General features: G+C 42.2%; 1 protein-coding gene across 2 annotated transcripts; it reads left to right on the forward strand.

Annotated features, from left to right (window-relative positions):
• The first annotated feature begins 11581 nt into the window (after window positions 1-11581).
• On the forward strand, window positions 11582-108909 carry KIF26A (kinesin family member 26A). 2 transcript variants are annotated; one of them, XM_048949021.1, is made up of 15 exons: window positions 11582-11716; window positions 13416-13679; window positions 43709-44209; window positions 60345-60511; window positions 80072-80255; window positions 92916-93125; window positions 94959-95052; window positions 95535-95797; window positions 96045-96228; window positions 96498-96657; window positions 98207-98369; window positions 98919-102294; window positions 105697-105887; window positions 106775-106925; window positions 107425-108909. In XM_048949021.1, exons 1-15 carry the CDS (start codon window positions 11582-11584, stop codon window positions 107598-107600), a joined length of 6219 nt encoding a protein of 2072 aa, XP_048804978.1. In that variant the 3' UTR covers window positions 107601-108909. The 2 variants fall into 2 exon arrangements, with proteins under 2 accessions (XP_048804978.1, XP_048804979.1); XM_048949022.1 differs by lacking the exon at window positions 11582-11716 and adding an exon at window positions 12947-13228.
• Window positions 108910-116645: the final 7736 nt, after the last annotated feature.

Below are 116645 nucleotides of genomic sequence, written 5' to 3' on the forward strand. Positions count from 1 at the left end.
TGTGAAGCTTTGCAACACTAAATTGGCCATAGACATCTCCTTAGTGGGCTATAGTGACTCGAAGCCCTGAGTCTCCCTGCAGTCCTAGTTCTGTAAAGAGCTGCTCAGCTTCTTGAGTTAGATACATGCTCCTCCACTGCCAGTTTTATTTGATTGATCTTTTTCTTGCTTCCTGGAGTGCAGCGGGAGGCATTTTTAGATCAACGGGCACTAAAATTAGAAATAATTCAGTGACACTTTTATAGTAGCCGCATGCAGGAGTGCTTTTTCTGTAGTAGTTTAACCTTCACACTATCATAAAACAGCTGTAGAGCTAGTTTTGGTGTCAGGATGAAATAAATTTATAATAATGTTTAGTTACCGTATCTCATGAGTTTTACACAGCAGTTTTTGCCAACAGGGTGTTTGGTTGTTTTTTTTTTTTTTGCCCGACTTCATAAGAAATCAGAACCAAGAAAACCGACTCAAACCAAAAGTCTGTACTGTTTGCTTTTTCTTTCCTTTGGGTTTTTCAGAGAATGGTGATTGAAATGAAGGGAAAAAAAGAAAGTGACCTCGTGGGGTCTTGTCCAACCCCTGCTCAAGCAGAGCCATTCAGAGCAGGTTTTGTTAGGAACACTGTGCATATAGTTGATCTTGATTAACACATGTAGTACACTGACATACTCATTTATGTCGGGCAGTTTTAATCTGGTCTAGTGAACGTATCAGTTTTCCTGGGTCATGCAGCCTAGCGACCCTTCTGAATCTGTTCAATATCAGTGGCTCTTGATGGCTCTGGAAGCTCTATCCTGAATCCCTTCTTGTTTGATTCCTTGTTAGCCTGTTTTGCTAGATTTTTTTTTTTCTCTTAAATCTTCAGCTTCAAGATTTGTGTGACTGACTTAAACATGACTGTAAATCTTTAGACAGTTACTAGCTCTCACTGTGGTAGGAGGGTTTGTAATAGTAATCTGATGGCACCAGCAGTGCTCAGAAACTGGTAAACAAATGGAATCAAAGCCCTTTTTTTTTTCCTCTCGTGATTTTTGTTGTAGGGTGGGGATGAGTAATTCATTACGCCTTTTTCTTATTTTCTTAATGCTTGGAATCGGCAGTATTACATTGTAATAAATCAGTAAAGATGTTCTCCATTAATATTATGACATCCAAATAGAAAGCCAAATCTTTTCTCTTTCACGTGGGCATAAGACCAGAGAAACTCCAATTTATTTGTGTACGTGGATGGAATAGAATAAGCAAATAGAAGCTATTGATACTGCTACAATGATCTGTGCCTTTGCCACTTCAGGTGAAACCAGAGATTCTCAATCCCAAATGCTGTCTGGCCTAACGTTTGTTAATCCAGGTCAGAAGGATTAACCTTTGTTAATCCAGGTCAGAAGGCTTGTGAAGCTGCACTGGTATATGGAAGAACTACTTTTGGTCAAGTAGTAAACTTTTGGCTTTTGGCAGTTTAAATTATGGAAGGAGGAAGTCTGAAAAGTGGCTCCCTGATCTAAAAGATGCTTCTGTTGTTTGTGGGGAGGGGAGAATTCTCAAACACATGGATGCAAGAGCAAATCTAGAATAATAAGAAGAGGATCTTTGTATGTGGTCTTTCCCTATGTGGTGTCTCCCATCTCCCTGTTGATGGACAGGTATCTAAATGATGATTTAGGAATAGAAAGAGAATGTCAAACATATTCCAGTATGTTCCTTCCACTCACTGCAGTGTGTATGTGAACTCACCTCATCAGGTTGTGTTTACCCTGAACATTTTCACAGGCTGATATGGATTCGGTGACCATGCACGTTTCTTTGGGGGCTGCTGTTGTCTTCATACCTCTACAGTGCACTCACAAATACTGAAGGTTGAGGTGGTGGCACTGCAGGCTCCATCTAACCAGATTCAGATGTAAAATTGTAAAAGGCAGTTTTGTGCTCATGTCAAACTAAAGAATAGTGCTTTATTGTTTTCACAGTCTCAAAGTTTGAGAACAGAAGAGGATATTCACATGACACTAATTTTAGGCAGCATTTGTGAAAGGCTTATCTTCCAGGCATCTCCAGAGGGAGGACAGAACTGTAGTGAAGGCAGTATCTCCTTTGTTCTAGAGGGAGTGTAGAGGACAGGCTTACTGTAAGTGCAAGTCTGTAGGCACCATGAATGCCTTTGGATAAGCTAGTTCCCTCTCTTGCGTAACATGTCTAATAGGATGTCCCTGGAATATTTATGGTTTGGAGCGGAACACATCTTTTACAAAGACATGTGGTTCAATTGAAAATAATAAGGCAATTTCCAGACTCTCTAAAATAAACAGGAGATTCATCACATATAATAATGTTGTTTGCATCTCCTCTCCCTATTTTTATTTTCCTAGTAAATACAAACATATTTTTCCCGACTTACACATTCTATTTTGTAATAAGGTTTTAAAGAAAAAAGAGTGACCATACTGCTTTATAAACAGCCACTGGATTTTTATGTATGTGCAAACTGTGTATTAAACACCTAATATTCCAGAAGAGGCCACCATCTTGTGAAGTCATGCCAGTAAACTTAGGTCCACAATCAGTATCTAAACTGAACTGTAAGTGGTCTAAATAGTCAACATGCAAGATGCTGTCTGTCAGGCAGTTGGCATCCAGGAATGTGGATGTGTTGCCACTTGCAGTCTAGTAGTGATCATAAACTTGATCTGGTGTAAGTTTGACCAGCTTCACAACCATGCGGTTGTGAATTAGACTCTAAACCTGACAGCTTGTCTCTTTCAATCAAGTGTGTTCAATTAATTGTGTTTCCCAATTGAGTCTCTGGTTTTAAATAACATGGAAACTTACATCTTTGCAAAAATAAGTTTAGATGGTATAGTTGAGGACTTTTCTAATGCCATCACCATCTGTGTAGCCGTGTAGTTACTTGACTTCAGAGTCTGGAGTGAGCATATGCAAACTTATATAAGCTGGGGTTATTCCTGACTAGATACTGGAAACTGAACAAGGCCCATTAGGAAACTGAGAAGAATAGGCTTTTCTGGGGTAGGGAGAGCTGCTCTGTCTCCTGAGGAGCTGGGGGCTCTTGCTGTTTATGATGTGGAGAAATGGGGGCTTGGCAATTAGAGTATCCTGCTGCATGACCTGTGTAGTGAAGAGCTGGCGTAGGAGAGCAGGCAGCCAATGCATTGTGCCATCTTCTCACCTACATTTACAAAATTCTGTTCTGCTCTGACCTCTTCCTTCTGTCCCACCTGCCAGAAGATCAACAGAGAGGTAAATAACCTTTGGTACTTAAAGCTGTTGCTTGTTTTTCCAGGTATGTCCCAGTAAAGGTTTAGTTAGAAGGATCAGTGGATCAGGGAGATTGTCCCTCCCAGTTATTGTTCCTTCTTCTGATGTTTCTGAATTCTTCCCTCCCCCACTGGAAACAAGCTTTTCCTTTGTTTGAACAATCAATTCACATCTGGTATGTGATGGAATGTTTTGGCCTGATGTGTTCAGCAGCGCTGGCTTGGATCTTCTCAGCTATTCAGTGTGACTTATTGTCCTACAGATAATGACATGGGCCAGGTGCCTTCTTCCATTAGAAGGAAGGGTGCTGGGAACTCTGGTTTGCTGTCCCTACATTATGGGGGAGATGTGCCTGTATGAGAGAGCAACCTTTCAGCAGGGTCAGCAGCCTCCAGCTTGGTTTTGCTCTGGCAAAGGCAATAGAGGCCCTGAAGCTCATGATCTTTTTGCCATGACTTTTTGTCTGCAGCTCTATGTAGACAATATTTGCTTTCCCAGTATTGAAGCTGCTCAGTGTGTCCCTTTCCTCTATTTATTGCCTATCGGTCCAGGATGGCCCAGAGATACAAATGCAAGGGTATGTGTTGTATTTGGTGGTAAGCATGCGTGAGCTTGAGTGAAGTATTTGTAGCCTGAAAATGTCTGGGTATGAGTGGGTACAGAGGGAGTGCTTTTCCAGTTTTGTGAACCATTTATAGTTTTAAGTGTCATATTATGCAAGAACCTGTCATCACTTTTTGTGTCATAGGCTCTCCAGCAATGTTTTCCATGTGCAATACTGATGCTCCCACACGCCTTTCCCCCCTTGTTTCACAGAAAACTGCATTCATTCTGCTTTGCCTTCTTGGGCTGTCAACGCCCTGACACTGATTCAGCTCTCCATCTTTCATATCCTGGGACAGAGAATAAACAGTACGTAGCCAACTTCAGTGCAAGCATTGAAAAACTGGAAAAAAAAAAAGAGCTTTCTGAAAAATAAAACCTTAATGAACTGGTTGGTCTAGCCACTTGATTTTGAAACTGTTTTGTTTTCTTTTGTTAAACACCCTCATACAGGGGGAAATGAAAGGAAAGCCATTAATGATCAGTTTAGTAGTTTGTTCTGATATGTATCTTATTGTGACTTTTTCTAATGTGCGAGATGCACAGTGAAACGGCAGCATGCATGGTGAAACTCCGATAGTTGCCATGCATTGCCTGATACACTGGCATTTAAGCCTTCTTAGCAACTGGCTTCCGTGCCTCTCCCAGTTCTCCAGTGTGCGTTCTGAAAGAGTCTTGCAGTAGCAGCAGAGTTCCCTCCTCTGGGAAGAGGTTTCCCAGGGCAGTTCCCGGCCTCGCAGTGCCATCTGCCGAGAGTGGAAAGCACAGCCCGGGAGCTGCGGGTCTGGAAGCGCTGCTCCTTCAGCGCTGCTAAATGCTCTTTGTGCTAAGTTTACTTGAGGTTTGGGATTCGATTCCCACTGGTGTAGTCCATAAGATCAGCAGTATTGCCGAGACAAAAAAGTTTCTGCCTGTTGGTGGTAGTGAAGTCTGCTCTGAAGAGCCTCTAGGCTGTTGGGAAATGGTCACCTGCTCTGTTCTTTGTCTTGTACTGACAAAGCAGCCTTGTTTTAGTGGAGATGTACAATTTGCTCATTCCAATCAAGTGTGCTTAAATACTGAGTTCAGAAGATGGAGTCTTTCTGCTTTGTTAAAGGATTAATAATGTGCTGAGCTCTGAATGGAGTGGTGAGAAAAATACTCTCAGGATTCACTGAGGAGAAGGAAATAAAGCAGCAAATTTCCAGTAAGACAAGGCATCGGATGAGCTGTGAGGTGATATGAAAAGTGGGGTACTCCAAAATCTCTGGAGCATGTTGGGTGATTTTGTTCTCTACAATATAATTTACGTGTTGCATTCTCAAGTCACAAAAGCTCTAAGTGTTTCTGTGTGGCCAGCAGAGCTAACCTTTCCCTTTATAATATGATGCTCCTTTATCTTTGATGAAAAAAAAATGAATGCAGAGAACTTGATGTTTGCTTTTTAAATGAGCTGGTTGTCACAAAGTAGAGACCCTGGGAACGCCTGCGTGTGCATTGCTCTGGGCGGATGGGAGCTAGAAGCCAGGACTGGGCTTTTCCCTCCCTCTTTGACCATGTCCATGCATTAATCCTCCCCCTAGGTCCCGATTTCTGCCCTACAAGTCTTTATCATCCTGTTTCACTCCACCGACGTGAGAAAGCAGCATGAAGATCGGGCTGGGCGTTAAGATTCTTGACCAGAGGGTGGTCGGGCACCGGAGTAGGCTCCCCCGGGCAGTGTTCAGGGTCCCAAGCTGTCGGAGATCAAGGAGTGTTTGGACAAGGCTGTCCGCGCTCGGGACATCCCTCGGCTCACGCTGTACGCCCAAGGCCGGACTCCTCCCGCCGCTGTGCCCGCAGGAGCCGCCCGGCAGCCAGGGGGTGGGGGGGTGGGGACGCTGTCCGTGGTGCTGAAGCGCTGCGAGCCTTCGACTGGCTCCTCACCCGCAGTCTCTTGAAGACCAACCCACATTAAAAGGAGGCACAATTATTATTACTTTACGTTCTGCGGCTTAAATGGATCTAGATAGCGGCCACTGAAATAGTATTAGAAGCGCAGATGTGTAGCACAAGCAGGACTGTATGTGACTGGGTGGGCATGTTTCACAGATGTAAAGGTGGCTGGGGCTTTGCATGAGAAACACCCAGGCAAGTGAGTGAGGGTTAAACTGGTATGATTAGGGTGACAAGGAATTAAGCAGGAGACCATGGATTGCATACCGTCTTTCTTTATGACTTGCAAATTAGAATGGAAATTAAAAAGCTGGAAGACAGAAATCCCCACGCCTCGCAGACACGGACAACTGAGCATAAGATTGTCTGCAACTGTCTCTCATTAAATGGTGTCAGGCTTTCCTTCCCCTGACCTTCACAAGTTGTTTACAGAAGGAGGTTTGATCTGCTCTTGGAGAGCAAGGTCACAGGGAGACAAGGGGCTGAGCCAGAGCTGGGTCTGAGATCTGTTCCATGCCTGCAGGCCCAGGCAGGCTCAGCAGAGCCCCTGCATCAGGTTGTTTTACCCAGCCCTGCCCAACAGGCAAGTTGTGACTCAGGGCTTGCTGAAGTCGCTGCTTGGCTGTAGGCTCATGGAATCTGCTCTGTGCCTGAATTGCCTCAAGTGCATGAGGGAGGCAGCCTTGCAGGGGTAGGGATGCGTCTGATAAAGAGAGGCTGGGCCCCTCTGGGACCATGGGTGTGGAAGGAAAGTGGCAGTGTAGTGAGCAGGTGGAAGAGCCCCAGCATTGCAGGGAAAGACCTGAGTGCAGAGGGGGAGGAAAGCAGGACTGAGTTGGCAAGCCCCTCTCCTCCTGGAGACAGAGTGGAAATCTGCCTCAAGAGTGCATTTAGCCTCTCTTCTCCCATTTCCTGTCCTTTCCTGGCCCATCTGGTGCCCGTATGTCCTACTCTGTCCTGTGGAGCCCTCAGGGAGTGGTTGGGGACAGCTGGGGAGGATTCTCTGGGAGCCCCCCTGGCCACCAGAGGTGTCCACCCCCATGTCCCCAGGGTGGCGGCAGCCACATCAGCATCTGAACACGTGCAAGGGTTGAGTGGGATGTGTTGGCTTTTCATGTTGGTTTCACAGATACGATCATTATTTTCTCCTCAGGCTGTGAGGGCTGAAGTTTCCCTTTGTGGTCTTAACAGCCTGCTCCACAAATCAATCCCACCTAGCAGACCCGATGAAAATAAAGGTGAGGCCAAGCAAACAGCAAACAAACAAAAGCCCTCCACGCAGCCCTGGGTGGGCAGTGCCTGGTGAACGCCTCGAAACCTGCAGTGCCCTGCGGGAGCCTGCCCGGGGCAGCGGGGCCGGTCCCAGGGCAGCGGGGTGGGCTCTGTAGGGTTTCCTCGGTGCAGGCTCTAAGTCGGGCCGTTTCTGCTATTGTTGTCTTTTAAGTCCCACTAATTTTTTCCCAACGATGTTTTCTTTGGCTGTTCATGAGCTCTGGGGTGTTGCAGTGCATAGGGCTATTCCTGCTCTGCTTTCCTTTCTCTGCCACCCCCCCTTTCCCTCGCACTGATGTTCGTTTGCATATTACACAAACAAGATCAAAAGCGGCTTTCCCACCTCCGCCCACCCCATGCTGCATTTGTTTGGGGCTGAGTGGGGCTGGGCCGGGTGCTGCTACCCAGCGAAACCTGGGGGGAGGCCAAGTCCGTGAACCTGAAAGTGAGCCCTATTACCACGTTATTTAAAGGTCTAATCGTGTCAGGTATCATACCGAAGAAAAATGTTGGGTCTGACAAAATGCTTATATTTTCCTGTGGTATTAATGAGAAGCTTGCCCTGGGCTATTTCCCCATCTCAGAGGGCAGCAGATGCAGAAAGTCCTTGGGGAGCAGATCTTTGAAATTTCATCAGCATTCATGGGTGACCTCGCCTTTTCAAGCACAATGATAGACATGATAAATCATCTTTACAACGAATTCTAATTATCCTCTATATGGCCGGATTGCCTCTTGAAAAGCAGAATTCTAGCACTTTTCCTCATTGCTTCCAGGTTTCCAGGAAGGCATCAGAAGTCTCATGCTGTCCTTCCCTGCCGTGGCACGCATTGCGTGACATTAGCCCTAAACCCATGAGTGTGCAGGAGTCAAACTACTCTATTAAGTTACACGCTTGCCTGTATTGAACTAAATTTAATTCCTTTCCTCTCTTACCCAATGAAATTATGTGGCATGGTGTAAGATAGGATTAGAAATGTATCATTATAGCAATTAATACTATAATGCCTCCATGATTAGTGTGCTACATTGAATTTCATGGATTTTTGCTCACTGTTGCCTAGATTTCCCTTGGGTCCTCTAGCCCAAACCATTGTATTCTTAGTAAATTAAATGTGAAATCACAGCAATATACTTAATAAATCCACTATCACCTGTATGGTACCTTAATGAATGAGTCCCATGCAACCTGTGCAGCAGCACCTTGCAGCCTGGGATGCTCACATTGGGATGAACAAGGCTTTTCCACCACTGGGATTCAACTGCCTGCTCTAGCCCTGCTCTTCTATTCAGCATCTCCCTGGTTGGCCTAGGGCAGTGCAACTGTGGGACCCCAGCACTCCCTGTCTCAGTGCAAGCATAGTGGGAAGACTTGGGGATTTTGGCTCATGAAGAGAATGCCTTGCCCCATGGTGATTTATCTGGGGGGATGGGGATGCATTGCAATGCAGTGTCTCCCACCCTGTCTGGAGATGGGAATGGGGTCCCCTGCCCTGCTTGGCTTCCCCAGCTCAGGGGAAGCCTTCCCTGCCTTCCCTGCCTACCTTGGGAAGGGGTCTCTAAAGAGGAGCCTGTTTTGAAGTGGCCCTGATGGAAATAGGTCATTTTAGAGGTAGGGTAATGGGTGTCTGGTTATCGTCAGCCAGGGCTCTGTGTCAGGGAGATAAGGTATTTATTAAGAGACCTGTTTTAATGCTTGAGGATCACTTTCAGAGGGCCCAAGAAAAATGGACTTTATCTAGTCCGTTATTATGTACTGTCACCCTGCTGATGTTTTACTTTAGCTGCCTTGAATAAAAGCTAATAACTTTTGCTTCAGCTGGCAAGACACCTGAAGGCAGCAGGCTGAGATAATTTTGCCCATTTGAGGGGTAACTGAAGAGAGACATCCCCAATTAGGGTGAGGTTGAGCTGCACGTGGACTGTTGGTGCCTGATGCTCAGTGCCCATCTAGACCTAAAACCTTCCTGGGGTCACTGCACAGAGCTGGGGAGTAGGATCAAGGCAGGGTGGAAAAGGCAGAGCTCATGGGCAGGGGGGCAAAGGGCATAGAAGATCCCAGGTCCTCCTTGGTCCTGTTCAGCATGGGGTGAATATTTAAACTCATGTGGGCTACAGATATGGGGAATGGGGGCAGATGCCTCCAAAGCAAGCAGTGAGACATAGTTTTATCTGTTCTTGGAAGTTCTTTCCACAATGCACAGTAAATGTGTTGCTTGGGTTCTGGTGATGGGTCCATTTATACCTTGTGTACAGTGCTTCATCTGGACAGTTGATGTCCATCTCACCATTGTGCTTGAATTGTTTTTCCTTCTACCTTCCCCTTCCCAGCACCTTGATGATGTGGCACCTTTCAGGTATGGTACGTTGCAGGGACAGGGACATATCCCACTTGTGTAGGGCAGAATGGCAGAGCTGAGGGGTGGGAGGAGACTGCACAGCAAGGCAGGAGGCAGGGATACAGCTGGTCTATGGGAGGGGAGGGGACTGCTCAAGGTGGGACAGTGGTTGTGTCCATTCATACCTCATCCCAGGTGGGTTCAGGGCCCAGGTGACATGCTGGCACTAGTCTGAGGTGTCTATATCAGGAAAGGAGGCAGTAAGGAAACTGGAGAAGTCTGTACCCCTTTGCCATAAGCATCTCACTTCACTGCCTCTCTCCCCCCAGGAGAGAGGACTCTGCCCCAGGACCTTCTGTGCCTGCCTGGGACACCTGGGTTCCACCTACACTGTGCAGAGCTGCCTCTTCTTTGTCTAACAGGGGGGCTGGAACCCCTAAACAAAGATGTGTGTGAGAATGTTGTAAATCTGGATTGAAAAGAAGACAGGGTGTCCTTTTGTAGCCGTAGAGAGTTCAGTTCTTCTCTTCTTATGGGACAAGGGGAAATGGCTTTAAATAAAAAGAGAAGAGACTAAACATTCTTTACTCAGAGGGCTCTGAGACCCCAGCACTGCTGCCCAGAGCTGTGGGTGCCCCATCCCTGGAGGTGCCCAAGGCCAGGTTGGATGGGGCCTGAGCTGGTGGGGGGCAGCCAGCCCACGGCAGGGGGGTGAAATTCAAACATCCTTAAGGTTCCCTTCCAAACGAAGCCGATCTGTGAATCTACGATCCTCTCCGTGTTCCTCCGTCTCCACCCCGACGTGCCGGCCCCAGCCCTGGGCTCGCCCCGAGGCAGTGACAGCGGGAAACGGGCACGGGCCGGCACCCGCCCCCCGGAGACCCGGCTAAACAGACGATTGATCTGACTTTCACTGCCGGCGCTACGAAGCGGGATAATGCCTTTGTCAGGACGTGAGTTATTTGTTCAGCGGCAAAATACACAGAAAGGGATTAACGCGCTGAGCGGAGCGTGCCCCTCCGGAGGGGGGGGGGACAGGTCCCCCCTGGGTCCTGAACTACCCCCGGGGCAAACGCTCGGCCCCGGGCTGGGACCTGTGTGTAAAGCAGTCGAGGGGGAGGAAGGGGGTGCGACCGGGGCTGCGATGCCCCAGTGGCAGCCGTAGGGCCTCGCCCTCCCCCAGGTGAGGAGCTCTCTTATATTTATAGCTTTCTAGAGGAGTGAAAGGCCCAGCCCAGAGCTCCCCCAGGCTTTCCTTCTCCCTCTCCCTCCCCCCCCCCCCCCCCCTTTTTTCCTTCTTCTTTCTTTTCTTTTTCTTCATTTTTTTTTCTTCAAGATTTTCTTCTTTTTCTCCCCCTTTCTTCCCTTTTCTCTTTTTCCCTTCTTTTTGTTTTCCATCGTCTTTTCGTCTTCTTCCACCCTCCCCCCTTTTTTCCCCCTTTCTTATTTCTCTCTCTCCCCCCCCCCCCTTTTTTTCTTTTTTTTTTTTTTTTTTTTCTCTGTGCGTGTGCATCTTTTCCCTTCCTAAGCTGCCCTCACCGGCAGCTCTTCCCTCCTTGCCCTTATCCCGGAGGAGGAGGAAGAGGAGGAGAAGGAGGAGGGAAAAAAAGCACACAGACCCGCCACCCTGAACCCCCCCCCGCTTCCCCCCCAGCACGGACGGGGCCGGCAGGCGGCTCTCGGCGCGGGCTCGGGGCCAGCGGGCGCGGGGAGCTGATGGCGGCCGGCGACGGAGCGGCTCGCTGCCCGCCCCGCGCACCCAGCGCGGTGCCGGCGGGCCGCTGAGCGAGGCGCAGCTCCGCGCTCGTCAGGCAAAGGTGCGCAGGGGGGGAGGAGGGTTGTACAGCGGGGGAAAAGCGGCGGGGAGAGGCAGGGAGGTGCCCGGCTGCGCTCTCTCAGCCCGGCGGCGCGCATCCTCTCGGATGAAGGAGTAACGCAGCCGCGTGTTTATCTTTTTTTTTTTTTTTCTCTTTTTTTTAAAGGGTGAGGGGTGTTGGCTATTTTTTCTTTTCTTTTCTTTCTTTCTTCTTTTCTTCTTTTTTCTTTTTTTTTTTTTTTTTTTTTTTTTTTTTTTTTTTTTTTTGCTATTTTTTCTCCTTCCCCCTCCCAACCCCCCCACTCTCTTTCTGCATCCAAACACATCGCCTCCTCCCCAGGAGCCGGATATCTCCCACCCTCAAACTATGGCTTTTCCCAAACCTCCCGACGCGTCAACCGCGCCGAGGAGAAGCCCCGGGCTGCTGGAGATCGGCGCTCTGTGCTTGGACTCGGACATCATCTTCGGCTTCACCAGCCACCTCCTGAGGCGCAAAGCCAAGGTAAGGGCACCTCGCCCGGCCCGGGACGGAACGGGGGGTGGAAGGGGGGAGTTGGGTCGACGGCAAACTTCCAGCGGAGCGAAGTTGGCGGCTCTGCGGGCTTTCAGCACCACGAACAGTGCGGGCGGCTCCGCGGAGCGGCGCGGAGAAGCGCGGGGGCACCGCCCCCGTCCAACCCGAGAACGTCTCCGATGGAGCGTTGTGCGGGAGGTACTCGGGCACGCGAAATACCCGAAACTTTGTTACGGCTCCGGGCAACGGTGCGCGGGTATCGTAAAGCTGTGTAGGAGGCGAACACGACCGCCCCAGCCCCCAGGGGACAGGCACCCATTTGTATTTTTTAGAAGGGGGCTCTTCAAACACGTGGTCAGGAAAGTTTAAGCGGTGAAGAAGGCGTCTGATGGAAAGGAGTAGAGGATGTCTCTCGGGGAGGGGGAAGTTAACGCGTAGCCCTGTGCATTTTCCTCCCAACTCCCCGTGCTGGGCGCTGCTCCCCGCAGCGCAATGCTGTGCTCCGGTCCCACTGCGCGTAGCCGGGGGTCGAACAGGGAGCGGAGCTCGGCAGTGCGGTACCGCATCGCGGCCGGAAGGTGGCGCCATAGCCACAGCGACGGCAGAGCCGGGGAGGGACTGAGCCCCGCACAGCGCCCGCCCGTCCCGGCTTTCCCCCCGCGCTCCGCTGGCAGCATCGCACCGTGCTGAGGGAGAGCGGGAGGAGTGGGAGACAGCGGCGCCTGTGGCCCTCTCTGGGGGAGAAAAACTTAAAAAAAAAAAAAAAAAGTAAAAAAAAAAAGTGCTAAATACACGAGCCGGAGCGGCAGCCAAGTAGACAATTAACTGCGAGCGTTAATTTCCCCATCTGTCGGGTCAACAGTCGCGTGTAGCAACATCGCGGCGCCCCCATCGAGCGGCTGCGGAGCGGCCCGGAGAGGGCGGATGCGGTAGAAGCGGGGGCAACCCCGGCACCTGAAGAGTTGCGCTGGGACCTTCCCAGACTCCCCGATGCCCGCGGGGTTCCCCGATGCGGCAGCCACGCGGCACCCCGTCCCTTTCGCCCCGCTCCTGCGGAACTCGGGGCTGTCTGCACAAAACCCCGAGCACAGCGGTTTGGGACTGTCCCGTAGGGCCGCTATGAAAACAGCACCCCCTCACCTTCCAAACCCAACCCCAGCCCGCCCCGCTTACCCCACCCCGCCCGGCCCCTCCTCCCCTGCCCGGAGAGCACTTCTGCAGCTTTTTTCCGACGTGCTCCCGTGCTCCGGCTCCTTCTCCGTGCCGCCGTGAGGAGCTCACTCCGCCTCCCTCTCCCGACCCAAACTTCGCTCCGTCCGCAGCATGGGAGGCAGCATCACTTAGCACCAACCCCCGCCTCTCCCTCTGCCCACCATGGGCTCCTCGCACCGCCGGGCACCTCGCCGCCCGCAGTAGCGGAGCGGGGCCGCGTCCCCATCCTCCAACATGAGCGCGGTGACCGGGAGGAAGGGGCCGGGGCTGGAACCCCGGGCTGAGGGGGTGAGTTGCGGGAGCGCTGCTACCCGCTCGTGGGTTTTTTGTTTGATAACTTTATTTATTTATTTCATTTTGCCGCGTATTTATTTATTTATTTTCCCCCCCGCGGGGCGGGTGGCTGAGGTGGGTGGGAGTGGTGCCGAGCTTTCCGCGATGCTCGGCGCTGAAGCTCTCTTTGCTCTCTCCGCAGGTGGCGGAGGGGAGCGCGGGGCGGGAGCTCTCCCCTCGGAAAAAATCTCCGTCCGCCGCCTCCTCCGCCGTCCCCGAGGAGGAGCGCTGCGCCCGCCGCCCGCCGCCCGAAGGAGCGGGGTCCGCCGTCGTCGGGAGCGAAGCGCGGCCGCTGGAGCGGGCGGCGGCCGGGGGCTGGTGCCGGAGCTGCCAGGCGCAGCTGGCCGAGCTGAGGAAACAGGCGGCCAGGTTGGCTGCAGGCGGCTGCCCGCCCAACGCCCCGCCGGTAAGTGAGGGCTGCCGGCTCCGGGAGGGGAGAGAGAAGGGAGGGGGCAAACTCGGTCCCGGGGCGCGCAGGTGTGTGCCCCGCGGATATGGCACCCCCGGCATTTTGCGAAGCGGGAGGGTGCTGCAAAAGTTTCAGGGTTTGCAGGCGTTGGTTTATCTGGAAGTGCCGCTGCGTGTTCTCTGCGCGGGTAACGCCGTCGGCTGCCGGGATAAAGAAACTGAAATAAGAAGTGACTTTGACGGGGGCAGCGGGGCGGCACAGCGAACGCCGTCCGGGCACGGGGAGCGGCGGATCCAGGCTTCCCCTGTACTGTCCCGTTTGTGGAAGCGCACTGAGACTGCAGGGGGTTCAGCTCGGCTCCTCCTCCTAGGAGGACGTGAAACGCCGCTGACACCCCCGTATGTCCTCACACGCGTTCCCCCCTGTGGTGGTGGTCGGGAGGAAGCCGGAGAGGAGCTTTGCGGGGCTCTCGCTGCCCGGTGTTCCTCAGGTTTCCCTCGGGTTCCTGAGGTCCTGGAGTCATTCAGGGTGGTTTCTCTCGAGTCTGCAGCTCGTGGTGACTCTGGCAGTGAGTGGATAAAGTGCATGAACGCTCCAGAGGTGGCCAGATGTGTACCGTTCCTCCTTCTGTGTTTCTGTCTATAAGAAATCTTTACCACTGCTTCTGGTGTCTCTCTTCCTTAAGTAACTGTGTGAAACAAAGCTTTCATAAGGTGATACAGGTGTAAAAACCTTCACGCTGAGCCTTGGGACCTGGGGAGACCTTTGGAGTTCAGTGATAGTACAAAATGCAGTAGAAGACCCCGAGGTTCTGTTTCAGGGCACCAAAAACCCGTCATGGTTTTTTGATAACGTTTGGCAGAGAGGTATTGTTTTCTAAACAATGCTTATCTGGATGGCTATAAGAATAGGGGGGTTTGGGGGGGGAGGGGGGAGGGGAGAGGGGAGGGTCTGAAGAGGAAGCCAAACCCTATTGACCTTCATTTTCATTCAAAGATTTCCTGTATGATCTACAGCATTCCCATTGAATCTAAATATAGTTTTGTTTGGAAGTGCATTGTGGAGCAGTGTCAGTGAGGTTTGCATTCTCAGGCCTGGCCCAAAACACTTTGAAATCAACAGGAGTCCCTGTGCTGACCCATTGGGTCAATACGAGCTCCTCTTCTGCAGCGTAAAGGTCTCTGGTCAGGATTGTCAGACCTTTTGTTTTATGGATGGTTTAATTCCCATTGTGAGATCCATGTGATAGGGCTGGAGAAGTGTGCACGCAACCCAATTCCCATTGCTGTGGTGGGACCCATCCCTGATGGGATGAGCGGTGTGGGGAAGGAGCTGGCCAGGTGTGTGGGGAGCAAAGGGCTGTGTCTGTGTGGTCCTTTCCCTCCGGTCCTTTATAAGCACTCGATGACGGGTGAATGAATGAGTGAATCCTGCTTTTCTGCAGCATGTCTAGGAAAGTAATAACAGAGTCATCATCACAGTGCTGGAACCTTGACAGGCTTAGTCACGGAGTCATGGGTACCTGGGGGGTACTGGATGAGCAGCATACTGATACTTGGGGTCTTTTAAAACTAAGTTTTCCAGTGTGCATGAGACCTCCAGCCTTAACTGACAGCTCACAGGCCCCTCAGTCAGGCAGTGAGCTGCTCCTCAGGTAGGAAGATGCAGCAAGCAACCCCACTCACTACCTTCTGCCCAGCAGATAGCAGGAGATACCCAGCGGAGGTTGGGTGCTCAGCTGCAGCTTGTTGGCCATGCAGTGAGAATCTGATGCAATAAGCTGGCAGGCTGAGCGCACTGTAATGTTTGTGCCAGAAAGGCAGCTTGCATTCCCCCCCCCCTTCTTTCTTTCTTGTTTAATTATATAACAAGACATCTGAAAATGCAGCTCCTCTTCCTGAGTTTCTTGCCTGTACATTAAAGGTCCAAAGAGTTTCTCCTAATGCACTGTCAGAGGAAGAAGCAGCTCCCAGGAGAGCGAATGCAGGAGGCTGCTGCTGGGAGCACACTGCTCTCACAGCCCTGTCCCTTGCTGTCGCAGTGAAGGGATCTTTCAGCACAGGTTGAGAAAGATTTCCACACCTGGTTTAAAGCCCTTTGGAAAGGTGGGTGGGAGCCTGGGAGATGAAAGAAGGGCCAGTTTCCTGCTGTTGATATCTGTGCTGATGAAAGGGAGCAGTTGTATTCTTCTGCGTGGGGCAGCTGACAGGGGATTGAATTCACATTAGAATAAAAAACCAAGGTTCTGTTTGCAGTCTGTGGGGATAACAGATCTAATTGCTCAGGAGGGTGATGATTCATCGTTTGTGTGTTGCTGTCCTTTCAATTAGACTTATTTAAAATATATAAATAATGTAAAGTTTCGGTGCTCAGATGATGTGCATTGATTACAGAATGCTGTTCGTTGTTTGGGGCTTTTTCAAGTTCTCCAAATCTCTGTTGACAAACGATATAGAGATAGACCTCTTTGCTTATATTACAACTCCTTTGCAGTTCTTCTGAATACTAGATTTATTGCACCCCACGCTGCCAATTCCCCTCTTTTTGCTGCTGCTGTCTTTACGGTTTGCTGCCACAGTGAGGCTGTGAACGAATCAGAATCAGCAAGGATGAGGAGAATGGGGGGGGGGGGGGGGGGAAACAAAGTTCAATCGCAGAAAGTATCACAGATTGGCATTTGGGTGTTGCAGCATCAGCTGCTGGGTCGTGCTCTGAACAAGTGGAGGAGAAAAAAAAGAAAAGAAAGAAATAGGTGCCTCATGTTATCCTTAATTAAAAGTTTTGCATGTGCCTTGCAGGCCGTGTCCCTGGGGAGCTGTAATGGGCTCCCGAGGTCCGGATGTGCCTGGAAGCTGCTGCTGTTGGCAGCCTGGGGAGGTGGGTTGGTGGTCGCTGCCTGGCTGGCAAGGAGCCTCGAAAGCCACCCCGACAATTACCGCTAATTGGCATCATTGTTGGCAGTTTCACAAGAGAGGCTGAGGACTGAATGGAGCTGTGGATTAAATTAGTAATAATAATACTTAGCACCTAAAATCATCTTCTCAGTACTTCACCAAGTGCTAATTAATTAATTCGTGTGACATCCCTGCTCGGTAAACTAGAACGAGCTGCCCGTCCAGAGAGGTGTGTGTGGGAACGAGGTGTGCCCCCCAGGGAAGGGACAGGCAGGGACGGTGTGAGGTGTGCAATGAGCTGAGTAACAACCGTACCCAGTTCTACCGAAATAGGAGTTTGTCATCGGGGCTAAGAGGAGGCCATGACGAGAAGAAGTTTTCCTTGGAGGCAGTTAGCAGAGGACTGTGTCCCTCCCAGCCCAAGGATGACCCTGTTTCATCTGCCCCCAGCCCATGCATTTTGTGCTGTGCAGTGCGGGCAGTATGGGATGGGAAGGCATGAGCTCTGCATTATCACGAGTTCAGCTGAGTTCTCACTGTTCTACTTTCTGGGAGCTGCTGTTTTTTCCCTGTTGAGATCCCTGTTGCATTACCTTCACTGCGTGCTATATGGAGCACACCACTGAAGTGCTCCAGGAGTGTCTGGGAGGTGAAGGAACGGTGTGTGCCCTTGGGATGGAAAGTACTTTTCCTAATACATAGAGCCCTGTGTTCCCTGTATACCTAGCCAACCCGGTATGCCATGGCTGGATACAAAGAGGTGTTTTACCAGTCCTGCTCTGTTGTGCTGGTGACCAGGACAGCTCATGCCCTCGGCTGCTAATGAGCCATGAATCATTTGATTCTGGCTCACCATGCCCTCAGCATTTTCTGTGTTCATAGAATAATACATAGAATGATTTGAGTTGGAGGAGACTCTTAAAGACCATCCAGTCCAACTTCCTGCAGTGAGCAGGGACACCCACAGCTCTATCAGATGCTGAGTCCCATTCAGACTAACCTTGGCTGTCTCCTGGGACAGGGCATCCACCACCTCTCTGGGCAACCTGTGCCAGTGCCTCACCACCCTTATTGTAAAACATTTCTTCCTTACATCCAGTCTAACTCCCCTCCTTTTCTGGTTTTAAACCATTTCTCCTTGTTGTGTCACAACAGACCCTGCTAAAGAGTCTGTCTCCTTCCTTTTTACAGCCCCCCTTTAGATACTGAAACGCTCTCAGCTCTCCCTGGAGCCTTCTCTTCTCCAGGGTAAACAGCCCCAGCTCTCTTAGCCTGCTCTTAAAGGAGAGGTGTTCCATCCCTTGGTGTTTGTATTACTTGGGTTGAGCTGGAGGAACCTGCTCTCTTGAAGGGGAGTCCCAGGAGGCTTCAGGCATGCAGCCGTGCTGCTGGGCTGCCTCCCACCACACCTGCTGCTTCCCACATCCATGGGTACACCTGTGTGATGCTGATGGCATCACTCAAACAGGAAACAAAGAACAAAGTTTTGGGAACAGCATGTACTTCCCTGTGGGTTTCTCATTCATGCTAAATAACCCCATGTATTTCCACCAGCAGCAGAGCTCAGGAAGGATGGTTTGGTTGGATGAGTGCATTGGTCATCTCCTTGGCTCTTCCTTGTGCTTCTGTTACTGATCCCAGGTGCTTCTTTGTGTTGCCTGGGAGTTGTGGGCACTTGCTGTGAGTCTCTCACCTCAACTTCAGATCATTTGACAGGTTCCAAAGCTGTAGGGGAAGGCTGAAAGACCTGACTCTTGGCCAATCTCGGTGTCCTCCCTAACCAAAGGGCTGTTTTTCTTTCCATAGGACGCAGGTTGACGTGGATAAGGGATGCTGAACAGCAGAACTGTGTCTTATACCTCTGCAGAGTAATTGAGTTTTCAGGGGTATTTACAAGCACTGAGTGCACCTTAAAATGTTCTGTATTTAGCATTTCAAAAATACATAAGTGGAAAAGTCTCAGTTAATAAATATGAAACTACAGGGTATTTTTTGAGATGCACTTTTAATATTGAATTTTGCAAGAGAGGCTCTTGCAGGGACTCGGCTGCAGAGTGCTTGGGGCTATGAGCTCAGATGCCGATTGCAGGTACAGTGCAGTCTAATAACAGGCTTAGTGACAACACAGTGTCAGATATGTTGACACGAGCCATTCACTTGTTTCAGTCTGTGCAGCAATCTCCATGCTGTACGATAGGCTGTGGAAACTAACTGTAATGGGTTTATTCTAGACATTTAGGATTTTCAAGCCCTTTTAAAATACAGGTGAGTAGGATTATGCTACAGTCGGGGTGCCTGAGGCCACAGACCTTCTCGCTGGGGGATCTGCAGAGGGGGAGCAGGGGTTGCGCAATTAGCTGGAGGTGCTGCGGTCTCCAGCTAGCTGGGGGTAATTAGTATTGCTGCGGCTAATGCCTTCAGCACCGTGCCCTATTAGGGGAAAGGGAGGAAACGCATAAACCATTTCAAAATCCCAGGGGGTGGAAAAGAGCATCTGCTGCTAACATCTGAGGTTACTTTGAACCTGTTGAAATATGTAGTTGCTGCTTTATTGTTTTTGCCAAGAGTTTCCACCTACAGTGATCCCAGCCTCTGGCTTGTTTGCAGGGAGGTTACAGGAGGCAGCAGTCATCCTCCTCTCCCATGGCCAACAGCAGCTGATAGCGGCTGCTTCTCTGGGCCTGACAGTGCCAGGGAACGGCTGGAGCCAACAGGGGATTTGGCTTTCTCAACAGCAGAATTGTCTACTAAGTATATGTTGCTGCTTAGGTTTCCTGCTGCCTGGGTACCTCACAGCTGAGTCTCTCTCCCTAGAGGTGATGAAGAACTGTCTGGATGTGGTCCAGGGCAACCTCCTCTAGGTGTTCCTCCCTGAACAGAGGTTGGACTGGTTGGATCTAGAGTTTCCTTCCAAGCTCAACCAATCTGTTGGCTTTCACTTTGTGGGTCCAAATCCTATTTCAACCGTGAAGATGCTGATGTAGGGAAGAACCAGCGGGGCTTTCATCTGGCTGAGGAACATCTCGTTATGATGAGTGGAGGCTTTGCTCTACTCTGTGTAGAGGAGGAAAATCTATATGAAATTGCATGTTTGTCCTCTGGAAGACTTTTCTATGATGACATTGTTACCTTTGTCAAAGTTGGATTACTTTCACAAACTACATCTGTTTGGATATTATTCACAGTGAATGTGGCAGCTGCTGTAAAATCGAGAGTATCATATCTTCTTTTTATGTATGTATTTATGTATTTACTTACTGGAAATCTATGAAACTTGATTTGTCTGAATTCACCTCTGACCTCAGACCTGCAGCACTGGAATAACTGTTTTGTATTTACATTTCTAGTATATCACTAATGGAAAGCACCTTCAGGAAGGCTAGAGTTCTGTCTGTGTTATTGGCCATGCACTTGATCAGGAATAGGTTGGCTTCTGTTACAAGTCTACTAGTTCTGTGTAGTATTTCAAATGGGTACCTGATGGGAGATAACCTGGACCTTACTTTTATGGGAATTGAGTCTCCTGCTGCTGCCTTTGCCATTGGAGGAATTGTTCAGACACTGGGTAGGGATGCAAGTTATGAGTTTAACCCCTAAACCTGTTGCTGCCTTTGTGTGAATTTGGACAAGCTGCCTAATATTCATGTGCTTAACCTCTCCTTTGCCCAGCAGAGCTAAATTTCTTCCATTTTTTTATCCATTTCTGGTAATTGTAGTGAGGACCCTGTCTGTTGGCTCGTGTGGCACTGAGCATCATTGCCTACTGTTCTTAGTTGGGCTGGCTGCTCCCACAATAACCTAACAAGGAGAAATACATAACAACATAGGAACACAGAAACCAGTGCATTCTGTGACACAACTGTGAACCAAATTTGACAACCAACTTTCAGATTGGTTGTCTTTCCCAGGGGGATTTGAGGCAGGGGTCTGTGCGACAGCAAAAGCAGCAAATAAAGCCAGAGACATCAGATAATCTGTGAAGAAAATTGCTAGCTCTCCTGGAGAGGAGTGGTGAGGCTGTGGAAAGTGCTGCAGAGGAAGTCCAGGCAAAGTGGAGCCTGCTTAAGTAGCAGGTATCAGATCAGCTCCAAGAGTGTGGATTAAAGCAGTACCAATGGCATCTAAAAGGGGCTTATCTGCAGGCTGTGCTGTGATCCCTGCGATGATGCCAGAATGCTGCCTTGAGGAAATGGGGTGTGCCCCTGCAGTAAGTCAGGAGCTCTTCAGTGGCTTCAGTCCCTCTTTCGCTGTTGAAGTTTCATGCTAAAGTGTGTTACTTATTAGCTTTCGTTTGAAATGTTTTGGTTTGAAATGGGAAAAAAAAAGATAAGTTTGTACAGAAATCCAAGAGCAAGGCTTCAAATGATTATCCCAAGCCAAGGGTGGGGCTAATGTTTCTTTGCAGAAGCAATGTATTCTTGTAGGATAAGTTTAAGTGAATGCAAGCTTCTGCTGTATAGTTCTTTGCACTGACCGCTTTGCTTTGAAGCTGAGTGAACTTTGAGGGCGTAACTGGCAGATGTTCATTTTCATGCTGGAGAAAGAATGTTTAGCTGGTATAAATAAACCCACCTATTTTAGGCAGCGTAATGCTATTGTTGCAAGTTTGTTTCATCACTACCAGTCTGACTGTTGTATGCATCACTTAAATGTAGGGTGAATCAGCGGAATCTCAGCACTTGATCACAAAAAAAAAAAAAAAAAAAAGGCTTAGGTGCACACAATTAACCTTCTTTCTGAGTCAGGCCTTAAAATCAGTCTTTGATCAGCATTCCTGGAATTTGGCAGACTGCTCTCAGCTTCTGCTGGGGTTGGGCCAGCATTACCATATGTCAATACCTGCGCAGCATTGATTGAAATGCTGGGCAGCTGTGGGAAAATGATCAATTTTCATTTAGCTCTTAGCAAATCTTCCCTGGCTATTGCTGAGGGGTTTTGCACTGCTGGGTGAATAGGATGGGAAGTATTCTGTACAGCTCCAAAATGTGATACTTCTGGCTAGGCTTGGCATTGACTGGCTTTCAGCACTAACAGCCACGGTGAAGTATTAGTCCAACTTCTCACAGCTTTCAAAAGATTATGTTTAAATGCGTTTTCTGCTTTACCACAACACACAACTTGTTACAGTGTGGTTTGTGTTGCTGTCAGTGTGTGTAGATTGATCAGTGCTGATTACACTGCAAATGGGCAGCATTTGGCTTTGTACTTTAAGTCATTTGGGAAGTTAGATGTACTCAGTCTGCACTGTACTCTCTTTATTGCCTTGTGTTGTTTCCACCTTATTGTTTGTGGTAGCATGTATTTATTCCTTTTAGCATTGCTGTCATTTTCAGAGTACAGCAGTTTCCTACAGCTTGTATGCAGTTTTATTTGGTAAAAGTTTTTTTTCATGGTTTGCCTGCTGCTTTTCCTATCTTGACTGCTGAGCAGCTGAGAGGTGATGGCTGTGCCTATAGTCCATCATGCAGTGCTGCTTGGTGTTTGGAGGAGGTCAGCCTGCAGGGGTGGCTGAGGTCAGTGGCACCATGCTGGACTAGTGGTATGTATCCTGTTCTCATCCTATAGCAGTCACTGGCAGCTGTTATCACCCACAGGCTGCACACTGGCTCCTGGAACTCTGGGATTGTAGAATCATGGAATAGTTGGGTTGGAAGGGACCTTAAAGTCTGCCCATTTCCAGCCCCATGCTGTGGGCTGGTTGCCCCTCACCAGCTCAGGCTGCCCTGGGCCCCATGCAACCTGGCTTTGGGCAGCTCTGGGGATGGGGCACCGACAGCTCCCTGGATAGCAGTGCCAGGGCCTCACTGCCCTCTGACTAAAGAGTTTAATCCTAAAAAGTAATCTCTCTCCTTTAGTTTAAAGCCCTTACACCTCGTCCTATCACTATCAAACCATGTGAGAAGTTGGTTTCTGTCTTGTTTACAAGCTCCCTTTAAATACCAAAAGGCCACAAGTCTTAACTGTCTTAACAGCTGTCTGGAATATGAAAACATATGAGTTGCTCGTATGATCGGGAAATTTGGCCATCCTTGTTTCAATTCCTTTACTGCTTTTTGGTCAGCTGTAGAAGGACTGGGCTCTTCTGCTCAAAGCATTCGGGTCTTCCCTCAGTAGCATTTGGGTTCTCTTTGAATGCCTCTGGATGGAACATGTTGGTGTTACAACAGACCCTCTCTTTAATACCAAACAGTCTGGAGTGTGTGGTGTAAAAGCAACTGCTTGTATCCACTGCCCAGCTGCAGCCAGGCTACAGCAAACAATGGCACGCTTCCCAGGAGGAAGAGTGGCTAAGAGCCAAACCTTATAAATGTGCTTTGTCTGTGGAGTCCTTGGTAGGTGCTAGTGTGGAAGTAGCTCCAGAAGCTAAGACTGCTGAGAGGAATGGACAGTCCGGCACTGGCCCAGACTGGGCACATCCCCTCATGGCCTGTTTTGTGAAAGTAAATGATTTTCAGCTGCAATAAATAGTCAGCAAAAGTTGGATAGACTTGGCCTGTGTTCAGCAGATAAAGCTTTACCAGTGATGCCAGAGCTCTTGGCATCCAAATGACCGAAACAACGGTAGGTAAATAGTTGAGTAAGCTAATCCCTGGCAGCCAGGGTGAGGGGGATGTTGATTTCTGTATGCAGAGTATTCTTAGAACAAATGTGAAGAGAATGCCAATCTCTTTCAATGCTGTGCTCTTGTGCTGTAAGAGCAGCAGAGTTGTGTTGGTGTTTTGGCCTGGATTTAGTAAGAGTATTGAATATTATAAAGAGGGATGTTTAGCGCACTGAGGTGTTATTTGAGAAGTGTTGGCTGTGTTGTGATAATGGATCCGTTTTGTGCTGAGCACATATATATGTGTGTTGCAGGGACCTAGCTTTGTGAATCAGAGAAGAAACAAAGCTGAGTGTGTGTGATGTAGATCCCTGTGTGATCCTGTAATCTGCAGGTGTATGTCCTATTGCTGGGGGCACTGTGAGGAAGAGAGATGTTCCCGTGCCTGTCTGGCCTGGACCATCTAGTCCTTATGAAGCAGTCACTAGTGATGAAAAGCTACAAAATATATAAGAACTGTAGTAGGGATCCATAATGGCCTTTGAAGGATGAGGTGAGGCACAGGTGTGTTTGACAGTCACTTCAGGACGACATCAGTGCTCCTTTCTCCAGTAGGTGTACAGATGGGAGGGCTGGCTTGTCTCAAGTACCACCTTTGGAAGTTTCTTAGCTTTAACATGAACTAAGGGCATTGCAGAGCTTTTGTAAGCTGTCTTAAAAACTATCCTGTGGGTGAAACGTGGGCCAGGATTTGGCCTGTAACTATTCTGCCTGTAGCTTGTAATTAAATATAAAGCTAAACTCAGAATCCCCTATTAAAGTGTTCATGTGTTAGTGTAGCTTGCGTAACTGAGTGCAGAAGTGAGGCATTCTGCTGTCTTCTGCTGCAGATTTTGTTGCAAAGAAAAGAGCGTATGTTTGACGTTCCTCCAGCCAGCTCTCACAGGGGTAATTTTGTGTGGATGATTGAGAGGCGTGGAAGCACTGTAAGATATTGTCCTTTTGTGGGTTTTGTGAAGAGGAGATACAGTTGAAGTAATTTATAATACACAGAGTCTTAGCAGTCTGCTAAGAGAACTTCTTTAAGCAATTACCTGTAAGAATAAAATAAAAATCATTTATTATTGATAATTGCGTATTAAGAAATATTTCTTCTGGTACTGTAAATTTTTTATTTGTAGGCTCCAGAGGAGCGTAGAGTAACCCAAATGTGTTTGGGGAAGAAAAATACGAGTTAATACATTAAAGTTTACATATTTTTCTTGTGATGGATTTATGGTTTTTAATTACATCTTCACGTCTTACATTGGGATCCCTGAGGGCCCTCTCTGAATTTTATGCTTACACTCTTGTAACTGTGAGATGCTTTAACCTGCCACCTTGTGCATTCTTACTGCTGCTTGACTGACCTCTGGTGAAGTTACTTTTTATTCCAGTTTCAATTTTCAGATCCATACAAAGAGTAAAAAAAAAAAAAAAAAGTTTGCATGATTTAGAGGTTCTCAAGCTAATATGTTGTACTTGTGAATCTCAGACAGTGAATGGGTTTCTCTCTTTTTCTGTATGGAAGAATAGGCTTTGTGCTTATTTGCTCATTTGCCAAGGCTGTTTGGCAGTGAAAAGTAGTCATGTCTTTGCTAACAACTCTTTCAGGAGTCATGGTTGGGTTTAAAGAAGAGCATCTTCAACAATTTGTAGTCATGCATCTGGCAGTAGATCTCTTCTGTTTTTGGATAAATACAGCAGTGGATTCTCATTTCACAGCAGTTTGCAGCATGGTTCATTTATTGGAAATGGAATTGGAAGCCTCTGTTAACAGGTGGAAAATGAAACCTATTGGCTCTGTGTGTTTTCTGTTGATTTACACCAGCGAAACAATGTTGGATCAGTGTGCGTATTTCAAATTCATTTCTCTACGTCCTTTTTAAACAGCACATCCTATTCATTTTTCCGTTCAGTGGGAATATGATTACCTGTGTTGAAAAGTGGGGTGGAACACTGCCAGGATCTGTTTGGTACAGCTCAGACATAGCTTATCCAAATCTAACAGCAGTTTATCTAAGGGGCAAACAACTCAGACTGATAATATGCAGACTTTCCAAAAGATATTTGCCTTTGGACTGACTCTGAACATGAATATTCAGCCCAACCTGTGGCATTTGAAAGCAGTTGAAATAAGAGGGTAGTGGTCTTGCCTTTGGGTAAGTAAGGACATCTGAAGAACAGAGTTTATGCTGCACCAGCACTATGGTATTTGAGCCCCTTTTCTCAAGTTTGTACTGTATGTCCTTATTATTCTGGTCATGACCTTTCTTAAGTGCATGTAGCCCAAGAGCAAAATGTACTGTAAGATTTTAGTTGGATTGCAGCTTCCTACTGCCAAGTCTCTTGATTATGTGGAAGATGTGTTAGATGCGGGGCTGGTTTTTCTGACCCACCCCAGCTTCTTCACTGAACTTTTCATTACTGTGATAGGACTTGACACTTGTATGATTGGGTGCAACGAAACGTAGACAGACAAAGAACTGAGATGCCGAATAGCGGTAAACACTTGACCCTGGGAAGAGAACACAAGAGAGAATACAAAAGCATTGTTGTCTAAGTGACACTTCAGAAGGTTGTTACTTTTCTGAATTTTATTTTTGTAGTTTTTGCTTCAGTTCCTCTTGTTAGTCCAAGTTTGATCCAATTTTATTTCTTCTTGCCACTTGAACGACAGCCCTGTTTGCCTTCCAGTATTTAAAAGGAGAGGTTGGTGGCCCTGCTTGTGGCAGGGGGATTGGAACTTGATGATCCTTGGGGTCCCTCCTAACTCAAGGCATTCTACGATTCTTTTCTAACGGCTGTGGTCCTGCTTCCTGTGGAAGCAGTGAGAGGTCTGGTATGGAGGGTTGTCTCATTAAGCATTAGGGTACAGAAGCAGCTTATCCACATCTAAAGGATTGAGCTGAAAATGTCTCTGATTACTCAACAACAACAAAAGTAGATGTGCTGAGTGAAAAAGCTGTCTCTTTCTATGCTTTGACAAGATCCTTTTAAGTCTGTGTAAGAGCAAAGAGTTAAGGTAATCCTGATTTTTACAAAGGAGTTACCCAGGAGTCTTGTAGCTCAGCTGAATACAATGCAGGAGTGTCACCAATGTGAGATTAGAATAAGCTTCATTATCTTCAAAGAATGTTTACTTAAGGGCTTGGAAGCTCTGTTTGTAGGTAGAGGTAGGAAATATCCTCAGGCAGAGAGAAGCTGATAGCATTAAAGTGAGCAGTAGTGTTTTTCCTGCATCCTTGCCTCATGCCTGCTTCTCCCAGCCTGCTTGGCTGCCTGCCTGTGCTCTCATGTGCACTGCTGGTATGGAGGTCTTCAAGAGATTGCCGGTAGTTTTGGATGTTCAGCACTGAACCCAAGCAGTATCTTTGCAGCTTTTGGATTACTTCTTTCTGCATCCTAGCATCTCTGGCCCTTTACAGGGCCACATATAATTGGCCAGTCTTTAGCCAGGCTTGTTGGTTTTTGTTTGTTTGTTTGCCTGTAACATTCTTCCAAATTTCTGTTGATTTTTAGGATACTTGTGCTTGCAGGGTGCCTTCTGAAAGCACATCCCTGAGTAGCCACAGGACATTTGTCTGAGGAATGACGGGGCAGAAGGGAGCTGGGTGTGCTGCTTCTCAGCATGGGGCTCTCGATGGCACGTCCCATGGTGTGATGGATGTAGGATATGTCACAGTGTGTCACTGGCTCTGCCAGGAACTATATGAAGGAGTCATGGTGATAAACATCTCTTTCCAAAACCCTGATGTGGTAATGAGCTCAGGAAACAATTTCTGCAAATATTTGCGTGATATTACTTGTATTTTTCTTATAAACGTACATCCAGAAGTTTTCTTTAAAATATTGGTCAGAAATATTTTAAAATCTTAGAGCTGTGGATATTCCAGCTGTCACTCGTAATTGTATGGAAGACAATACATGGTTGGTTTAGGTTTCTGGAGGCCATTTGTGCAGGACTTGGATATTTTCTGTCTTTACATCTTTGGAGTTCTTTCTGATGGCACTGAAGTTACTTCTCATCTCCAGTACAAAAAAAAAAAGACTGCATTAAATTTGATTTGGAACCCACTGGGATACGTAAACATGTCCCACATGTAAATGTTTAGCTCCTCCATTTTTCTCATGAGAACGTTACTGTAAAACTGGTCTTTAAAGCAAATTTATGCCTCCTTGGCTTTATTTTGAAGACAAAGCAGAGATGCAGTGTTCTAGGCAGATATATTTTTGTTCCCAGCTGTTTTGAATGTTCATTTCATGTTAAGTCTTTGTTCAAATGAGTTCTATGTCATTAATGACTCTGGAATAAGTAGGTATGCAGAGCTGGAGGAAATCCTGTTTTATATGTTCCTATTCTAGGAGAGCCTCAGAAAGGCTAACAATAATGCTGCGTGGTGAGGTAATGGGTAAACATAGTAAGAAATGAAAACGTGCTTACTCCTTGCTGAGGCAGAAAAATAGCTTATAAAGCATAATGTTGTCTTTGATACATGTAGATAATCTGACCTGCTGCAGTCTGTGGATTAAGATGCGAGCTGCAGCCACTGAAACAGCTTCTTATGAAGAACCCGTCCCTCTGGTTGTAAAGGAGGTGTCAGCAAATGAGAATTAAAAACAAGTGGGAGCCCAGTCATAACCCAGGGAAGGCGCTTTAGAGGCTTGCTTTCAGCGGTCAGTTGATTTCTGTGGGAGGTGGAGGGCTACATGATACTGCTCAGCACCGTGTGTTCTCATGAGTCCAGTGCAGGCCGTCAGTTCCAGTGACAGGTGGGTGATACACAACTAGGCTCTGGTGATGCTCCGGTTTGTAGCTTTTTGTGTTCCTTTCAAGAAGCTATGGGAAAGGGAAAATGAGGGCATCCCTCAGCTTTTCCTTCCTTTTGCCAAATGAGGTTTAGTAGGAGAAATGTATTTGTTTTCATGAAGCTTTTTCATAGGAGGGCGAATTTCTTCATCAGATTTTCAAGGAAGTCAAAGCTGCATTTAAAGCTTTTGATCTTGGTCGGTATGTAGAAAAACAGAGATTCGGTAGCAATTTTGGGAAACATTTTTAAAATTTTTTATACTTAAAACATAAAATTGTGGTGTTTTTTTGTTTTTTTTTGTTTTTTTTCCTTGAGTCAGATTCTGTAGCAGCATGAATACAGTGAAACATCCTGCCTCCAGCCTGTCGGCACTGTGTGTGCTATGGACTTCCCAAGGGGCTAGGGCAAGTCAACTAGCGTTACAGTCCTAGATGCACTTACCCATTTAGCATATGCATTTTTCTCAGCATGCGATTATGGGCTGGTGACTTGCTGCATGTATACCAGGTCTCTCCAGCTGGTGCTCCTTATATATGCATCATTTTTTATGTGCATTACTCTGGTGCATACACTCCAGCTATAGCACTGATCTCTCTGCACCTTTATATTTTTTGAATGAGACTGCAATGATTGCCTTTTCTTTGAGTAAGTAGGCAGAGTCGTACTTGTGGCATATTTTAAGACCACTTGGAAGATGTAAGCTTATTTAAGCGCTTGTGATTCATCACTCTTTGCTTTATTTGATTTCTTAAATGTTAGCCACTGTGAACAGCCTTTAGGATTTGCCCCTTTTATTTGGGATCCATCAGCTGAAGAGAAGGCAGCTGGTGTGCTGAAAGTAATGCTCCTGTAAGAATTTGGTGTGCGATTTATTTATTTATTTATTTTTTAATCTGAGAAAAAACTCAGTGATAGTTACCCTTGGCATCTGCTTTTTTTGTTTGTCTGTTTTCTCTCCTAAAGTTGCCATCTTGCTCGTTGGTATAATGGTGATAATGCTGCAGTGTTTTAACCTGTGCAGTGCCTTCCAGGCAGTGAGAGATAATTGAGGAATGAAGAAAGTCTGTGTGTGAACTGCACTTGGCTGACTTAGGCTGATAGTGCTGGACACAGTCCCAACTGCTTTCTTGAAAGTGCATCTGATGCAGCTGTGTGTGAGATCCTTTTGGGGCATGTGCCTTCCCCATTGGTGCATGGGCTACCTTCAGTGCTTTCTGCTGTCCTATGCTTTTGGAAAGGGTATCTTACCAGGAAACTTTGTCCCAGGTGGAGGGAGCTTCTCCCTGATGATGAGAGGGAGCTAGGCCACCTGCATTTATCACCTGTAGAGGAGCAATCAATTATTGATCCTTTATGGGAATGGTGGTTCTGGGTAGAGTATTTACAGTAAGAGAGTGGAGGAGCAAATATGCATTGGGCATTGCAAGCTTGTAAGTACCTGGTAGAAAGCGTGTAGGAGAGGCTGCTCTGTAATGTGTGCTGGAAGCACCTCCCTCCCCCATACCCAAATAAATGCATTTCTGGCTTCAAGACGTGGGAGGGAGAGAAGCTATCCACGAACACTGCTTTCCAGAAACACTTGAGATCAGAGTCTGAGCGTGTATCACCTCTCGTGTATCTTGCTTGTTTCAGGTTATGTTATGGTGGCAGTCTTGATCATTATCTCATATTAATTTTCTAGAGCATGATGTATGTGGATACACCTACTGCACTCAGATTTCATTGCAAGATTAGAGACATGTTTAGGAAATTAGTAATGAGAGAAAAAACGCGTAATTAAAAATGATATCAGTTTGGAAGCTCATCCATCTTCAGCCAGCTTGCTGGAACAGAAAGGAGTCTTACACAATGCTTAGTGGTGGGAAAACACATTTGGCTTTCTGCATTTTAAACAGGAAGGAACTATTTAAACGACAGACTTACAATAGTAATCAGGGCATTAACTTGGGAACGTTGCATTGCATGTTGTGGCTGCGTGATGCTGAGGGAACTCAGATTGTATAAAGTTCAGAAGGATCTCATCTTTCTTCTTTTCTCTTAATGATACCTACAGACAATTGTTTTGTCTTATTTGAACCCTTTATGAAATAACTGGTCTTTGGAATGAAAATAGGATTCATATTTGACGCAGTCAGATTTACATATGCTGAATGTTGCCCATAATGTTATGATGCTACACAGTTAGCAGTTTATTGTTTCCTGAGATACAGCTTTATGTGAAATGTCTTGAATTCAGAGCCTGCAACAGAATTTTAGCTCTTCATCCCCAATGACCATTATAAATTTGCCATATGCCTAAAAATGTTCTCAGCACAACTGTGATTGTTCAGACTGTGAATTTCCTTTCATTTTATGATGGAATCCTTAGTTCAGAATAAAATTACTCTTCTTCAGCACTAGGAAAAGCACCATTTGGTTATATATGGTTCATTACAAAATGTGATAACTTTTAAACATTGCAAGCAGTGCACTTGCTTTATTTGAGTTTTTTATGCCATTTTTCATGAGCGGTTAACAGTAACATGTTGTCATTTTTTGTCTTATTATGTCTGTAAACTTGGTTATCTTTCTCTTTGGTCCAACTTACATAAAACTGAAGCAGATGTAGCAGCAATAACCAGGTGCACGTTGGAATATTTTGCAAAGTTTTAAATGCTGCAGGGACATTTCCTAGTCAAGTTTCCTAGTTAATGGATTTATTTATTAATTGGTTCTATCTGTTGTGCCTTACCTTGCATTTAGTATTTTTGCACTGAATCTGGCTTTGTTTTTTAATTAAAATAACCTTGTAGAGGGACATGCTTCTTTACCATCTGAAGTGTAGTCTGCAAAACTGCTGACTGGTTTGCCATGCAGAGCTGTGTGTAACTTGTGATTTTGGTAAACTCATTAAACATTTTAGAATTGCAAGTTTGACACAAGGGGGTTAGATCCAGCTGGGCCTCCAAATGTGAACAGTGTGTAAATATTTATCTTTGTTGCCTCTGTAAGCATTCTGGTGTAAAGCCAAGGACAGAGGCTGGTGACAGACAAGACAGCTCTGCCTTCAGCTCCAGAGTCAGAGCAGAACATTTTTGGATGTCTGCTGATGGTGGCTGTTAGGTGTCTGACTGTTAGAGACAATGGCTGCTATTAGCTGGGAGGACAATGGGCAAGAAGGGTTTGGCAAAAAAGACTCAGGGAAGGAAGACAAGCAGCTCCCAGCAGTGCTTGTAGTGAGGAGCTGTTAGTTTGATGACCAAGGGGACCTCGTGGAGCTGAAGGTCAGCAGCTGTGATGGAGAGGGGTGGCAGCTTCCCAGTGATCCCTGTAATGCTCTTCTGTGGAGGATTAGCCTTCCTGGAGAGACACAGCAGGCAGCACGGTCTCTGTTAGCAGCCACTGTGGGGGCTGCAATGCAGTGCATGGAATAAGGAAGTGTGGATGTGTTCTGAGAATGCCTCTTACTGCCCACAAGTGTCTGCATGGCAGGAAGAGGAGACCCTTGGTTCTTATGCCTGTGCAGCATTGCAGATTTGGACCCAGGCCAAGCTCTGGAGCCAGGACTGGATCTTTTATGAGCACTATTATATGTCGATGGAATAAAGAGAGAGAAATTCTTTTTCCAGGAATTAAATAATTACTTCCTTGATGAAAGGACCCAACATCTGGCTCTCGTGCTTCATGTATTTTGTCATGTGGATGTAACTGTTTGCTTTGTTTCTAGCAATAGTGTTAACTTATTAATATATGAAGCTGTTTGCAGGTCAGTGGAAAACTGCATATAAATCTCAATTACATGTAGTTGATTGTCTTTAACTCTTTATAAAATATAATTAGTGCCCAGTAATCATACTGTGGTGCTGTTGCTGTGATTATGCTGGTAGTTAGTGTGCAGTGCAATTCCGGTTTTATAGACTGGAGCTAAAGCTAATGTTAGCTTGATTAAAATTAAGGGTAAATATCAGCCTGTGTTGTTGACCAGCTAATCTTCTCACCTTTCTGTGGGCAGTTTCATTGCCTCCTGCAGTTCTGAGATGTGGCTGCCTGCTCCTGAGTGGATTCAGATTAAAAAGCTGGGATTTTTAATACGCGGTGCCTCACATTGAAGTGGAGCCACTTTCGGTAACAGTGTCCAATATGGGGGGGAAGAAGTGGATTGCAGCAGGGTCTTCAAGGACAGTGACTTGGCACAGCTCTAGTGCCTAGAGATGTTTTGATCCTATTGTAATGAATAACTGCTGGTTCCTGTTGTTGTTTCTGTTTTGATTGAGAGCCCAGCCGGTGTATGGTGGAGATAGGATGTTAGGGCAGGGAAAGGAAGTAACTGTCAAAAGTGCATCTCCCTTAGGAAAGCAAGAATGTGGAGGTATGGTACAGTTGGGGTTTAAATAGCACTTATTTTTCCTTGATTCTTCATGCACTGACTGTATGCAGTTTTCCACATACTGGGTAATGGAAAGTTGGTCCCAGAGGAAGTTACTTTGTAAATAAAGTTTGGGATTATAAAATCAATCACTGTTGGGTCACTAATTGGTGTGGAAGATAGGAATTTCCTATACAGTATGATAAGTTCATTGGCTTTTTGGCAGGGTGTGCACAGCGAGCCGTTAGCCGACGATATTCTTTCCTGGTTCTGTTGTTAACTCAGGAAAAGCATCAGGTCATTTGTGGCTACACCCAGACTGCCGGTTTGTTTCAGAGGAGTAAGGAGGAGGGGGAAGTTTGACGTCATGTAGAATCTGCATGTGTTTTATGAAGTTTGTTTTCATCTATCTGTGGCATAATGGTGAATCTTGGCAGCTAGATAGTAATTGTGGAGATTGATTGCTCTCAGCGTTAAGCATCTCACATCTCTGAGTTTATGTCAACACAAGCCTTCTTCCAGCAGCAGCATCTGGCTCGTTGGCAAGATCTGTGGACAGTTGTTCTGATTGCTCTGGAGAAGCCTCTGCTTGTCATGTGGATGCTGCCTTGGCTGTGCTGCTTTGTTATTCTAGCTGGTCCCATTTTCATTTTATTTATTTTTTGGCTTACCTCTGATTCCTGATGAATTGCTCCTGAGACTGCGTTCTTGAACAAATCTTGCCTAACATCTTCGTGCAGGGACTTCCATGAGAAGCTGATGTAAATTTATTTCACTGAGTGTTTGCTGATTGAAACTGGAGCAGTAACATCCCAATCTGTGCCTTCTGAGCTGGTTTTCCCTGTGAATCACAGCATCAGCCTTGTGAAGTAAAACACACATTTTTAAGCATATCCTGCATAATGGATTGCTCTGAGACTAGAGCTGCAGGGGTAAATCAAAGGTTACCAGTACGCAGCCACTGTTTGGGATGGTGCTGTCTCACAAACTGGGAGTCCTGGAGTCAACCACAAGGATTTCTCAAGTTGATCATATGGAATAAAGATCCTGGCCTCACTGATATAAGCTAGCACAACAGCAAAGAACAGCGTGTGTCAGCTTGGGATTTACATCACCTCAAGTGCCGTTGCTGTCTGCTTGATTGTATATTTTATTCATAGCACTTCAAAAATACGATTTGTTCAGAAGCACTGTGGCTTTGAAAGACCTGTGGATCGAAGTAAAAGTGAATGTTTCTTAAATGCCTAAAGTCCCAATTTTCATTAAATAGGCCTGTTGGGGTCATTGCATCTCGTGGCTGAAATTAGCAAGGCTCTGATGTGTAGGAGGCCAGAAGAGATGGTTATCTTCAATGGCCTCAAGCTCTAAGGATCTGTAGGACTGTTTTGGCACTGTCCACAATTAGAGTTGTTTGACTAGCTGTCAGATTTTATAAGGATGTTGGCAAGGCATGATTACACACAATTTTCTGGTTTTAAATGTGTATTTACATCTGTAATAATAATAAATCACCTTGGGTAACATGTATGGTGTTTTTCCAGTGATTTGCTTCAAGTTTGATACAAAGCTATCTGTTGCCACAAAACTTCATTTTCAAACAAAGGGGGGATGTTTGCACATTAATTTAACTCTTCTCCCAGCAACTCCATGCATTTCATGGATGCTTTATGATGGAGAAGTGGGTTGATGAAAGTCTTCACTGTTGATTGGAAGTTAGGAATGGGGATGCATGAACTTAGAGGGAAATACTGACTTTGTATTCAGTATGAATGTTACTGTGGCTATTCATAGGGCCTAGGTCTTGCTTTGGGGCTGTAATTTCTCTTCTATAGTTCTTCTCTGTACTTGGCCTTTTCCAACAGGTGATGAGAAAGCTTGTCTTTCAAGGTCTCAGAACAGAAATTAAACTAAAAACATCCTCTTATGTAGTACTAACAACTGAATGGAAGTATAAATGTATCCTGTGATGTTAAGCATTGTCTAGGCTTGTGGAATTTCTATAGAAGTGACATTAGATACCATAAATGTTTAAGAGCTCTGTAAGTGTGGCTGGTAGGGTGAGCTACAGCCTTTCATCTCTTTCTTGCTGGTTTTAATAGGATCTGGCTTGAAGGGTGTTGAAAGTTGTTGCCAGGTGTCTGATTGCTTCTGTGTCTCAGGAGATAAGGCTTTTTTTTTTTTTTTTTTTTGGTGAGGAGCTTGAAAGAGTTTGTAGAGGTCTACATCTATGTGTGTTATAGCTTGCTCTGCCCACGTATTTACTATGTTCATATCCTGTGCTGTAACAGAGCTTATAAACCATACCAACGTGGTTTTCAAGATGCCCTGAGCACAGGCAGAGTGGACATGCCTGTGGACATGGCCGTTGTTGATCTGTGTTTGCAGTAAAGAGACCTTGGACAAAGGGAGTTAGTCCTCTTTGATTTCACGTTATATGGATGGAAAGAGGTGGTACAATGTGCAGGTTTTGCAGGACTTCCCAGCCTTACTGCCATAAGGATTACAGGTGGACATTAATCACAGCACTGTTTTCCTGCTCACATCATTTGCTGGCTGACAGGGGAGAGCAGTTTAAAAAAGTCAATTTCTCACTTGTCATTTAGGTTGCCAGGAAAATGTACAGTGCCTTTCAGTGGTCCTGTTAGGTGTTTTAAGGTACAAGGCTGGATATGTGCTTGTTCACGGTTACAGTATAGCCACTGTAAGTCTTATATTAGAAAATAAGTTGTTCTGTGGACAAAAATTATCTGATAATGTTCTGGTAAGAGGTGCTGGAGAACAGTCGGATCAACAAAATGAGCAACAGTGTCTTACTACTATCCATTTTACTGCATTTATTTTACATAGTGTCTTGGTGTGACACTGCTACAGGCTCATGTTCCAAAATGTTGTGTTAAGTGCTGAACTTGTCATCTAAATAAACTATTGAAATGGGAGAACCATGTAAATACGGCATAGCTGTGGAACACACTAGTTAAGCAGAATGGAATCGGTTACTTCTGTGCATTAGCCTCTTAACTGAAACGAAACAAGAACCACGAATCGTGGTTCTCTCCAAGTCCACAGATGTGGGAGGCACCAGGGTGCTGCTTTCCAGCAGACCTGATGGCAAGTTTGTGAACTTAGCTGCTGAAGTTCTTTGCTAAAAGGTGTATGAAATAAATGTGAAGCACCACCTACCTCCCCAATCTGTTCACCCCACAGCAGCTCTTCTACACATGCCACCAAATAAGTAAAGGAGCAAGAGCAGACTCATCAGAGCAGTTTGTGGCCTGGTTGAAGCTGAGGAATTGGAGGTACACTTAGTTGCTAATTTTCTCTGCTTGGAAGCTCCTTTTCTTTTGTTTTTCTTAAGTCTGAACCAGAGGAAAAATGGAAAATTCTAACGTACTACGAAGTTGCTTAAACTCAGATGTAAAGTCAATTTTTTTCAGCCAACAAGTCAGTTTTTGGCAAAACAATTTAACTGAAGCACTTTAATGAAGATAAAGAATAAGTGTAATCCACTTTATTTCTGGAGACAGACTGCATGATGTGCTAACTGTGCACTGTGTGCAGTAATTTGTAGCTTTCAGGAGGAATACACAGTGGGCAGCCCTTCCATTCTGTAAGCTAAATCGTTTCTTTATGGTCCTCAAGTATTCATTTACCAAACAAATAATTGATAAAATGAGCAAGTGAAAGAGATGCTAAGAGGGTGTGATCCAGTGCCAAGCACTGGTTTTCATAGTTGATTTTAAATCTACATTATGCTAATGATGTTCATTTGGAAGATGTGTCCACTCCCTAACTTCTGCTGCTGAGCGTGCTTTTAATTGGGTTCAGATGGTTGGACTGCAACAGTTGTAGGGTTCGTACGCAGATGTCCTGAGTGCTCCAAGCATTTTTTTTCTCTCTTCAGTTTTTCAAAGCCAGGGTTGTGGCCACTGAGGCTGGAGTCCAGGCGTTCCTAAAACCCCCCCCTGAAGATTTGCCTGATGCAAATGGGCACGCTTCTTCTGAGATAAATGTCGTTACAATCATTTAAATGTGCTGAAGCTCTCATCTAGAGCGTTCTCCTCTCCCAGTCCATTGGGCTGTGTGGGCTGGGTTGCTGGTCTCTGGCCAGCTCACTGGAGAAGTCTGTATCACAAGGCTTGCCCTTGTGATCTGATTCTGAAAATATGAGCTGTTGCCTGAATAAATGAGATAGTGCAAACAGTGCCTTTTGTTTTGAGTAAAATGATACCAAAGGATCACGTTTCTAAGGCATTCTGACAACAGGGCATGTTTCCTTTGTGGTGGGTGCTGCTCGGATTTTCAGAGGTCCTGGAATTCAGAGGTACTGTATGATTGGAGTGGCCTGATTGAACTCAAACCACATGTAGGGTAGATAGTGGCAAAGGACATCAGTTTCCAGAATGGTCATTCTAACATTTTTCATAAACATGTAGTTTTGCTCTTCGTTTTTCCTTTTAAAGAGAAAAGAAGTTTTGACTTTTTATATAAGCAGCTTACCCTTCAGTTTCAAAAAATGAAATATGATGGAAAAACTATGATTATTTTTTTAAGCTCTTAAATATTCTTTAAATGTGTTTCTGTGAAAGTAATAGTGAAAACAGAGATGTTTTAAGGACACCAAAGTGCAGTGTGGTGATGGGATGTGCAACTATTTCCTCAAACACTTGGTGCTGTGCAAAATGACAATAATGAAGGTTAAAAAAAAAAAAAGTAAAGGGGAAAGAAGAACACAATGGATGTTAGAATACAGTGTTATCATGTGAACAAAATCAGTTCTGAATTTGCATTGTGAAGTTACAGTAAGCCACAGACCCGAGAGGGAAAATTAAAGGATTACTTAAAACCAACAATAAACATGCAAATTAAAACACATCATTTTTAAATGAAGTCATAGACTGTTAAAAATAAGCACAAAATTACATACTGGTTTGAATGTATAGTTTATAGAATGTGTGGAATGTTAAAATTGAATCAAATTAAGAAAAACATTTTCCAAAGGCAAATAAAATATCTGTTTAATTAGATTGTAAAGAAAGGAGATTAAAAGTAATATTTTGTAATAAGGTAATTACTATTTTTCAGAAGTAGTCAGGTTTCTGTGCGTTGATCTAAATTTAAGTATGATAGCAGATCTCTTTGGGATCTTTTGTTTTGTGTGTGTCTCTAATTGTTTTAAATCATGAGTGCTACCTTTATTTTGTTTCCTTTGCACTGAACGCAATGCATGGCTGTTTGCTCCCATACTCTACTGGCTCACAAACACACAAATCTCAGAGATCAGCTCACACTCTCTGGTTCTGGGAGGTTAAAAGCCAAATCATTGCAGGGAACTGCACAGAAGATAACAGGAAAGGCCCCTGAAACCATTGGGAGCTGGGTTGAGGTGCTGATGGGAGTCTGAGATGTAAATAAACCAGATTGCTCTCATTTCCTCTTTCCACTGTATTATGCATTCCAATAGCACTATTCATCTTTATGACAGACACCTATTGCTTTAACTTTACTGCGGGCCACTGAAGTACATTAAAGTGGGCAGGAAATGGAAATAAATAGAGTTCAGTGGAGGCTTCAGAATAACTAAACACGCTGCAGCCATTTTTAGTGTGGGGTCATGTGTTTTTTAGCACTTTGTAGCATATTGCCTGACCTTTGTTATGAAGATGTTTGAAAGAGATGCAGTATACTTATAAAGTAAGAAATAAAATGTGCTCTGATACATGTATTTTCCCCCAAACTCTTTGGGTTGCCAAAGATGAAAATAATTTGGGTTGAGACTCAGCTGGCCAGAGTCAATAGTGGATATGTCTGTGTGCTCTGCCTCAGGTTGGAGTTAGAAGCAAAATAATGGGACTGGAGATTGGAAGAAGTCTTGGTGACGGACAGCATAGGGCAAGGACCACAATCCATTCGCTTAAATTAATCTGCTTAAAGGTAGTGAGGCATTCAGGTAGAGAGATGAAATGGAATTCGGCCTTAAAATACATCTGTTTCTTAATTCATGTGCGTTTTGCTTTGGAAATGTTGATTGCTGTCCTGCTTAGTTCAGAGGGCTAGCTGCTTCCACAGACAGCTAAGTTACACTGCAAGTTCCACATCCCCCTGGAAGAAGGGATTTGCTGTGAATTCCCATCTTGCAAAAGCTTTGTGTGTTTATTTTTCCTTGATTGTTTACACTCTGATAAAACATAGGTCAGTAACCAAATGATCTTGCAGTGTGGCTTACTTGAAGAATTAGAGCTTGTATTTTCAGTCCCTTGAGATAATTAGCCATGGGGAAACTTTTTAAAAACAAAAAGCTATTAGCATGTTTTTTAGTTTGATTACATTGAGTGGTATCTGTAGCATGTTCTTTTTTCCTTCCTTTTTTTTTTTTTTTCTTTCTATCAATGATTATACAGTGGATAGCAAGCCTCAACCTTCAACGTATTTGTCAATATAGAGCATGTTAGTGGATATTCCACAATGTCATGTAAGATAAAAACTAATTTGTAAGCAGCATAGCAGAAATTGGCAAAGACAATTAAGACAAAAAATCATTATCATTGATCCATTTGCACTGGGAAAGCGCATTTCATTCTCCCAAAGCATCTTTTAAAAATGTGGTTTGCCTTGTCTGTGTTTAAGGATGTCTTTCAGTGTACCATTCAATGCTTCTTTCTTTTCTTGATTATCTTTTTATCAAGATTTCATTTAATTCTGAATACTGCAGCAGGTAAACTTGCATTGCAGAAACGAGCAGCAGGCAGAATTACAGGTAATTACAGAGAGTGGTTGTTGGCAATTTGACTTTTCATCATTTGTTCGTCATCGTTTGTTCGCACTCTCTGGATAGTTCCTCACTGCAAGGATTAGGTTACAGATGGGTGGGTATTACTTCAGTGACTTCTTAAGTGAGAATCCAGATGCTTTTCTACATCCTCTCTTATTGCTTAGTTTGGGAGTTAGAAGTCAGTGGCTGCAGGTAAGATTTAAAGTCTGTATACTTGTTTCTCTTTTGCAAAGCTTTTTATCACTCTTTGTTGGCAGAATTTAAATGCAGTCTTTAAATACTTTGGAATTTACTGATAAATTGCAGATTACAGTAAAATTTCAAGAGAATTTGAGTTTTTGTTTTTAAGTGCATGTCACTCATGCTTCAAAGAGCTGAGCTCCAGCAAGGTCATTTGATGTTGCATGCTTTTGAAAATCTGCATATTATTTTTGTGCCTAAGCTGTAGTGGATTTTCAGTCTTTTTCCATGTCTTTGGACACATCACAGTTGCTTTGAGTATGTCTGTAGTTTCAAGGATTGTGGTCTCAGGCTGTAGTAATTTACAGTTGTGAGATGCTGACCTTTCTTTGTGCCCCACATGCTTTGGTGTTAGTTGCATTGCTGGAAGCCTGCTTGGTGTGTGATGGATTTCACAGGGAGGAACTGCAGCAGTTAAGTTTCACATCAGAGAGGGTTGTGTGAATTAAAATTACTGTTTTTATTTTTCCTTCTGTTACAAATTACTGCATGTGCTTTCAGATCTGAGTGTGTTTTCTGTACTCACTCTCTACATTCAGAGACAAAGCCTGAAGGCAAACTCCAGGCTAAATGCAACAGTATTGAACTATGTGGGTATTTTCTATTATTTCTAGCTTGAACACAGTCCTGATTTTCTATGTTTATTGTCTTCCTTGGTTCAGCTAGGAAGCACTTTCAAACCAGGTGTGCATGCTCATCCTTGGGGCAAGTTGCACATGTATGATTAAGACTCCCAGGAGCTTGTAAGGTCACTTGTGTCTGTAACAGCCACTTGCTGGAAAACACAGACAAATTCAGGTGTTTCAGAAAACTTTTGCTCTCACAGATATGTCTAATTATCACACTGGGGGCTTGCTGGGCTCCCGAGTGCAGTGATCTGTAGCAGAACCATTTATTTTGTTCATCGAGCAGTCTGGAGCATTTGGAACTCTAAAATTTGGAAGCAGAAGTTAACAGGGTGAGTCAATTTTGTAGCGCAGCAGACAGAAGTGGATTTGGAGCACTGTTTGGGTGGGTTTGTAGATTGTGTGCTTGAGTATTGTGTCAGTACCCCCAGCTTGCTCGCCTGCTTTGTCTGTTCCCCTCCCTGCCGGCAGAGCTGTGATGAGGATGACTTTAACTGCTCCCCATCTGTGCCTGTAACACATTTGGTCACTCTGCTTTATTTTCTTCCTCTGTAAAACATGAGAAGGCAACTTCCACCCAGACTCGTTAGGTCGCATGCTGCTGAAACAGGGGCTCCCCAGGTCCAGGCGTTGTCACCAGGTAGTAAAACCTCTTTATTGGGACTGACTTAACTTTTAAGTTCCGCTTAATGTTTTTAACAGTAACTTGCATTTCCTCTGCCCTTCACGCCCAATCATTAGCCAGGTGTTTTTGTCACAGGGAGTGGAAAAATAAAAGTAATCTAAGCTCACAGCTGGGCCCTCTGAGAGGGAGCTGGAGGAGGGAGGGATGACTACCAACATCAGTAGGGAAAGGGCTACAATGCTGTAAGGGCCTGGCAGTTGGAAATGAGATGGCCTTTTATAGAAATTGGAAGGTGTCTTTTTTTTTTCTGCCATAAAGTGTGCTTATATAGTTTGTTTTCAGGTTGAACATTAGGAAAAATTTTTTCTGAGGAAGAAGCATTGGCACAGGCTGCCCAAGGTGGAGTCAGCATCCCTGGAGGTGTTCAAGAAATGGGGAGATGTGGCACTGACTGACGTGGTCAGTGTGCAATATTAGTGTTAGAAGGACAGTTGGACTAGATGATTTTAGAGGGTGTTTTCCAGCCTTAATGATTCTATGATTCTGTGTTTTGTATAATCTAAATAGATCTATTTCCTCCCCTTTTTAATATGCCATCCACTTGGTTTCCTTGTAACTGCAGTACTGCCTGACTCTGCTCTGCCTTGCGCTGTGAACTCTGTTTATGGAGCTGGAACTGGGGGCTCATTAATTTTCTTTACATCAAAAGAAAGTTGTTTCTTTCAAATGAGAAGCCTGCTTCACCGAGTGATTTGCTTTAATTGCTTATTTGAAACTTTTGACATTTGATAGCAATGTAAGCATTGCCAGATGAGGCCCAGGTCAGCAGGAGACACAGGTGCTTCACAGGGTCCTCAAGATTGGAAAAGGCCTCCAAGATCATCTAGACCAACCTACCACCAATTTCCCCACTAAACCATGTCCCTTAGTACAACATCTAAATGTTTCGTGACTCAACCACCTCCCTGGGCATCCAATTCCTGCATCTGATCCCTCTTTTGAGGGAGAAACTTTTCCTAATATCCAACCTGAACCTCCCCTACTTGGGGCCATTCCTTCTAGTTCTATCCCTAGTTAGAGCTTCCTTGAGTGCCAGGCCATGACCTGGTGGCATGGAACTGAGCAGCGGTGTTTTTGGGGGGCTGTGCAATCAGTGCTGGGTTGTTGATTGCGAGAGTGTGCTCAGAGGGCTCTCATTTGGAGGGGTTTCTGCAAAGTGTGGGCTGTTTGTTTTTCTTGTGAGGCGTAAGGCATGGTCTTTGGCTCGCCTGAAGCATAACGGTGCCTGCAGGGCTGTGTTGTGATAACTTCCAGTCTAACCAACTGCACCTTTCTGCCAAAGTGCCACCGGCTTAGAAAAAAAGTTTCTGAAAAATATATATATTTTTTCCTAATATTTGTTAATTTAGCGGTTTTGACTTCTGGGAGACTTGAAGGGAAAGAATTTTCTTGCTCGGGAGGGTAGACAAATGGAGCAACTTCAAAAGCGTTTTAAGCCTCAATAAAGAGAAAAGAGGCAAAGATGAAATACTGTCTTTGACTTGAGTTTGTAAATTCACTGGCTAGTGTGAATACAATGTATTGTTCAGTCAACAGCAGGAGCGGCTTCCCTTAGCCTGAGAGGTATTTTTTCCAGTAAATAAACAATAATTTAAATTACTGTGGAAAAAGTAACTTTTGTTAATGGTTTTTGGCTGTGGAGCGGTGTGATGCTATACACAATGGTTTATATTAACACAATGCTGCATTTTATGAGATAGATCAAAAACTACTGCAGGAGCAATCCGGCAGCTAAAAACAAGCTAGGTTCCCTGCTGCTGGTGGAGAAGTTGGGCAGTGTTTGAGGATTTTATAAATTCAGAGCAAAGGGAAATGGCACAGTTGAAAGAGAATAATGAGCAAAGCCAAAGTACCAGTCCCTAGACTTCTTAAGAGTTTTATTGATGTGTGTTGTAATTAAAACCAGAATGAGTTAGTTTTCTAATAGGGCATTCATTTCCTAGAGAGCAATTGCAATTTGGCATCAAGTAATACGATTTTAAAAGGAGTACTGATTTAGGGATGCCCCAGCGTATGCAGGGTAGCTGATGTACTAGCTTTGCATGCCCTCATTATGAACAAGCAAATTAAATATTTTCACTTAAAATAATTATACAAATAAACCTTTGGCTGTGATTTCATTAAAATTTTAATTGTTTAGAGAGCTGAAGGAGAGTGTGTGAAGTTGGGTCAGTTTTACTGCACGGCATTCATCTTGATAGCAGATTTACAGCAGGGCTGGATTTAATCTCCTGGCTGATCTTTACAGTAGCATGCTGGGGATGGGAAAGCATTGGTGTGTTTCAGGAGATAGGTAACTCTGTCTCTGAACTGGAAACACAGAACAGGATTTTAAGATTTCTGGGCAGCCTTAAAATGAGCTAGCAAGGTGGAGGAGGGGAGCAAAGTAGGTGTTGCTTTTAAATCAGCTTCTTAGTGTGCACATTGTCGCACCTTCACACATGGCTGTAGTTTCAAATCTATTTCTCATCAAAGCAAGGGTAGTGTAAGGGAATATTGCTGCCATCTGGGTTGTGAAGATGAGAAATAACAGGCCTAGCCAGCAGAGGAGCCAGTTTTTGAGCACTACCATGTAAGCTGTTTTTATGCTACTTAGTCATTTCTGAGGCTGAGGACAGCAAAATGTTTACCAAGTCATGCACTATTTTTTTTTAATAATCTGAAATTTTATTTTCCTGGTTTAAAGGTGGTGGTGGTATGCCTTTGAAATGCATTGCAATACCTGTAGGGTCAGCATCTCAACTAACGTTGCTTCTGAGCATGAAAAACACAAGCACGTTGGATGTCTCCATAGGAGAATTAATTAGAAAAATTAGTAGATCAAGTGCACCACAGCTCTATTGTTTAATTTGATGAAAATTCTCATGCTGGGTCTCATACAAATGAAGTCAGTTACGGTTTATTAGTCAGCTATGACCTGAAAGTCTTTTGGGGTATTCAGGGAAAAAAAACAAACCCTGGTAAATACCAGTAGAGATTTAAAGTGTTTCCATGGGTGGAACTTTGTCTTTTTCTGTGTTTTGACTCAATGTGTTTTTTTTTTTTTTCTTTTTCTGCTTCCTCCCTCCTTCTCTAGGACCCACGATTATCAGCTTTAATTTTTGACAAGCTTCAAGTGCCTGACTATTTACAGAAAAACAGGAATGAAGGAGAGAGCAGATGCGAAACTTGTGCCACTCACTTGAACCAGCTGAAACAGGAAGCCATCCAGATGATGCACACCCTCAACCAAGCCAGCTACTCAGAAATGCCCGACCTCCCACCCGGTGCCACAGCAGTGACCAGCATGGTACCCAGGGTGGTCACAGTCTCTTCCCAGCGGGACCTGCCGCTGATTACTGGGCAGGTGGGCAGGCAACCTGGAAAATCTCCAAATCTCTTCTCTGGGACAGAGAGGAAGAAGGGACTTGGATGGTCTCAAGGCACAGGCAGTTTTCCAAATTCCAGCGTTCAAGTCACAGTAGCTCCCAGTGGTCTCAGCGGTGCGCTGAGTTCAGTCACCATCCAAGCTCAGCAGTACCTCGAGGGCATGTGGAGTATCTCCAGGGTGAACAGCTTCCTGCCTCAGGCTTGTCTAGTAAGTTGTGATAACACAGATGCACAACTTTTGTTTACGTGTGTGTGGATAAAGGAAAAAATGTGAGATGTATGCGTATTTATGTTAGAGAGGATCAGCTAATGGTATTCTAAGCCATGTTTCAGGAACTGAATAGCTTAAAATGAGCTTTGAACGATGTTCTGTCAGATATCACAAGGAATTTGCTTTCTTATCTCGGATGGTGACATCCTTTCCTCAGATGTTTTTTGTGACTATTGTAGCTTTGTGGATGCAGGTGGTGTTATTTGGCTGTCAAATACCTGGTGACCTCTTCAGAAAAACATAAAAGGCCAGGTTGGTTACATAAAAAATTTTGAGGGCTTCATGGGACCTGTATCAAAGATGAACTTGACCCTCAAGTTTAGTGCTGAACTTTAAGGCTGTTCAATTCAACAGGTGATGTTGATAGACTGCGATGGGGAGAATTAATCTTCAAGTTAAGTGTGCTGCAAAACAGCTTGCTGTGCAGGAGGATGTTCAGAAGGTAGCCTCTGTGCCACACTTCTGTAAATACTGCTGCACTTGGATTCTAAGCATTAAAGTTGGTTTTAAACCATTCCTGTATTTGATATATAAGAACTCTTGTGAGAAAGGAAAGATCTTAATAGAGGTGCACATCACATTGACAACCACGTTCATTAAACATTTGTGATCATCTATGGAATGCGCTGAGTACAAAATGATACACAGACTGATTGTGACTAAGATATAAGCCATTTTCCCTTGATAGTGAACAGAAGTCATGCTTTTCACTTAGGTACTGCAACAGATCTTTGAAGACTAGGGACACTGGTGCTAGACAGCTCTGAATGTAACATAATGCTCTATGTGCTGTTATATATGAACACTACCAAATATTACTTGGTAGCATCAGATGGTTCAGCTCCGAGATATCAGTGATAAACATTTTAAAGTGCCATTGTATAATGTTACTTTTACAGGAAGGCTGCTGTATTTCCTTCCAGAAGAGTCTTCAAAGACATGATTCCTCCTTCCCATACTTTTCTCTCACGTGGAAATCTGTGAATGCTTGCATGTACCAATGTTTTGAGAGGCCCCCATTTATATCTGGTGTATCTTTATTGATGTATTGATCTCTAATGATATTGCCTTTAGAAAAAGGGACAAAAAACGTTCTGTTCAACTGTTATGAGGAACTGCTTCTCTGAGTCCTGTTCTCTAAAATGCTACTCTGTTCGGGATCGCTATGGCCAGTGTTAGGGCATGTGGCATTGTAATATCCTTTTAATTCTGTGTATATCACAGAAATGTAGGAAAATGAGAAAGCTTTTGGCTTAAGAGGCTTACAGTCTGTGGAAGCACAAGTATTTCAATTTCTCTACTCATTTCTTTCCTGCCCTTTTCATGTTCTAAATAATTTACTAACTGCCAGCTCCAAATTTCTTTCTGTTTAACCGTACTCACTGATAGATGTGGTTTCCCCTAACCACTGCATTACCCTATGATAAAAGTGAGCTACCTCATTTAACCTCTGTGAAGTAAAACTGTGTGTAATGCAACAGATCTGAAGTGCAATCTAGAAATGTGCAAAAAAGCTCAATAGCCTGGAAAAGTGACCTTTAAATGAAAGGATAGACAGTGTTAGACTGAGTGCTGGAGGTTGCTTGGATGCGATCCAATCATCTGCAAGAACAGTTTAGTTCTAGAAGCAGCTTTTGGAAAAAAGCTATCTTTTTTTCTTTTATTTTTGATTTAAGCCCAACTCTGTTCATCTCTGTTCACAATATCCTTTCTGTGTCTGAATTCTCCTATTGCCTTTTGTGTTAAGAGCCTTGTGTCTGATGAAGCTGTTTGGGTGGGAAAGGTGGGAAAGTGCCTGCCATTGCTTTTCCCCATAGGTTGGATATAAGGTTGGGGGGATTTCAGCAACTGGCTGATCTAGAGCAGCATTCACTGCATAGCATTCTTGTCCAGTGCTTGTCTTACTTCATCCTGTGAATTTGTCATGTTTGAGATGTCACAAGTTCTACTGACTGTCAGTCTAAATACCAGTGCTTTAGCAGGATATTGTCTTCTAGTTGAGGCGTCGTTGAAATGAAGAGTTGAGTGGATAGTTCAAGTTTAGGTTACCTCCTCAGTTTCACCAGAATGAAAGTCAGTGTTGCAGCTGTGGAGCAAACCTTCAAATACGGAGCCCATGTTAAGATGTGAGCTGGTCTGGTTAGAGGAATTCTAGAGCAAGGAAAACAAATGCAGTGAAAAGGATAGCACTGAATTATTTATTACTTGTAACATGACTGCATCTTGGAGCCCTCATGATACTGCATAAATGAAGAAGAAAAGACAGCTCCTGCCCTGAGGACTTCACGCTCTGACTTGTGATGTTATTTTGACTACTCTGCAAATGCCCCTGATTCACTTGGAACATGCAGTTTTCCCTTTTCCCTCCAGCCCCCCTCCATGGAGAGTTTTTCTTGCAACAGTGCTGCACTCCTTGCTAGGAAACTGTTTTCTAAGTGCTTTACATCTCAGTGATATAACTCAGTGCCACACTTGAAGTAAGCTTAATTCATTTTCTAAAGACTGGATGACAGATGCAGATGAAGGCTGGGATTCATCTCAACTGTTTTCAACTGCCAGAAAGACAGGTGTTTATTCTAAGCTAATTACAGAGCCTTCCTTTATAGCAGTGGGAGAGTACCAGGCACCTCCAAGAAGTGCTTTGTTCCTCTCATGTTGGTTGTCTGTCCTGGCTCATCTTAGACATCTATCTTTGCTCACCTCAACTGTTGAAGATGTCTGCTGCTTTCTGCTGGAGCCAGAACCCAGGTGGGTGCCTTGAAAATGTTTAACTACACATGGCTGCCAAACTTTAGGAGACCTTGTATCTACAAACTGTTCTCCAGGTTCCATACATATATATTCTTTTACTTTTATTATTGTTAGTTTTAACAGTGGTAGTACTGCAATTGTCTGCAGAGATAAAAAAGATTATTTAATTTCTGCTCTTCTCATCTCCTTCCCCAAACTTGCATGTATTACCTTGTAATGTCACTTACATTTATGAAAACACTTCTGAGCTGAATGTTTGGGGTCAGAAGTGTAGTACATCGTAAATTTTTAATAAATGTTTGGAGTTCAAGTGTGAAAATCTATTATATAGATTATAAATTTTTTTGAACATGAATGTATGTTCAAAGCACAGTGCAAGTGCTGCTCAAACTGAAATAATAACAGTGGTCTTCAGGAGCTGTGAAAAGGAACAGTAATTAAGGATCTGGAGGAGGGTCCAGGGAGGGGAGGATGAGGATTGCAATAAGAGTGCAAGAGGTGAAGATGTAATCAGTGGCTTTACCCAAGTGGCCTGTTGTGAAAAATTACACAAAATAATCACGAGTAGCAGTGATAAGTAGCTTGACCAGGCAGTGAACACTGTGGAGGGGAGGGAGCTGACATAACTCCATGTAAGACAGCTGATTTGCAGTGGGACGACTGACAATTGTAATTAGTACATAGTTTTATATTGATGTTTTTAATTCTAAACATGACAAATGAATGCAAGGTTACTACTCAAGTGAAAAAGCATGTAAGCAGTGCTTAGCATTGGTACCACACTGCTTAACATAGAGAAGGAAGGGGGGATTTAGTCTTCCTAGAACTGAGATCCTGCCTGAGATGGAGAAATGATAACTACTAAAAATACATTGTACCCCTATTAGAAATGCCTGCATATATTACTTGCTGTGGGAAAAAGAGGTTCAACTGCATGCTTTGAATTGACTGTTATTAGTATGCAGCATTATGTGCTGAATAAAAGTGGTAATGTTAGCCATGCAGTGTAAAAACATCACGGTGAAATAGAGCTTGTTTTGCAAATTGCTTTTTCTTTCATCTTATGCAAAATGAAATCTTTGCCACACTTCATTTCTAATTTGAATATTCATGAATGGAGCTGGTTATAAGGCAAAGTACTGCGACTTCATTGCATGTTTGCTTGTATCTAACTTGCTTTGGAAATGTATTTAAGAAGAAACCTACTCGATTAGGAAACTAGGAAATCTGGAGAAGTGAATGATTTAAAAAGACTTTAAGGCATAGGTGTATAAAATTGTGAATTTATCAGTAGTCCAGTGTGTGTCCTTGAAAGTATTCACAAGTTCAAAGCTATATTTATGTCTAGATAGAGTGAGGTTCTTTAACTGCGGGGTTAAAAAGTGGGCATGGGTGTGAATGGGTGCATGTCTTCCTAAGTTGAAGAGTTCTGTTAATTTTTATTATTTGAAAAGATTCTGAAAGCTATTTTAGTCAGACTTTAAACTTTCCTGGAGTCCTTCGGATAAGAAGACGACATATTTCTAATGTGAACCAGATGGATTCGTTTGAGGGTTGCTCAGCCCTTGACTTTTCTGAAATCCTTTTCCTTTGTTTAAAGCAAAGATGACTTACATTTTGCTTAGAAGATGTAATAGAAACTGACTAAGGAAAACAGTACGATGAGAAGATTTACTTTTCAGCAGTTACTTTTTTACATTGATAAATGCCATACCAAATGGATTTTTAAAATCTTTCTTGGTGACCTTTTATTAATACTGCGTGTGAAATATATTTTGTAATGAAACAATTAAAATACAGTGCTTTGACCATAAATCTTATAGATAAGACATTTGGATGACTTTGAGCTTTGGGATGTTTCTCAGACAAGATGGATAACAACTTGAATCTGCAGAAAGCAACAGCAAACCTCAGACTAGTAGTGGGGCTGAGACTGCATAGAGACTTTAATATATTCTCTTTAACTTTAGAGGTGCTAAAGAGGTTCTTCAGAGGAGGTATGTCAAGGAACGAGACGAGCAAAGAAAGCTAGAGTTGGTCACTTTTTTTTTTTACCATGTCCAAACAATAAAAGGAAACCTTTTGATCCAAGTTACTAAAAGCTCTCTCATATTGACCTAAATTTACAGTTCCTGTGTGGAGGGAGATGTGAGAGGACAACACCATCAGCAATATCTTACATTCACTTACATTTAGAGTTGCAAGGTTGACCTTATCTCAGCAGCCAAGAAACTGCAAGTTAGAAATTTAGCATTATACACACACAAAACACACGGAAATGTGTTAATTAACACTCTGTGATTGGTAAGGACTATGTGGTCATTTTAATTTTTTTATATATTTTTTTTTAAGATTGTTCCCAGTATGGGATGCTGAAGGTGAAAATAAGCTGACTTTTTAAAGTATAGCTCCAGGTATCAGAGTGATGCATGAAAAATAGGCAGAGTTGGTGGAAGGGGTATTGGCTCCAAGGTGAAAATAAGCATTTTTATAGGTGAAGGTGTGGTTTGTATCCCTTTATACTGTGTATTTGAAACTTCTGCCATGGTGTTGGTTTTACAGTTGTGGGACAGGGCAACTATCCTCAGGACTCAGACCCTCTTGGTGCTCAGATTACCACCTGAAAGCACAGTTCTTTTGATCCTTCACCCCTCCAGGCTAAGCAGTTATTATTACAGCTCTCAGAGGGAAACAAATCCATGCTGGCCTTTGTTGACAATTGCAGTCAACAAGCAATAATAAAAAATGTTGGCCCAGACTTCACCTATACTCATCGGAGGTAGATTTAAAACAAGCAGACTTCAGAGATTATTTGCAGTTGATAATCTACAGATTTTACCTTTGTTGGGCTTCAGGTTATCTCAAGGCCTGTTGCTGAGGTTAATTGCCTTCAAACTCCCAGAAATTCTTTGTGAAACTTCTGAGTAACTCTCCGAAAACATCTTGAGTTTATGCAATGTCTTTTTCAAAGTAATAGGGGTTCATAGGACTCTGATCTGGAAAATGTATCATAAACTACACTTTAAGTGAAAAATGTCTCTTTTTTACCCCAGGTGTTTAAATTTTCTATTCCCCCCTCTGAATTAGTTTCTTTGATTTGGACTTTTCTGTTTGTCCATTTCACTTCAGTGTCTTTTGCATAGTACATTGAAGCCATGTGTATTATCTGATTTTATCTGATTCATTTATCCCACTCCTCCCAACATTAGAAATCACCTTACAAGAAGGGCTCTTAGGTTTTGGCTGGAGCTCAGAAATGTCATCCAGTAGAGTAAGACTATATATCTAATCTAGAAGGGCTTTAATGAAGCTGCCATTGTTCTGCATTGTGTTGGTTAAGGGTGGGCTCCTACTGAATGATGCCTCTCGGTTTCAGAGGTGAAAAGCTGAGGAACCAGATAAATTCCAGATGAGCTCAGACCTTAGTCAGCTGAAGACAGGTGGAGAAATATTTTATAGAGGTCTCTATACCCCATGAAAGGAACAAAGGAACTGGGCTACATGGCTGGATACCAGTGTGAATTACCCAGTCTCCCTACTTGCATAAAATAAGACTGAATACAGTACAATGTTTTGGAACGCACTTTAACGTTTGCTCTATAGGCTGAATACTGCAATGATGACATGTCAAGGTTGTGGGATTCCATATCACACTGCACAGTGAGAGCATCTTCTGTTTTGTGATATGAACAGCTGAGCATGTGGCAGATGTTGACGTTCATTGTTACTTGCAACTGGAATCACTGAAAGACCCTAAGAGGCACTTCTGAAAGGAGTTTTAAAGAGCACCTGTATAAAATATGTCTACGTTTCTGTTTGAGCATTTGGGAAAAAATTTGTGATAGAGTTTGTAGATGTTTCAAGCGTTTCATATGTGTGTGTTTAATGGAATGGATTGCCACTTTGCTGAACATAGTATCAAATCGGCTTTGTTAATTGAAAAAGATTTTTCACATTATTGCTAATGATGTGACACAGTTTTGTTAGAGATGGTGCATAAAATAGTGCTACTTGGAATGACATTAACGTATGCATTTAAATTCCTTCTTTTCCATTTATGTGCATTATTGATTTTATTTCATTGCTGGGGAGATAATGGATTTATAATTAGAATACAGTCACCATAATCAATGATGAGATTATTAGTCTTATAAATAGAACTTTAAAACTGCTATGAGGTAATTTCCCAGTGTAACGAAGGATCAATAATTAGAGGTTTGCTTTGAATCTTAAAGCAGTACTTGTGAGAGTCTGGCATGAACCACTTTTAGGGAAGTGAGTCCATATAAATCATTATACAAATTGATGTTGTGGTTTGACACTGTGAGAAGTTGGCCTGTTATTATTTTAGTTTGGTGCTCAAGTGCTTATGAGTTAATTCCTCTGGGTTTGCACAGCTGGCAATCTCTCAAAATTGGTCAAGTTTGTTCTTTACTGGTATCTAATTTGGAGGAAGCATCTGAAAGGAGCCTGCTGCTGTATTTTTGATACTGTTGGGCAAAGATAATGGATCTGCTATTCAGAACCTCGCACTCCTCAAAAGGGTGGTAATGTTGGTCAAGGTGGTTACAGCTGCTGTAGGAAGGTAGTGGAAAGTGAAGGGGAGAGGGTCCCCTTAGGATGACTGGCTTTGAGCATGGTCTGAGTTTAGTTGGTCTCTGCAGAATAGCTGTGCAGATATTGCTTCTGTTCTCAGCAGCCTCTGTGGATGACTGAAATTCTTATGGGGAGTTAGTGACCTATGGGAGTTAGTGACTAGTTAAGAAAGACCAGTGAAAAGGTAGATGTAAGTTGTAAGAATATTTTTCTGTAATTGCTAACTGCCTAACCCTCTAATTTGTCAAGATCTCTCTGCAAGGCCCCTCCACCCTTGAGGGAGTCAGCAGTTCCTCCTAATTTAGTATCATCTGCAAATTTACTTTGTATGCGTTGTTTAGGTGTGTCTTAGGTTACTATTATGTGTGTCAAACCTCACTTTGCCCTTCTTTGCCCACTCATGTTTGGGAAGATCTGGAGTTCCTCATCATTGGCACAGCATTTAGCTTAGCTACCTGAAAGACCTTTGGGACATCTACAGGGAATCATGGCTGTTTCTGCATCTGAGTTGCAGAGTTTCAGCATGGGAGAGTAAGCAGTGAACAGCCATGAGGAAGAACCAGCAGCACCTGCACATCTCCTTCCCTGATTTGAAAGGTTGGCGTCCTTCACCAATTATCACATAGTCTGAACTGTCCCTTGGAAACTTAATGCTGCTTAATAAGCTTGCTGGCGATATGCTTTAGATTTTGTTGTACTAAAGAACCAGCTTTCACTTCATGTAACTAGGGCTTGTATCTCTTCAAGTGAGACGCACTAGTCAATAGGTGCCTTGTGCTTGGTAGCTGTCAGGCAAATTAGTCCTGAGAGATGTTCTCTTTAAAGTAGTTATGTGTAATATGTAAGCAGTTCAAGCATGATTGAAAAAGAAATTAGGTATGACATTCTCTGGCCACTTTTGTCTTTTATTTGCTGACATTGAATGTCAATTAGTGTCACAACATAATTGCAAAATAATGTAATAAAAAGGAGATACAATTCTTGGAAGCATGATGATTTTGTTTTACAAAACAGAGAAAGCAAGATGCAGTGAAACTTGGACTGAGTTGCCTGAAGTCACTGAGAGATTTTGTTGCAGCCTTAGGAAGGCACTGCAAGTTCTGCTTCAGAGATTTGTGTGTGTCCTGTGTTTTGTTGCTAGAGACTCATCTGGCCTGTGGAACTCAGTCCTAATGGAAAAGCATTTGTCTTCTGGTAGGAAAACAAATCCTAAGCTAACGGAAATTTGCATTATTATGAGCTTGTTAATGAATTCCTTTGCTTGCTCATATCAGCCTCTGACAAAAAGCAGGGATTCAACTATATATTTGTCCATTCGAACAAACAGTTCATTTTTAATTTTGACCACAATGGTAAATTAAAACACCCCGAGCAGTAAACAGCAATATTTTTTTTGGCTTTGGAAGCTGTAACTATTGCAGTGTCAGCAGGGATGGTTCCAAGCAACATTTTCTGATGCTTGCCTGGAGGCATTAGAAGAAACCGTTCCTCTAGTCTCACTGTTTTAAACTGATTGTACATGGAAGGTCCTGACTTTGAGAGTGTGTATGTGTAGCAGAGTCTGTGCCCTTCCTGACCCTTTCATGTCCCCCCAGCTTTCCAAGTGGTGGCTTTATGTGTACAAACAGGAGAGTAACGTTTGTGTGTTTGGTCAGAGAGCTGTGAAGGAGGAAAAAAAAAAAAGTATTGCTTGCTGCTTCTTTCTGCACTGCTGTTCCACATGGCTGAGGTGTGAGGTCACCTGTGTGGGTACTGAAGCTTTGGCTGTGGAAGGCTGAGTCAGAATAAGAGAATGCTATCATTGCAAAGGTGTGAATGGGAGCAGGGGAGCAGCAGGTTCATCGGTGCCCCCTAGCACCTTTATGCTTTCAGATCCTTGGGCTGCACTCTTTCTAGCCTGGGAACACAGGCAAACTGAAGGAAAGAATGGACACTTCAGAGACTAAGGAGGACAGCCCAAGATCTGCCCACAAGTTTAATAAATCTCTGGGACTGAGGAGCATGGTTTATGTGAGATATGGGCCAGGGCGAGATCAGGAGCCCCTGACCATAGAGGAACTTTCTTCTCCATCCTTGTACCGCACAAGACATCAGCACTGGAAGCATGTTGGGTATCCCTGTAGGTATCCCTCATTTGTAGAGTGAGGACAGTCCACGAAACATACTCTGCATGATTTTTGGTAGTGAAGATACAAATCTTCAGTGTGTGATAGTAATTCAGATAATAGACCAAAAAGTAAGAGCCCCATAGAGCTCTTCTCTCTCTGCTTTTGGATCTCCTACAATGTTTTCCTGTCTGACAGGCATTCCTATTTCTATTTAATTCTACTTTTCTGTGATGTTTTTTTTTTTTTTTCCCCCCTTCTGTCTCATCTTTGAAGATAAAACAATAAGCCAGGCATTAGCAACTCTTGTAGCTGTAAACCTATTTCAGAGAAGGGACATTATGCTCTGTGTTTGATTCACATTGAACACACAATGCTCATAAAAGTCTGAATGTACAGGTTTAGGCATTCTTGTTACCACTTTGTAGCTGTGGGTTATGAAACAACTACAGTAGTGTACTGTGGTTGTAAAACTACCTTAGTTATTTTATAATGAGCCCCAACAGAAACATTATCAAAATGTAGTATAAAGTCTGTCCAGAACATGTTTCATTTGATGATGTATACGTGGTTAACTTTACGTCATGCTAGTCAACCTGAGGGGGAGACATTTCACATAGGAGGCATATGCTTGGGGGGTAGGAGGCATTACATGTAGTGTAAACGTTACCCAGGTGGAGATTTATGCCATGTTTCCTCTAGTTAGTAGGTCATAGAACTTTGGTATAAAACATTTAGGGGGGAAATACTGTTTTGTCGTATACGAGCAAGAGCCTTAATAGACTGCGAAATCATTAGATCAAACAGTTCTTACAGTTCAGTTTGCTGTGACGTTGTAAGTCAAAAGTGGAAAATAGCAAGTTAAAGCAACTACTTAAATTCTGCCTTTTGGCCCGCAAGTCAGAAAGGGGTAAAAAACAGCTTGGGAAAAAGAACAGTCCTGGTAGAGTATCAGGATTGATGTTGCTAGAGCTTCAACTGCAGTTTATTAGTGAAGTCCTGCTGAATGCATTCGCTATGGGACTAGTTTTTGGAAAGATAATAATATTGAGTTTTGATTGTACAGGTGTTTACCAGATATGGGGTGATGTTTCTGTAATTTTTCTTCCTTCCCTCTTCTATGAGTTTGTCCTTAATACTCGCATTTAGATGTTGAATCTGATTACTTTCTTCTGCAGTTCTCTTTAGCCTTCTGGTTTTCTTTTACCATCATAGTGCTGTCCAAGGATTGATCTATTTTTCTCTATGTAGATTTTTATATTCCCTTGTTTGCTTCTTGCCTGTCAACAGGCTTATGTTTTGCACAAGTTGCAGAGGTGAAGTGGCAGCACCTAGCTTGGCTTTTTTGGATCTGTGGATAAAGGTCAATGTCCAGAGAATGGAAATGCTCAGAAAATTGAAAACATTTCAGCTTAACTTTTGGCTATGTACTTCAAACTTGTTAAGAGCTTGCTAGGGTTGTAATTGTCCTTTAGATGGTAATGACTTGACAGCATACTATGTACCTGGAAATTTAATCTATGTCCAGCTTCTCTATAGTGTGATTTTAGACAAGTCTGACTTGTTTAAACATGGACAGATGTTTCCTGCCATCTGGTCACAGCAGGGAACCTGTGTGCTGGGAACTGGGGATGGGACAGGGGATGCCCTTGCCATACCCAGCGCATCTCTGCAGCGTGAGGATGTCAGGTCAGCTCTGTGTCTCTCTGTCCTCGCCCTGAGCTTTCAGGAACTTGGACTGGGAGCAACCTGTGCCGCAGTTGTTTGCTGTGGCCCTGTCAACCTTGGTTATACGTGTAGATGCTGCCAGCCAAAATGCAGCACATCCAGCACTGCTCCCACATCCTCAGGATGGGCACTGGGACCCCAAACCAAAGCCCTTTCATCACGGATGCACTCAGACCTGCAAAACACCTGGTGTGACATTCTCAGCTCTTGCCTTTGCTATGCTCTTATTGGCACCAGTCCCTGTATGAGTTCAGAGAGAAAGTAAAGGGAGGCAGCACTATAGAGCATTTTTGGAAATCCTTCCTTTGAGGATTGGCTGTCTTCCAGAGAGTTAATGGTTTTTATCACCTCCACGTTTTTCTTAGAAAATTAAAAAAAAAAGAGAGAGAGAGAAAAGAAAACCAAAAACAACTCAACACATTAATTTCTGGATGGAGGCCTATGATATCTAAAATATTCAGCAACTCTTTATAGTGACAAGTTTGTGATTTCTGCGCTTGGATTTGAGTGATTTATGAGAATGTAGTAAACAGAAGCACAGTTCCCTTTCAGCCACATGCTGGAGTCTTTTCCCTGTGCAGAATTCTGTGCTTAAAAAAAGAACTTTGTAGAGTTACTCCTGTTGTTCTAGAGAAATATTTTCCATATGTAGTCCCCAGAAGAGAAGGGTCTGAGGTGAGAATGAGGCACGAGATAATTGTCATGCTTAAATTAAAAACAAAGCCCACTTAGTTGTACCATTCAGCATCCATAGGAGACACAATCTGAAGCAGGAGTGCGCAAGAGAGTCCCATAATCTCTGTTTAGTTTTCCTGCCTCAGGGCGAATGACTGAAAAATTTCCTCATACCTGAACTGGATTTTCTTGAACCGGTAACAGTCTTAGTGTGTGACTGCAAGGAGGGATGTACCCATGGAGCTGTTTCTCCTAAAACTTTGAAGTCATCCTTGGTTAGCTGTTGTCCTCAGGTATTCTGTTTTCATTTCTTTCTCATGATCCATCTTCTCTTTTCTTAGCTGGTTTCCCTGTGCTGAAGCGGGCCAGCCTCGAATATTCCATTTTGCAGAAGTACTGGCACGATTCAGGAACCTAAATCGAAGAGGACGTTTGTGGGATTGCAGCCTGGAAATGCCTCAGGGCATGTCCCCTTGGGCAGGTGTGTGCCTGTTTGGTCCAAATGAGCTCCTTACCTGATTTCCACCAAACATGCAGACAGTGCGCATGTGGTGCACAGAGGTTTAAAAAAAAAAAAAAAAAAAAAAAAAAAAAAAGGGGGTTGGGGAGGAGGGCAAAATGAGAACATGGCCATCAATGTTTGACTCTGTAGCCATCTTCCTTTTGGAAAGCTAATTTGTTTTCCTGATTTATTTATCTGTGCTGAAACGTTGCTTTAGCTAGGGATACTGGATGTGCCTGTAGGAAGGTTGACCCTGTTCTCCTCAACAGCGGAGATGTAGCTGTATCCTGGAGAGCTGAAAATGATTGTGCTGGAAAATGCTTTCACGTTACATAGTGCAAACAATCCTTGAAATTAGTCCTAAACTTGGAAGAGCTTGTATGGCTTTTTTCACAGCTTCTTGGTAAGAATTAACATCAGTCTTCCTGCAGTGTTTAAGAATGCTAATTGAGTAATTGAAGATTTCGTGAAAAAGGTATGGATTGTCCTCAGCGCTAGGCTTCTGATGAATTTATCTTGTTTGTCTTACTTCACTTTTTCCCCCTCTACAAGAGTCAATGGTTTCCCATTGTCCTCATTCAGTGTAAATTTCATGCAAAGAGCTGAGAAAAAATACTGTCAAATTTACCCAGAAATTGTAGTTTGAGTTTTTAAGAGTGTGGGAATGGCAATTTATCAGTGTCCTGGGCTGTTCTATGATTCTATGATCCAACTTAAATATGTTGGCTAGGAAACGGTTGTTTGAAAAGTATAAACCATCTGCTATCTGAAAAATGAGTTTAGATTTGGATGTTTTGAGTTAGGTGCCTGATATGTCCACAGTCATTGGTCTCTTTTAGAAATGTAGGCTTTTAAGTTCTCATATAAATGAAAAAGTGGTGAAGGAAGCATGTGTGTTATCTGTTGCTCGTGTTTTTGTTAAACGTGAATTGCTTTTATGGGAATTGACCTGTCAGAAGATGAATACTTACAAAAAAGCAAAACCTGATCTGGTTAACAGATTCCAGCCAGTTCTTGTAAATCTGGCATGCTGTCTTGTAAAATTCTCTAAAGTTTTCTGATAAAAACAGTTTTTTATCTTCAACGTATGCATATGTTAAAGTATTACAGGTTAGAAACATGCTGCTTCTTCAGTATTCTTTTTTCAATATTTTGCTTAAATGTGACTTCTTTCTTTCAAAATCCTGCTATCTAATGTTGTCCTGTTAAAAGCGAATGAAAAAATATGCATACATTTTGGGAATTCAGCTTTACCCTGCAATTTTTAATCTGAGACAGTGCATGTGATAAGGCGTGTTGTGGTTGTCTTCCTGGCAGAACATAAGGGGATATTCAAAAACTAATGCTAGGAGTGGCTGCTGGTGGGGTTTCCTTCCCTCTTGTGCTGGCCTCTGAGCATGCCAGTCCCTCAGTATACCAGCTCTGGAGTTTCTCATCCCTTCTCTCCAGGAACCAGTGTTGCTCCACCTCGCTTCATCACTTTGCTGTGTAACTCTACTTTCATCACTCAAATTGCTTAATTAGGTGAAGCCTAGGGTGAAGTGTGGTGCTGTGTGCAAGTAATCACTCAGGGCAGCTTGGTGTTACAGCTGATACAGCAGCTTAGGTCAAAGATCTGAAGTCCACCTTTTCCACATTGGCATTTGATTGTTTCTGTGATGTGTCATGCATTCTTCTTTTGGTTATTCTCTTATGCATCTGATGTATATTTCCTAATCCATACACTTCTGAGCACTCAGTAAGCTCTTCTCATTAGTAGCATTTCACATCAGTTCAGGTAACTCAGAAGATAGCACATTTGGATCTTTCCCAGTCTGCACATTTTTCTCTGGGTGCCACATACTTTCCATGGTTGGCATAGGTCAAGACCATATGCTTTCCCTATGAATTTGTTCATACTCAGGTACCTGCTTTATCCACTGCATCATAGTCCTCTTTACTTCATCATTTAGTTTCAAGCAGCTAACCATGTGAGCAAATTTCATCCTTCTCCAGTTCTCATTTCTTAGCTGTCCATGTGTGATGGTTCAATGTCAGTAGCTCATGGCTGGTGTAGACAGACTTCATTTTCTGTGTGTGTGTGTTACTGATGTACCATTTTTTTTGTCATTCTTGATCTATAGCACTGCTAAGAAATCTAATCTTCTGGGACATGTGTATTACAAAGTGAAGGATTTTTGTAAAAGGTTATTTAAATCTTCAAGTTAGGCTTTCAGCACAAGTAACTAGGATTAAGTTAATTTGTTCATATATTCATCTGTCTCAGCATCAGATCTCTGAAGTGTGGTCTACAAAAGCATTTTTTGTTGCAGCATTGTATGATAAAGCATTCGTCACCTCTCCCGTTACGATAACAGCGTCAGCCTTTGAAGTGCAGACATTCTGAAGAGCTGAATGCACTTCCTCCTTGTTGACTTCTCTGGGAACTAGGAATTCAGCAGTCAGAACCTATGGGAATGAGTCCAAATGAACCTCCAGACACTCAGCCAAGCACTGCGTGGTTGGCAGAGTTTTCCTGTGTTTGATACCTAATAGCAGGGTTGCTTCAGTTCTTATGAGGGCAACTCTTTTTTCAGTGTCTGGGAAAGTTTACTGTCTGTGTGTAGCTGGGAGAGCTCTGTTACCATGTTTATATATCTGTAGATGTAAAACATGATCTACAGCAACACAAAATTTAAAATTTGGTGGCATCCCAGGAAATACTTAATTGCATTTGTGCTTCATTACAAGACTGTCTCCTTTTCTGGAATTTATTTTAGCTAATTAGTTGGAAATGTCAAAGTAGCATTTCAGATGTCAGAAATGTCATATATTATCATATGTGAAGCAATTACCTCTTTTGACAAATATTTATTGTGGTGTCACCTTTAATTAAATCTTCAGTACTCCTAGACAGAGAGAGCAGGTTCTTCCTAAAAGGAGTCCTTCCAGCACTGACAATGGGTGTTTGACTGTGGGACTTAATTGAACTTGGTTCTGAAAGAGTTAGTTGCTAGGGAGGATATATCGACATGGCACAGTTTCACAATGCTAGTGTCTGTCATTTTGGCAAAACTGTAAAACAGCCACCTCCCTCCAAACTCAGTCTCAGATGTCGCAGATCTGTTATGCTGAAGAAGATGCAGCTCCTTTTGTTCTTCTTCCGCTGGAACTGCTTATAGGAGACAAAAATGCCATGTGCTTATCCATCTTAGCTGCGCAATGCAGAATTGCAGGCCTGTATAAACATTTACAAAAAATCAAACTTTTTGTTTGTTTTGTTTAGTACCTGGAGTTATTCTTCTGGAAACTTTTTACAAATGTGACTCTGGTTTTTTCCTCTTGTACAGATAGGTCTTGTAGATGATGTGCCACTGAGAAATAATTTCTGACAGTTATAACTGAACCAGATAAACAGCTCTGCCAGCTCCCAAATAACACTTTAAAACAAAAGGGTTCTGCTTATCGTTTTCCATTTCTTCATGCCTGTCAAACTATTTAACTGTGCATTACCCATCACAAAAGGTCTCTGTGTTTTTCTGCTTGTCTGCTGCAGACATGGCTTTTACCTTCTCTGGAGGACCTTCTGTAGTACGCTTGTCCAGCTGTATCGCTCCTCAGCTCATCTTCGTGTTCATGCTCACACTCTTTGGAGATACTGCATGTAACTGTTCCCTGTCATGGCCTGAAATTCAGCAGGAGTATTAACTTATATTTCCTTTTATTTCTTTTTCAGGCAGAAACAGCACCAGAAAGTGTCTGGGATGGTCCCAGTGTTCAGGTTAGCTCAGGACAGAACAATTCCGACCCCACAGGACCCAGTGGCTCAGCAGCTTCCCAGAGCTTGGTGGCTCCAGCTGGGGTCTCGGCAGGTGCCTCGGCTGCAGCTTCGTTCTTCATCAGGTTTGTCACCTTTCTGTTTTTTGTAACTGCTTGTGGATTTCCAAATGGTTGTGAAATGTTCTTGAGAGTTTTTTGATGGGTAGAAGGTGAAGTGTTTGGTGCTGGTTGCTGAGAGGTAGAGATGGTCATCTGTGGCTTTAAACTGCCAGTGGGGAGCAGGGATGTGACACTGACATCCCATTTCTCTCTCGGCAGACTTGAGCAGGAACCTTAGTTGACCAAAACCCAATCACATACCTGTTAGTCTTTATCTAGTCCTTAATGGACATTTCTACCTGTAGCAAATCTGGTTTTCAATAGTTTTTCCTTGGAGCAAAAGCTAAAATAACAAAGTTTTTACACTTGGATCAAAACTAAAAGAGGCTTTTATTTAGATTTTTTTTTTTTCAGAAGCATGGCCACGTGTGCATATATAAGTTGTTTTTTTTTTTCTTTTCGTTTTTTTCCCCTTGTTGGTAGCAACAGTTAAAATGGTTTAAGACTTTTATAGCACTAGGATAGTGCTAGAGCAATCTTCTTTTTTCCCTGTTCTTGGGTCTTATAATGAAAATAAACTGTTAGTTTTGTTTGTGAAACTTTTGTTGTAATTAGAACTGTTGTCTAAATGCAATACGCTGTCAAGCAGATGGTATTTCAAGCAACAAAATTCAGGGCTTTGTACTTGCATTCCAAACTCCTTTTTAAATTCAAAACTGAACATGTTTTGAGACAATGTTGAAAAAAACATATGTCTGTGAGTGACATTAAAGTAAAATTTATGCACTGAGGATCCTTTTTATTCTTGTAAAAATTGTATTGTTTCTTTTTCCTTATTTTTTTTTTTTTTTGCAACATTTGAAAAAACGAATTTTAAATTGTAATCTGAAGTCAACGAGAGCTCTTCAGAAAATAGCACTTGGGCAGATGAATGTGGTACGATGAGTCTGAAGCATTAGGTATCTGTGTACCACTATGCTTCTATGCAAGAGGTAGGGAAAGGTCTGTGCCAAGTGTCGTGTGTGGAAGCTCATGTTGTGGGTCTGTGCTGCAGGTTTAAAGTCGACATAGAGAAATGTTGCTGACAGAGGATAATGTGTTTTGTTTTAAGATAGTTATTTGAAGTTGGTGTGAGTGGAGAGGAAAGTGAGCGGAAAAGCTCAAACTTTTTTCTTTTAGTTAACTAAAGACAGGTGAATCCTTTCCATAATATCTACAGTGGCCAGTTGAACAACTTTTATTGTAATACTGGGGGTATGAACAACTTGATTTTAACCTACTGGAGTAGATTAAGCTCTATGATTTCACTGGAGAATCCAGAAAATAGCACGTTTAAAACTGAGAGAAAGAAATCAGTGCCTAATAATCTGAAAAAAAGATCCCAAATCTTTTCCTCCAAGTGATGCTTCTGTCACTGGTCAGCAAAACACAGTTCTGATTTTATTGTAGAGACGGGTCCTTGCTAATGATCGTCACTGGCTTAATTGAAAGATTCTTCAAGTCCTCAGTCTTGAAACAAGGCTGAAAATGACATCACTGTGTTTGGATCAGGCCCTAATTGCTTCACATGAGTCTGTCTTTTGCCCTGACTGAATCAGTTTTACAGCTTTAGCAGCCATGTGCTAGCTAAAATGTTTCATAATCCATTAGTTCCTTGCTTATTCCCTATGCATTTTCTCTGTCCAAAGTTCTCGTCATTATTTTAACCAAATAATAGGGCTGATTGATTTTTCTTAAATTTTTTTTTTAATTTATTATTTTTTACAAAGCACTCGTTTCTTTTAGCAGTTACCCAAGTTAGTATTTTCATTATTTTTAACTATATTGCTGATAAATGCATTTCAGCTTCATTTCTCAGTCTTCTCAGAGCCCCTCTTAAGAGGTTTTTATTTTTTTTTATCCCTAAAAGCAAGCATTCATGGGCAGTCTTATGAAGATAGGAGGAGAGAGAGTTCCTATTTGATCCCTGGCAGTCATATATTCATTGAACAAGTCCTCAGGTGGATACTGTTGCCTAATCCTGGCCAGGCAGATCCATCCCCATCAGCATTAATCTCCGTCTCCCACAGCTTCCCCTTTGCTTCTGATGTGTCCTGCTGTGAGGATCTATGGATCAAACTTTCAGTGCTGTCCCCTCCTCTTGTTGCTGAAGTATAGCCCTTGGGAGGAAGAGGAGGAAGTCTTCAGAGATGAGAGGGAGACAGGTGCTGGCAGAAGCTGGGGTATAGGTAACTTATTCTGGAAGTGTTAAGTATTAGAATCAACAGTTCTAACAGTTTTTCTTCAGTCATGGTGATCAGGATTGATTGATCTAAGCTTTGCATGCCTATGTCTTTGTCCCTTTGCACAATCCAACTTTGAGCAATTGGTAGAAGGTCATCTCTGCCTTGAATCCTTAGTAGCAGTGTCTTCTCTGTCCTTCACCTCTCATTCAGCTAAGCCTCTCTCAGCAAGCACCACTGGCAAATGCTGCAGTCCCTATTCATCATATTTTCTGATTATTCCCTTGTGATCTTTCTCTCTGTAGCCACTTAAACTGTAAACTTAATAGCAGGGCCAGTCTGTTATTTGAGTTATGTAAGCCTGGAACACATTTTGCCTTATTTGCTTCCAAAGTAAATACAGTTAATATATTGAAGATTTTACAAGCAATGTTTTCTTTTCTTTTTTCTTTTCCCCCCCAAAACATTCTCCTCTTGTCTTTCTATTGAGTACTTCCATCTTTACAGGAGTCCTTTTTAAATAGTGGCTGTGGATGGGCCTTTTCCTTTGGAAGAGGGCTGTTTTGTCGTAGAAATAAAGTAGCTAGGCAAAAATATGCATGTATATTAACTTTCAGTATATGAGGGTGCAGGGTTAGTTACTTCAGAAGACAAAGCCTTTGTAGCTTGCTTGTGGAAACTGCGTCTGTGATTTACTTAGCAGTGGCAACAGTAGATCATGAATAAAGGCTTCCAGTCTTGTTCTTCATGAAGCAGTGTTAACTGTGTTTGTACAGGTCTGAGCACAATTAGCTTTTGGGTTGTGGCGTGGTTTGCTGGCAGCACATAAATGTCTTTCAAATTAAAACTGGAATCTCTATTCAGTGAAATGGCACCCTTTGACTCTTGCTTGTGGGCTGGCTCGTACCTGTGAAGTCAAGTCTGTGCAACTTTTTTTGGTTTACTTGTTTGTTTTTCACTCCAGTTTATTCCTCAATGACAGTCATAGATTATAAGGTTACAAATTCAGAACACAGTAAAACAATATTCATATCCTTATGTGGGAAAAAAACTTAATAGCTGCACCCAGAGTCTTTACCTGGTGGTAAGAGGTGCATGGGGTTAAAATGAATATCTTTAAGATGGTCTTTGTAGTGAGTGCATTGATTCTGTTAAGTGTGTGTGCAGCCCAAGTTCACGTATTCAGCCAAAGCTCTTTTTCATTTGAGTGTCATATTTAATTTCTTTAAGCTTAATTATGCTCTGCTTTTCAAAATAAAGAAAAAAGAAAAACATTCATTACCTCGAAATGCAGAGTCCAGTGTGGAAGTGCTAAGTATTCAAAATCAAAGCCAAATATTAGAACCAGCAGACAGAAGTGTATTAAGAAATTAAATAGTTTTAAGCCTTTTTCCCTCACTCTGATCTGTCATAGAGGAGAAGAAGCTTTGATTAACTGTGCCACACAAGCAAATTGCCAGACATTACTCAATGGTCTTGTTACTGAAGGGCTGTGGAGGATTTAGCCGAAAAATGCAGTTTCTCAGTAGGTCACTGTCAGAATGAGAATGCTGGAGTAAAAAGTGCAGCTCATCAGCACTGTTGGCTGTGAAGAGGCTCCCAGTTGACCCTTACAGTGCAGGTGAAGTTTTAAGTGGGCATTCCTCAGATTTAAGGAAAAATGCAAGTGGGCTTCGCCTATTGGTGTGAACTGAGCCATGCCTTGCTGTAGTACTGCATACTTTGTATGTGCTTCTAAAGCCTTTTACTGTTCTTCATCGTCTTTTTTTTCTTTTTTTTTCTTTTTCTGTATAAGCAACCTGAACAAACTTGAAATTACCAAGGGAAAATATGTGAGAAAGCTGTAGGACCCTTCTGTGAGCTGAGTTCTCTTATGCTTTTGACTAAGTAAATATTGACTGGTTTTGGTGGAAAGCTGTAATACGCTGTTGGATTTTGTTAGCCAGACACCTGGGAAAGGGTGGAGGTGTTGTATCGGAGAGTAGACAGAAAGACAGTGAGGAGGAGGAGAATGAACTTGGAAGAGGTTAATTGTTTAAAAAGAAAATGCCACTCCCATGAGAGAGAAATCAGGGCCCCCTGAAAATGAAACAATTGCTATTAATTTGTGATTTTTTTTTTTTTAATTTTACTCTCTTTTTTTTTTTTGCCTGTTGGTGGCTGGTGACAATCATGGCAGTACTGCCTGTACCATCACCTGAAGTTTTGTTCTTTTGAGTTTCTGGCCTAGGTATCCAAAGTGGGGTTTGAGCAGTGATGGGGTAGCTAAGAGAAATCAAAGCTGTTTGGAGGAAACTGTGCATAAAGCCAACTGACCCTGAGCAAGATTGAACAGAAAACAAGCTGTATTGCATCTTAAATTTTAATATTCTTTGATATTGGATTGTTTTTGTGTCTTTTCAGGCTAGTTTGGGCACAGGGTTGCGCTTGCTGCTGTGAGACCATTGCCTTTGAAGCAGTGATGAATTACTCTTCCAAACACAGCACTCACTGTGCACTCCCTGGTTTCTAGGTCTCTAAATTATTTGCGGTGTTGCTGGGCTTCACTAGATTAAAATCAGTTAAGTTAATAAATCTGGAGAATCACAATGGTGAATCGCACCCTTTATCTTTCCATTCATCGTATTTCTGCATGTTTAGGAAAGCTGTGTCAATTTAGGCATGACATAAAACATTACACGATATGCTTTTTACAAGCAGCTTTTTTAGCAAAACATAACATACAATCTCTGAGTAATGCAATTGAACATCTTATGAGTTAAAATAAGCATAGTCTTTTCCTAGATTCGGGATATTCCATCATATTGTAATGCCTGTGAGTTGTGGATTACAGAATCTAATTATTCACTAATGAGCAGTAATGGTACATATAAACTAAGGGTCACTATCCTATTACAGGCACCTGATGGTTCACTGATAAGCATTTGGTCATTAGATTGACCATAAAATATAGTCAATAATTGAGGTTAGTCATAGAGCAGACACCTTATCAGCACTAGGCATGGTGGGACAGCTTGCCAGTACTCTGTGTACTGATTGTGCTGTGACTGAGCATATGATTAGGGTATTGAAGCAGTCTGTATCTAATGAAACTGCAGGAAAGGCACAGCAGTATTAGCACAACCACTAAATGACTAATGCGTTTTTGTTCCAAGCTTCAGACACTTCAATTAGTTCCAATAAACTCTGATCTAGTGTAGCGGTAGGCAGAGGATTCAGATATTTTGTGTACATGCTTTCATTACGCTAGTCAAAATTTGTAATGTTTCGGGGCAGATGAAATCTACGTGGCTTTGAATGAAAAATGATGGAAATAATAAAGGCTGTCATTACCGTTTTTACTTCACTTTTTCAGTTTTATTTTTGCATTTTTAAAATTCAGATTTCTTACGGAGACAATAGCTGCTGCCTGGTTTAAAAGATGAAGCTGACAGTAGCAAATTAGATGTCTACATCTTCTGCTTTAAGATTCACTCATGCAGTTTATGTAGGCTTGTGCATATAGATCTAAACTTAGAATGTGTTCCTTAGCGTTTTGTTCCGTGTGGAACATTAGTCAAATAGTCTTCCTCTTGAAGGCTTTTGAAGAGATATTGATTTTACTGTGCTTCAAACTGTTGCTGAGAAAATAACCTCAGAACCATTCTTTTATGATTCCTCTTTTTTTCTTTTTTTCCATGAGGATGCCTTAACTTTCATAAATTATTTAATACAGTGAAGGATGCAAAATGCCTTTTGTCTGTCTGAACTGCTGTTCAGGCGTCTGTGATGCGACCTTGGAAAGTAACCATAGAAACACGTTAAAAGCATCAACCGAAAATCAGTAGTTGGGTTTGACAGTGATGCAAATTCTGTGAAAGAAGATTATGATGTATTAGGAACACTTGAGGCATATATTACTGCTAACCTGTTAAACCTGATTATTCCATGTCAGTCAGTACTTTCAGAATTTAATACAGGGGAGAAAAAAAAGAACAAAAAAACCCCCATACTTTTATTTTTTTAACTTGCTATGTTTAAGATGTTTCCAGCTAAATCACTTCATCCTGCCATTCTCTGTCCTTCTAAAAGCAAGAATTATATTTCTGCTAAGCACATAATGTAGTTCACCAATTCTCTGTATTTAATAGCTGTAAACTTTTGCCCTGTACCACGCTGGGATGTGCTGGTATCCTGGCTTTGTGCAGAGCTGGCATAATTTAAATCTCTTTGACAATTTAAGTAGATAACTGGGTTTGAGTAAGTAGTAGTTCACCAGAAGGTGAAGAAAACGTGTGACGCATTGGATCCTGAGCCAGACCTTTTAGTGCTGAAATGTAGTAGCCAGGCCAGTTTGTGATGTTGCAACAGAAGTGCTTGTGATGATTACGGGTAACTATAGTAAATTTTTGGTGAATCACAAGTCAGAGGAAGAAGCAGAGTCAGTTGTATCCTCATTAAGGATAATCCACATCTAAGAAATTCTATGTTGAAGTGTCAGAAAATTAAATTTGAATTAATTACCTGGGAAGGTGGGATCCTGGCTTTTCCTGCCCTTGTTGACAGAGGTAGCCGAAGAGCTGTGCATGGTTTGTCTCCTCTTTGTGGGCTTGTGGCAGTATCATGAGAGCTCTGACGCTCTTCCATGGGCAAAGCAACTGACATTAATGCAGCTCAGCAGCCGCTCGGAGCATCAGCCCTTCTTCATTAAATCCCCACAGTGTCCTACTTCCTCTCACTACCATCCAGTCATTGTTGAAAGCCAGTCAGGAACAGTGGCTGACCAATCTGATGGGCAGAGTGTCCAGATGCCAAATATGTAATCCCATTTTTCCCCTCAATGAATCTCTCCTCAGAATCTGGTGAGCTGGAACAGCCTGGTCACTGCAGAGCGTTGCCCCACCACAGGATACTGGAAGTGTAAAACCTTTGCAGATGCCTTTTCCGTGCTGTATGGTTTCAAGTTGGATATTAGGAAAAACATACTCTCCAGGAGAGTGGTCAGGCACTGGCACAGGCTGCCCACGGAGGTGGTGGTGTCACTGCCCCTGGAGGTGTTCAAGAAATGCGTGGATGTTTAGTAGGAAATACTGGTGGTAGATAGATCTAGTTGGACTGGATGATCTTAGAGATCTTTTCCATCTTTAATGATTGTATGATTCTGGGAAACCCTCATGCAGATGTGCAGATGGAGATGGAGTGAGTGACACTGGAGGGCTTGCCTCGTCCTGCTGGTGCCGTGCTGCGACTGCTGGAATGCTGTTGCTAGCAGTCCCTGGTGTGTAAATGTGACCTGCATATAGCCCAGTGCTATGCAGGGGCAGGGGATGAGTCAGAGTGTGTAGCATTGTGTAGTATCTTGTATCATCTTTGGGTAGCTTAAGCTTTCCTAGTTGCTGTGGCAGCATAATAATGCCTATAATTAAGGACAAACTAAATAGTGTATGGCTTAGGTATATCCTGTTTAGCTTTTGCACATAAGGAGGATAAATGAGAAGATAAGACTGAATTTAGTAGGCTTTGTTTGTGCAGACAGAAATGGCTCTCAGAGCAGTGTGTTTAAGAGCGAGATATCATTACTGGTATCATTACTAATAGTGCATCATACCATATGCTGATAAAGCACTATGTAAATTAAGCCAAGTTCCCTGCTATGAAGAGCTCATCTGTGAAGACTGTGAGACTGATGGGGAAGACAGCTGGGGACACAGAGCTGTGGTTCAGCAAAAAGGGAAAGTAAAGAAGCCAAAGTAGTTGAGAAGAAAGGGAACAGTAGATTGTTGGATTTTGGCACTTCTGAGTTGAGCAGTATTGAAAGTGTGAAGAGGTGAAGAGTCTCAGAAGTCAGCAGATTTGAGATGGCAATATGGCTGATTAATATGGTTAATTAAACGTGCGAAGCTTTGAATGATCATCTGTGGTGGAAAGCCAGTGGTGAGGATTTGAGAGAGCCATGAAGGGAATTGGCTGAGAAACTGAGTTTGTGTTCACTAGATGAAGAAGTAGCACTGGGCACCTAAGAATCATTGCCTTGGCAAATGAAGCTCCCCAGTTTAGAAGACAAGTGTTCATGATTCAGACCAAGGAGGGATTGTGCAAGGCATCAGTGTCAGGGAGATGTTTGGGAGGCTGGGCCATAGGGGAGGTGTGGGAGCAGGGTAAACTTTGCTGGAGGTGGCAGAATAATGCAAGGAGGGAGGCTGGTGACAGCCAGGATGGCAGGAAATATAAGAAGGAAGGGAGAGAGTGAAAGAAGGGGAAAAATGAATTTAGTGAGGTGAATACATTGTAATGGAGAAGGATGTTCTAGGTCTTTACTCTTTCATAGCAGAAGCTAAATTAAGGCACAAAAGAACACTCACAGTGCTTCCTGCTGACCATTTGCCTTAAAGTTCTTTTTCATGTGATGCTGTCCTTGGGAAAGGCTGATTTTTGTAAGCCCAAGTGCCTTGATGGATAATACAGGTGGTTTTGGAGCTCCAGAGGCAGCCTCCTTAGGAGATGAAATGACTTCCTGAGCTGCTTTAGGTGATTCTGTGCAGACAGTATTGCAGTATTGGATTTGCTCTGTGTTCTGAGATGTTCACGATGCCCAGGAGGAAGAACAAGGCAGGATAACTTCAAACAGATGTGTTCACAAATACATGGTAGGACAAAATTGGTGCCTTCAGAGCTGCCAAAGTTTGAATTTATAGAGGCAGAAGTGATCGATGGAACGTGCATGTGTGTTGGGTAAATGGTGAACGGTGAATGGAGTTATAAACTAGTGAAAAGCCTGAAGCATTTATAGATGATCTGACTGGAATCATGCAGATGCTTATTTTCTTCTCTCTCTGATCCTCTGCTTTCATGAGCTTAATATTTCATCCTATAATTTAGGCTTTTTTCATACGATCTTGTCTGTACTTCCTTATTCATTCATAGCTGCATGTAACTCCTTATGCAGTTCATCTGAACATGCCCCTTGTCAAGAGGAACAGTTCTCCCACTTCACCCATCCCAGCCCTTTCCCTCTGTCTGCTTTTTCGCCTCCTTGGCTTCTGAACATCAGTGCCTGTTCTGGCCCCATTAACTGGGGCTTCTCAGCTTGGTGGCTGTGGCAGCTGCACTGGTAGTTTTGTTGCAGCAGGAATGGGGGATTCCATTGGTAAAATGATAATGGTGACTTTCCTGCAGGGCTGTAATTTGACAGTTTGCACCTGTCTCACAACTTTATTGGTGTCTTTCAGGCTCTTTCAATAACATACTTAACTATTTTAATGCTTTATATTAAGGCATGACAGACTTAGCAATTGAAATAGTAAAATTGGGCTGGTAATAGAGCATTTAGCTCTCGTGGGTGATTTGCAGTCACTCTGACACTCAGTTTACTGAGTGTTGTATGCAGTTTGTAGGGTGTGTGCATTTTCAGCTGACGCTGGCTGTGTTCTGAGCTCAACTGCTTTGCTTGCTTGTGCTAGTGGCAAAATGAAATGCTTTGCATTATCGTTTATAACAAAAATGAAATGTCAAGGCAAAATAAAGCACCAGCACTACAATTGCAGAGCTTGACCGACTGCAAGATTTCAAATCCTTCCTCATCCTTCCTGTTGGATGCTAGAGGATGTTTCCAAGTGCAAGGTTTTGCACCTGGGTTGTGGTAACTTCCACTATCAGTGCAGCCTGGGGAATGAAAGATTAAAGCACAGCCCTGCTGAAAAGGACCTGGGGATAATAGTGGATGGCAAGGTGGACGTGAGTCAGCAGTGTGCCCTTGTGGCCTGGAAAGCTGAATGTATCCTGGGCTGCATGAAAAGAAGCATGGCCAACAGGGTGAGGGAGGGGATCCTGCCCCTCTGCTCTGCACTGTGAGACCTCATCTGGAATACTGTGTACAGTTGTGGAGTCCTCAGTACAGGAGGGATATGGACCTGTTGGAGCCTGTCTGGAGGAGGACTGCAAAAATGATCCTGGGGATGAAACACCTCCCCTGTAAGAACAGGCTGGAAAAGTTGGGGCTTTTCAACCTGGAGAAGAGAAGGCTCTGGGGAGAGCTGAGAGCATTTTGATATCTGAAGAGGGGCTGTGAGAAAAAAGGGGACAGACTCTTTAGCAGGGTCTGTTCTGATAGGACAAGGGGAAATGGTTTCAAATTAAAAGAGGGGTGATTTAAACTGGATATAAGGAAAGTATTTTTATAATAAGGGTGGCGATGCATTGTCACAGGTTGCTCAGGCAGGTGGTGGGGGTCCCATCCCTGGGGACAGCCAAGGTCAGGCTGGACAGGGCTCTGATGGAGCCTGTGGGTGTCCCTGTTCAGTGCAGGGGGGTTGAAGTAAATGGCCTTTAAATGTTCCTTCCAACTCAAACAATTCCATGATGATTGTATGATGATTCTTTTGGCATGACGCTTCCAAGCTTAGCCAGTACGTTGCTCAGCATTAGTGCTTCTCTGCCCATTGCTCTTAGATTTGCTTCACTTATCAAGAAGCAGTGCCCTATAGAGTTTTGAATATAAGGAAATGACTCAGTGGAAGTTAATCAGCATAAAATGAATCTAATCTAAAAGTTATTAGGGAAGTTAGTTGAAGTCCAGAATGAGGTTTAAAATATTCCTTGATAATGAATCTCAAGCTGGACTTCAGTAGTTCCTTGTTTCTCCTGAACTTTGAAGTTAGTATTTTCTGGTCAGAAAAAGACAAATTTCTCTATCTGCAACTATATGAAAAAACACGTCTTATATTTTCCTGCTAAGTGCTATTTTAAATGGTGCTGCAATTTCAGCCCACTGTGTCTCTGAGACGTATTGCTTCAGGACTGATGTCAGTTAAACAAATCACAGAAATGCTGGACTTTAAGCTTGTATGTCTCTCCTTTGTTTAGAAATGCTCATTGTGTGGGCATAAGACTTTGGTGATTTCCACTGTATCATTTAATACAGTGCATTTAACTCTGTAGCACTAGGTATAAGTAAATACCCCCCTCCCCCCCCCCAAAAAAAGAAAAGTTATTTGCTTGTCAGTGTAGATGTCAAGCCTTTGACTAAGTATCTGAAATAAAACCTGGGTGAAGAAAGGACTGACCCTCTGTGGATTTTTTAAATGTGCACTGATATGTGGAACAGAGGGAGCTGAAGGTGATGAGAAAGGTATGTCTGTGGGGTCAGTGTGCTGGGATGGAGGAAGGTAACCTAAAATATAACCGCCCCCAGAGTTAATGGAGTCTTTACAGTTGGAAGTGACCAGAAATGAGAAAATCTTGCATTAGGGGGCCCTTGTTCAGCCCCGCCTGTGCTTCAGATGTCCCCCATGTTAGCCATGTCCTGCGTTTTATCTGTCATCCTTTTCAATCACAGACGTGCCTGTTCTTTCCTGGGAGCAGCCTGAATGAGCAGAATGTTTTTGCTTTTCATACCAGATTGTTTTTGATGAATAGCATGGAGTGCAATATCCTTTGTAACAAAAATAATGAATTGCCTGATAAGTCATTTTAATGCTGGCTTCCTTCTGTATATCGGGAGCTGGTATTGCAGAGCAAAATGTTAAATGATCTATTAAAGTAATTACTTTAATAATGAATGGCTAGTTAGCACCATTGTTTCTGTTCCATTACTTTTTAGTTTTAAAAGTGGCTTTATTACTTTTTCTTGATAGAATACAAATGAGACTAAAATTTAGTTTTTCTCAACCTGTTTCAAGAGTTTGTGTCCTGCTGGCAAATAAATCCAACTGTTTTTGCCTAAGGTGTGTGCTTAGATTGATGTGGTTCTGCCTCCTTTAGCTCAGTTCCTGAAATAGAGCGAGACAACACTGCTGGCATTCAGGTAGCTGTGTTTTCAATACGGAGCATCTATGTTGTCTGAGACCCAGAAACTGGCATATTTCTATATTAGGTGTTGACAGTCTTGCTTACATAAAGATTAACCTACATGGGTTTTCAGCAGTTTGTCATATGGCACAACTGTAAACAGTGATCATAAAAGTACAGCAGTGTGTGCAACTGCTCCTGCTTTGTTTAACATCATTAGAGTGGAGCTGGAAATGGTACGTGGCAGGCTGCGGTGCCTAGCTGCTACCCTGCTGTGTGTATAAATAAGTCCATTCTTGATCCTTGGTCCTGGCTGTTGAAGCAACATTCCTTGGCCAAAAAAGTGTCTTAAATCTGCATACTGAGAAGAATACAGATCTGATGTCACTCAACAATTTTGTGACAGTCAGCTCAGAAACAACTGTTTTGGGAGAGTGGAAAAAACAGTTGGAGTGTAAAAGTCAGCAAATGCTGCCCTTTTGTGTTACTTAAATTTTGGAAAAAATTACAGAGAAGAGCTATGAGAATTCCTTCTTGGATTCTTGTTTGGAAATTGCTTGGTTGGCTGCTTCTCTTTAAGGAGTAATGTGCAGCTGAGAAGATGTATCATCTCTTGGGTCTGTACACCATGGGAAAGCTCTTAGGGTGTCAGCTGTAGTCTACAGGTTTATTTTAACCTGTCATTCTCCCAGAGGTCTTTCTGAGTCTGGCAGAGAGTGGCTCTGTCTGGTCCTCTAGTGAGGTGCCTGATTTCAGGGGTATCTTGGCTATTGCACACCTGTTCATCAGGCCTTGATTCTGTAGGTAATGAAAATGTGAACAGAGTAGGGGGAGAGCAACGAGGGTGTTCGGAAATCAAGGGAACTTGGTCTGTAAGAGGTTGGAAGAACTGGGATTGTTTTTGTCTGGAAAGGAGAAGGCTGAGGGATGCTTGCATTCTTCATACAGGTAACAGCTGCTGCAGCAGAAGGAAATAAGCTCCTCTGCATGTCTTCTGGGAAGATGGGAAGGGATAAGGAGCATAAATTACAAGGCAGATTTATGAGAGAGACACGAGGTGTGAATTTTCTAACAGCAAGAATAGCTAAAAGCTAGAACTGACTGCCTCTGGAGGCTGTGACTTGCTTTCCCTGAAGTTTCTAAGAACAACTTGGGCAAATGTAGAATGGAAATACATTAGGTAGAATTCATCCATTGGAAAATATGGAAGGTAATGTTCCTAATATGTCAGTGTAGCTGATGTATGTTTTTTCTGCCTTTCAGATTTTAATAAGAGATAGTAAGAGAACACTGAGGTCACTCAAAGTGAGAAGCTGAAATTCAAGCCTGAATTTATGCTATGTGCAAGGTGCGAGGCTTGAACTTAAATCTCATGTTGAAGATACTTTCTTTCATGATGTTGGCTTGGTAATATTGCCACAGTATTAGATGGAGTTTGACATTTTGGAATGTTTTAGAATGATGTTTTTCTATTGAAATTTATTTCTGTCACCCATTATAAACATGCCATTGTTTGAGGCTGTGCATTGTAATCCAAATTATTTATTTGTTGAGGAAGGTAAACCAGTGAAATAAAGAACATTTATTGTTCCTCCTGGCAGTGTTTCTGAACAGCAGTGCTGGGATGGCTAAGCAAACAAAGGTTTGGTGCTTTTAACGTATAATGATGTTGAAGTGAGGAAAGTCAGCACATGCTCCTGAAACTAAGCATGCATCACAGAAAGCCAGTAATGTTGTTCCAGGGGGAAGAACAGGACATAATCTCAGATTGTAATTCGTACTTCATAAGAGATGCCTTGGGCAAAATTTATTGCAGAAATACAGATGGTGACTTTTTTTTTTTTTTTTCCTCCAAAACCTTGGTTGGCAGATTTAGACATTCCCACTTCCTGTTTTAAAATGACTCTTTCCAAACCAGTTTTATTTTCCACGTTAAATGGTGCTAGTAGAACCTGATACCTTGCTTATTTCTGAGTTTGTATGGTGTTTTGGGCAGTGACTGTATTGTTTCATTGTGCTGTCTGTCTAATTTTAGAATCACAAATCAAACAGTAATAGTAATAATAAAAGTGATAATGCCAACCAAGTTTATTCTGTTAATTGCGGAAGGTCCGGGACGGAATGCTGGAGGGTGTATTGTAGGACATCCGTCTATTTGTTGTCTGTATTGACAAGTAATTAAGGAAACAATAACTGGAACTGCAGATACAATGACAGACTGGGACTTTCCCACTGCTTCCTTTGGAGTTGGTTTGCAGTGGGAAAGGCTTTGGTTCTGTGATGAGGGGCAATGACTGTGTTGGGCTGGGAGCTGGGAAAGTTCAGAAGGATCCTTCTTAAGGGTAAAGACTGAGACCCAGGGTAAACCTGCATTCAGAATTCTGCAAGCTGTGCAGAAGGTTCCGTATCAGGATAAAGCTGAGTCTTGAGATATCTGTCAAGGTTTGCTGTGGACTTCTAAGTAAACTCCAAAGCTCAGGATATTTGAGACATAGACCATGCACTACTTTGGCCATGATTTGCTTGGTAAAACCCTAAAAAAAATGTCATAATCTGAATGACAGTGATAAGGCTGGCTAAGGATGCTACAACTATGTTAATACATAATGGCTCATGCTGCAAATGAATGTGAAGAAGTTTTCTTTTATTATTTTTTCAGTGGAGCTTAATCTGACTTGTGTGGGTTTGTCTGCAAACCCGCCTTGTCTAATTAAGTCCTCTGCATCTGTCTCACTTGACTCGTTTCTAGTATGTGTCCCAAACTATATTTTGTATCACTTTTCCTTGTGAAGCTTAGTAAATGTTAGGATAGCATTTTGTGCAACTTTGCAATTTTGCATCATTATAAAAGCTTAAATTCTAGTTTTCTGTTTCATAGAGAAATTATACCTAGATGGAACACTGTTCTTTAGGGATTTAAATTGCGCTGTTTACTTTCACAGCCATAATGTGCAGAATGTGTGTAGTGAATGTAATGTAGAAGCAGCTTGCAGTACAAAAGAGTATCTGAAATGTCATGCTAACTACATAAAAAGAATATAAAATAAAAAATTGTATTATTTTATTTTACTGGTCAGGCTTTGTAGCTGCCATTGCTGCATACACACGTTCCCTAGATGCTGAGAATTTTGTAATTGATCTGGCTGTGCTTTTTCTCTCTGGTCTCATCCATGCACGGCAGAAAAATCTAGTAATCTGTAAATTGTGTTGGAGGGGAAAGAACAGGTTAGAGACTGTCCCTTGTCATTTGATATTTGAATGCTCCTGCATGTGCCATATATTAGTTTTATTTTCTACCATGACACCTAGCTATGAGAAAAGAACTCTCCAGAGCATCTTAAAAGACATCTTCTATTAGAGATGGAAAGAGTTAAGCAAAATGCAGGCAGTAGATCTCACATCTAGAGATAAAAATAATATATGCACGTGTCTCTGGAGCTTTAATGGGAAGAGAGGCATAACAGTGGAGCTTAGCTTCCCTTGCAAGAGTGCTCCATAGATGAGTGCTTGAAGTTGAATGGGGAAAACCAAAGGTAGGTGGAAAGTATGCAAGTGTCAAAGTTGTGAAGAAATACTTGGAAACTACCCAGAAAAACAAATTAGTCTAACACTTAAGTTTTGCACTGTATTCTTTGGAAGTTATAGTTTTCCCTTTGAAGAAAAAGTATCTGATACTGTAGAAGTCCAGGCAGTCCACTGTGGTGGTGAAGATGAATTTAAGAACCTTGTCTGAGAGATTAAAATTCAGGGAAAGATACAAATTGAGAGGAAATAGGCACAGCACCTGCAGAAAGTGATTTGGTATGATCCCAGTTTCAGCCTTTCTGGTGGTGGAGGAAAAGGGCACAGTTTATTAGAGGTTGGCCTTCCCTGTTGTCATGGGGCAGATTCTGCCAGAGAAATGGTATGCTGGAAAAAAAGGACTGGAAACTCAGGTGTAAATTCACTAATGGGTTGTTGAATGAGGACTGCAGGAAATCCAGTATCTTCATGGCATCTCAGAAGTGGTCCAGGAGTACATATTTTTGTGAATTTTACTGAAGTGAGGAGTTTTGTGTAGTTGGATTTTGTTTCATTTGGTTGGGCCTGCATCCAAACCAATGCAGCCTATATTTTGGTCTAATGAGTACTTGGCTGGGATACCACCAAGTAATTCTGGTGTTGTGAGAAGTGCAGAAGGATTGATGAGCCCTTCTGTGGTTCTCCTTGCCTGGACCAGTCCAGGGGCCCAAGCACATCATATGAACGCTGCTGCCCAGCTGGATTTTGTAGCAGTTAAAGAGCTATGCTTTATGAAAGAGCTGAGGATGACAGCTGCTTACATCTGTATTCAAAGTCTAGAATTAGTTACATTTTGTTTTCCTCAATTTGCTCAATTCTTAACTCCATACATTTTCCCCTTTAGAGAGAAAAGAAAACAAACCAACCCAACAAGCTGATTGATACTGCTTGTGCAAGATGTCTGTGGTGTTCCTGTTCCAGAAATAAAATCTCATTTTGATGTCAAGTAAACACACAGAGGTTACAATTAAGCTTTGTGCTCTGCTACCTGAGATGAGATACTTTTTGAATATATCATTATTGGTGCAGTTGGCCTGTTGCCTGTCAAAGCACCGATTGTTTTCTACAACAACTACTCAAGTTCCTCTGCTTTCTCATTTTCCTGCTATCCTACATGGACATCTGCAGTCCCTTTGCCAAATTTCTCAGCACGTCGGGATACTTCAAACTCATAGGAAAAGGAGTTATCAGCACTCTAGCAGTTAATTGCTTTAGCTAGCATATGGCACCGTACTTTGTACTGTGGAAGTCTATAAAGTGTGGATATTGCTAGGAGTAAATCAGTTTGAAAGGTGGTCTGTCCTGGGGAAGTTTAGACAGCTGTTAGTGGGTTTGGTGTCTTCTACCTGCTTTTTATAATGGTCCAGAACTGTGTTACTGAAAAATGTTGAGAGATGTTATACTTCATTAAAGCTGATTTTTTTTTTTTTTTATATGTTAAGTGCTGCTTATCTTGACCTTTGTGGGTGCATTTACTGGTGGTTAGCACTTTGTTAGGTGCTTGAATAAATAACTACCGAGCAAATTTGTTCTTTGTATCCCATTCTCTTTCACGTACTTTTCCCAGAGGAGCTCCTTCAGCCAGATATACTGAAGGAATAATTATTTCATCAGGATGTAATGCATATCTTGATTCTACTTTGAAGACATTCTCTTGAGGAGGTTTTATCATTTCAACAAGGGATCATAGCATGTAAACAAGGAAATAAATGCTACCTTTCATATTAATCAACAAGATGATTAAATAATAACCAGAACTGTTAACTGTTACTTGGAGAGGGAGGATAATTATTATCTTGAGTTCCACAATGAGAGCACAAATGGCTAGATAGACTTTTCTGTGCAATAAAGCTGCGTATTTAGGAGGCATTATAGTTTTAGTGTGCAGCTGCAACCCCAGTGAAGTTGTGCAACTGTTTGCCTGGCATCTTGTTTCAGGCGTATGTTTTCATACTGAAAAAGATATTATCACAACTTTTGGGATTTAGGCAGTTAAATCAGTTCTCATTTCCACTGAAAACCTGAAGTTCTGTGTAAATTCATGCTTGCAGTGTTTTCCTTCACCGTGGAACACAGTTCCTGCTGGTCTCCGGTGCAGCAGGACTCAAAAACTGTTTCTTTGCTCAGAGGCAAGAATCCAGCTTGTTTCTCACAAGACGCTGGGTTCTGGCTCAGAGTTTGGAACTAGAGTCTTATCTTTTCATCACATGACTGTTTTCTTCTAAATATTGCCATATTTTTAGAGGGAGAAATGTAGACACCCTGTGTGCTTCTCTCTTGATGCTGATGAAGAAAAGGGTCCAGGAGTTTAACTTACATGTTAGGCAATGTAGAACATTGATCTAGGAAGTCTGGAGGTCCATAATTCTTGTTCTTAGCTGTGTAATCCTGACCCAAGTGAGTAATTTTGATCCTTGGGCGCAGCCAGGTCTTTGAACTGCTACTCACTTGATGCTAACAGTAGTGTTGCTGGAAGAGACTGTGCAGCCCTCCTGCTCTGAGTGTTCTGTTTTGCTCCTGACCCACTATAAATAGAAGCAAAGGAAGAATTTCCTTCAGAGATCAGCTTATTAAGATGGTGGAACCTGAGACTTAATCATCACTAGATTCATGGAAAAGTTAGAAGTCTAGTTTTACCCTGAGTTGAGGATGACAGCATAGCACTCCCTTAGTTTTTCCATGTGTCTGTTGCTTATAATACCTCAGAGATTGATGCCAGCTCATTGCTGAAAAGTACTTTGAGATCCTGGCCTGAAAGTCATGATGAAAATATAAAGTAGCTGTTGTATATGACCACGAGAAGTCTCCTTATACTTGTAAACTAATTTACCCAAAGTGACAGGCCTTTATATCACAAACATGCACCAGAACAGTGCTTTGCTACCCCTGGAAAAACTGTTGGTATCAGTACAAACTGCTATGAACAGTTGTACTGAAGTAGCAACAGAAGTACTGTCAGTAGCTTGGTCTCAGATCACCCACGGATACTGGTAGTGTAACACTTTGTGCCTTTACAGACTTAACAATCATTCGAAGTTATAACAGAAGATAGCGTGTTGGATTCTTTTATGACATGTATCTACAGACAGTCTTAAGGTTCATCACTCATGTTCGAGTGGCAAAATGCTTCTTGGCTTTGGCGGAGCTGAGATTTCACCCTCACAGCCACAGCCGGTTACCTGCTGTGTACTCACTTATGCAGATACATGTTCTACATAGCTCTGTAGGGTGTTTTTTCCCATGCGGGTTTTGATGCAGAGTTGAGTTTCTGGTTTTGTTTTGTTTTTTTTTTTTTTTGCTTTACTGTTTGGTGTTGCTGGTGGGGAATAGCATAAAAACTGGTTCTGTTGCTATTCTTAATCACAAGGAAGAATGTTACAATTTTAATTGTATGTTTTAATTTTTCCTTCATCTTTTATGTTTTCAAATTCTGCATTTCAAAAGCAGGATCATTATCATTTTAAGCATTAAAGCTTGTCTCTCTAATAGCTTTCCCTTTTAATGTGGGGAAAAATGGAATTGAGGAGGAAGAAGCCAATCTTTCTTGAAGGAAATTTTCTGTTATCTGAGGATTTTCAGTGCAGCCAACAAGATAGGATCTAGGCTTAGCTGACTTGAAGTGTCATTCTGTGTCTTGAGTAATTTCTGGTGTACAAAGCACTGCTTCCATAATGTTATCACCAGCAAAATCCATCTGGTCTTTACAGTGACAAGGGGATTATTTCAACTTTTTATTACATTAATGAGATTTTAGTATTTTAGGGTTCAGCTGTCAAGCTGTCGGGGGAGGAGAGGAAGGTTAGGTTATAGTTGAAACTCTACTGAGGGAGAAAATAACTGAATAGTTCAGTCATAATTTTTCTACCCACGTTTACTTTTATTAGTCCCCTGATGTTTTGTCCTTATTGAATCAGATTAGAATGCAATGACTTGATTTGTTAAAACAGGCAATGATGACAATGAACATCTGTTTGTCTGGTCAAGATTGCCATTAACACCTAGTAACATGTCCTTTCTCACTATTACTTTTATACAGAGCAGCACAGAAGCTTAACCTGTCTTCGAAGAGAAAGAAATACCATCCACCCCTGCCACACACACACGACTTCTCTATTTATGCCACTAACTTTAGTGGCATCCTGCAGCTCTGTCCTCCCCCAGCACCACCATGCCTTCTGAGAGCTGTGTCCAAAATCAAGGACAACCCTGGCATTGGAAAGGTAACTTTGGATTTCAATTTTTTAAAACAGATGTCCAGATCAATTTTAATGGGGCTGGAAGTTTTCAGCCTCGGACAGGGTTGGATAGGCTCAAGGGAATGGTCTTGGGTGAGAGAGGTACACACCATCTGTCTGAATATGCCTGAGAGCTGTTATCATTTGTTGTCTTTAGAGAATCTTTGCAGCCTCAGAGCAAAATTTTGGCCTTGCTGAAACTAGCTAACATCACTGACAACAATACTGACAAAGGTTATTTTGTCCTTTCCTCTCTTAAAGCAAGAAAATAATTTTTCTTTACTTTTTTGGTGTGCATCAGTACACATGCAGGTGTCACCTTTGGCAGAAGCAGTCTCTTTGTTACCAGCAAGGCTTAGCTGCTGATGCTGTCTGTTTGCAGCGAGTAAAGGAGATAGCCACAAGTGCTTGGTTTTCCTCTGCTTCACATATCAGTGTAAACCAGGAGTAACTGTGGAGATCAAGTGGCTAGAGAGAAATAGATGTATCTCCAGCTTGGGAAATCTAGCACCTTTCAAATTGTAATATTTGTGCTAATTTTATTTAAAATTAATTAAAATACAACCTAATTACTTAAAGCTTTATTTATATTTATAGCAGTTTAATCACAGTCCAAATACTTACATAAATAAGTTACAAGCGATTGGTGTTTGAAGATAGAATTGAAATATTTAATGTGTATAAGAAAGCTCAAATAGCACCTTGACTAACTGTAAGAATCAGCATTAATGTAGAGAGATTGTCAGCCTAAGTTCTTGTATTTGATATGCTGTTACTCTCAGAGCATACTCTGTATTCTCTTAAGCTTGTGATAAATAGAAAACAAAGCAGTAATTGGGGTTATCTTTAAGCATGTGGAAACGTATACATGAGAGTGTGGTTTCTGCTCCTGTTTTAAAAATGTGTTAGAAAAATGATGCAGTATTAAATGGTGGAATGCAGGAAATGTGACTCAGTAGAGATTCTGAGGTGGAAGAAGAGTTTGTCAAGGAACATCCATTCTATGCTTATGTTTTAGCAGAGCCCATTAGAGCCTGCCTGTTTTACCTGAGGCTTAGCACTTAGCTGTGGCATGAGGAGCGATGTGGAGCATTGCATTTCTGAGGCTCCTTGGGCTTCCTTGGGCTTAGGAAGACCTTTAAAGTGTGCTTACATCTCCCTGTGCTGACAGCTCAAAGAACTGTCTCTGTACCTCACCACGCTCGCACACCTACAGCTGTGTGCAGCTTTTCTCTTATGCTTTGAGGGTGGTCAGTGGAGCTTATCAGCATGACTTGTGCCTTGCAGAAAACTCTGGTTTAGCTGATGTCTTCAAACAGATCAGCAAAGTCTAAACATCAAGTGAACGATCCCAGATGGTAGGAAATCATGCCTTAGGTCATGTGGTCTACCAATCTTTTTAATCGGGAGCAGAGAAAATGTCTTTCAAAGGGCTACCACTATGCAGCAGATCAAAGCAGGACCTTGCACCGACCCACAGACCAGGGCTGTGCTCACCTGCTAAACTGCATGAGCTTCTCTTCATGCATGAGCATGGAATATATATTTCACTGATGGAAAATGTAGATAGACTACATGTTCCAGGGTGTGTGTGTGTGTGTATATATATATATATAGCGAGAGAGAGAGCGAGAGAGAGAGCGAGCGCGCGCGCATGCTGGCAGTGTGGCTTGTATTTCTGTCTTGTCTGGCAGATTGCACCAAAGAATTCTCAGATTTTATTGGATCAACAAGCTGGTGTTTGACCCTCTGTTGTGTATCTGTTGGCTGAAAATATTATTGAAAGTAGTGTTTGGGCCCAAGATTCCAGCTGTGGACTTTTCATCATGTACTTGACCAACATTTGGAAAGCCCTTGTGCAGTGCTGGAAATAAGAACTCTGCTAATAGCATCTTTTATACGTGAGTTAAGACTGAAGAGTATCAAAATGGTGATGGGATGTGCTATTTCCTAGTTTTAATGCTCCTCAAAAAATAAGGTAATAAGACATCTTCTCTAACTCATGGTTTAAAATGTGCAATACATCTTAAACCCACTTAACCTATTCATTTTTTTGCAACTCTATAAATTATAACTCAACAATGTAGCTTCTTTTTTTTTTTTTTTTTTTTGTAAAATAAACCAAAACAAAAACAGCAGAAATGAAATGTCATTTATTCTAATTCCTAGATGTTATGGTCTAAGGAAAATTTCAGTACTATGTAGAACATTCAGTTCTTTAGCACTGAATACTGAGTTTCACTTTTCAGAACAATGCCAAGTCACTTTTGGTAACATTTAGTTCATTGTTGTAGTGGTTACCTTCTCTGTTGTATTTTCCTCTTAACCAGTTTCTGTTAATCAAGATTTATCCAGCCTAGTATCTCCTTACAGTAATGATAAGAATAAAGTAACTGCCATTCTTTCTCACTTTGAGTATCATTGCAACTGAGAGAGCAATTTGCACAAATCTGCAAATGCTGGCAGATGTGCTGTGATCCTGTTACCTTTTGGTCCCTCCTCTTCTAACAGCTTTTCACTTTACACTCCTCCCGATTGTCTCTTTCCTCACGCTTTTCTTGCAGCCTGTCCAATAGTAAGTACATGTGGATAGAAGCAGTGCTGGATTCTGGAGTCAGTTTTTCCTACTGCAGCGGCTGTGGCTGTGGCTGGCTTTTTCTTTGGTTTGTGTGATTGGTCCCAGGTCATCAGTGTGCCTGGCCCTGTTATTACTGTGTAATTACAGTGGGTTAGGCAGCTGTTGAGGCAATGTTTTCCTTTTTCACCGCCCCCTTGCTGCTGTTTTGTCTTTTATGGTTATTTTTGATGTGGAGGACAGCTTTCGTGCTGGTAGGTGAGAATGCAGCAGTATTGATGGCTGCCTTACTTAACTTTACTAACCTGAGAATGACCCCTTAAGGACCAGTCCTTACTCTTTCCAAGGGGCTGATTCCTCTGAGCACAAGTGTCTTGACAAGTTCTAATGTCCCTTTTGTCACATGGCTTCTTTCAAAATATGACAGAATACCATGCAGCAATACAACTTTTTGTATTGTGAAGGGGGCTGAAGAGATAACATTTAAGGGGTAATGCATATGTTACGTGAGAATGAAAAATGTAGGAACAAACCCATCAAGCGTCAGTGATAGATCACTGGGAGCAGCACAGCTCCCTTCATAAAAAGTTGAAGTGGTGAATGATACCTCACTATGGGGAAATACCCTTTATATTAAGAGGGAGCTAGTGAACAAAGCCAGGATCCTGCACAGAGTAACTGTTAATCTGTTCTGACACATGCTAGGTAGTCTAATTTCTGTTGTAATTCTCTTGAAAGCTTAGAGCAAAGTACCTGTGTAAGTCAATGTTGAAACATTTAACAATGTCCGTTATGATTGGGCTCCTATATTTCCCTATCTGTAGTCATTTTTAATTAGTCCCTCCATCATTGTTCAATATTATCTCTAATCTGATATTCAATGCAATGCATTTAGAAGATACATAGGAAGAGAGCGTAGAAAATACGACATCACTTTGAAGGTAGAAGAGAAAAATGCTCTCCAGACATGTTTCTATGTTTCTCTGGAAACATAGCAAGGCTGATTCTCAGGCCAGGCAACCAGGCAAAGTTGCCTGGTTATTGAAACAATAATAAAGATCAAAATTAGCAAGGAGGGATTAATATGATATAATAGAGATCAGTTGATGGGGCTTTTCTGGGTGGAACACAGACGTTAGACCTCTACAGAAGAGTCAGCAAGCATTTGAATGGGGTGATCTGGTTGAATGAGTGTATCTGGGTTTTGAAAAAGCTTTTGACAAGTGCCCTGACCTAGATTTCTCAGAAAACCCTAAGCTGTCATGTATTCTCTAGTGGCTTAATAGCTGATAGGAAACGGGGTTAGATTCAGCGCTGGAGCAAAGTTGACCACAGTGTCAAATGGACGCCCATGCTGTTTGTTGTCTTCCTAAATGGTTTGTGTAAGGTGGTGAAGCTAGCTGTTTAGGCTAGCCAAAGCTACAACTGACAATGAGAGCTTGTGAAAAGGTCTCATTGTGCTGAGATTACTGGGAGGATAAGGAGGCAGATGAACTTTAAATAGTAACTAACACAAGGAAACGTATATTGGAAAAGCAGCTCTAACTCTGGATGCACAAATGCTAAATTTTAAATAAATCGGTCATGACCAGCCATCATGGAAACTATAGCATTATTTTTGTTATTGTGAATCTGAGCTTCTGAAGAAATGCCGTATTTGACTGTTCAGGAGGCAAGAATAAGCATCTTTAGTTGTAACGGGGTCTCTGAAAGATATAAAGACATGATCATGTATTTGAACAGCCACTCACTGTTCTCTTTACTGACTTTCTTCCTGGATGTATTAACTTATAAGAAATTTAATAAAGGATGGTAAGAACTAAGGAAGCATAATGGTTTTCCGTACTCCCCCTCTATATGTCTCCAAAGGACCCTCAGAGGTGAGCTGTTTCTGTTGCTGGATCTGATACCACTACATGCAGAAACACTAACGTGCTCTGCTGCCAGCAGAGGCCTGGACCTAAACCTCTGGAGAGCATAAAAGGCCTCACCAAACGTTAACATCTGTACCTGGAGTTTTAAGTTCCTTATTTGATTTTCGCTTTCAGAGCTGCGCTGTGGTGAATATTTGCTTATCCTATCAAATAAACTTTGCTATAGCCAAAGCACAGGTTCAGTGGAGAGATTCCCTATGCATTAAGTCCTTTTCAATTGGTTTCAAAGTTAAACGAGTAAGAGTTATTCTGAACTGGGGTAGAGGGCAGTTGAATCTAAGGAACTCACTGAACTGAGCATCAGCTCAGCAAAGGCTGTGTGTTGCCAGAACTGCTGGAGGAGGCAGGAATGTGAAAAGACTGTATGGCCCGTTCTTGCACTTGAACTCAATTACTGATCGTGTGAACCCAAGGTTTAAATTTGTTCTTATCTAGCATCATCATCTCCATGCATATCATGTAGTTCTGCTGTGGTGAAATGGAACATTGTGGCTTTTACAGAGATTGAATATTGTAGTGACTTACTACAGCAGAGGTTCTGTATGTACGTATCTTTTGCAATTTCTATTTATAATTTCTCATTGTTTCAAGTAATGTCTTGGAAGGTTGGTTGTAAATATCGTATTAACTTCTTTTACATTTCATGAATACCAGATTATCTATTATCATAAATTCAGCAAGTGGTGTGTGGATTTATCTTTTGATACAAATCTTTAATTATACCTTATGTTTGCTTTTCCTTGCTAAGAGTGCAAAAGGTTATGCACTCTTATGGCTGCTTGGAAGGTTTTCAGTATTTAGGAACAAACACCAAGCAGTAAAAAGTTTAAAAATAAAATTAATCTGGAGTTGTAAGTCTGTCTGAGACATGTGTTTTATATGATCAACAATGATCAAACTCCCATTATCAATAAATATAAAAGGAATTTTGTTCACTACCAATAGATGTTACAATACAAATTTCATACCTTTCACTTGAACGTGCAAAAAACATCGGAGTCCGAATCATTTATCTGAATCCTACTTAAAAGGCAATGATCCAATACACTATGATTCTTGTAACTGAATCATTTTTGTGGTCTCTCTGGGTGTTATTAAATTTAATGTCAGAATAGTAGGAAAGACGTCTGAAAGCCATTTAATACTGTCACTGGAAAGAAGTTAGATTGTGCTCGATTTCTGACATTAATGTGCTACTTAAGGTAATTTATCATATTGTGATATTAAAAAAGACATCCTTTTTACAGTGGCTGCTGTGTAGCATTCTAATTTGCTATTTTTCTTCAGCATGGTAGGAAACCTTTTTCATGCATAATGTTTTTTCTGGAGTTCTATTCAGCCCATTCTTTATAATACCGCATCACTTACAACAGCAACTTTAAGTGCTTGTCTCTTTCAAGGATCCTTTCTTTTTTTTTAATGTTAGAATGACTGAAGCCTCCTATGTGAGACAATAGAAGGGGAGCTTTTATAGAGAACCTGAATTGTATATACCTGTCCAACAGAAATATCTGACATATTGGTCTCCATTTATGTGTTTTAGGCATCTACTTTCTTTTATGCTTTACCAAGCCAAAGCTTATGTACTGCTAATATGATTTACTGATCATGCAGGGTTTTCTTAAGTGTGCTGCATGTCCCATTCACTGGTTCTTACGATGGTTTGATGACGGATAACAAATAGGTACTTAATTTTGTCATCTTTATTGCTGCTTGCTTCCTAATGACTAGAGTGTTATTTCTGATATAAATCACATATCGTACTAAGTACTTTTCAATCCACATGTGTAGCCCTATACAGTAAAAAGTATGTACCTCCCTGCTGAAATGCACTGAACTACTTAAACAAAAAAGTAAAAAATTAGATTAAAATACACAGTTTCTTCTATTTTGCTTTTACCTTTTAAAAATAAAATAATTTTCTTCCTGTCCCCTGGGAGTGGAGAATCAATTCTTCTTTAATAGAGTACAATACAGAAGTGATTTTTTTTGAGGTTCTCCCAGGGGAGCTAAATGGTCTATGCTAGCATAGCAATTTTGCATATAAATTTGCCATCCATCGGTAGTGGCAGCAAGTGAAAGGCTTGTAAGAACTACCAATTTAGCAAGGGTTATATATCTGTCAGTTACAATTAAATCCATGAAAAATATTGGCTCTGAACTAAGACTTTTCTAATTTGATTTAGACTGTAGTGGAGAAACAAGTGATTTCATTGGCAAATGGCCTTTATTCAACTGAATGTGAATTCTTTGTAATTTCTTGCTGAGAAATCTTAATTCAGAATGGTGGATGATGTCTAAACACAGTTATTTAATTAACCTGCTGTTATACGCCATTTTGTGAACACTGGACAAGATTAACTTCCTGGCTGTGTGATGCCTGTCAAAGATGTGTGTTTCCAGGGAATATTTAGTGACCATTCAAATTTGATATAATGACATTTATTGCTAAAGACCAAATTGCTTGTTCATTTAGGGATTATGATAGTGTTGCAATCTAGAATACAATCAGCATTTTTGGATTCCAGTATAGTGCCAGCACTTTCCCACATCACAGAGAGATAAAGTCAGGGAGTTTATTTTAACAAAACGAAAAATAAAAAAGGCTTGAGCCCATGTATTTTAAAGTCTTACATCCTTTTAATACATTCCTTCTGCTTTTTTTTTCCTTCTTGTTCTGTTTGATTTGAAACTTAACTGTATAAGCATCAAATGATAACAAAGCATCACCATAAACACACAAACACTGCACATCCATTGATTTCAAAGGAAGCACCATATGTTACAGTTATGCCTCTGTTAACATACTTGGCTGGGTCAGGGTCTTAATTTCCTCAGCATTCAAAATGCCATGGAGTATGATAATTACTTGGTGAATTAGTAGAGTTTTTTTCTGTCTACATGCCTGCCCCAAATTAAACTCTGTATATTATTTGGCATCCTTTGCTTCACTGAAAGATGAAGGATCAACTTGATGATATATGCTGCAATTTTTGTAAACATTCTCTGAACAATATTGTAGGAGTCTATGGTAGTATTAGGGATGGAATCCAAATACTCCTATTTCTTTGTTTCAGGTGTGATAGTCCTTCCCCTTCCTCTGGTATCAGTGCTGATAGCCCTTCCACCTTTCTTGATTACATGGTAATAATCAATGTGAACCTGACTGTCTGAGTCTCTTGGCTGTTCCTGTCTAAAATTGTGTAGGTTTGTGTCATTCTCTCTGCTATCACTGGCTCTTCAGCCTTGGATGTGATTTCTCCTGAGATGACGCTTGCCTCACTGGTCTTCAAGGAGTTTCATGTTCACTGATGCATGGCTTTGCTGTATCTCCATTCAGTTCAGCATATCCAAAATATATGGGATGTATTAGAAAAGACTGCTAGCTTGCCTCTGGCCATCAGTCTCGCATTCATGTCTTGCTGTCAGAGAGTTGCCTTGAAATTTGGTTTTCACAGTTTCTTGGTCTGTCTTTTGCTTTTCCCAAACCTGTTCTTTGACACTGATGTATCCTTGATGTCTTGCGCTATCTTGACCTGTCTTGCAGCCAGACTGTTACTTAGGTTGCTGTCACTCCCTCATCCTGCTCTCTTAACTCCATCTGGTACCTTATGTGAAGTCTGGAGGTCACCAGCTCACGTGAAGAGGATGTGTGGGGCTGTTGCTCCTGGAGATCTCAGCATGGGAACAATGTGGGGAGAGGGCAAAAGGTCTCTGGTGACTGTTAGGTGTGAAATGGGGTAGACAGTAGTGATGGCCTGCAAGAGGAGAAAGAGTGGTGCTAGCCAGGATGCATTGTCCTCAACTTCTGAGGAGATTCAGTGTTTAGGTCAGAATTGTTAAATATGCATTATATTTAACTTTCAAAATGGTCAAAAATGTCAAAGTCTAGAGCTTTGGGTTAGGATTCCCACAGACTACTGATATTTGAGTGTTTAACAGGATCTGTAGTTCTGTAGTGGTCTCATCAGATATTTCTAAAAAAAACCTGTATGGGTCTTAGTCATAGCCATTGTACCTCACATAAGGGTTTTTTTTTTCCTTCCTCTGACATGTGAACAAGATGTTTTTCTTCTTCATAAATCTGCCTTTTGCCAGCTTGTCTCACTTAAAATTCTTTATATATGCATAAAACAGTGTTGTGATGTTTGCTTTTACGCTTCAGTATCCACCTACTGGGTATGCCCCATGGCTGGAGAAAAGGAATTCTGGTTTGCAGGTGTGTGCTTTCAAAGCACTAACTTCCACTGTAAGAAAATAAATTTAATTAAAAAAAAAACCAAAAACATAAAAAAAAGGACCTTGATTGTTATGAATCTTTCTTGCCAGTGACAGTTTACATTATACCCATTGTTGTGTTGAGTGAGTAGACTTGTGACCCCTATGCCACTCACTCCCAGGGCTTTTCCAAATTCTGTGCTCATTTATTTATTTATCCTTTAGCAGCATATTCAGGATGTTTGCCATCTTCTTTTCCCAAACACTTTTGATTTTAATAGGATTTCCTTCAGCAGTTCTGCTGACCTCCTAGTTCCTGGGGAAACATAAGTCTGGAAAGTCTAATTGGGTGTTAACCCCAACATACAAAACCCCCAGGATTAGAGTCAGTTAATTACTGAGTCTCAGCAATATTTGGTATCTCTGTGAACGTGTATGTAAAAATTCTTGCATCCTTCATGGTTATAAGCTTTTACCTGTAATTCATTTCCTTATTCTACATCTTTGTGTGACACTGAAGAAGAAAGAAAAGAACAGTGCAACAAGTTACTAAGAATTCCCATTTATAACAAGGAGGTTCATCCTTGTCACAGGAAGCATTTGCCATTTTAGCTTTCTTTATGGAGTCTACAAGCAGCTGAGGCAGAGATGGTCTCATTCTGAGATGACTCTTCTGGGATCACCTTATTTGTATTGCTTATTGCTTTTCCTTTTTTCTTTTCTTTTGGTGCTCTCCCTCTGTTGGCATTACTTTTAACTCTCCTATTTTTTTTTTTCTTTCCAACTTATCTTAATTTTCTGTTTCCTCATTTGTTCTTTAAGTTCCTCCTCTTGTTGTTTCTTTGCTTCATGCAAGTATTACCAGCAGCTGGTACTGCTGCAGTTGGATCTGTGCATCAGAAGTGGCCATACTGCTGAACATCTGCCAACAGAGGATGTAATCCTGAGTGGGCCTGAAATTAATGTTATAGCATTTAATTCTTGTCATTCATTTCATAAGCAAAAAAAAAAAAGCCCACATTTGAGTGCCGTGCAGATATTGCCCCTGTGCTGTCTAGTTACATTTCTCTTGGAAACTTTTGCTGTAAAGATGAATATGACCATTGAAGGTTGTTAGGAGTTGGAATCTGATTCATTATGGAAGAGATTTTGGTGTCTTTCTGCTGGTTTCAAAAAGCTGATTTGACACGCACTGTTTTTCTGGGACTTAAGCCGTCTTTTTGTTAGAGGGAGGAACACTGATGGAGGAAACTTGCTGTTTGGGTCAGGAGGAATACGATTTTCCTCGTATCCAAGCTGTGGCTGATATAATCTAGTAGTAAGTGTAAGAGAGAAAAGAAAGTACTGTTTAGGAAAATTATTTGAAAATAATGTATATTTTAAGATTTTTTTTTTTAATCAAGTCACCCTGAGGTGGGCATTTGTGTCTTCTGTAACTACATACATATATATGTTTTTTTCCGTAGGGTGGTTATTTTCTGGGTGTTTCAGTTGCATGTCAAGGTTGGGCTAAGAGGCTAATACACAAAACTGCCTCCATGGAGCTTTTATAGGGAAGCAGCCTTGAGTCTGTCACCTCTGATGCACTTTGCTTTTGAAACAGCTGTTTCATTTGTTCTGAGGTTCAATTATGTTCCGGCACTGCATTTTTATATTTATATCTGTATAAAAGGGACAATATTTTCATATTCACAGCAGTGTAAGTGAAAGGAAAAGAAGAGGGGATTGCTTGAGTGAATAGGTTGAAGAGTTTGCTGCTGTCTTTGCCTCCTGCAGTGCTTACTGGAGGGGTCAATTGTTTCTTAAACTCTTTGTTAGAAAAAAATGTTGGGGGAAAAAGCTTTTATAGCTGCTTTCTGAGAATACTTTGTGATGACACTCAGTCACCTGCATGGCTGTGCAGGTGGTGCCTGCGTGCACCTCAGCTGCCACAGAATGGAGGAGATGGAGAAATGGAACAGTTAAGGACTGAGATGAAAATCATCAAATTAGCTGTTCTTAATGAAGGCAGGGATGGTTTGTGTGGTGCTTAGTGCTGTGCTCACTTGTCCGTTACGATTCTTCCTGGTCTGGGCACTACATTTCACTTGTGTGTGCCAGGTGCCAGGGGTATATGCTGTTACCTTCTCACCTTGTCAGGTATGAATGGCAGTCCTAGAGGATGGCTCAGCCTGCCCTGGGGTCTGTTCCTTGCAGTGCTGAGGAAGGCAACATTTCCCGACCATGCTGTGCTGAAGTTTGTTTTCAACTTCAGGTCTTCCTTTGCCATATTTTTCAGGATGCAGGACTGATGGGGAGGTGGTGACTTCAAACTGCTTTTTTTTTTTTTTTTCCAAAGACAAAGAGAATGTGGCAGTAATATAAAAGCACACCATTTTAATGAAATAGTAATCTCATGACTTAGAATATTCTCAGGCTCTTAAACCCAAATTGCTATGACAGTTTTAAGATTAAATTTAGCAAAAGCAAGTTACTGGAAAGGAGGTTCTTTCTTTATTAGAGATGCATGCTTTCCAACCCATCTTCCAATGCAACATCCAGCACAGGCCTAGAGCTGAGTATTGAATCAGCAAATGACTTCTGCGCTCTCTGTTTGGAGGGGTCGTGTGCTGGATTTGCAGCAGAGAGGTTGCTTTCTTTTTCACTCTCCATCCAAATTGAATGCAAGTGCTATAGAAGGAGGAGTAAGTATTTTGTTTGGGTCAGTAGTTGCATTATGGAATGTACAGGTCCCGATGGGTGCTTTGGAGACCATAGGTGTGTATTTTAGCTCAGCTGGCTGGTGCATTACAGCTGTGGAGACTCTTCACCCAGCAAAACCAGGTGTCCCACTGCTGCTGGGAAAGTCATTTGTTAGCTAGAAGAGTGTGTAATACTGTTGTTCAGCTTGTTCTTGAAGCTTTTTATATTGGCCAAGGAGAGTTACTCTGGCCAAGAATAGCTTTCCTTTAAGTTTGATCTTCTGGTCAGAGCAGAATTGATGATCAGCTGAGTGACATTGCTCCTGTAATAGTCATTTACTGCAGTGCCAGGTGTGTAAAATACATTGGTTCTGACCTGGGAGCGTTCTGTAAGAATAAATCATTGTATATAGGTGTGAGGCAGTATTTCATGGCTTTTCAAAATAAGAGTATGACTTCCAGGAAGCCCAGGAGAAGCAGGTGTGCAGCCTTTGCTGAACTTCAGTGAAACCAGGTCACTTGGCTTCTGTGAGCTGCTGGGAAAATCACAGCCAACATGTCTGAAAGTGCTGCCTTAAAATGCAGTATGTAGGAGTAAAAATGTACTTTGTGAGTAGTTTCTTTTTAAGCTTTTAATGTTTGTATTTTTTTTTCCTTCCCTTCTTTGAGGCTGCCATTAAATCTTCAGCTAACCACCACGCTGCCTAGCAATAACAGCATAAAGGTGTCTGCCTGGGAAAGCTATAAGAGAGGCACCTGTTTATTACAGTAATGTGAAAAAGAAATTGAGACTTTCCAGATTCAGCTCAGTTTGAATGTGCTAGCTCTCTCAGCTTTGAATTATTCAGATGGATTTTTGGAATGGTTCAGGTTGTACTTTTGGTCACATTAAGCACATAGGAGGTAGGAGACCAAAGTTTTGTTTTCTTTAGGCATGGTATTACACCTACAGTGGATTATACCTGCAGATCAGACATTTGGAAATTGAAACTTTGAAACTGGAAGTGTCAACAGAAGGGACAAAGTGCACCTTTGAAAGCTAATTTAATGAAAACCCCCCAGGTGGAAACCAGCCTTAAAAATCTGGCTCTGGTTTTGTCCCACGGTTGTCCTGACATACCTAAGTAATACAAATGATCGTGTCTTGGGAGGGGGGAGCGTAGCAGGGAGGAATGCTATGCATGTGTTTATCTCTAGCTTGGAAATAAAGTTGTCACTTTCTTCTGAATATTTGCAGGTGAAAGTGATGGTAAGAATTTGTCCCTCTCAAGGAGCACATGAAACATCCGAATCCATGTCCTTCCTAAAGGTAGATCCTCGAAAAAAGCAAATCACGCTTTATGATCCAGCGGCAAGTGGGCCTTCCAATGGAGGTCACAGAAGAGGTATTGTTGCTGTCCCAAAGATGTTTGCCTTTGATGCAGTTTTCCCACAGGATGCTTCACAGGTAACCAAGTCACTTGCGTAAATTTCCTGAGTCTTTTGCATTTCATTTGCCTTCAGAGTACTTTCTGTTTCTACGGAATTTTATTTGAATGAGTTTCCTAACGCTTGGAAAAAAAAAAAAAGCCACATACAACAGTAATTAATAGACAGACACTTCCAGTTTAGCCAAGACATAAAATAAAGGGAAATGGATTTGCTGACTGAATTATCTTTGTGCATTTTCTCTTGTTAGTGAAAGACACAGCCAATTTGAAGCTCACTTTTCCATCCAGTTAAGTTTTAACCCATTTGATGTCACAAAGAATCTCCTTCCCCACTGCTTTCAATGGGTAATGACCATGTACTTAATGTTAAGTGCTAAATGCTGCTGTTAGGAGAAGAGATACAGCTAACTTCATGGTACTGCTATACTGAAGAAATAGTAAGGGAGCTTTTATGTTTTCATCACCTTTTCTAGTTTGCTTATTCTACATTCTTGACCAAATATTTTATCTTGATGGTGGTGCTAATGATGTGTGCCTCTCATGCCCTGCAAAAGGCTCTATTTCTACAGTAGTAGGCCCTGACATTAAATCTGATATGTAGATGGCATGGTGAGTATCTGACAGGACTTTTGTTGTCAGAGAGTGATTATTAAAGTTAGATTTTATTGAAAGAAAATAAAACACAAAATATTAAAGGTGATAAAGATATACTAATGCTGACAAAAGATATTGAGATATAGCTAAGAATTCCACACTCATATCTTCTCCTAGGATGTTACTGACTTTTGGGGTTCCAAAGTAGAGATACAAAGGTATCCGTGAAATCTAAGTTCTAGCCAGCACTAAAGATGGAGAATATGTCCTACACAGCTCCACTCCTACTGCAATGGTAACTACACCAGTACACCAGTCTGGTGTTGAGATCCTGCATAAACCCAAACTGTGTCTTTCTGCAGAGATTTGCAACCGTAATGTCAACATTGGTCTAGAACTGGAAATGGCTTTGTCTTACAGATACTGAAACGCCTGTGGTCAGCCCCTCCTGCAAGGTGGCTGATCACAGCCAGCTGCTGTGCTGGTTTTGACACAATCCTGTGGATCCTGCCCCCTGGTTTGGTCTAGGCACTTTCAGGTGCTTGTAGTGCACCACTTGTGTTTCTTGGTGATGTTGGCCAGCCCACCCAACTTCTGCACAGACATCATTCCTCGAGGCAAACTCACTGCCAAGAAGCTACAAACAGCTTTATCATTCACTGTAGTTACGTATTTAAACCTTTCCCTGCCTCCACCACCCCACACAGTTGCTGTACATAATACATCATCATGTCGTATATTTGAAACCTTCACTGATGTGGATATGCAGGTTTTAGTACGCTCAGGTATTTTAGGAAGTTATTGATGATACTGTTTTCCTTGGAAAAGGAAAATGTGATGCTATGAAATCTTATTCAGGGATCTTAATGCATTTTCTCCAGTATGAATGTCTTTTTAATTCCTGTGAGCACTCCTGAGCAGCTTAATTTCAGTGGAGTTGCTACTATTGCTGAATAGCCTTGGCGAAGCTATTATACCAGCAGGAAGCCTGGTTGGATAGCATTCAGTTTGGTACATTAGTCATAGAATCAATATTCCAAGAAAATTGGTTTAATAGAATTGAAAACTATTTTAGGCTGCAGTAGCAGGTTTTTTGTTGTTGCTTTTTTTTAAGATAGCATAGTTACTGAAATAATAGGATGGATGCCATAAAAACGGGAAGAATATAAAAATATTGAGTCATTTCATACAGAAGAGTTGTGAAAAACATAGCGGTATATTCTCTTCTACTTATTTGTCTCCAATCTTTCTTTCAGGCGGAGGTATGCTCTGGAACAGTGGCAGAAGTAATCCAGTCTGTTGTGAATGGTGCAGATGGTTGCATATTTTGCTTTGGTCACGTCAAGCTTGGTGAGCTCCCAAATTCGTTACAGTTAATTACTATGTCAGTCTGGTAATTACATGCTGTCAGCTCCTGGAACAATAAACCTGGAGTATATGAATAGATTAGAATTTCTTTTTAATTAGCTTTGCAAACTTATCATGGTTTATTTCTACACTGGGATTGTAAGTTTTAATTTGAAAAGGTAAAATGTAACATCAGATTAGCTTATTCAAGAGCAAGTTTTTATATAGGTGCATTGTGATGAAAATCAAAAGATCAGAGATGTTTTTAAGATCTAATTTGCTGTAGGTCAGAGTTACAAAAATGGCAAAACTAATTGAATAAATAGTAATGGATTAATAATTAACTACTTGGCATTTTTTGCATTTGTTATTTTCCGTTATCTGTGCAGCACGTGGCATTGCATATAATGTGCGATGGTGATATGTAGAGAAACTGTCTTTTACAAGAAAGGTGGATTAAGTTCACGTTTGTCCTTTCATTCTAGGAAAATCTTTTACGATGATTGGGAAAGATAGTTCCACACAAAGCCTTGGTATCATCCCCTGTGCAATTTCTTGGCTCTTCAAATTAATCAATGAACGTAAAGAAAAAACTGGGACTCGTTTCTCTATTAGAGTATCTGCTGTGGAGATCAGTGGCAAAGATGAAAACCTTAAGGATTTGTTAGCTGAAGTGGCCACTGGCAGCCTTCAGGATGGCCAGTCGCCTGGAGTTTATCTAAGAGAAGATCCAATATGTGGAACCCAGGTATAGTGGATATCCCAACATAGATCTTCTGAGTCTGAATTTCTTCTACTTTTTATTTTCTTTCATCTGACAGCAATTATGACAACTTTTAAGATGGTTAAAAAAAATAAATTGCTTTTAATCTGTTAAGTCATGCTCCCAGGATGTACAGATTTGTTTCTTTTAGTTCTCAAGAGATTTAGCTAATTCAGAAAGAAAAAAATAAAAGCTCCTCTGCTAATTAGACATTTTACTGTCTGTATTCCAGCTTCAAAACCAAAGTGAGCTAAGAGCTCCGACAGCAGAGAAGGCTGCCTTTTTCCTTGACGCTGCAATTGCTGCCAGAAGTACCAGCAAACCTGAATGTGAGGAAGAAGATAGGAGGAATTCACACATGCTCTTCACTCTTCACATATACCAGTATCGCATGGAGAAAAGTGGCAAAGGAGGAAGTATGAATCTTCACATATTCTTAATTTTTAAACGACTTGGGTTTGGGTTAGCTTAACAGTAATTGGCAATAAACTTGAAAAAGTGAAGTGAACCCTCAAGTCAGTCCACCTACGACTTCAGTAGCTTTTTTCTTGCTATTAATATTTAATTTGGTCATTAGCCTATGCTGTATTCATTATTTTCTTCATTTGAATAAGTTTTGAATACCCAGTCTGGCTGGAGCCCATGCAGGGACATAACGTACAACTGTTTTTCCTTTTTGTTTTAGTGTCTGGAGGACGCAGCCGTTTGCATCTCATTGATCTAGGGAGCTGTGAAAAAGTGCTGAGCAAGAGCAGAGATGGAGGAGGCTCTCTGTGTTTGTCTCTCTCTGCCTTGGGCAATGTAATTTTGGCCTTAATTAATGGTGCTAAACACGTGCCATATAAGTAAGTCAATTATTGCATGCATTAGCTTAAATTTGTGGCTGGTGTTACCTGAGCAATGAATTGCATAAGCATAAGCAATTTACTCTGCCTAAGATGAAATTAAAGGAAGTTCTGTCAGAGAGGGATGTGTCTTAATATTACTTATGTGTTAGATACATACATATGTTTATCTACCAACATGACGTTCTTACTTAAGTGATCAGAAATTGTATGGATATTGGTATATGCTTGATTTGGGCGAAATGCATATGTTGAAGAGAGTTTGATTGTTGAAGAATGCAGGAGGAATGACAGATTTTTTTTTCCTCTTCTGTTTCTTTTTCAAAATTTAGAAACTTTTGAAATTTCAGAAGATATTAGAATATTTGTAAAGTATGGTCATCAAGGGGTTTTATTTCACTATGCTGTTTTTAGTGGTACATTCTAATTTTTTCAATAAAAAAAAAAAAAGAGAGAGAAAAGGTGACCATGTTGCACATTTGTTTAGCAGAAGGGAATATTCAGGTGTATTGCTTTGTAGAGTATGCTTGACAATAATGTTATGCCAAACACATCTGTGGGGAGCCCAGCCTAAAGACAACATTCGCAATGTAAACACTCCTGCCAGAAGTTGGCCTTCTGCCCTTAAGTTTAATTTCTGCTTGTCTTTTTAATTTCGTGTCTTCATTATCAATCATGTCATTCCACTTATCTAGTGTTGCATCTCAAACAGGTGTTCCTTTTTTCTGTTTTAGGCTGAAAGTAGATAATTTCCTCAGGCTAGTTGCTAGGATTGTGGATGGAGTACAGAATGAATAGGCTAGAATAAGGAAGGGTGCCTGCTATGATTTCATGAGCACAGACATGATAGTAATTCCTACACTTCGGGCCAGCTTAGGGTGGTGATAGGAAACAGCCTCCAAAGAGCCTTGGGTAGATATGTTGGAGACTTGTGGGTGACAGAATATTAGCTATCTTGTCAGCTTTGCTCTCCATTGCTAACAATTGCATCACCTTCTGAAGGAATACTTTCAGAGTGAATTATAGCTTCCCATTTGCCATGTCATAGCAAAGCAAAGCAGAATGGGAACTAGATTAGCTAGGGTGACACTAATAATATATTTCTGATACCTAATGTTGTTATTTTTCTAGGATTTTCTTACCATTTCTGTTGACTTTTTCTCATCAAAATTATATGCCCATATCTCACAAAGGTTAGATAGAGATGCAGAGTCTGCATGGATAAATATAATGCGATCATGAGCTGCTTGAGCAGTATGAGCTAAGTGTGAGGTAACTAAACTATTATCAACCATTTTACAGCTGTGTTATGTAACAAACAAAATGAATTATAATGCAAAAAAGACTGATAAATTGTCCAAATTTTGGTATATTTGTCTGTGTACAATTTGATACATTTTTAGTACAGGCAAATAATAGGAATAATTTCTGATTGATATGTACCATAAATGTGTATATCCTTCTGAAAATAAAAGTAAACCTGTGGTGTAAAAATCTGCAAAAAGACTGATTTCTTTAAACTATATTAACATTCCCATTTTTTACACAGAGACAACAAGTTGACAATGTTGTTGAGGGAATCACTTGGGAACATCAACTGCAGAACTACTATGATTGCGCATATTTCAGACTCCCCAGCGAATTATGCAGAAACCCTCACCACCATTCAACTTTCATCACGAATCCACCGAATGAGAAAGAAAAAATCCAAGGTTGGTACACAGGCATACCACAATTAATTCATTTGAAAATGAGCTTTTCTACCCTCTTGGTGGGGGAATATGGGATTTCTCAGCCTTAAGAAGTAATACAAAATGCATAAAAGCTCAAGAAGAGAACTGACAAATGACTTGGCATCAAGCCATCATCCCACCCCCAATCCTTAATCCTGAAATTCACTTTCTGTCTGTTCCAGACACGAATCCTTTATTTGCTTGTATGTGGAACTATCTCAAGCCTCAATTTGTGTTAATTAAAAACCAATAAGAAAGGAACAGAAAACTGTTGAGGACAAAGAGAATGTATAGTATTTAATGTAAACTGCCTCAAAAAGGTGTGATTTATGACTCCAGTAAAATTTGTGTTGCATGACCTTGTTACTTTAATTCACACAGTAATATTTTTGCACTAGATGTAGATGTGATAGTACACACAGAGTGCAGAGTATATTGCAAACCTGGTATTTTTATCAATTACATGCACATATATATACACATATATCAATTCATTTTAATAACTCTTCCCCTGCTGATTATTTGCAGTATGCATCCAGCTCATCTGGAGGAGAGAGTTCATGTGAAGAAGGACATGTCCGAAGACCACCCCATCTTCGACCATTCCACCCACGAACTGTTGCCCTTGACCCTGACCTTCCTGTCCTGAGTATATCTAGTGATCCTGATTATTCCTCTAGCAGTGAACAGTCTTGTGATACTGTCATCTATGTTGGTCCTAATGGTGCAGCTTTGTCTGACAGGGAATTGACAGATAATGAAGGTCCTCCAGAGTTTGTTCCCATAATCCCATCCCTGAACAAGAAGAGAAGTAAAGACAATTCTGCCAGCGGTAGGAGTTCTGACAAGGACCATTTTAAATGCAACACTTTCGCTGAACTGCAAGAAAGGTTAGAGTGCATTGATGGAAGCGAGGAACCTATCAAATATGCTTGTGGAGAGACTTCTGTTACATCCAATTGTAGTCCAGTGCCCGGAGGTACAGAAAACACACAGTCTAAACTGATAATGGAAAAACTGTCTTCTCCTTCTGGAGGATTTAAGAAACCAGTTTCTCAAGAATCTGCATCTCCAAAAAAAGGGCATAATATTCCTTTCCAGAGTATTGCACCAAGGGGTGTAAATGGTAATTGTCATGAAAAGAGCACACCTCACTTGAAAACGGAGCTTTCTGTGACACAGAGCAGAGCTGACAGCAAAGTACTGGAGGGAGAGAGGGAGACAATCACTGATTCCCTGCAGTTGTCAAGGTGTAGTAGCCCTTCAAAGAACCCAGAGCAGAATAAAGTCGCAGCTGAATGTGTCGTTAAAGAAAAGTCTTTGTATGTGAAGAGGCCCTTGCCAAGCCCAGCACCCCCACCTCCACAGCAGAAAGAACAGGTGCCAAGTTCCAAAGCTCAGAGTTTGGAGCTGGACAATAGCAATGCAGTTCGGACTCCTCCTGTGGGAATGAGCAAGCAGATAGCAAACAAACCTGAACAAAACTCTGTAGGAAGCACGTTTCTGGTTAGTAGCAATGGCCAGAGTCAGTCAGGTGCTATAGAGGTACACAGCTTCCGATCAGCATTCAGAGGTAAATGTTTTGATCGAGATATACTAACCACTACGGTGACTTTACAGCAGCCCGTTGAGCTGAATGGGGAGGATGAGCTTGTTTTCACTGTGGTGGAAGAACTGTCCATCAGTGGGATTATGGATAATGGAAGACCTTCCAGTATCATTAGCTTTAACAGCGACTGCTCCCTTCAGGCCCTTGCATCAGGTTCAAGGCCGGTTAGTATTATCAGTAGCATAAACGACGAGTTTGATGCTTATACCTCACAGGAAACTTCTACTGGTGTAAATATTGATATTGTTGTGCCCTTTGCTAAGGATCCCTTTACCAGCAGCAGACGTTCCTCCATCAGTTCATGGCTCAGTGAAGTCAGCATTTGTACAATTGAGAGTGATGGAGCTCAGTCAAGTGACAGTTTTGTAGCTCAGACATCTTACAGCTGTAATAAGTCTGAAGATCCCTTCAACTTGGATTCACACAATTTATCTGTCCCTTTGAAAAGCGCTCTGAATGACAGTGGATTTTGCTTCTCTGAACTGGACAGTGAGAGCATGAGTTCTAGCAAGCTGTCCTCAGGATTTGGCAAAAGCCCTCAAACCTCTGAAACTACCAAAGCATCTCAGATTAAAAGTGCTTTTTGTATCTCTGATCAGCCTGTAAAAATAAAATGTAATTCTCGTGATACGCCTGTAATAGAAACAATACATTCTAGTCTTCCTAGGAAAACAAAAACTACCTCGTCTCCAATCCACAATAATACTGTCATCAGCTATAAAGACCTGCAGAATCCACGTGGTGTATTTGAAGATCCCTGGCTGCTGCGCACAGATAATCAGCTGGAAACAAAACCCACAGATGCATTGTTGTCTCCAAAATCTCACACATTTGGTACTGACAAGCAGCCAGGAAAAGCTGCCCAGTATTTTGGCACATCATCTGGGCCAACGAAGTCACAAACTATGCTTGCCTGTTCGCAGAGGGTTGTGGATGGTTGCGAAATGGCCTGCAAATCCTCCAGTGGAGCTGCGAAGAAGTCAGAAGCTGTGATGAAGATGCCACAGCTGAAGAGAGGGGCCACCACATTGGGAGTGATGCCAGTATCACATGCTAATAACAATACTTTGTCAGAGGCCATCACCAGAGGGAATTCGGATGCTCCTATGGCCACTGGCAGCTTGAAATCTTCACTGGGAAAGAAGAGCATGCCGCAGAAGTCAAGCATGTTGCCCAGGCCAGGCGGGCCAATGCCTCCAACACCTCCTGTGCGCAAATCAAGCCTGGAACAGAAACCTGTTGGTCTGGGAAATGGTGGGGGAAAAGCCTCCAGCCTAGAGTTTGCCAGGGCTTCCACACCAAAGGCTGAAGATGAACTGGATTTGCGGTTGAAAGCTGGGTCTTACTTCAGTGAATGTGCCAGCAGTAGAATGAACCTGAAAGGTGATCACTCTTTGCCTAAGATGACATCAAGCTTGAAGGCAAAGGCATCAAAGAATGAAGCTGTGCACCGCTATGGGAGCCACATGTCTCTGGAGAGGTGTGACAGCCTGACGTCAGTTGGATCCAAAGCAAACTTGGTGAGGGAAAATGGGAGCACTGGTAATGTCCGGGCAGGACGCTCTGTCCCTAGGTTGGGCGTTCCCCCTGTTGCCTCTGGTGGAGCTTTACCATTGACCTTCAACAACCCTGCACCTGGTAAAAGCAGCCAGGCAAAACCCACAGCTAACCAGAAGGTCCAAGCCAGCGGGAATAAAAACCGGGGCCTCTCCGCCAGCGGATCAAAGTCTCTCAGTTCCTCCGTGAAGTCCCTGGCACAGCCAGTGGGGAAGAGCTCCAGTGTGGCTCCTGGAGGAAAGGCTGCACCCCGATCCATGCAGCCTGCTGGTGGCAAACCCGGCCGAGGGACCATCATGGGGACCAAGCAGGCCATGAGGGCGGCCAACAGCCGCGTGAACGAGCTGGTGTCTGGTGGCTCTGCCAAGGTGGGCCACTTCCGAGGCTCTACTGACTCTGACAGTGGCAATGACAGTGGAATTAATCTCAGTGATGAGAAGTCTCCAATCCCAGTGCTGCCATCTCCATACAGCAAGATAACAGCACCCCGGCGGCCTCAGCGGTACAGCAGCGGGCATGGTAGTGACAACAGCAGTGTCCTCAGCGGGGAACTGCCACCGGCCATGGGGAGGACGGCTCTGTTCTACCACAGCGGTGGTAGCAGCGGCTATGAGAGTATGATTCGGGACAGTGAGGCCACTGGCAGTGCCTCTTCTGCACACGACTCCATGAGTGAAAGCGGGATGTCCTCTCCAGGACGGATGAGGAGCCTCAAGTCCCCCAAGAAACGATCTACAGGTGAGGAGTAAAGGGAAGGTGGCCAGGCCACCGGCGCACTGCTGCGTCCTGGAGGGTGTGAAATTCTCACAGCGCCTCCAACAGAAGTGGGCTGGGGCAAGCTTGAAGTGGGGACTGCCTGCATTGCACTTGTGTGTGCATGTGTATTGCTGTGACAGCAGCTACTTGTCATTTATTTCACTTCAAAGCTGCAGGTGTGACACAGGTGCTGCAGCAGAGAGGGCAGGAGAAGGTGCTGAGTGCCCTGGGGCTCTGGCAGCCTCCTTGTGAGGGTGGAGGCAGCAGGTGGCTGCCAGCAGACGGGGACCTTCCTTCCTCAGCAGGGTCAGCAGCGAGCGCAGCCCAGATGAAGAGGGTGTTACAGATGGATTGGGAAGAGTGAAGATATTGAAAGTATTTTCATGAGGATTGAGAGTGCTTTTGTGCAGGCTGGGGAAGAAGGGCAAGAGGGGGGCGGTGAGGAGAGGAGATGGTCTGCTGATGGGAAATTTCTGTGGAGTAGGCTGAGACTTCTGTTTGGGAACAAGGGAATAGGTCTGGAGTGGAGAACAGCATTTGTGTATTAATGAAAATTGTATTAGATTATCTAAAAGTAGGGCCTGCAGGCAGAGCGGGAGAGTGCATTAATACTGCCAGCTAACTGCAAAATTACTGCGTTGCACTGTAGCGAAGGTTTCATGAAAAATGTTTGGAAGGTACTTGTGTAAAAAGAACAGCAAGCCATTGTGGAAGTTGCTCAGAAGTTGCTCTCACTTGCATGCTATGCCAAGGCAGACGCTCTTGACTGTACCATGCAGAGGTGGCATATGAATGCCAGCTCCCCTTTTCTGCTCTCCAGTGCCTTTCCTTGTTGCTCTTGCAGGTGGTGCTCATCTAAGTGTCCCTGGTTGTAGCCAGCTTCAAAATCAGGCTGGTGTGACTGCTGGTACAGTAGTCATTTTTATCTATCTAGCTTGAAGACATGTATCATAAAGAATCATTGACAGTCAGAGTCAGCTAAAGACCAAATTCTTATTCAGTAATCTAAGTGTACTGCAGTAGAGCAGGAATGGATATCAGTGGTGCACTGAATCTTGAGTTTTTGGTTGGCAAGGGGTAATTTTTGCAATCTGTAGAGACAGTTATGATGCACAATTCTGGCAGTAAAATCAAATGAGTTAAAGTGATGTGGATCTATCGTCAAAGAAGCTGAGTTGATTCAGTGGGGTTTAAATCAGTTTGGAAACTTAGTGCAGCATTTGCTGCAATTCTCTTTCCATAGCATACAAACCTCTTCAACCTTTTCCTGCAAATCAATACTAGCAGCTGTATAAGTTGTGCACATATTGAGAAGGCACTACCCAATGATGGATTTCTATTTGTTTTTGCCACAGGAAATGCTTATAATGTCTTTAAAAATGACAAACTAGTTATTTTTCCATTTGAAATTGCTCTATATCAGTAAATTATTTTTGGAATACTTTAGACTTAGAGACCATAATGTATTTTGTCCATGATATGAGGTTTCCTGGGAACTTCATGAAATATTTCTTAGACAAAATGTTTGCACTCCCATTATTGCCATAAAATATATTGCAATGTTTGCAAAGTGTTAGAGATTCTTGATGTTTACATTGCTCCCAACTATGTTCTAGTCAAGCGACAGGTCTCTGCAAATACAGAACCTGTGGAAGAGAAACCTATTCCTGTAGACAAACCTTCTCCCTTAGGTATCACTGGAAACTTTGTACCCTCATCCTTTAACTTTATCCATAGAGAAATGATGTTGATGTTGTCTGGTTCAGTGGAAGGATATGAAGTTTCTCTTCTTGTATTTTACTACTTCTATTCAGTGTCCTCTTCAGAGGGGGATCCAGCTCTCACCAATGTACTTACAAGATCAGAGTTACTGTAGGTGGTTTCAGTGGGCAAATAGCATTGATTCAGACTAAATAAATTGAGAATGTGAGAATGGTAAGTAGTGTTGGGGAAGTAGAATCAAGTCTTACCCTTTCCAGGAATATTCCCTTAGAATATTTATTTTAAGGGAATTTATTCTATTCATTCCCTTATAATAGAAATTAGCAAGGATGCAATTAAGAGTAAGGGATGCTTTTTTTAAGACCATGTAAACTCATCAGGTATCTGTGGAGGTGTATTGGTCTCACAAGGTGTCTGCTGGGGTTTTGTCTCCATTTCATCTGGAGTTTTGTGACAGGGCTCACCTGACAGCCTTAACTTGAATTTTTCCTGTAGAGGTCTTGAGCCTAGTAGATTACCTTGGGTGCACTTTCCTCTGAACAGCACTGCCGTGTCTGTTTGATACGCTCCCTTTAGCAAGAAGACTAAAAGTAATGAAACTCCACTCTGAGAGTAGGTTTTCAATAAAAGGAGGGAGATTTGTCAGCAATGAATTTATTTATTGCCACCATTCAGCCAAAGCTGCTTGTACTTACTGCTAACGCGATGTTTCAGCTTATTTCTGGTGGCCTTCAGCCCTTCTATTTACCCAGGGACTGCACTGCAGCCTTGTTTTAACCAGCCCTATGTAGGTGTTCACTCATGTCATATATAAAGTTCTGCCTTTGAGAGAACGAAGAGAGAGACTTGTGACTGTGAAAACTGCTGGACACCAAAGTGTCAGCTTTTGTATACAAAAGTACTAGCATTTTTCAAGTACACCAGTCGGTTTCTCCTCTAGGAAACTTCTTCTCCTGGAAATTGTGTTAGTGTGGTGGTTTGCTCTTTATTTGTGGAAAAAACAAATCCCTGCTGTTGAGGAATTCATGAGGTTTGTCATACTCTGACCAGTGTGTAAATGAGCAGTGATAGGCATAGCAGTGACAAGCTGCAACTTGATTGATTGCTGCCTTCTGAAGTGCCAAACATCTTTTAATCCTACAGTGTCACTGAAAACGCTGACATTTACCTCCTTTAAGTACTGGTAGTGTGGCTGTGTGGAGGGGACTGTGTGCTCCTGGCAAAGAAGTAATAGAATTGAAGGGATGTTAGCTTTGCTTGTCTTTAACTGGAGGAGGAGATACTTGTCAGCCATTATCAGTATTGGTGGGAAATTACTCTCTATCTCATTTCCATTGCAAGATAATGAATACCATTAAAATCCACCAAAGAGAAGTTAATCCAGGAAAAATGTTTTTCCAAGGAGAGAATAAACAACCAGTGCTCAGACATCTGCTTTGGGAATAGAACTGCTGTTACTCCCATTGACAAACCAACAGGAACGTATTTTGTCAAGGCAGTAACTCAGTCAGCAGCCTGAGGGGAATTACTAAAAGGAAAAGATTGAGAAAAGCATTTCTTCCTAAGTTTCCAGATAACCTAGATCTTCAGTTTGCTGCCATAATGTTCTGCAGTCTGTTAGTCTCCTTGGAATCTGAGGATCACTTGTCTTTGTTATTATAGGTCTCCAGCGTCGTAGACTGATTCCTGCTCCATTGCCAGATGCTGCCTCCCTAGGAAGAAAACCCAGTGTCACTGGCCAATGGGTTGATCTACCACCTTTGCCAGGCACTTTAAAGGAGCCATTTGAAATTAAAGTTTATGAGATTGATGATGTGGAACGATTACATCGACACAGACAAGAGGAAACCGAGGTCAGCACATATTTTATAACAACTATAGACAACATAAATTACAGTACACAGGCAGAATCCTTGTTTGAATGCTGGAACAGTGTTTGAGAAATAGATTGCAATTAATGCACTATAATTATTAATTTTACAATTCATATGTTGAGGTACCCTTAACACTGAAAACGAAAGTGATTACTATCTAAAATTAATTGTGTTTAATGTGACTGATGATGTAAATGAAAGTTACCAATGAATACATTATGAGAAAACTTCATAATCTTAGCCTAGCTGATGAAACCTTACAGCTTCTCTCAACTGTAGGGTCATTAACTTTTCATGTAAATGACAGGGTTCTATTAAATCAGGGATACAGTGAGTTTAATTTACTTGTAATTGGAAAAAACTTCACCTAATTTTATTCTAGAGACCAAAATTCTATATTCTTCTGATGCCTTTTTCCCATTTCTTTCATAATAGCCTTTCCAGGATGTTGAGAAGGTAGGAATACTTTTAAGAAAATAAGAATTCATGTTTCCTAGGATTAAGTATAACTCCTTCATTATTATTAGGCTGTTTTGATTTTTCTTTTTTTTTTTTTTTTTTTTTTTTTTCCACTACTGGAAAAAGAAGTCCTCTACAAACTGGTAATTTCAGAATGTATTGGAGGTGTTTGCTCATACTGAGAAGTGCAACAAATGCTTGAGTGATGTAGCATGCTGTTCCTCTACACTGGAATCCATTAATGTGAACTTCAAATAGTAACAATAATAATAGTAAAAACAAAACAAAAAAAGCAACCAAACAAAAAACTCATCTGCCAACTTTAATAGGAGCAATTTGCGTCCAAATGTCAGAGGTCAACTCATAACAGGCAAATTAATGAGATGTTTTTTTCTTTGTCTTTAAAGGGTCTGATGTATTTCCATACCAAGCTGAAGATACTAGAGAGGCGCCAGCAGCGGATCAGAGAAGTAAAGGCAAAGCACGAGTTTTTGAAGGAAGAATTGGAAGAGACAAAATGCAGGTTGATGATGGACCCGAATAAATGGAAGGAAGACTGTAAGTGTTTTTGCAAAATAGTAGTGTGACAGACATGTAGCAAATTCTCAGCATGTGAGCAGTCCCTCTGACAAAGTTAAGCACCTGCTAAGATACTTTGCTGAAAGGAGACCCAAGCGCTCTGTGACACCATTAGCATTTCTGTGATACAGGATTTTGTTCAGTGATGAGTAGTACCAGAAATGGAAGAAACTAACAACAGAGACTTGCTGTGATTCTTAATATTAAATATTCATATAATCTTTTATTATCCTTCTTTCCAAAGAAGGAAATGTATTTTCAAATCCATGTTACAGATGGGAAACTGAGGCATGAGATTTGTTCGCAGACTCAGTGATTGAGTTTCAAGGTTAACTGTGGGAAAAATGGAATTATTTCTTAGTTGAAGAGAAGTAAAATGGTCCTTTTTTTTTTTTTTTTAACCTCATGATAGAATAATGTTTTATTTGTGAGCTTCTTATCTTAACATGCTTTTTTTGTTTGTTTGTTTGTTTGATAGTTGAAGTGGATCCTGATCTCGATAAGGAGTCACAGGAGTACCTGGAGGCACTGGAACAAGTGACAGAGGAACTAGAGCAGTGTGTTAATCTGTGCAAGTCACATATCATGATAGTGACGTGTTTTGATATTGGAATAACAGATGCACAAGATGGAGTAAGGGAAGTGGAGGTTTGAAGAGAGGTTTTTCAAGGGACTGAAGGAAGTGAAGCTGGATTGTCCGACATGAAGAAGTAAAGAGATTAAGCAGTTGGGAAGCGGAGGAGAAAAAGCGAAGGCTAAAAAGCAGCAATGAATGTTGTAGGAGAAAGAAACGGCTGAGGGATGGGAATGTTCATAAATCATTTGGTGCCTCAACGTGACCTGAACTGTACAAAGAGGAAAGTAGGAACAAGTATTGCTTCTACCAGAGGGAAGTGAAGAAATTTAGTACAAACCAAGACATTAAAAAACAAAAAAAAAATTCAAACAAGCATACAATGGAAGTGCCTTTAAAGTTCATTTGATTTTCATTTTTGTATTTGGTGCTAGAATTAAAGCCAGCAAACCTAAGCAGACTACAAAATGTATTCCTACGAAGTATTTTATACTGTATAGTGTATTTATGACTATATGTAAAAACAAACAACATTGTAGCAAAAGCAATAAGTAAATTATGTTTTCATACCTGAACTTGCCTTCTTGTTTCATAGAAAAGCTGTTTTATGTAGCAGAATTAAAACTGTATTATAATTGTTTTCTTGGTTAGGGTTCAAGATATTTTTATGAACATTTATCTATTGAAAAGGTGTATTATGGCATTTTGAGATGATTGTTTTACCTTCAGGTTTTGTATTATTACTTTTTCAGATCAAAATAAATGTTTGTTTTCCATTTTATATATTCATATATAGATATATATTAACTGCTTACTACTTCCTTGGTTAACCTTACTTCTCACAGACCTGGTCTTTTTTAATGTGAGGAAGTCTACAAAGGGCACTGTGGTTTGTTTTTGGTTTTCTTTTTTCCTCTGTGGCTGCAGGAATTGAGAATTATGTTTATTACCAAAACCCTAAAACAAGCAAAAAAAAAAAAAAAAAAAAAGCAAAAACTTTTTTGTAAATGTTAAGTTAGGTCCATATTTTTATATAGTTTTGACTATAAATATAGCATTTGCATTTTGAACTTTTAAGACAGATAGTATATCTTTTTACAGTTTTTCTAAGGAAGGCAAACCCTCAGGATCAAGTTTATACATGCTGCATGAGATTTGTGCTTTTTTGAAGGAGGCCACATAGGTGTGGAAACTATTGAAAAATTGTTGCCAAACAAATACTTTTGAAAAGGTTTAATAGTGTATGTAATACCACATTTCATAATGAATCATATTTTCTGATCATCTTCCTTTTTATGGTTTTTTCAAATCCTTTGTACAAATATGTATTATAACAGCTTGCTTCGGTTTTTATCTGTGAATAAAAGATACATCTATTGTTATGATTTCTCCTTGCTATGTACGTGATATTGATGTTAGGAAGAGAGAGGATGGCCTGTGGTACGCAGCACTAAATGTCATGTTATATTATTTCCTCTCCCAAGAGAGAACTTACAAGAGAGTCTTGACATTAGTCATCATAAACCAATCAGAAAAGAGGCAAAACGCCAAAGGGTAAAATAAAGAGCAATGATAATACTGTTAGTACTTCACAGTTTACAGAACAAAGACCTGTGGCTCAGATAACTTGTTTCTCATGATGAGACAAAGCAATTATGATTGGGTCTGCAAACACCTGAAAGCTTCAGGAACTGGAATTGAGCCCTGTGCCCCGTTGGACCATCATGGCAAATCACTACACCTATTTCTGACACTGCTGCGTTTGCTCTCTTGTTGGACAGTAGCTGTGCCTGGTCCTTATCTTCCACTGATGCCAGCTGTAGTAGCTCCAGGCAGATTTAATGTAAAGCTAATGTTTCTAATGACACCATCTCGAGTATTTTCAAGCTATTTGTCCAAACAACCTGTAATGTGTAGCATTTTCCCATCTGTCCCTCCCTCCCTCTTTTCAAAGCCCTTACAGCACAGCATCCAAGCACCACATTCTCTGGCTCTCAGAAGGGGTCCATTCATTGGGGTGATAATGCTTTTCTCCTCATTAAATACCTGGAGGAGGTGGACAGTGAGAGCATGAGTCTGATGCTTAAATACCTTTATGATTTTTGATAAATTGCAAAGGATGCTCTTCCCTTATCAAAGTCCCTTATGGTTTATTCCTGGAAAAAGCTGTACTGTGTTTGCATACTGGAATTTGGCACTGCTTTGGGTTGTATGCAGGGGAATGTGACATCTAGAATTCCTGGAAGATCCCCTTGCTGATATCCTTGAGTATCAGATATATTTATTTAGCTGTACTTTTTTTGTGCATGTGTGCAGAATTACACAGTTCTTCCAAACACAGCATTGAAATCAAGATGTGGATCACTGCACTGTGGCTTTTCCAAAGCAAAATGAAGAAGGTAGAGGAGCGCTGAGAAATTAGTATCTCTTAGCGAAGTGGAAGGCCTTCAAAATATAGGGCTGGAGGAGAATGCGTCCGTGAGAGCTCTGGAATGCAATGTTAGATTTGTTAGTGCTTCCATTTCACTGTTGTGTGGAGATTTGCATCTTAATGGTGCTGCTGCAGCAAGAGTTGACCAGTGATCACCTCTGAGCAGTGGGCACAGCTGTGCAGCTGGGCTCACATCTTTTCAGAGTGGCCTGTAAGTCACTAATGAATGGCTACAGGAGTTCTTTTATTTGCCAGCCACTTCCTTCTCTGGGAGTTCTCTGTTGCTTCTCCCCAACTCCAGCAATATTGTAATACTCTGAGATGAAAACCAAGCCACTCATCATCTACCCCAAATTATATAAACATTATTTGTTTTAATATTCTGCCATGCAGTGTTTACTGTCAGTCTTGCAACTGTTTACACTTTTTTTTCCTTAATTTCTAACTATGCTTATGTTTTCCTCAAAATAGCAAGAGAGATGTTTCAGGGCTGCTTAGTTCCATGTCAACGTGGAAATTGCATATGTATTAGATGCATTTAGCCTCTGGCTTGGTGGCACGAAACAAAACTGAGATGTAAAATAAGGTGAGGCACTGATGGGTGAAATAGCAGACATTTACTTATGCAAATAGTGTTCCTTACTGGTGTTTGTGGATAGTGAGGTATGTTTTGTATCTCAAGTCCTCACATCCTGTAATATTCCTTTCTTTTTGGCTACTTTTGCAATCCTGTCCAGTTAAGATTCATGCTAACAAGTGTTCAGTTTATAATAAATTGTAAGTGGCCTAATTGCAAAAGGTTTCAAAGAAGAGTTGCAAAAAGAAGTTGGGCGCTTTATTTCATCAATTTTCTTTTGAGATTTAATGATCTAAGAGAGCCATTAAACTGTACTCTTAAAGGAATGTGCTTGTTGAATTTGTCACAGTATCAAATAAAACCACAGAATCCCAGTGGTGCTGGAGAAACTCTTGGCAAGCCTCAGCCACAGAACAGTGCTTTCTCTTTTGGTTGTAGATCTTCCCATGAAATTCCTGTGCTCCTTCTTCCACGGGGAACCCTTCCTGGTCCCCTCATGGCCCAATCTACCAAGCAGCTCACGTTATGATTATTTCCAGGCAACAGGATTGCTCCCAGCCTGCCAAAATGTAGTGATAGTTGCTGTATTTTTAAATCAGTGTAATGGTAACTCAATAAAACCTCAGAAATGAAGTGAGAAAACCAGGCTCTTGTCTGGCTACTGGGGTCTCAGGAAGCTGAGGAGAACCTTGGATTCTAGAGATGTTCTCCAAGCTTACTTTTGTATTTTCCCATGGATGTGGACCAGTAAATTAAAACTACTTCTAAGAAGTGGGATTTCAACTTGCTTGTGAGAGTTTACAAGCAAGATGGATGAGGTGGTGGTCACTTCTGTAAGCTTTGCTGTTGTTGACCAAGAAGTGTACATCTCAGGGGCCGTTTACATCTTTGTAAATGCAATTATTGCAAACACAGATTCCCTACAGACAGATCAAACTCTGTGTAAGCAAAACCTTATTCATTGTATATGTTAAATCTTTTTTTTTCCAAATAGTGTTTCTGTCTAAGCTAAGGCTTTTCTAGGACACCCTAATTGCAGTATTGAAACATCAGTAGTAGTAGACAATGCAACAGAAATATGAGATTATTTGTTCTTTTCTCAGCATGCAGTAAGTGTTTCATTTATTTCTATTTCAAGATGCTCATGTATTTTGTTCCTGGTTATAAACCCATGTTTTCCAGTCACTTGCATTTTATTTTTAAAGTTACGTGTGGAACGTAACTCTGCCGGCAGCTGTTCTATATTGAGGCTGTGAGCAGGGTTTAAGGCAAAAATGTTGGCTCTAAGATGACCTCTGTATCAGCTGTCCAGGCTGGCAAAAATGGACACAAATAAAAAATGGTGGTGTATTTGGGCCCTGGTTCACTAGAGCACTTAGGCACCTGCTTAAGCAAACAAGTAAATCTGGTTTGTATCCAGCAAAACACTCCAGTTTTGGCTTATGTCCCACTGACTTGGATTTTTTGCTCCAGGGCTTCAGACAGTGTTAATTGCCTTAGCAGTAGTTCAGTGGAGCTATGTAGGTCCTGCTTAAAGTGTTTTTTACTTATCAGTGGTATTTGGGAGAATGGAAAGAATAATTCTGTTGATGTGCAATGGTATCACGAGTGCAAATTAGAAAGCAAAAATTGCCTTCCAGGCTGCTCCTGTGCGTCTCATGCCTTCATGCAGAATTTGACTTGCAGAAATCTATTTGTGAAATGCAGAGAGTAAGACATAACTCTTGACAGTGTAGGTGTTCAGAGAGATTTATTACCAGAGCTGCAGGGGAACTGCCTGAGGATTGGGTGTATTTAGCACCACAGTAGTCTTACAGCAGCATACTTAGGAGATTGTTATTTCATTTGCTGTTTCCCTTCCTAAGACTCTTCCCAAAAGCTGAGGGGGCTGCAGGAGTGTGGTGGCAGAAGGATAGGAGTTCTTCAGAGCAATTCACACAGTGATTGGATGTGATAGAAGGTGATAGACAACTTCAGCAGCTTGGTTTTGCCACTTTTGTGCCTTTTGCTTCTGACTATTGACTTCAGTTTGAGAAAGGTTATTCCTGGCCATTTCCCCGTGGCTCCTGAGTGGGAGGAAAGGGCAACAACCCTTTGGCTCTCACCAGAGGTTGGATTATAAAGTGATGTTCATGCAGCAAATCCATGCTACATTTCTGTTTCTCTCCAGTGCATCAGCACACATTCAGTAACATAGTAGGACCAAGAAGGAATGGCCTCAAATTGTGCTGGATGAAGTTCAGGTTGGATATTAGGAAAAATATCTTCTCAGAAAGAGTGGCAATGCATTGGCACAGCTGCCCAGGGAGGTGGTGGAGTCACGGTCCAATTCTGCAGATTTTGTTGCTTCTTTTTTTTTCCTTTGATGTAAACATTTCCATCAGAGCTTCCTTTCAGGTGTGGCAAAGGAATGCAGCTGCTCATGTGGTGCTCCTGGTCACCCTGGGATGGCTGAAGAAGCGTGTCCTGACTTTTGGAAGCATGAGCCTGCCTGTTACTGAAACTAAATGAAGCTTTGCTGCTGACTTCAACAGGGAAGTACCAGGTCATTAGCTAACACCTGGCAGCACAGCCAGTGCATTGCATGGGCAGAGGCAAAGCCCTCAGTCCCAGGGTACTGACAAGGTAGTCTCAGTCTCCTTATCAGGCTTGCTGCCTGAGGTTACCAGATTGCTTTCCGTGCTGCCCTTCAGTGTACCAGGGACATAATCAGGGCTGCAGAGCACTTGACACAGCTCATGCGACTGTATTTAAAGCATGTTTTAATTAATCTGACCTTGTGTAGGAAAAACTTGCAGAGCCCTAATGCTGCTCTCTGGGAGGTGCATGTGGTGCTCCAGGGCACGGTGCAATGGGTTTGGCCCGTGACTGGAAAACCTGATTTTAAATATAGGTTCACCCTGAGCCTGTCACAATGATGCTCCATTTGTCAACACCCAGCACCGTTATACCTACAGATGCCCCTGATTTTGAAGGGTGCCACTCATTTCATTGCACATTACCATTTAAATGAGTTATATTTGTACCTAAAGGCTTCTATCTCATGGGGCTAAGTGCTATACAAGCATCATTTTTTAGCCTCAAAAGGGTATGAAGGGGAAGGATGGTGCGGACTGTCGTGTTCCCCTCCGAAAGGGCAATGTAATAGTTCTTAACATTTGTCTCCTGCTTTGTCCTTTGCTGAGTCCTGAGCAAAGCATTCAGACTTGGAAGTTGAAGCCTTGCAGACAAGCTCCAATGGGATCCCATTTCCAGGCTGCTGCTCAGTTTTCACAGTGAAGGAGTGTTATTTGCTTTTATGACAGGAAAGGAGAGAAAGCAAAGCTTTCCCTTCAGCTTTTCTCTTCATCTTTTGGGGAGATAAAGAGAAGGAGGAAAATATAATAATATATAAAACACATCTATAAATAAAGGAAGTGCCAGAGCCTACACTGTACATTTCTTTTCCAAAGCTGTTTGTGCTGGGCAGGCACTGGGATAGGAGAAATGCTCAATAGAAAAGCCAGGGATGATGTTCTCCTCTAGGACCCAAGTGCTCTACTGTGAGGTTATGTTTGGGCTTGGACCGGTGGTGCTAACAGCGCAGCAATCACATTTATTTGTCATATTCTTATCTTTCAGTTCAGGGCTTCTTCTGCTTGAAGCCCACTGAGCTGTACTGGCATTTGAACAGCATGTGAGAACTGCACAGTTTTGCATCATGCTCAAATTCCACTGCTGGGTGTAGTCATTGAGCCATAATCAAGTTGTAAAGATAGAACTCTGCACTGTTATCAAGATTATTTTTTAGGCAATGACTGAAAATGAGGGTCTGTGATATTCTCAGGATGCCCTGGAACCCTCTTCAGACCTTTTGTGTCCTTGGAAAATTCCCTTCTCCACTCTGAAGGTCAAAGTTCCTTGCTGGGGTTGTCCTTGACAGACAGCCAATCCAACACAAACCAAGCAGCATGGAAGCACTGAATTTCAATCACACAACTTACAGAAATTTTCTTTCAAATCAGAAGCTGGGAGAGCTATTTATAGAACCACAGAATCAAAGAATCATGGAATGGTTTGGGTTGCAAGGGACCTTAAATATCATCCAGTTCCAACCTCCAGCAGTGGGCTGGCTGCTACCCACCAGACCAGACAGCCAAAGGCCTCATCTACATACCCTGTTGGGGAAGACTTTCAGATACACTGGTGATGCACTGACCGGTTTCTCAGAGGGACTAAAACATCTGCTTTCAGGTGTGTAAATTGTAAATGCATAAAATCTCCCCGTTCTCATCCAGAGGTCTCATAGAATGGGTGTGACATTGAGGCAGTGATGCTATAAGATCAGTTAATATAATAGATGGGTCTATATATGTTGGGAATGTGGCCAGGAATTTCCGCTCTGAGTGCACCAGGCATGCAGCTGTGCAGCCCTTGCCCTCTGAGGCCTTTCCCCATTAGCAGTGTTAATAATAAGGTTGGAAGCGAGAATTGCAGCCTGACAGCACCATGTGCAAACTAACTGGGAGCCTCTGGAAACGCAAATGCCTGCCCTTCTCTGGGAAAGGCCTCTCTCTGACCCTCGTACAGACTGATCATGATTTTCCAGATGATGGTAGCTGAGAACAAGTCGAGTTCTGCTGGTGCTCCGGGGCCCACGCAAGTTGCTGCATGCACAGCAAGTGGCTCCATCTGTGCTGCTGTTTTCACAGAGCTCCCCACACTTCACATGGGCTGATCTTGCCGTCATCTCCCACAGCAGCAAGCTGTACAGACAGTTGTTCTGCTATTTGTATTTAAGATGTGGCAATACTTCAGCAAAGCGTGGCTGTGTGTTTACAAATGTGTTGCGTAAGGCTTCCCTTTGTTGTGCTATCGTTACATCAGAATGAATTACTGATGTCTTTTGCCAGCTTGCAGCACACTGGCACATATCTAGAATCACAGAATATCCCCAGCTAGAAAGGACCTGCAAGGAACACTTAGTCCATCTCCTGGCTCCATACAGCACCACCCAAAATCCAAACCCTATGTATGAGAGCGATGTCCCGATGCTCCCTGAGCTCCAGCACTCGGGGCTATGCCTGCTACCCTCTGTAGCCTGTTCCATGCCCACTGCCCTCTGGGGCAGAGCCTTTCCCTGACAATGTCAAGATGGGTGTTTTGTTGGCATTAACCTAAGTCAGACTGCAGTCACTCCCATTGCCCAGAGGGATGCAAGAGCCATGAAATAAAAGCAGCTTACATGTGGCACAAGGAGTGACAAGGCTCAGGAGCACAGGGGAAGGGCTCTGCCTTTGGGCTACAGCCATCACAGTGACAACTCCAGCAGTGCTAGTGACTCACCTCACCTAACGGCCCAACCAGAGCTCTGCACAAAGACAAATTACTCTCTTTATTTGCTTTATGCTCGTTTTTGCCTTTTCTAAGATATGCAATGAACCAAGGACAGTGGTAACACGTTTTCATGCCTAAGCAAAAGGGTTGTCCAAACTTGAACTTGTCCAGGGGCCTTTCAATAGAAGCACAGCAATAGTTTGCTTTTATATTGGGTGTTTCAGACATGTTCTGACTACATCATAAAACGACGATAGGAAAATTGCAGAGCAGCTCTAACAGCAGAGAACCCGCGGCTATGAGTGACTATCTCTGAGCTTACCGCACTCCCTCAGACCTTTCCCACACACATCAGTAATAGAATGTATTAATAAAAGGGAGCACTGCCCCACAGTCAGGGCTTCAACATGTGCTCAGGATCTGGCAGCAGAAACAAAGTGTGGTTTTATTGGACTTGTGAGCACTTCCCTCCGTCCCTCCCACTGAAGTCAGGCTTCTGTGACAGCCCCAGTAAACAAAAAGCAGTGAGTGCTGCAGCTAGTGCAGAGCAATCTGGCTGCTTGGGGACTGCGTGATGCCCGCCTCATGTCTGTCCTTCCCTTGGTGAAACAGTTAACCTCCTCCTCAGTTGTGCAGCCAGTTCACACGAAACCCCGTGGGAATGCAATTATTGCTGATATTTCTGCCTTTTGTCAGATGGGTTTGATGATGGCCAAAGCTTCTCCAAGTTACTGGGGAGAAGGGGGAGTGATGTGATGTACAGCACAATTGAATAAAAGCAGGTCAGCAGCCAGAGGAGTT

The sequence above is a fragment of the Lagopus muta genome, chromosome 6 (genome assembly GCF_023343835.1).
Source record: "Lagopus muta isolate bLagMut1 chromosome 6, bLagMut1 primary, whole genome shotgun sequence".
NCBI classification, from domain to species: Eukaryota; Metazoa; Chordata; class Aves; order Galliformes; family Phasianidae; genus Lagopus; species Lagopus muta.

What these genes read in the sequence shown, in the direction of transcription:
- KIF26A (XM_048949021.1), top strand. Translation starts at nt 11,582, where the DNA reads ATGGCTTTTCCCAAACCTCCCGACGCGTCAACCGCGCCGAGGAGAAGC. An exon ending in ATCCAATATGTGGAACCCAG is followed by an intron (nt 95,798 to 96,044) that starts GTATAGTGGATA and finishes TCTGTATTCCAG; the next exon opens with CTTCAAAACCAAAGTGAGCT. An exon ending in GAAAAGTGGCAAAGGAGGAA is followed by an intron (nt 96,229 to 96,497) that starts GTATGAATCTTC and finishes TTTTTGTTTTAG; the next exon opens with TGTCTGGAGGACGCAGCCGT.